Below are 125,115 nucleotides of genomic sequence, written 5' to 3'. Positions count from 1 at the left end.
CATGTCCAAGGGCGCGGCCGGCCCTCCGCCCCAGACGGCTGGCGCCCCGGCGGCTGTATTTTGGTGACCAAACCGTTTTAGCCTGTGGACCATGTCACTTCCAAGTGCTCGCTCCACACTGGCCTGGCTCACGTCCACCTTCTCCCGCTCCCGTCCCTGCCTGCGAGCTGTCGACCCCTGGAGACCGGACCTCTGTGGACCCCCCTGAGCCCGGTGCCAGGCCCAGCAGCAGTCCCATTCCCGTCGCCCTGGGAGGCCGGACTCACGGTGCCTAGAGGACGGCAAGGGGGCCGCACCCCGAGAGGTCCCACAGCCGGTGCAAAGACCAGGACCCCGCTCCAGCTCGGTAGCCCGGGGCACGGCGGGGACTGCGGTGCTCTCAAGACGGTGGGGCTGTCGCTTGTTAGACTGGGCCTGCTTGCCAGCCCCGAGTGGGACAGGGCCCCGGGGTGGCCAGATCCCACCCTTCCTCATCGCCGCTGCAGCTCAGCTCCAGGATGTCGGTCCGCTGTTGCGTCACTGTGTGGCTCGTGCCATGCGGCGGAGCCCCCCGCGCTGAGTTGCGGGCCTATTCCTGTCTCAACACCTGCCGGGGGCCAGGTGGAGTGGGCTCGGGGACAAGGCCCCAGCTATTCTTAGCACCTTCAGCTCCAAGGCTGCTGCACACACGCGTGCCAGCCTCGGCCCCAGAGCCCTCCCCTCCCTGCTGCGTCCGTCAGCGTCCGGCGGGGCCTGGAGGACAGGCTTCGGAGTCCCCTGCGGGCTCCGCTCCTCCTGTGGCAGAAACGGGCCCTGCCCTCCCGGCTCCCCGCGCCAGCTGGCGACCGGGCCCTGCCTCGGCCTGCGCCGGGCCACTCTGAGGGGCTGCCCTGGCGACAAGTCCTAACCCCGGAGTCAGCGCGATGAAAAGGGGGCCCTGCGCGCGAGCCACGTGTCCCACGCCACCACCATTGCCACCAGCAGCGCCCCACGTGGTGCCCAGCTGCAAGAGACACGAGGAGCCTGTGTGGGGACAACAGCTCGTGTCACCTGTTTTGCATTTGTTCCTTAACGCATTAGTGCCTGAGCATGTCACCATTTGTGGAGACAACCCAGCAGCATCTTGCAGGCGCGAATCCCAGGGGAGGGGAGCACCTGGGTGTGTGGCCGCCCGTCAGTGCCTGTCCCCAAAGCCTCAGGCGGTGCCTGCGAGGACAGGGTCCCCCCATCTCTGTGCTCAGTTTTCTGAATGTCCGGCCTGGCGGGAGCCGCCATCTCTGCGCTCCACTCACCTGCCTGCCCATGGATCTTCCTGGCTAACGGCTCTGTTTTCCCAGAGCAGGTGGGGCAGGGCCGTCCCCCTGTCCTTCATTCCACGACAGCCAGGCCCTGGCAGAACGTTCTGGGCTTTGCTTGAATTAGCCAGAAAACCGCAGGGAGCGAGGTTGGAGCTGTGTATTTGTGGCTGTGCAAGCCCAGGATCAACAAATAATAACCAGCAAATCAACAAAAATTACACCAACAACCCACAAGTAGTATCACACCGGGAATCCCGAGCAATAGGAGCACGATTCTGCATTTGGGCGCGTCTCAGCCCCTTCGTGTCCCGCCCCCCGAGTTTGCTGGGTGCCTCCCTGTGCAGGGCCTGGGGCCTGGCCCCTGGGGCCCAGCCCCGGCTCTGCGGGGTCAGTCCTCAAACCTCCTGAGGACACTGTGCGGTCTGTTTTTTATTCCACTTTCCAGATGAAGTTGGAGCTCAGGGAGGTCGCGGCCCCATCCAAGTGCCACGAAAGCAGAGGGTGAGAAAGAGGCTGGGTGTAGGCCCCGGCCGGTGTGGTTCAGTGGTTGGAGTGTCAGCCTGCCGACCAAAGGGTTGTGGGTTCAATTCCTGGGCCTGGTCGGGGCACTTGGAGGAGGCAACCGATGTGTCCCTGTCACATTGATGTTTTTCTCTCTCTCTCTCCCTCTTCCTCTCCCTGCTCTTTTCCACTCTCAAAAATTAATGGAAAAAATATCCCTGGGTGGGGATTAGCAAAAAAAAAAAAGCAGCAGCTGGTGGGGGCAGTTCACCTGGGAGAAGGACTGTTGCTGGCAGAGTGAGGGCTCCGGTCACCTCTGTGGGCACCGGGAGTACAGTCCTGGGTGGGGGGGCCTGGAAATCGTCCAGCCTGCACCTCAGGACAGCCGATCAGGCGGAGGGAGGCTGGGTGTTATCCACAGACTCAGCTCCAGCTGGCTGAGGGCTGCCTCCGAGGGTGACGACACCCCACTCTCCCTGCCGGGTGCAGGCCGGGGGCCTTTCTGCTTCAGAGGAACCCGTGACCCCTGGGGCTGGGACGACTCCTCGGCTGGGGTGTGCCTGACACAGGGCCTGGCCTTGTCCATGGCTGTGCAGAAATTGGGGTGCAGGACAGGGACACCCGGAGAGCAGTTCCGGCCACATGGCCGTGGGAAAGGCGATGATGGTGATGAGAAGGTTTGTCCCTACAAAATGCCCCCCAGACTTAAGGTCAACAAAACCCTTCATTTTCAGCCGCAGCAAATGTGCTGCAGGAGCCCAGACGGGCTGCAAGGGGCCACCCTGAGACCAAGTGTCCAACCGTGGGAACGAGGAAGGGTCACAGAGCCACGGGAAAGGGGCCCGACACCCCAGTGCACCTCTCGGGGGCCTGGATGGAGGGAGAGTTGAGGCCGTGGGATCAGGGCTTGGGTGGGACTCTGAGCAAGTTCCAGGGTCGTCAGAGCCACGCCTGCAGCCGGGTCCGTCCAAGCGTCGGCGTTTTCTCCGATCTTAAGTTGTGTGTGTCCCAGACCTGGCTCTGCCCCTTCCCCACAGCCCTCCCTCAGGACCTCCTGGCCCCTCCCGGAGCCCACCCTGCCTACCCCCCTGGAGGTTCTGGCCCCCACACTCTAGAAAAACGGTTTTTCAAGGGCTCTGGACCCCCCATTGGCAGGTCCCTTCGTGCATCCAGAAGAGTGGTGGTAACACACTCACTCGTGAGACCTGCCCTTTCCTGAGCGCAGGCCCGAGATGTCCGCGTGGAGACCGACGCCTTCCTCCATGTCTGCCTTGTGGGGAGCGCAGCGGTGCACCCCGGGCCGCCCTGCAGGGACACTGGCTCTCATCCCACCGTCTCAGAAGCCTCTGATGCAGCCGCTCTTCTAACAGTGCAGTTTGGGTCATGGCAGCACCCTGATGGGTCCCTCCGTCACCCTCAGAAGATCCTCCAGGTCCCCTCCGCAGCCTCGGGCCCTGCCTCCTCGGGCCTCCTCTGGGACTCCCCTCCTCACGGCTCACCTCGAAACGCCCCCCTGGGCTTTCCTGTCCCGTGTGTGTGTTTTAATCCTTACCTGAGGATATTTTTTTTCTATTTCTTTTTCAGACAGAGTGGAAGGGGGGGGAGAGGGAGAGAGAGAGAGAGAGAGACATCGATTCATTGCCTCCTGCATGCGCCCCAACCAGGGCCAGGGATCAAGCCTGCAATCTGCCCCTGGCCGGACTCGAACTGGGGACCCTTCAGTCCACGGGCAGACGCTCTAACCACTGAGCGACCGGCGGGGGCCCACGTGTGGTTTATATTTGCTCGTGAGACAGTGTAGTTAGGCCTCCTGCCTGCTGTGCTGCAGGGGCCCCATATGCGGATCGCTGGTCTGGTCCCACCTGCTCCGGGCCTGTCCCCTGGAGGCCCTGGGAGGAAAATGATTGAAAAGCTGCTCTCCTCCTGGAAACTCGATTCTCTGCTGTTTCCTGTCACCTGCTTGTGCCTGGCCCTTCTCCCACAGCCCTCAGCTTCTCCTTCTGGGTCCCCGTCTCAGTGGGTGGCACCACCACCCACCCGGCCACCCAAACCCCAACCCTGGGCATCACCGGTTCACCGTCCTCTCTTCTCAGCTCCCAGCCCCCCAGCCCAGTCTGTTCTGCTTCCATCGCCCACCTGTACCCACCACACCGAATGGATGTTGGCTGTGTCTCCGCTACAGTGAAGCCGCTTGACGGGAGGGGCCACGTCTTACTCCCCCCCACAGCCCTCTCTCCCCCCCACCCCCCGGTGGCTGGGGCAGCCCTGGCCCACAGCTGGCCCTCTGTTCATGGCTCAGCTCCACTCAGGCGTTTGGCCGGCTGTGGTTGCCCACGGGAGCCACTCTGTGTTCTGCAGCAGGGTGACACCAGTGCTGGTTTCTCAAGGGCTGAGTGTGGCTGTGGAGGTGCTGGGAGGTCAGGCCGGCAGCCCTTGATTTGCTAGAATGATTCCCGGCCCAGCACCATTGGGTCAGTGAGATTCGCAAAAAGTCCAACACTGGGCCCACCTGGTGTCCTGGCTGGCACCCAGTAGGACATCAATGCATGCAGCCGAGCAGCACCCGGGCTGAGCACCTCCCCGTGCAGAGTGCACGAGGCTCTTGTAAGGAAACGAGAGAGAGAGATGTGGATGTGAGAGACATGTCGATTCGTTGCCTCCTGCACACGCCCCGACCTGCATATGGTGGACCTGGACCTCGGGTGAATGGGAGGGATACACACCGGGCCCAGAACGTCAGTGGACGGACACTGAATTGGTCCAGCTTGCCCAGCTCACCCTCCCTCTGCTTCCTGCCATGGCAGCCTCACCCCACAGGACACCTTCACTTTTTTCTTTTACCCTCATTGGGGAGCGAGGATATTTTTTCCATTGATTTTGAGAGAAAGGAAGGGGGGGAGAAACACCGAGAAACATCGATGCGAGAGACATGTCGATTGGTCACCTCCCACACTCACCCCGACCGGGGGTGGGGATCAAACCTGCAACCCAGGTACGTGCCCCTGGCCAGGAATTGAACCAGCGCTCCTCTGGCATGCAGAGTGATGCTCTCACCACTGAGCCATGCCGGCCAGGGCAGGGCACCTCCACTCTTGTCACGAGAGAGCAACGGCCATGAAGGGACCCACTCAGAGGGCCCAGTGCCCAGAGAGGCCGGCAGGACGTCCCACAGACACAAGCTGGCCGAGCCCTGCTCCAAGTTCTGGCTTTTGGAGGTGATGAGCTCACCGTCGTCCGGCGCGGCTGAACTCCACGTCCTAAGTATAGATAAGATCGCGTTCTTGGAATACACATAAACCCTTATTTTGGGATTGGCCAATTGGTGTCAACATCTGATGCTGCATTTCTTTTTTTTCCTGTGTGTCTTCAGGACAGTGGTATATTGGGAAGGTCCGTAACCTGGCCAGTGTCACCGAACAGCAGTGGCCTGAGAGGAGAAAACGGACTTTGAAGGCTCAGCACTTGTAGGCCGATTCCTCTGGTGACAGCACAGAAAGGAGGAGGTGGCCCGGAGAAGTTGCTCGAGGACACACAGAGCCAAACGCGCCTTTCCGTTTATTTTGATAGGTGGAATTTCGTTTTAATTATTTAAGAGAAAACTTCATGAGATATTTTCAGAGAAATGAGAGCTTAATAAACCGAGCTCTCGCTCCAGCCCTCAGCTATTGAATCTTTATAAACCCCGCCAGAAGCTTGGCGAGGAGGCTGGGTTTGGAGGGTCACGGACTTTGGGGTTAGCGAGCAGAAGGTGGTGGCTTGACTGTGGTCGTGCCTCATTTTCCCATCTGGGGCCTCAAGGTCAAGGGCCAGGGCTGCTCCCTGGGTGAGGCTGTGGGAGGAGGCAATTCTGATCGTGACGACTGGTAACGGGGAGTCCGAGGCAGAGGTGGAACCAGCGGCCGGCATCAGTGAGGAGACCTGGAAACTGTCTTCCTCGAGCTCGCTGACCCTCGCCCTTGCTCAGGTTAACTCCGCTGGAAAACTGGGGAATTTCAGCCCCTCAGGGGAGAGGCTGAGTTTATTTTCATTACCCCAAAGTAAGCGATGCGTGTCCTGGCTGCACACGTCACCAGGGCCTTTTTTCCGCTCCCCTGATTCTCTCCTTCCTCCTCTGAGGTGCTCAGGCTCCTGGACATTGAGGGGAGCCCCGGGTCCGAGGACTCAGCAGGCCTCGGGCCGCGACGCTGCTTCGTGCTGGGAAGGAGCGCCCGGCGAGGGCCTTGTGGGTCCTTCTCTGCGGTTCCCTGTCCTCACCTCAGTGCCTCCCATCCCCGAGCTCCGCCGCCCCTGCACCCCCACATCGCTCTTGGGTCTCCCCAGGACGTTACAGGAGCCCCAAACTGCACAGGCCCAAGCGCATCGCGGTCTTTTCTCCCCAGGCCCACTCTCCTGGTGCCTCCCGCCCCGCCCGAGCCAGGGCCCTGGCAGCCCCAGCCTCCGCTCTGCCTTCTCCCTCCCGCATGCCCAGTTGGTCACGAAAGCCTGCGGGTGACAGAGCCCAAGCCCACCGCCCGTCAGTCCCAACCTCCCACCTGCAGCTCTGACCCCTGCTTGGACCCTCGGCACCTCTGTCCTGCGGTCGGTCGCAGCCGCTGCCCACTCTGCCCACGGCTGCCTCGGTCCTCACTCTGCCTGCGGTTCCCCCCTAAACAGGAGCCCAGCGTCCTGTCACCCCTCCCCGCCCCCAGCAGCCCACGCCTGGGGCCCACGGAGAGGATTCAGACCTGCTCCCGCCACAGCTAGGGGTGGCCGCTGAGGGTCCCTGTTGCCCTCCCGGGTCCTGAGTGCGGGACACCCTGGTGTCTCTTTGCTCCTGCCCGTCTCGGGTTCGCTGCCTAAAGACTGCTCTGGTCCCCCTGCCCAGTCGTCTCCAACAGCAGCTCGACCGCTGCCTCCTTTGTGGAGCTTTAGGGACTCAGTGAATGAATGATCCAGGAGAGGGAGAAGTGGCCCTGTGTTCCACCTGCCATCGCCCAGGAATCCTGGCACATCTGAGATAAGGGGGACGCGGGAATCCTGTGGACCTGTCCCCTGACAGTGGAAAAACTGAGGTACCGGGGGAACCAGCCCCCCACCTCCTGGCTTCCAGGCCAGGCCACAGTCTGCAAGACTGCAGGCCTTATCAGAGCCTTCACCGGCAGCTCCTCCCAGAGGGGCCGAGCTGAGGCCCTGGCTCCCACCTCTTGGGGGTACCTCTGAGCACGGCGTCGGCGGGTCCTGACCCCCTCTCCTGCTGGAGAAGGTTCCCCAAGGGCGCATTCGGGGGGGGGGGCAGGTCCCGCCCCAGCCGGGCGCCTTTCTTCTTGGGCAGGCCGCTCCCGGGGGAGAGGACACCGAGGGGCCGGGGGACAGGCGTGTTCCCCGGGGAGGGCCCGGGCCGCGCTAGCGACCTGCTTGGAGCCGCGCCCGCCGGAGCCCTCGCCCGCGGTCGCCGGACGCCCGCAGGCGCCAGTCGGGGCGCCCGAGCCACTGGCTCAAAGGGAAGAAAAGCAACGGCCTTCCCGAGACGGGCAGCGCCGGGCCGTCCCGTCGGCGAGTCCCGCACGGCTGCGGGGGGTGGACACGAGCTGGGGCGTCGCGGCCCCGCCGGCGCGGGAGACAGGAGGCCCGCTCTGCCTCTCTCCACGTGACCCTCTGAGAAGCCTTCCCAGCATGCCTAGCCAGCCTCTCACACGTCATTGGCCAGGCGTGGTCACATGCCCCGTGCTGAGCCAATCATGGGCTAGGAGAACCATTGGCTTAGCCAATCAGAGCCTCTCCATGAGGCTTATGGGGCGGGGCCTGGGTGAAGGCGCGAAGCTGGGTTCTCTCCGCGAGGGAGCTCGGGCGGCCGTGGGCCGCGGGACCCTCCGGCTGTCACCGGGCCCCCGGGCTGTCGCCAAGGCCGCTTCTAATTCGTGGCCAGACCCTCAGGGGTCGCCGTGTTCAGCCAGGGCCTGGGCCCGTCTGAGGTCCCTGTGAGAGGAGAAGGCTACTTTCTAGAACTTTCTAGGAACTGGGAGGCGGCGTCTCCGCCCTGGACGTCCACCGAGTGCTGCCCAGGGCCGCCCGTGTCCATGTCCGTGTCCGTGTCCGTGTCCGTGTCCGAGGTGCTGGTCCAGCGAGGGCGGAGCGCGAGCGAGCCGGCGGCCGCCCGTCACGCCTCCGAGGGGCCTGCATGGCGGGCGGGCGCCGCCTCCAGGAAGGCCTCGGGGCCTCGGCCCTCACGCGGGGACCGAGACGGCGCTCTCACCAGGGGCGGCCCCCCGAGGACCTCCTTTAGCCCTCGCACCTGCTCTGGAGTCGTGGCGGGTCCGGAGGCCGAGGTGAGTGAGCCCCACAGCCGGGAAGCGGGGGCCGGGGTTCCCACCAGAGCTGGGGCGCCGCCTGCACCGCCCAGCGACAGCCCCTTTGAAAACTGAGCGTAACCCGCGTGCGCCCAGCTCCGCGGTCCCGAAGGCTACCGACCACCCGGTGGTGGGTACACTCGCGAAGTTGCACAACCGCCACCACAGCCACTTTTAGAAGCAGCTCATTACCCCAGAGAGAAACCGCACGCCCTTCGTGGTCACCGATTTCCCGCCCTCCAGCCCCAGCGACCACGGACCCGCGGCCTGCCCCGGGCCGGCCTGTTCTCAGCATTTTTCATAGCGGGGCCCAGCAGCCTGGTCCCTCGGTGGGCCGCTCCCCGGGGGGCGCTCTTGGGGCTCCCCCGCGTCCTAGGGTCCGCCCTGGGCTCGCCTCCTGCCCAGGGGTGGTCGCTGCCCGGACGGACCTGGTCGTGTGTCTCCGTCCATCAGGGGGAAGGGGAGCTGGCTAGTTTCCACCCTGCGGCTGTTAGTGACCACGCGTGGCCGTGGTATGTGTCCGTGTGCTCAGGTGTTTTCCTTCCTCTGGGGTCGATTCCCAGGAGCAGAGTCTCCGGCCCAGGGTGCTCGTCACAAGGCGAAAACACACGCCTGTGTAAGGGGTCCGCGTGCGGGGCTCGTGTTCCCAGCCCCGGAGCAGGAGTGGGGAGGTTGTGGGCCCGGCGGTGCTGTGTGGTGACTGTAGGGCCCTGGCCACAGGTCTGGTGGCTGTAGGGCCCTGGCCGCAGGTCAGCTGCTGGCGCTGGCATTGGCGGGCAGCCCTGAGAGGCACCTGCATGCCCACTTGCTCCCTGGGGAAGGAGCCCATGGTTTCTCTGACATTGTGCTGGGGAGAGAGGACGGTGCCCACACGCAGAGGGCCTGGAAGGCTTTGCCCCGGCTTCGGCTCCCTGACCAGGTCCTTTGCTCCTCACAGGCGGGAGGACGCTGGCCGCCGGCGGTAGTCGCCAATTCTTCATTTGCAGACACCGCTTTACTCCATGGTATCCACTTAGACTGGAAAGTAGGCCTTAGCTAATTCTAATAAAATAGCCACGCAAAGCTCAGCCAGGAATTTAATTGTATTTACTAAATAGCTAATAAATATTTACGACGCGCCCAGTGCTCCATAAAATTGAAGACTTCACCTCTGCATGCTTTCTTGGCCGAGAGGCAGGGCTCGGGGAGGGAGGGACAGAGACAGGCTAGGAAGGAAAGGAGGACGGTCCCGCCTGTCTCCTCCTTGGAGCGTCACCGTCACCGTGGGCCTTCATCTGGGTTTCCTGTAATGAAATCCGATCCCTCACCAGTACCTTTGATCTGAGCTTGATCATTTTATTCAGAAAGCAGGCTCTTACAAGGGTTCGTTTTAATTGTAATTCCAAACCAGATCTCATTGATTATGCATGGGAAGCTTACAAAATTTTCCACTGAGATGATTTTTTAACCAGTTGAAAACTTAGCGGTTTTGTAATTTTTGAATTGTAGATTTTCACCTCGCTGTCTTGGTCTCAGAGGTCCATTGCTGGGCTGGGTCTTTTTAAATCTGAAACCTGCCATAGGCTGAGTCCTCGAACAAAGATACGTACCCTGACATTTTAAAAAAATTTAATGGAAAATCACTAAATCCCTTCAAATGCGACACTGAAATGTAGTTACAGCTCTTTCCTCATGCCCAGCGAGAGTTTACTCATAGCAAAGTCTTAACGTTTAATATTGAAATCTTTATCCAAGAGACCCCAAAAGCGCTGTGCAAGGGACAGCTTGGCATTTCCAAACCTGCCGACATAGCTCCTTGGCACTAATTTGAGGATGTGGCAACTGGAAAGATGACCCTGTGACCCTGACTTTTACCCCAGCCCAAAGTTGGGGGCCTTAGAGGTCAGAGCCCCAACGGCAAAAAGTATGAACTTAGGAGTGGAGCACTGCTCTGGGAATTCCTCAGGGCTGGTTCCCTTTTGCCTCCAGGATCCTCAGGAGCCCCAGAGCTTCTAATGGAGCCAAAGTTCTCATTTATGGGTTGGGGAACTCTGGCTGTTCAGGGAATAGTCTTGGTGGATGGCTCTGCAGGTCTGTGAGGAGCATGCCAGAGGGGCAGAGGGCCAAGGGCCAGACCCATGAAAAAGTCCCTCTTTTTCTCTATTGATACAATTATAGAGGGTTAGCAGGCCTTTAGGGCCACTAGATTTCCATAGTGGACACTGTTGGTGCCTGTATGAGTTAGCTTTGCTGTGTAACAAACAAACCAGAAACTTCGTGACTTAAAATAACCATCATTTATTGGCCTGTGGTTCTGTGAGTTGGCAGTTTGGGCTGGGCTCATTGGCTGGTTCTGCTGGTCTCATGGGGCTCACTCATGTGGCTCAGCGAGGGCTGGGTGAATTAGGACGGCCCAATACATGTTTCTGGCAGGTGAAGGCTCTTGGCTGAAATGCCTTGGCTCTCTTCCATGTGGCCCCTTTGGAGGGTAACTTGAGCTTGTTCCTGTGGTCTCAGGCACCAAGTACTGCAAGAGAGTGTCATCGCCAATGCAGGAGCCTCTGCAGCTTCCTGTTTGCCAATGTCCCATTGGCCAAAGCAAGTCACATGACCAAGTCCAGATTCAAGGAATAGGGAATAGACTCTTTTAAAAGAATTTTTATTAAAATGCAGTTGTCATATACTATTATATTGGTTTCAGGTGTACAACATAGTGATTAGACATAACTTATGAAGTGATCACCCCAATAAATCTAGTACCTCACTGACACTGTACCTAGTTATCACAATATTATTGACTGTATTCCCTATGATGTACTTTCCATTCCCATGACTGATTTTATAACTGACAATTTATACTTCTTAATCCCTTCACCTTGTACACACAGTCCCCCAACCCTCCCACCCCTCTGGCAACCATCAGTCTGTTCTCTGCATCTGTAAGTCTGTTTTGTTTGTTCATTTATTTTGTTTTTGAGATTCCACATGATCGAAATCGCCTAGACTGCCCTCAGTGTAGGACAAAGGGCATGGGTGCAGGGGTGGAGGACTTGTGGTCATTCTGCATCTACACCAGCCCCCGCCCAGGCCACCTCTACAGGGCTGGTAGACCCATTCCCCAGCCGCTGTGAGTGTTGGCTGTGAACAGCTCCCAGCTGCCTTCTCCGGAGATTGGTCTCCGCTGATGGGAGCCATGCACCCCAGCCTATGTTCTTCCTCTCTGCTGGTCGCAGGTCAGGTGGTGGGGGCTCGGAGCCAATGGCTGACTGATTTGAGGGTACAAAAGGCTGGCCCCTTTATGCAAGGTAAGGGCAACTCTGGTGTGATCTGTGCTCCGGAGCCCACTGGGCACCAGTCTGGGGCTAGACTTGACTTGAGCCCACACCCTTGCTCGGTTCTTTCCTCCCTCGGACTGCTTCCCTCCCACCCTCATAGGTTTTTATGGAAATTGTACCCTTAACAGACCACATGCCTCCAAGTCCCTCTCAGGCTCTGCTTCTGAGAAACTCAGCAGTGGAGATTGTATTTTCCCAGGGTGGCCCAATGACGCTTTCATGTGCCACATGCTTCTCTCCAGTGTGCCCTGGACACTCCTCCTATTGAGGGGTGGGGTCTGGGCCCCCTCCCCTTGAATCTGGGAAGGCTGGTGACTTAGTTGTAGAGAATGGCAAAAGTGACCCTCTGTGACATCCAGTGGAAGGCTACCAGAGGCAGTACAGCTCCTGCCGTGTTGATGGGACACCTGCTCTTGAAAGCCCCAGCCCGCCTGGGAGCCGAGGCTGCCATGCTGTGAGGAAGCCCAAACCTGCCATCTGGAGAGATGCCCGGCCAGCCCCATGCTGTTCCCATCTCACCATTGTCTGACTGCACCTGGGGGGGAGACCCTACCCAGCTAACCCTCTCCTGGATTCCCGATCCGCGGAAACCTTAAGCAATGAGAAGATGCTTGCTGCTGTCTAAGCCAGTCCCTCAGTTTGGTCTGATTTGTTGTGCAGTGATAGAGATTGTATACTGATTTTAGACAATGTCTGTCTCCCTGTTATCATGAGGAATACAGATGAGGAGGGGCTTCCTGAGTTCGTGGGACACTGTCCAAACTGCTGGTCCTCAGTTGTCACTGTGCACAGGTTAATTCTGTGCATGTGTGTGTGTGCGCGTGTGTGTGTGCATGTGTGTGTGTGCGTGTCTGCCCACCCTATTAGTCTCATTTCTCTTTCTGCCCCTGGAGCCTCTCAACGTGCCTGGCTCACAGCTGTGTCAATGAAAGTGAAAGTTCCTACACATCAGGAGCTCATGCCATCAGCCAGACAAATGATCCTGGTTGTCCAGCAAGTCCTTCTGCCCCTTAAACCCCCCTTCTAGTGGAGAATCCAGAAGAGAAACTTTCAGGACTGGGGTGCCTCTGTGGTTCCCCACTGGTGAGGACAGCTGGGTTGGTCACAGGTCTTTCTTCTCCGTTGGAAACTCTGAAAATATGCCCATTTCCAAAGGAACCAAAATTCGTGTGGGCTCCCTCTGAGACTACTGTCTGCTGGAGTAGGTCCCCCTTCCTGGGAGTGGGACTGTGCAAGAAGAGCCAGAGTCCTCAAGGACCAGGAGGGTGAGGAAGGGCCAGGAAGGAGCCAGTTCCTGGGTCAGAGCTCCGGGGTTAAGATGCAGCTCAGAGGTGCTGGCACCCATTCCCAGTCCACAGAGGCTGCCTACTCCTCAGCCGTGGCTGAACAGCTGGGCCTGGGGGACAAGCAGGAGTGAGAGAGTTACATACTTTGTCACCCAGGAGCTAAGGATGATGGTGGGGAGGAATGGTGGGGGGAGAATGGTTGTCAGAGGAAAGATGTGGGAGGAATGGTGAGTGGTAGAGAATGGCAGGCATGTGGGGAACCGGGGGATTGTTGGGAGAACGGGGTGGTGGGGGGTGGTGAGGGCATGACGGGGAGAGAATGGTTCCCAGGAAGGATGGGGGTTGCTGGGCAGCATGGTGAGGAGCAATGTGGGTGGTGATAAGGGCTGGAGGATAGTGGGTAGCAAGGAATGGCTTAGGGAAAATACCAGCATTTTTAAAGGATCTTGACTTTGATGCATGTAGCTAAATGATGCTCCTGGGTTTTGCCTAACTACAAAAGGTATTAGGAAGTGTGTGTATAGTCTGTCTTGTTTTTCTGGGCAAACGTCAGAGCTTCTATTGCATTATTAGGGTTTAAGGTCTTTTGATAACCCAGCGGCAGCTGGACCCTTGTCGGGGGGCAAAAGCCCCATAACACACAGTTCTGGAAATGACTTCAGTGAATGCGTGGCTGCCTGTCCTCACAGTCTGTCCAGGGAGTCACAAAGCTTAGGCAGAGCGCAGTTGAAGAGGAAGGAGTGGGGGAGTCACCTTCAAGGGCCCACAGGAGGGGCAGGGGCAACCCCTACCCCCAGGCCAGAGCAGCTTTTGGGATTTACAGGCAGAACAGGCTCAGAGTAGAGCTGACTCCTCAGCTGTGGAGTGGACATTGTGGGTATGTGAACAAATGGAGGAATGAACGAATGAATGAGTGACTTTTAAAGATCTATAAGTGGATGCTAATTTTGACTGATCCTGAGGCAAAATCAATCTTATTTATCCTTAAAAAATGGAGGGGAAAAATGGAATCAAGGCTCTAGATGAAATGGGGAACTTTTCCTTCATCCTTTCCTACATTTTGTTTTCTTTTGGGAAACGAGAGATGTCACATATACCTGAGTTGAAGCCGGAAGGAACATTGCAGTCCCATTCCCCAGTTCCCCAGGCAGCTTCAGACAGGCCCTGGCCTATTCAGACCGTTTCCCCAAAGGGCCCCCCCATGTCCTTTCTGAGGAGTGACCTGGAAGTGGCTGCTCAGAGGGGCCTTTGTTCTGCCTGGGGAGCAGTTTCTGCATTTGGAGTTACAGAATGAAGCACCCTGCCAGAAGAGCAAAATCCCCAAACCAAAGTTAGAGTGTCCGATTTTGGTTCCTTAACCATCTGTGGGGAAATTTTTTAATTTGCCTCACAGTCAAAAAGAAACAGCAAGAGAGGAAAGGCCATTTCCTGTGACAGAGCCATCGGGGGTGCCCCGTGCTTCAGGTGCCCAAGTGCCCGAGCGCCCACCCTGGCAAGGCCTTGCCTCCATGGGACCTCCCATGAGCCCTGCCCCACTGACTTAACCAGGCTCCTGCCTATTATTATTGCCCAGAATAGGGGAAGCTTGTCACCTCAGAGGTACAGTAACGTGCCCAAGACACGTGGGCCCTGGGCCACAGGATCAGCAGAGAGCCCAGGTGGATATCCACTTGGGTCCTCAGTCCCTTTAATCATGTCCTCAAGGCTCCTTCATCTCAGCTTTAGGAAGGAAGTACAATACAGCTGGTGTTTAGCAAATTTGTATTAGACCAACAGAGGGTTATTTAGGTACCCTGCTAATCATTTACCTAAGGAATCCCTAAGACTGTCATGTCAGGTATCAGCACATAGCATTGCTGGAGCCCCTGTGACATGAGCTCACTATTTGCATCCATGTTGAGGGAAGTTCAAACTTGGTTAGTTGTAGAAAATCACCTACACTGCAAATCGCTCAGAGAGATGACCTCTTAGAACAATGGATTAGTGGGGTGGGGGGTGGGGACGGTAAGGACAACCCAAATTGGTGAATCTGCTCATTTCTTATCCCAGCTACCTAGGCCAGAGAACGAAGGAGGTCTGGCAATTACAGGCCCAGTCAGACCCCTTTCGGCTTCCAGTTTGGGAACTCCCATCCCAACTGCTGTCCCTGGGGAACTGCTTCATAGACCCAGCTCCTCAACAGAGGGGCTGGACTGAGACCTTCACACAGCTCACCCAGCACCAGCCTCAGCTTTCTCTAAAGGCCTTAATATGCCTGAGTTTGACTTTTTTAGTCATAGTTCATTTCACAGGCTTCAAGTGGGACGCAAGTACAGTGGGCCACCCCAAACGCAACCTGGGCAGAGCAAACGAAGGCAGAGCGGTTATCACAGCCACTCCCTGGACGCAAAGTTTGGAATCCACTTGTCTGAACAGTTAGTGTAACTCTTTGGCCATGTGTCCAGGTCCCTCCCGATGCAATACTGAATATGTTTTAGTGGGATACGTTGCCAGTACCTTTCAGCCCAATTTAGACCTCTGGGGTGATGGTCTTTGTGTGAGGAGGTGACACTTGAGGGCCTGATCATCATACTCAGGGAGAGGCCTGATGAGGCCCCTTCCCCAGCCTGAAGCCCCCTAACACCAATGCTGCTGCTTTCTGAGCCGCTGCACTTACATGAGTACCTCAAATATCCATGTGCACTTCCCCAGAAATGCAGCAAACAGAACATGCCATGCTGCATAAGTTCCTGTGAGACATTTCTTTTCTTTGTCCAGAGATGGTGTCAGCCTGTTCCACGTTGCCATAGGGAACAGAGAGCTCTGCGTTTGAAATGCATCAAGGGGAGAGCTGCGATTGGTTCTCCTTGCTGCCCATCACTGCTGCTTCGCAGCCATAGCTGCAGAGGGCAGGATGCTGGCCCCCAAAGTGGTTGCCCTGTTAGGAGCAAACTTCTCTGGCTGCCAGCCTCCAACCCCCCATAGCAGGGGGTCCCTAACTGCTCACAGTTGGGGAAGAAAGGGGGAGGAGGAAGGTGAGTGAGGGGCAGGTCTCACCAGCAGAGGGCTTGACCATGGTTTGTATCCGAATCTATTCATTCTGAATGTTTCTTGATAATTGCTTTGGTAGAGAATAGAAGTCGCAGAAACCATCTGTCAGGGCTTTGAAATGTCTACCTAGATGCTTATTTTACAAGAACCAAAAATAATTCAGCCTAGGGAATTTTTGGCAAAGTCTGATTTTTGGCAAAGTCTTAAATAGATCCCTTGTGATATAGTGTGAGGCTGTAGGTAGGAGTGGGCACCTGGCAGACAGTGTCCCAGGCAAGGGGACCTGGGAGGAGGTGGGCAAACACACAGAGGCCTCGGAGTGTAAGGCCTGGGGTAAGGGATGTGGTCGGCCCAGAAACCTTTAAGGTCAGTGTCATACAATGTCTCGACAGGCAGGAAGGGACACCCAAGGCTCTAGAGGGGACCCCCACCCTGAGGGAAGGGGGAGCCAGTCTGGTGACTCAGGTTCAACTCAGAGCCCAAGGGCCTGTGTGCGAGGGCTGGCCTGTCACCCTGACAGGGCTGCTTTGTGAATGTCAGCCACCTCTGGTTCTCTGATTTGAATTCAAAGATCTGTGCCCTTTCAGTGGCCCAAGTGGGGGTGCCACTGGGGCCTGGCAGAGTCTGGGTAGAAGCCCCCACTACTGTGGCTGGAGGAGGAGCCCCTGTTGGGCTGAAGGAGCTCCATCAGCCTGCTCAGACTGTCCAGGATTCTGGAACATTGTGTGGGGAAGCTGCGGGAGGAGATGCGGGACTTCCTGCCTCTAGTCACATGACTCATTGGAGAAATCCAAGGAGGACTGGCTTATGCTGGTCACCCTCCAGGAACCTTTTCATTTCATTTTATTGAATTTATTGGGGTGATGTTGGTTAATAAAGTTATACAGGTTTCAGGTGCGCAATACTGTAACGCGTTATCAGTATGTTGTATTGTGTTTGGTCAAGGAATCTTTATAAAAAGTCTTGTTGAGAAAAGTGAAAAGCCTGTTCTGTCTCCTCGGTGTTGACTCGTGAACTCACTGGAGATGCCTCGCTCCCGGGTTGGCCTGTAGCCTCGGGAGACAGGCCCTCCAGGCTGGGTGTCCCAGAGGACGCTGAGGGACCACTGATGGCCGAGGCCTCTGGAGAAATAGGGGCCCAGGGGGCCTGGGGTCAAGTAGGAGGGGGCGGCCAGGCCAGCTGAGAACTTTGGGAGCTTATGACACACTGGCTGCCCTGCTCACACTTGACCAAGACCCAACTTCCTGGGTGCGGGAGGAGCCCAGGGGGAAGGAGAGGAAACTCCAGCAAGTGGGGCTCAGAGGACCCCCTCTGGCTAGAAACCAGCAGAGGCCTGATGGCTGGAGTCACCTCTGGCCCCACCCTCCTGCTCGTGTGCCCGGGCAGGTGTGTGTGTGCAGGAGTGTGCGCGTGCTGGCGAATGTGGGAACGTGTGTCTGAATGTGAGTGTGTGAGCGTGTCTAACCAAGGGTCAGATGGTGTGACTGAACACGTGTGTCTGAGTGTGTAAGAATGTTTGTTGGATACGGGTCTGTGAGCGTTTACGAGTGCGTGTGTGTGTGTGTGTGTGTGTGAGTGTGGCACTGAGAATGCACGTTGAACGCTCGTGTCTGCCTGTGGGTGCCCGAGTCTGTGTGAGGGAGGGTGGGTGGCTGCCCCGGGGAAGCGGGTGACGCCATCACTCCCCACCGCGAGGAGACCTGCACCTTTCGGGCCCCACGCGGCCTGCGTGGCTTTTTGACCCGGAAAGGGGGACGCCTGGCGCGCGGCGGGGGGCGGGGACGGCGAGGGGCGGGGCGCGGCGGGGGAGGGGCGCCGGGGGCGGCCTCCGCGGCGGCGCCGTTGCTAGGGCCGGGCGGCGGGCGCGGCGCGGGAGGGCCTTAGCAACCTGCCGCGGGGGCGCGCGGCGCGCGGGCGCGTGGGGCCGGCCGCGCCGACCGTGCTGCGGCTCCCACGCGCGCGGGCGCGGCGGGGGCGGGGCGGGCGCGCTCCGGGCGCGCGCCGGCCGGCGGGGATTTCCAGCGCGCGAGAGGAAGTGCCGGCGCGGGAGCGCGAGGGCGCGAGGGAGCGCGGGGCGGCGCGGCCGCCGCGTGCGCGAGCCGGGTTGCAGCCCAGCAGGGACTTTCCAGCCGGCGGCGGCGGCGGCCGCCGGCCCTTCCCCGCCCCCCGACATGGGGCTGCCCGGGGAGCAGGACGCTGCGGACCGCGGCGGAGGACGCGCCCGGCGCCCCTGAGCGGTGAGCGGCGGCGGACCGCGGGGTAAGGGGCGGCGGCGGGGGGCGGGCGGCGGCGGGCGGCCCGGCGGCTCCATCCCAGGGCTCCATCCCGCGCCCTCCGCGGCGGCGCGGGGCCGGAGCGGCGCAGGCCCGGCGCCCGGCGGCGAGTGCCCCGTGTGGCGCCGCCTCGCCGGGTCCCCGCCGGCCCGCTCGCCCCACGGACGCCTTAACTTCGGGAAACTTTGTGCCCGAGGCCGGGACCGGGGCCGCGAGGCCGTGGCGCCGCAGCTTTTCAGGAAACGGGGCGCCCGGGCCTCCCGCGAACGTGACCCCCCGCGGGCCGGCGAGGAACCAGCATCTGCCGCGCGGCGGGCGGAGGTGCCGGGCGCAGCCGGCGGAGCGGAGTCCACGGAGGCGGGCGTGCTTGCCGCGGGCCGGCTGCGTTTCTGTTTTTGAGCCATTATTTAAAAGTTTATACTGAGTCATTCCTCTGCAGAGCAGCCGCCGGCTGATTCACGGCCGGAGCCGCAGTGGCGGGCGGCGGGCGGCAGCGGCTCGGGCTCGGGGCAGAGCCGCGCACGTTGCGCCCCCGGTGCGGAAGGTCAGAGGGGCGCCCGGCCCGAGCCCCGGCCGGCGCTGCGTCCCCGCTGCGGGCGCCGGGCGCGGACGCGCTGCCACGTTTCCACTGTCACCCGAGTGGGGACCTCGTAATATCGAGACCTTTAGAGGGGTTCTTTGTGGAAAGCCCTGTACCTTTCATTGGAAAACAGCAGCAGCATGGAAATGAAACGTGTGGACGTGCCTTGAAATTTAAGAAGCCTTCAGATCGTGATGGTCCGTTGAAGGAGACAATTTTACTTCGCGTTTTTCGTCTGAACTGTGAATCAGTTTTCCCAGTGGCACAGGTGTGTGTGTGTGTGTGTGTGTGTGTGTGTGTGATTTATTTATTTTTGTGGAGTCATAAAGGCTGCGTTGAGTAGCGTCGTTGCCGCTTCTTAATTTACATTCACAGCATACAACTGAGGAGGAGCCATAATTTTTTTTCTCTAGCATTTGCTGTGAACACACACTGGTGAAGCTTTGGGAAATGTTGTTTTCTGCCCCTTCGTATGGCTGTAAAACCCTCCTCTAAAGGAACGACCTGGTGGGCCATCGGTGGGTGCCAAGGTCTCCCATCTTTCACGTCTTTGAAAATGGCCTGTGGGAAAAACACTGCATCCTGTGCAGGACAGTGGACAGCCAGCTGTTCGTTCTTCCAAGGAGAAGAAATATCTGCCTTCCCACCACCTTGTGACAAGGCGCACGTTAGGAATTAGTCGGAAGACGAAAAATTCTTTGGCCAAAACAAAATAAGCCTGACCAGTGTGAAAACCGGGCAGTATCACACAAAATTGGGAGCCCTCCTGTGGGTAGGTGCTGGTGACCGAGGCCCTGGCCTGGGGTCCAGTGTCACCGGCGCACATCAGACCTTGCACAGAGGAGGTTTAAGACGTGCAGTGTCTCACCCAGACGCCATCTGTTCCAGCTGTCACAATGCAGGAGCCGGGAAGCGGAGGGAGCTGGCAGGGAGAATTCCAGACTTTATTTTTCTTTTTTTAAGACATTCATGGGAATTTTTCTGTGGGGGAAAGGAGACCCATCGTTTTCCTTGGACGCTGCCCATTCATTTTGCAGTTAATAAGATGGCCTCACTTAGTGAGAAGGGTGTAAAGACAGGAGCCAGGCAATAGCAGGGGCCAGTGTTTCTGTTAAAAAATATTCCAACTCTTGCTCATGCCTTGAAGAAGGCCCTTCGTCTAACTGAAATGTCTCAGTTGCTTCTTGCCGTTTTCCCGTTTGGGATTTTGGTTCTGTAAACACCCCTGGCTCGAATCCCTTCAGTTTTTCACTGTGCGTACAGACAGGGACCTTTCTGGGGTGTTGTCAGGATAGATATGCTAATGAGCTGAAGAGTGAGGATGACTTACTCCCTTAAAGTCCGTTTTTAAATGATGTTAAAGCTGTACTTTGAGAAAGCTAAAACTGTCACTGCGGTGTTGCAAGCCGGGGCTGGCTCAAGCAAACAAAGGAAATTGCGTTAAATTTGCCCATCTCTGTGTTCCCATCTTATGGCGAGACTCTCCAAGCAGCCGGTGATCTAACCTATCAAGTATTACGCAATAGTTTCCTCGCAGTGGTCAGCTTAAGACCTACTAACTTAGCAGAGGAGACATCTTACAACCAAGGCCCTCAGCATCGATTCTGTGGAATCACGACTCCTTGGATGCTTCTTTACAAGTGTTCGTAGAGGAAGAAAGATTATTGGGGTGGGGGGGGTAGGAGAGACGTAATGTTGACTTAAGACAGAAACTGGGGAGAGAGCTACTGAGTGGGAAGGAAAGAGGGAGTGAGGCAGGTGGATTGGGAAGGCGACCAGAGAGAGGCAGCCGAGGCCTAAATGTGGAGATGTTGCTTAGATTTGTGCTGAGTGGGGAGGAATGAAGCCTGTGAGAGAGGTCCAGGAGCCTGCAGGCAGGAGGGCAGTAGAGAGGAGAAGGGATGGTGCAGCTTTCAGGTTAGCAAGATTTGGGCCCACGGGAGCTTATGGAAATAGAAGAAAGTGCAATTTTAAAACAGTTTAAGAAAACATGATGTGTGCTTGTGTGATATCTGTTATGTATAATTAACTAAAAAATGCAAAATGGCCTTTTTATTTTAGAGGTGGGGTTCTGCACAACCATTGTGGACATGGTGGATGGTGGGGAACTGACCAGCCACGGAAGGAGGGGGTGAGGTTTTCATCAGTCGGCAGTAGAACCTTTTTTGGACAAAATTTTGTCTCCCTGTGCAGATACCTTGGGGTAAGACTGGCAGGTAGTGAGAAGTTATAAGTGCAGGTGACTCCTGGTTTCTGTCGACTCCAGAAATGAGGTTGAAATCTTGTACTGAATTCCATATTCCTTGAGATAAGTGGGTCATTAGCTGGGACTAGGGAGTCTTTTTCCCATTTAATTTAATGTTCAATTAATGTGCCTCGAGTTCCCATAATGTTCTAGTTACAGTTCCAGGATGAGCGAGAGATGGCACCTGCCTTTAAAGGCACAGTCTGCAGAAGTCTGGGGCATCTGGGCTCCTGTGCTCGGTGAGGGGGAGGAGCCAGAAACCAGAGGGGGTTTGACTGAGATGCACCTGGACTGAAGCTGGTGGCAGGAAGGGTGAGGAAAAGTGAAAATTCACCACCCTGCCCTCAGGGAGTTGGCCGTTCAGCAAGAGCGTAGACCCCAGGAAGAAGGTAGAGGGCCCTAGGACGTGGGTTACAGTGAATTCGTGGATTCTGCAGATGACAGGAGGTCTGGAGGAAGTTCAGAAAAAGGAAAGCTCTTGCTGGCTGGGGCCGATGGGGAGGCTCCCGGGAAGTGAGCGGTGAGCCCCAGTGTCAGGGAGGCAGGCCCAGTGGGGCTTTGAGAATGACAGTCCTTACCAGGTCCCCATTGTGTTTTTGTAAGATGGGATCTGACCACTGGCTGTCCAGCTGCTACCTGCCAGTGGTTGCAATGCTGACGATGCCTCTGGTCAGTGGGCGTCCAGTTGTCACAGTCCCTGTGTGGTACTCTGGCTCTTACCCGGCCCTTTGTGGCCAGGAGCTCAAGTGAGTCAGGCAGTCTGCCCCTGTGATGGGCATAGTCTGGTTGGGGAACAGAGCAGCAGCCCCACCCTGGGTGGAGCACATTGCTGTCCCTACTGTTTCTCATTGTAGTGGTGAGGGAGGAGTGTAAATGTTAAGAAGGCCCTTCCCCAGGGACTCCCCCACACCTGCTGCTCTTTCATCTATGCTGAGATGACCCAAGTCTCTTTAGTTCTCAAGAAATAAAAAATTGGGGCCTATAATTGGGCCCTGAAAAAGTCAGGATTGACTTTTTTTAAGGGTTTGCTCCATGCTGATTTCGATGCCATATACTTTTTTTAAGTGGAGGTTATTCGGTAACTTCTCACAATGCCGTTCTACCGGGAAAATGCCACGTTTGCTGTTTTGATACCCTGATTTCGTTTCCAATTTAAACACTTGATTCCATGGCAGAACTCGGACGCATATGTATTGGAAACTTGGTTTCTGTAAGTGGAGAGAAAAGCAAAATTATTAACCAAGTGGCATAAAATCTCTAGGGCAATAGTAGCATCACAGTGGTAAATCTTAAGTGTCTCAGTGTCATGATGACTGATGACCGTGTGGAAGGTTTTCAGAGACTTTGTTCTCTGGAAGGTTAGGGCCCAATAGGAGGCCTGCTTACTCTGGCCTGAAGGACCTGTTAGGCTTTGCTCCTACCCCCAGGGCCAGGCACGGGGTAGACCCTCTAGTGTTTGTGTCTAGAATCTGCAGGTTTAGAGAGAGGAGGGATGGGACAGGTGCCACACCATAGTTTCATGTAGTTTGGCATATGCAGTTGGGTGAACCACGAGCCTTGTAGCTGCCCCCCTTGACTGAACGCCCACCAGCCGCCCCCTTCTGATAGTGGTCAGCTCCCTGGTTAGTTATGTTAGGGGCTTGTGTGATGGGAGACTTCATTTGGCATCATAACTTTCTTGGGTGCCTGTGTGTGTGAATCCTCCCCCGAGGGTATTTTTCCATTGGTTTTCAGAGAGAGTGGGAGGGAGGGAGGGAGAGAGAGAAACATCTGTGTGAGAGTCTCACATCATTTGGTTGCCTCTCACACACGGGCTCCAATCTGCAATCCAGGTGTGTGCCCTCAACCGGGAATTGAACCCGAGGCCCTTTGGTCCACGGGCCGACGCTCTAACCACTTAGCTACACCGGCCAGGGCTCTTGGGTGCTTTTAATGACTTCAAAAGGAAGAACAGGGAAACTAATTCTCTTCAGCCCTTCCTTGCCCAGCAATGCCCAGAAGTCACAGCTTTATTGTAGAATTAAATTCTGTCCTTTTTGGATTAATAACAGCCTGCTGTTTGAAACGTTATTATGGGGTAAATGAAGTGTTCTGGTTTCAGAGGGCTTCCTGTGTGAGAACGGGCTCGGCTGGATGTTCCCGCAGGATATCTCAGACCCTTTACATTTTAACATTTAATACAAATTCTATGTTGTACTCAGGAATATGTCTGATTTTCCTAACATAAACACACTTTGTCCCCCCAATTTTTGAGTATAGTGGATTCTCCATAAGATGCATTGTGTTCATCCTTGGCTGCTCTAGGATCCCCAAGGGGCCGGCCCTCTTGCATCCTGCTGTGCGTCCCTGGGCTGTCCACCCCCAGCTTGAGCAGTGGGCATGATGGGAGGCACCAGCCATGGCACCTGGACCGCAGTCCTGCCCTCTGTTCTCAGCAGCAGAAGCACTGGGGCCAGGGCTCTGGGCCTCTGAGTTGGCTTCCCCGCCTGTGAATGGGGCTGATAGCACCACGCACAGCACGCATGGCACACACAGCACACACGGCACACAGCACCTGCTTGTTACGAGTGAAATGGACAGTGGAGCACCGACTGACGTTCATTTCCATAGTCTGGAGGATTGAGGCGGTAGAGTCAGAATGTGGAGATCATGGAGTGTAAGCATAAGGTGTCAGATATTAGGGACCCTCGAGGATTTTTAGTTGAGTCCCCTCATTTTATATGGGAGGCAGCTGAGGCTCAGTGTTTGGGTATCTCTCCCAAGTCAGATAATGGCAGAACAGGGACTAGTCACCCAGAAGAGAGATTCCCCCCGTATTCTTCATTTTCCCAAGATCTGTCTCAGGGAAGCTGCTTGGCCTCTAATTCCAACTTGGGAGAGCTGAGAACTATTTAATCAACCCAGTTTTTGAGAACTTGCTCAGGAGGAGTGTGCTAGTTGCCGAAGCTAAAAAGTCGGGAAAGATGCTCTGTGACCTGTCTCTGAGGCGCTTCTGTACGAGGGTGTGCCAGAAGGGTCATGTGGTCATGGCACCAGTGGCAGGTGCCACGGCGGTGGAGCAGAGGTGCCGTGGGAGAGGCAGGTGCCCCGTAACCTGGACTGGAGCTTGAGAGGTGGTTTCTGGGAGGCGGAACATGAACAAGCTCGTGGTGGGGCTGGCGGGCTCACGGTGAGGCCCGGGGGTCTGCAGAGGTTCCCTGTGCTTGTCATTTGAAGAGAGGGAGCTGGCTGCTCTGGTGCCTCCTCTGTACAGTCTAACTTTGGAGGTAGGATGATCCCTTTTTATTTGTGACAAAAATGAAGAGCTGCAGGCCCGTGGGACACAGTTAACGCTCTCATCGCTGCTCAGTGGGCAGTGGAAGCTAAATCACAACCTCTTTTGGATTTTGTTCATCCTCTAGACCTTTAAGTGTTGCTTTCCGATTCTAGCCATTTTAGCTTCTCTGCTATAGGGTGCTCTTTAAAGAAATTGTGTATTTTTCCAGCATGTGTTTTTCGTGCAGGCTTTGCTTTCCTCTAGAATCTGTTTTGCCTGCGTTGGGTTATTTTTCCAGCTGGTACTCCATCCCTTCTCTCCGTTCTGAGTTATTTTCCTGTGGCAGCAGCATTTCACTCAGTATCTTTTAAAATTCAGTTCAAACGTTCTTCAGATGTTGCTTGCATCTTGGGGAGTCACAGTCCCAAACCTTATTTACTGATGTGCTTTTTCCCTTTCTCTCTTCCAATTTACATTTAAGCTGGTGGTATGGTAGTAATGATAGTATTTAGTCATTGTGTCTGTACAGGGTTTTATAAACATTAGCTTGGTGGTGAGCAAGTCCCTGAGGCCTCGCCACTCTGTACAGAGCATACTGGTTACAGCCCAGCTCAGTCAGATGTCCACCAATTCATCTCAAATTTAATTGTAACTACACATGGCTTATGGGGACATAAGTCAAAAGCAAAGAAGCTTTCTCTACATTTAGCAAGGACATGATGTTGGCTGTTTTGGGAGAGGACTTGGCTGTTTTGGGAGGGCTGAGAATGATGGGACACAGCTGACACTGAGGCTGCAGGGTCAGGTTCCTGGAGTGACAGGGTGCATTTTGTTGTTCTTATACAAGTTGGCCCTTGTGGGTGGAGGCAGTGACATGGGATAGCAGGGGCCTCCTCTGTCTGGAGCCTGCCTGCCCTCCCCAGCGTGAGGGATGTTCCAGGGCATCTCGGATGGTGTTAAGGTGACAAGTGTCTTAAGGACAGGGTCACTTCGTTGTATTTTCACAGTTTGGCCCAAGATGTGCTTCTTTCTGAACCTCAGTGTTCTCAGCTACTAAAAGGTAATTGTGGGGATTCAAAGTGAGGACGTGAAAACCTAACGTATCACACATGGTAATTCCTCTCCCTCTGTCCTTTCCTGAGTGATTTCCCAAAGGGAAGACAAGCAGGATGAATGGCAGGCACGCTTAGGGGTGTGGCCTGGCCTGGAAGACTGTCCCGTAGGCAGGAGTAGAAGAGGCACATTATTGGACTGTAAAGAAGTGATTTGTTACAAAGAATAAAATAGATCTAGACACTAACAGTCACTGGGTATTTGCACAAACAGGAATGTCTGTCCTTAGCCCCCATTTTTTTAGAAAAGCAGTTTTTGTATATGGTGGTTTGTGATAAATTTAGATTTATATTTTAGCACTTTACTTTCTTTCATTATTTAGCAGAACAGTATTCTTCGATTCATTCTGCTGCCTGTTCAGATGTCACTTCTTCTAGAAGGTCTTCCCTGAATACCCTCATTACAGTAGTCCCTGTTGTCTCCTACCTTGCTTTTTAAATTTGTAGCAGAAAATTTTTGTCCATCACCTTAACTCATGTACCAGGAGAGTGCCTGGCATATGGTAGGAACTTAAGAGTTTGTAGGAAGAAATCAATAAACTATAGTCTAACCACGTTTTCTTTTATTGAGGTACAATCCACATCACCTACCATTAACTGTTTTAAAGTGTACAGTTCAGTGGTATTTAGTGCGTTCACAATATTGTGCAAGCACCAGTTCTTTCTAGTTTCAAAACTTTTTCATCACCCCATAAAAACCCCCTGCACTCATTACGTAATCATTCCCTATTCTCTCTTCTCTAATCTGCTTTCTGTCTCTGTGGATTTGCCTATTCTGGACATCTCGTATAAAAGGAGTCACCTGACATGACTAGCTTTTTGCCTAGCTTCTTTCACTTAGCACAGTGTTGTTGAGGTGCATCCAAGCTGTAGCCTGTATCAGTATTTTGTTGTTTTTAAAAATATATATATTGATTTCAGAGAGGAAGGGAAAGAGAGAGAAATAGAAACATCAGCGATGAGAGAGTCATCATTGATCGGCTGCCTCCTGCACGCTCCCAACTGGGGATCGAGCCCGCAACCCCAGCATGTGCCCTGACCAGGAATCGAACCTCGATCTCCTGGATCCTAGGTCGATACTCAACCACTGAGCCATGCCCGGCTGGGCAGTATTTTGTTCTTTTTTATGGCTGAGTAAGTTTTGTTTATCCATTCCTCCACTAATGGACGTTTGGATTGTTTTCACCTTTTGTCTGTGATGAATGATGTGTACACGTTTCTGTGGAGACGTGTTTTCATTTCCCTTGGGAATTCCTGGGTCATATGGTAATTCTGCGTTTAACTTACTCCACCAGCACATCTTTGCCAACATTTATCTTTGTCTTTCTGATTAAACCTATCCTAGTGGATGTAAGGTGGTATCTCATTGTGGTTTTATATTTCCTTAATGACCAGTGATACTGAACATCTTTTATCTTTTCATTGTATACCTTTTGTGGAACAATGTCTGTTCAAGCAAGCCCTTTGCCCATGTTTTGATTGGCTTGTTTGTCATTTGGTTATTGAGTTGTAAGAATTCCTTGTATATTTTGGATATTAAACCCTTATTGGATATATGATTTACAACTGTTTTCTCCCATTCTCTAGGTTGTGTGTGTTTTTTTTTTACAATCCTAATAATGTCCTTTGATATTTAAAATTTTTTAATTTTGATGACGTCCAGTTTATTTTTTTTTCTTTTGTTGCTATTGCTTTTGGTATCAAATCTGAGAAACTATTGCCAAATCTGAGGTCATGAAGACTTACTCATGTGTTATAGTTTTAGCTCTTACATTTAGGCCTTTGACCCCTTGAGTGAGTTTTTGTGTGTGGAGTGAGAACCACTTGGTTCTGTTTCATGCGCTTACCCAGCTGTCCCAGCACCATGTGTTGAAGAGACCGCTCCTTCCCTATTGAACGGCCCTGGCACCCGTGCTGGACATCATTGGCCATAGATGTTTGAATTTATTTCTGGACTCTATTTCATCAGTCTATAGTCCTGTCTTTATGCCAGTAGCGCACTGTGTTTTGATTACTATAGCTTTGTAAAGAGTTTTGAAGGAAGTTTGAGAAGCGTGAGTCTTCTAGTTTTTCCCCCCAACATGCTTTGGTCATTTGGGACCCCTTGAGCTCCACAGTAATTTGAGATTCAGTTTCTCCCTTTCTGCAAAAACAATTGGAATTTTGATAGGAATTGCATTGACTCTGCTTTGGGGAGTTGCCTTCTTAGCGATACTCAGTTTTCCAGTCCTTAACCACGAAATGCCTTTCCATGTATTCACATCTTTTGTTTCTTTCAGCAAGACTTTGTTGTTTCAGTGAACAAATCTTACCTCCTAGGTTAAATTTATTACTAGATATTGATTCTTTAGATGCTATCGTAAATAAAATTATTTCCTTAATTTTTTTGCCCCAGATTGTTCATTGCTTGTGTATAAAACCAATACTGATTTTTGTGTGATGATCTCATACCCTGCAACTTTGCTGAATTTTCTTGTTACCTCTAGTAGTTTTTCATGGATTTTGTGGGATTTTCTGTATGTAGAATTGTGTCAAATGCAAATAGAGACAGTTTATCTCTTTCTCTCCTATTTGTATGCCCCGTGCTGCTTTTTCTTGCCGGATGGCTCTGGCTAGGACCTCTGCAGTACTGAATATCAGCAGTGAAAGCAGACAACCTTGACTCATTTCTAATCTTAGGGGAAAGCTTCCAGACTTTCACCACTGATTATGAAGTTAGGTGTAGGTTTTTAAGAATAAGTGCCCTTTATCATGTTAAGGAAGTTTCCTTCAATTACTACTTTGCTGAGTGTTTTATCATGAAAGGTGTTGAATTTTGTCATATGCTTTCAGTGTGTATGTCAGTATGATTGTGTTTATCCCCCCTTCTATTAATGTGATGTGTTACATTAATTGATTTTCAAATGTTGAACCACCCTTGCTTTCCTGGAGTAAATCTCACTTTGTTGTGGTATTTATTCCTTCTAAGGTGGTGTTGGATTTGGTTTGCTTTTATTTTGTTGAGAATTTTTACATCCATGTTCATAAGGGATATTGGTCCTTCGTTTTCTTGTGGTATCTTTGTCTGGCTTTGGTATTAGGGTACCAACCACGTTTTGACTGTACCTCATGTTTCTTTAGAATTTTGAATCCTGACCTCCCTTAACTCTGTGGTGTAGAGCAGATTCTAAGAGGATTTCAAAGTAGACAGAACTCCGGTGGTTGTCATACCGTTTACTCACTACCCCACTTCGCAACGTAAGGCTGCTTCTAAAGTGGGAAAGTCCTGGCTGACACTACCACCATAACTGTGTCCACCAGGGGAGAATGGAGGAGGGGATTCTGTTCTTGATGCCAGGACAGGAGAGAGAGGTGCTTCGGTCATTTCCTGAAAGAACCACAGATTGTTCCAGGTAATGAGAGTTGTGTAACAAACCACCCTGAGCATCAGTGACCTCAAACAGTAATCTATTACTTGATCTCGTGGTTCTGTGGGTTGACCAGGCAGGGCTCAGCTGGGTGATTCTTCTGCTCTATGTGGCATTAACTGAGGTCACTCACTGGTGTTTATCTGGCCTCTGGTGGTCTGGTCTGGAGGGTCCAGGAGAGCTGCACTCACGTGCCTGAATGGTTGGAAGGCCAGGCTTGGTGGTTCCTCCCTTTCTGTGTAGTGTCAGAGCCCCTGTAGATGACCTGTCTGCTGGGATGGTTGGACTTCTTATGTGGTAGCTCGGGACTGTTGGAGTGATTGTTACAGGAGGGGAAGTGGAAGCTGACAAATCTCTGTGTTGTTACTCTTGCTGTTGGACGAAGACCCCACAGAGTGCTCCCAGATTTAGGAGAGGAGTGTCGAGGAATGTACCTGGCTCTGGGCTGCTGCCTGTATGGTGGTTAGAGTCCATAGTGCTCTCAGGAGTATGTGCTGTATACACCTGTTAAGACAGGCTGCTGTGGGCTAAAATGGAAATCCCAACTGTGGTGTGCGATCCACTTTCCATGAGAAAATGCATTCCGTGCCTATACCAGGAATTTACGAATAAGCTTATGGAATACAACCGCTCATGAAACGATCATTGTCTGTACAAAAGCTATGTTTCATTCACCTATCAGCAGACATCCTCGGTCATCTGTTTGTCAGGAGTGTCTCAGGTATGACTTTGGGCCCACACGTTTTCTTTCCCTATTAGTTTATTTTAAATGTTATTTGAAATCTCCACTTTTATTTTGAAGCGTGTGATGGAGTTTAAGCTTATATTTCTTTCTGTTCTTCACTGAAGCTTCGTTGAGAAAATATTAGTAAGGCTATATATCCTAAATTTCCTTTCCTTCTCTGTATTCTCGTAAGTCCTTAGGGACTTATTAGAATAAAGTCGGGGCTGTTTTGTGTAGAAGTGTGGGATAACTTGGCAGCATGTGCAGCGTGGTGCATTAGCTCTACCGCAGAAGCCTCATTTCTGTAAACGCGCCTTTTGTGCCTCTCTCAGCTGGTTGCTGCAGCACTATTTGAGCCCAAGCAAATGTGATGAGGTCACAGGGAGTGGGGGAGTGGATTTAAAAGAGGAAACAAGAAATCTGCATCTTTAGCTTTAGGGGAGCCACAAGGTGTGGGGATTGGTGTGGGTGGAGAGGGGAGCTGTGGCTGTGTGGTAAATGCGTCCTCTGTTTGCACCTGCCCGTGAGCCCTGTACAGTGCAGTGCCCACCACAGCGCCAGCTGCCCCATACCCGGTGTCCCAAGCATACCCTGCCTTTGTTCCCAAATACCCACCACTCCTGGGCAGCTAACTTTCTGTCCAGAAAGAGTCGCCCCTTTAAGTGGTTGATGTGTCAGAGTAACACACAAATGATGTGACAAATGTGTGGAATTTCAGGGGGTCCTGGGAGCTCCTAAGCCCCCTCCCGTCATGCCTGAGGCCAGAAACCTCTGGCCAGATAGTCTGAGGTCTCTTACAGCTGTAAAGTTATATGTATATGTATATATATGTATATGTGTATATATAACACATATATTTGGTGTAGGGGAGGGGTGGCCGTGTCTCATTCTGTCTTTGTTAGGAATTCCAAGTTTGCTGGCCTTGGATATATCATCAGGGAGAAAGTAATCGCTTTCTGAAGGTCTCTGGGGGTGCTTCTTTTGATACTGCTCACCTTTCCCATCACTATTACCTTCAGGAGTCTCTATTCCAGAATGTGGTGACTGTGGCCTGGGGTGAGCGGCATTGAGGACGGGGCGAGGGCAGGAGGGCAACACGTTGCGCACAGTTGACGATGTTTGCCCATCTCCTCTTTGTGTTCTGGTTCATAGGAAAAGGGTATTTCCTTTTGTTAAGAAGAATTAAGATGGTTGCCCTTGCTTTTTAATTTTGTCTTGGGTTCTTGGGAACTGTATCAGATTTTACTTGCTTATGCTTACAGCGAAGTAAATAAGGTATAGTGTACCTGAAAGAAATTGTCTGCAAGCCGTCTTCACAGAGGCCCCAATTCTGCATACAACAGATAAGGGCTCTTCAAACTTTGACGTTCTCTTCCTCAAGTACAAGCCTACAAGGTAAAGTCTCTGAGTTACACTGAGCTGTGGAGAGCATGGAGAGTAATTGTTGGCAAGCGGGGCTGGAAAGGTGAGGGCTGGTGGCCTCGCGGTGGAAGGCCTGCAGTGGAGGGTGTGGGCCTGGAAAGGCCTTTCTCTCTTCATGTTTGATGAGGATAATACTATCACAGTTGTGAAAATAAAATAATGAGCTTTAAAATAATGAATTCATGAGAAAAATGAAAAATAGTATTTCAGGTTAAAGGAACTTGCATTTTTAGCCTAAAAGAAAGAAGATAAGGTATATCTGCTAAATATCTACCATTTCAGCATGTTTAAAAATATATATATTTTTATTGATGTTTAGAGAGAGGAAGGGAGAGGGGGAGAGAGAGAAACATCCATGTGAGAGTGAAACATCAATCAGCTGCCTCCTGCACGCCCCTCCTGGGGATCCAACCCACAACCTGGGCATGTTCCCTGACCAGAAATCAAACCAGCAACCTTTTGGTGCATGGGACGATGCCCAACCAACTGAGCCATGCAAGCCAGGGTCAGCAGGTATTGATCCGCTGTGTGCCTGGCTAAGTTTAGGTGCTCGCTCTTCTCTATGTGTGTTGTATATAAAGAAAAACAACATTTAAATGAACACCGACTACATTCAGTTTAGCCCAGCCAACTTTTACAGAGCACTGTCTGGATGCCGGACATGCTGTTCACTCATGTATGTTTATGTGTGAGTGTTTATGTCACTAAGGGAGACGCTCTGTTCTCACCAAGTTCAGATGCTCATTTCAGTCTGGATGTTACACTTTATGAAGGAGGCACGTGTCAGCCCACTCAGGCTGTCATAACAAAATATCACAGACTGCATGACTTAAACAACAGGTTTATTTCTCACAGTTCTGGCGGCGGAAAGCCTAAGATTAAGGTGCCAGCCAACTCAGTTTCCCAGGCAGGGTTCTCTTCCTGGCTTGAAGGTGGTCACCTTCCCACTGTGTCTTCACCTCGCAGGAAGAGAGACAGGAAGCTCTATGCTCTCTTCTTATTAGGGCCCCCTAATCACCTCCCAAAGGCCCACCTCTAAATACCATCACATTGGGAGTTAGAATTTTAATGTGAATTTTGAGGGGGCACAGTTCAGTTCATGACATTCTACCCTGGACCCCCAAAATTCATGCCCTTCTCATAGGCAGAATACATTAATTCCATCCAAACAGCCCCAGAGTCTTAAATCTAGCACCGCCTCTGAAGCCTAAAGTCCCAAGTCTCATCTAAATGTCATTTAAGTCAGACAAGACTCAAGGTATGATTCATCTTGACACAGAATTCCTCCCCAGCTGTGAACTGTGAAGCAAGTAAGTTATATGCTTCCTGAGTACACTGGTGGGGCAGGTACAGGGCTAACATTCCCGTCTAGAGAGAGGAAGGGGTGATGGGTCCCATTCATGTCCACAGCTCAGCAAGGTGGATCCTGGCAGATCTCAAGGCTGGAGAGGAATCTTCCTGCACCCATGGGCATGGAGGTTGTGCCCTGAGGCTCTGGGCAGCTGCCGCGTGGCCTGCTGAAACTTAGGTGATGGCCACCCTTCTTTGAAACCGGGGGTCAGCCCGGTGATCTCTGCATGGCCTGAGAAGAAATAAGACAAAAATAAAAGGAGGCAAATTACAGGACACTTAAATACGTGAGCTAACCAGTGCTCCATCAGAACAGGACTCGTCGGTTTCCACCGGGAATTTCACCAGATGAGCCTCTGCAGAGCTGACATCGTGGAGGTGACTGGGCTGGAACATACCTGTTGTGTCAGAAATGACCTGAGACTGGGTGTGGAAGACGATAGCTACTTTGGAATTTTGGAAGCAGGATTAGAGTTGAGGGGGCAGATTGGCGTGTGGAAGACCAGGCCTGCGCAGGGACCTTCTGGTGACGGGTATGTTCAGTGGACGCTGGCAGACTTCTCTTGGGGAGGGGAGAGCTTGCATGGTGCGGGAGCCGGCTGCGTGACCACTAACATCCCTTTCAGGCTTAGGATTCGTGAGTATAGTTTAAAGTTGCAATTTGAGTGCTGTGTGCAGCTTCCATCCAGTTCGTGGATTCACACCCATCGTGTCGCAACAGCCTGTGTATCAGGACCTCTTTCCCATGGTCACCCACTCGGTGTTTGTCCTGTCAGCGGGCAGCCGCAGTACTTGATTTCGTGTTTGTGGGCGGTTGTCCCATGGGACTTGGCCTTTTTTGTGGTATGTGTAGGATTTCATTGGTTTCGAGGGAGGGAAAAGACTTACGATCCACAGAGCCTGGAAGGCCGGAGCCACCAATCCCCAAGAGTTTCGTTGCGTTCCCTGGTCGTTGGAAGCCTCCCAGCATCCTGCATAGGATGTAGGGGCTCCACGTAGAGTCCTTACCGGCCTGCAGGCTGCCTTCTCAGTATTTTGCTTTATTGGTGATTTACTTCGTTTCGTTTCTTTTTGTTAATGCTCACCCGAGGATGTTTTTTCCATTGATTTTCAGGGCATAGAAGGGGGTGGGGGAGAAGCATCAGTGTGAGAGAGACGTCAATGGGTTGCCTCCTGCACTCGCCCCAGCCGGCGCCAGGGATTGAGCCTGCAGCCCAGGTATGTGCCCTTCACTGGGAATTGAATCTGAGACCCTTCAGTGTGCAGGCTCCGCCCTAACCACAGAGCAAACTGGCCAGGGCCTGTTTCTTTCAAGGGCTCCATGTCAGAGATTCTGAATCCTGGCTGCACATTAGGATTAGGCTGTTTCAGTCAGAAGCCCAGCACTCAGAGGTATTGAGTATCTGCAATAGAGTCCTCGAGGGGTGCTGCTGCCCAGCTGGGGTGGAGACCTGTAGTTTAGCAGAAGGAGCAACTTCTCTCTCCAGCCCCACCTTTCCAGGTGCCTTCGCAGGGCGGATCCAGGCCTCCCTCACACCTGCAGTTCCCAGGGCTCGTCTCAGCAGGGTTTTCAGGGGAGGAACGTGCTCAAGGGGAGGAGCCCCATGCCAGCCATGGGCCTCTCTTCCTTCTTGGCTTGCGTGAACTGACCTTGCTGGGCCTCCTCGGGCTCCTGCACAGAAAATGGGGCACCCAGGGCCTCAGTCACAGCTCTGAAGGCCCAGCACCTCTGGTTTTCTCATAGATTTGGTGCCAAGACCTGACCTGAACTGAGGTGGTGCTATTTATAATCCATTTCATTTAGTGTGAAATTCCTGTTTCACTGCTGACTGTTCATCAGTATGTTTCTTACAGGTGCTACCGGAGACTTCACTGGGCATGTTATGTAACGTGTAATATACACGATGTTTCCTTCCTAAAATCCAAAACATTCTGAGCTCTGGAAACACATCGGCTTTGGTTTGGGGTGAGGGGTTGTGGAGCTGTGGAGATTCAGCTCAGGTGGTTCTAGGGGTCGGTATGTCTGATACTCCTGGTGGCTCCCAGCACCCAGCCCGGCAGCTGGTGATGCCTCATGACTCCTCATTGTGTCACACTTTCCCCATGGGGTGTCTTTGTTATCCCAGCACCTTTGCATTTGGTGTGGCAGACTTTACACTTCAGACAATTCAGTGTGTTCTATAACTCAGAAGTCACTGCGTCTGTGACTGGGTATCCATCATCACTGCAGATATCTGGGCTGAATGTCACTGGGGAGGGACTGTGTGCACTGCCTCGTCCCTGACTGTGGAGAGCTTAGAAATCAGCCCTCGAAAGAGAAAATGTGGGAAGTTTGTTTTTGAAGAACCTATTTAGTAACATTTCGAGCCAAGAGGAGAAGGTGTGTTAGGAGGCAGCTCAAGCTGCTGGCCTGGCCTCCTGCAGGCTTCACGGAGGAGGCAGGATGCTTGTTGGGTGTGGAGGACCTGTGCGCTCTGGTGTGATGGCGTCGAGGAACCGCAGTGCTCAGCCTCCTGTTTCCTTCTCACCCGAGGGTGCAGGCCTGCAGAGGCCCCGGGCAGTGCCATGTGTGGGGTAGGGGTGAGCACCCTAAGGCCGGCTCTGGGCGATCTCCTGTCATTGCTAAGTGTCTGACAAGTCCTGTCTGTGCCCTAGAAATGTGCACACATACCATTCTTCCTTGGAGGAGGTGGCCTGTAAAGTTGGCTAAAAAAAATTGGCTAAAAATCCAGAGAAATAGCATGTTTACTTACAAGCAGCTCCCCTTCCCTGTTTTACTGATGTTTCTCTGTGAAGACTTTGAATCCTGTCTTCTCTGGAGTGTTCTTTAGGGTTCTTTCGATCCATGACTGTTGGCTGGGAAACTAATTGGGCTGTTTTTGGTATGTGGTAGTGGGTGAGGATTATCAGTGTGCCCCAGACTTTCCACTATGAGCCTCCCGCAGCAACAGAGGAGTGGATGAGGGACTGGGATGCTCTCAGAGGGCCAGGGGCAGCCTGCTCTTGACACGGGTTCTGTGGTCTGTTTTACCTGGAATTCACGACTTTTGCATTTTGCTATGTAATATGTGTTCTAATGCTACAAACTCTTAAGAAACTCCTTGTGGGTCAGAACTGACCCTCAGGACAGTGTGGGTTATTTCCTGGCTCCCTTACATCCCACTGCACTGTAAGAGGCGTGGGCGAGGTTTTGATTATCCTCAGGCAGAGCGGAATCTGTATTGAGGTGGACATGTATTTAAGCCCTTCATTACTGGTCCTCAGTTTTCTTTCCTTCTGGCCCTTAAGGGAGTGTTTGCTCTCCGTGTATATTTGATGCCCTTTGGTATTGATAATTTCGGGAGATGGTGACTAGTTTTGATCTGATCACCAGCATCACCCGCCAGTCCCATTGGGGCACATGGAGGGCTGAGTCGCACTGGACACTCACTCTGCATGTGACTGGGGACAGAGGGCTCAGACCTCAGAACTCTGGTAGACCGATGTGGGAATCTGATATGCAGACGTCTCAAGTGATTTAAAGCGTGAAGATTATTAACTTCACTTTAGAGAGCAATGCGCACAGAACCATCACAGGTAGGAGAGAATGCCCAAAGGAGACTGTCACTGCTCCTGGTGCATGGTCCCCGGGCCAGAAGCTCCCCGCTGGACCGCAGACAGCCCGCCTCCGGAGGCCGAGGGGCTGGTGGCTTCTCCTGGCTGCTGAGCAGGGAGGGCGAGGAGGAGGCAGGGCGCCACCTGCCCGCACGCAACCACCATCGTGACTCCTTCAGCCGCACACGTGCAAGAATGGCTCTACTGCCATGTTCCACGTGTGTCCTGAGGGTCTTGGTCAGCAGTGCCTCTTACTCTGGATCCTTCCTGTAGAAACGGAGAGGCCTGGGGACAAGTTCCCTCCCTGGGAGAAGCAGGCCTCCCAGAGTCTTGCGTTCAGACTCAGACCCTGTCCAGGGGAAGTGTCGGTGCCCTGCTGTCACGGCTCAGAGCCTTGCCAGGGTGGCATGTAGGTACCTGTGCTGCTTTCGGTTTCAGCGGGGGGTGTAATTTGGGCCAGTGGTTTTAAGTGAGCATTTCAAACTCAACAGTTTCACCCTAGTTTCCTTGGTTATAGTAACAATAAAAAAAGACCACTTGGTCTGGGATCATTGTCCTGGAGAGGGCGCAGTTTTGTCCCCCCAGGGGACATTTGGCAGTGTCTGGAAACTCCCTAGGGGTGGGGTGGGGTGGGGCATGCTGCTGGTGTCTAGTGGGTATAGGCCAAAGCTTTGTAAATACCCTGTGATGCCCAGGGCAGCCCCACAACAAAGAATTACCAGGCCCAGAATGTCAGCAGTGCCGAGGTTGGCAATCCTGGTGTCGGAGGTGTTCCGGGATGTTCTTTTCTTGATTTCCAGTTAATGTATGACTGTAAGGTTTAATATTTTTGTAAGGTGAGGTGCTTTCTACAAAATTCAGTCTTTAACTATTAAATGAGACCTTAAAGATCAAAAAATGTTTTCCAATATCATGAGGGTCTGCTACGTGTGTGTGTTAAGATGCACAGAGGGAGCCGAGAGATCAGGAGCCTGGGACAGAATCCCAGATGTCCATCAGGCTGGTTGGATAAATCCTTCCTAAGAAACCATAATCTAAATGAAACTTTGGTTGGCAGAATGGGAATTTTTGAGTAGATACCATCAGAAATAAAATAATTTTCCAGCTGTGGTTCCCAAGTTCCCCAGGTTTAGTAACCCATAACTCTCTGAGCTTTGGCATTAGCCCTGCGTGTTTATTTAACTGTTGATTGAATCCTTGGTGTGTGCTGAGAACCAGTCTGAGTGCCAGGGACACAGCAGGAAAATGCAGGCAGTTCCCAGTGTTGGGAAGCCTGATTTGTGGGGACAGGCAGTGGAGTCCCTGTGTGGACTGCAGAAGAGTGGGATTGGTGGGGCTGGGGCTGGGGGACTGCACGTAGCTGGCCCAGGGGGAGCTCATGGACCAGGACCTGCAGGAGAAAGAGGCGTGTTGTCCATGAGCCCTGAGGGAGTGACCAGACACACTGAGACTACCTGGGCTTCTGTCCCAGGCTCCTGATTTCACTTAGATGCCACCTAACCTGCCTCAGTGGAACCTTTGTTTCCTCCCTGCCCCCATCCAGGTGCTTAAGCCAGAACACTGAGGAGCACCCCATGATCCCTCTCCTGCCCTCCCTCTTGGTCTGTGGCTATCAGTTTTGCCTCCTGATCCAGGCTTACCCACCTCCCTGGTCTGCCACCTGATCCTGGTCTCTTGCCCACCAGTGGCTTCACCCTGGGTCAGGCCAGGCCCTTCCATTGCACTCAGGAGATACGGCCTCCTGTGGGCCTCCTCCCAAACCCACCTGCCCAGAGGTGTGTCCCCTCTCCCCAGAACCCCGCCTACCCTGCCTGTGTCTTTGTCCCTCTGCCCCTGTGGGTCCCATCTCCTGCCCCTCCACCCTCCTGTTGCCCTGCTTCCCACAGCGCCCTTGGTTCCCCCACAGTGCTGTGCCCCCACGTCATTGTCGTTAGATGAGAAGCCTCTCACCTGGCTGCAGTGCTTTGGGAGGAGCATGAATCACGGGCACGGCCTCCTCCCTGCGGGGCTGGGGTTTTTGCATAGGGGATTTTTCTGTCAGTTATTTTTTTCCTCACCTTTTGGAGCCGAGGCAGTGGTGTGTGGGGGGGGGGGGGCAGGGGACAGACAGTGGCTGTACCTCTGGGAGTCCTCTGATCCCTGCAGATGGCTCCCATTCCACCGTATCCACAGAGCTCGATGACAGCCACGTACTGACTGTCCTAGTGAGGTTTTGAGTGAAGCCGACAGTTAGCAGGCCTCTCTGATGACATAAAGGAAACAGGAGACGGTTACTCCAGTGTGTGGGTTGGGGCTGGAGGGGTCGGGGCATTGGGCTTGCCTGCTTTTCCTGGTCCTTCAGCTAGGTCGAGGTACGTGCTCGTGAGACACGAAAGAAGGCTCACTCCAGGTGTCCCTACCTGAGCTACCGGTAATGTACGTGTTTCATGGGCGAGCAGGGCATGGGAAGTGGGCATCGAGGGCCTGTGTTGCTTTGTCCCTTATTTGCCAGCTGCCGGTGGTGAATCTGAAGTTTCCAAATGGAAAATGAATGTAAAAGAAGGCTAGGTTGCCAGGTGGCCTCAGAGGAGGGAGTGTCTGAGGAGTTATTTAAGGTGACTTGTTGGCGACAGAGAAACTCCTGAATCTGTCCAGCAAGTGGATCCAGACGTTTTATGAGAAGTAACAAGCTGGAGACGTGGAAGGTCCATTTCCTAACGAGGGAAAACACACCCTTTAGCGGCCGATGGGTTTCTCAGAAAAACTGGAGTCCTGCTCTCAGGTTTGTTCTGAGCTTGTTGATGAGATTGAGTGTTTTACGCTTCCATGTCTCCTGGAAACGGAAGGTATACCATGTGAGGGTTGTTTTTAGGTTTTATAGTAAAACCTTTACAGCACAGAATTTTAAAGGCCTGTGTAGACGGGCGCAGGTCTTTGAAGGGAAACCTCAATTGCGCTTGGAAGTTCATCTAATGGAAATTAAACTGAGGGGTTCGCCCCATCCAACTCCAGACAGTCTTCGTGGTCTGAGAAGCTCATTAGAAATCTGCTTTACCCAAATCAAGTTCTTTAGCTGCTTGTGATGGCAGATGCTTCAATAGGCCATTTAAAATTCAGCGCAGTCTCCTCACAAGTGGCCAATCCAAAAGACTCATGGACAGAGCACTCGGTGTGTATAGTATTGTATAGTAGGTGGTGGGGGGATAGGAAAGGTCGTTCTTGCCTGTGAGGAACAGGCTGTGTGCGGAGGGCAGACATGCTGGTGTAAACTGTCCGACAAGCAGTAGGTGTGCAGAATCAGCGTGGTGGTCACAACGTAGTGCAGTAGATGCAGGAGTGGCGCAGGCCCATGCCCAGCCAGTGGTGTGAGCTCAGTTCTGGAGCGAGTCCTGACCATCAGAAGCCTTGATGTGTTTTGTTTTGGTTTTGGTTTTTCTTTTTATGGTGCAGCACATTCCTTTTTTCCCCTTGCATTTATTTTTTTATTAAAATTTTTTTTAGCCCAGCCAGCCATGGCTCAGCGGTTGAGCATTGACCTAGGATCCAGGAGGTTGGGGTTCGATTCCTGGTCAGGGCACATGCCCGGGTTGTGGGCTTGATCCCCAATGGGGGGCATGCAGGAGGCAGCTGATCAATGACTCTGTCATCATTGATGTTTCTCTCTCTTTCTCTCTTCCTCTCCCTTCCTTCTCTCTCTGAAGTCAATAAAGATATATTTAAAAAAATTTTTTTTTAATTAAATTTATTGGGATGACATTGGTTAATTGGATCATGTAGATTTCAGGTATACATTTCTATGATCCATGATCTGTATGTTGCATTGTGTGCCCACCAGAAGCTCTTGAGCAGGAGACTATCAGTGCTATAATAAGAGTTAATTGTGAGAAATTGAAATAAGTACTCATTTTTTCTGAGGCGTGCTCTTTGGGAGGGATTGTGTTCCTTCACGGGCCGCTGACTGGTGTCTGGTGAGCAGGTGGGTCCAGAATCCCTGGTGTGAGGCCGGAGCTTGGCTGGTATGCTTTTCATGCTTGTTTACATTTTCTGACCAGTGCAGATGCCTGTAAAGTCCCAGCGATCCCCACTTGTGAAGTCCTGGCCATCCCCACTTGTGAAGTCCCCGTGATGCTATACATTGAGGGATTTGAGAGAACCTCTAGAAAGGCAGAAAAATTCCTGCTGAAGTCAGTAATTGTATTTCAGCGGTTGAACGTCTGCGTGGAGGATTTCAGTCTGTGTGTGACGTCCACATCAGCTGCCCGGGTGTGGACGTATCTTTGAGAAAGGACATGGAGCAGGGGCCCCGGTGCTGGGAGACATTCCCAGTTCCCAGGGATGGGACAGCTCTGAGGGTGGAACCTCTAGTCTTTTCTCTCTAAAATGAGTAGAAAGCTGGGCAAAGGTGTCCTGGTTGTAAGTGTGTACACCCAGAAAATAACACAAATAGGACAGTAAAGAAAATACGTTTTCCCTTTATCCCCACTGTTCACAGTCAGGTGTGTCATCGTTGAGTCTGTTTTCAGTGTGGATGGACGTTTCTGAGGTTGGAGTCCTGCCCATGGAGCGGAGTGCAGCCCGGTAGTCAGGGCAGGCGGGACCACTGTTCCCAGGGTCCTCCCTGGGCCTCCTGCTGCTTGCTGTCTGTGTGGCTCCTCCTGAGGGTCACTCTCCCTGGTCCCAAAGCCTCGCCAGCAGGGGTGTGGACTGAAGTCAGAACCTTGGTCTCAGAGCACTAAGGCAATGAGGCCTTCATTCAGACCTCTTGATGTGAGTCTCTGCTGCATCCAGAATTGCTTGGATGGACTAATATGAGGAGGATGCTACTTCAGCCAAATAGAATGAAGCCCTTCAGAGAGGCCTTGTTTGCACAGGGTCATCCCTGAGGCATCTTCACCAGTCCTGGGAGGTCAGGGCCCTGTCCCCACCCCCCTGGACTTGTCCATCCAGAACCTCCCTCCCCACCTGGCCCAAGAGTTGCCTCAGTCTTGGGATGCAGCCACCACCCTCCATGTGGCTGTGTGACTCAGTCTCCCCTTCCCCAGGACACTGTGTCTGGGAGTTTGGTCCCTGGGTATTAGCAAGGAGCACATTGTCCTGTGGCCTTCACTCCAGGGTGTCGCTCACAGGATCGGCCTCTACGTACACTCACCCTCTCACTGTGTGCCCCAGGAGCCACGCTGCCTTCATACCAGAGTCTAGTGTTCCAGAAAGAGGCACGTGGGCGCCCGTGTGTGTGTGTGAATGTCTTGTTTGTTTAAAGAAAAAAGGTCACTGGGTTCATGGTAGAATATTTAGAAAATGCGAATATTTCCCATTGTGTCATCACTGTTAAAATGTTTTGGTATATGTCATTCATCTCTTTTGAGGGCATAATCTTATGCATTTTTATAAAATACAAGGATATCTAAATAATTTTTAGTTTTAAAATTATTTTAAAATGAAACCGTTTTAAAATGAAAACAAAACAACAAATTTTTTATTCAAAAAAGGAATTCCCTTCCGGGGAAATTGTTTTAATAGGCAAATCAAAAGATAAAAAATATAAATATAATCCTGCCCTCTCAGATCACTAATGAGCCATATTTAGAGCATACAGATACTTTTTTAAATAAAAATAGAATTCTATATAAAACCATTTTATAATTTGTTTTTCTATATAATAGCTTTATTGAGATGTATTTACATATACTGTTCACCATTTTAAAGTGTGCAATTCAGTCCTTTTTACCATGTTCAAGAATTTTACAGTGATTACCACTTCTCTTTTTCTTTTCAATATGTCTTTATTGATTTCAGAGAGAGGAAGGGAGAGGGAGAGAGAGACAGAAACATCAATGATGAGAGAGTCATTGATCAGCTGCCGCCTGCATGCCCCCTGCTGGGGATTGAGCCCGCAACCTGGGCATGTGCCCTGACCAGGAATCGATCCGTGATCTCCTGGATCCTAGGTCGATGCTCCACCACTGAGCCTCGCCGGCCGGGGCCCTCTGTAATTTTAGAACATTTTATCACCCCTAAAAGAGACCTGGTACCCGTTGGCTGTCACTTCCCACTCCCCTCCTTCCCAGCCCTTGGCAACCATGAACCTGTTTTCTGTCCCTGTTGATTTGCCATTTCATACAAATGAAATCATACAGTATGTGGCCTTTTGCCACTGATTTTGTCTCTGTAGCCTGATATTTTCAGGGTTCATCCATGTTGTAGCATGTCTCAGTAATTCCTTTTTATTAGTCCATTGTGTGGATATACCACCTTTTGTTTAACCGTTCATTAGTTGGTGGACATTGGGTTGTTTCCCTTTTTGGGTATTATAAATAATGCTGCTATGAACAGTCCTGTACAAGTTTCTGTGAAAACCTAAGTTTTTATATCTGTTTTATATATAGCTGGGTCATTGGCTACTCCGTTTAACACTTTGAGGGACTGCCAGGCTTTTTCAGAGCAGCTAGGACATTTTACATTCCCATCAACAATGCGCGCAATTTCCATTTCTGGTTTCTCCACATCTTCACCGTTATTTGTTACTGTTCGTCCACTTTCCTTGAGACATCCTAGTGGGAAAATGTCTACTCATATCCTTTGCCCATTTTAAAGTTGGGCAATTTTTCTTTTTGTTGCTGAGTTATAAGAGTGCTCTACATATTTTGGATATAATTTCTTTATCAGATACATAATTTATAAATCTTTTCTCCCATTCTGTGGGGTTCTTTTCACTTTCTTGGTGGTGTCCTCTGATGCACAAAAGTTTTTAACTTTGGTGAAATCAGTTTATCTATTTTTTCTTTGGTTGCTTTTGATATCGTATCTAAGAAACCGTCACCTAACCTGAGAGCGTGAAGATTTAAACCTGTTTTCTTCTAAAAATTATGTAGTTTTAGTTCTTACCTTTAGTCTGTGACCCATTTCGAGTTGAAATTTGTTTATGGTGTGAGATAGAGTCCAGTTTCAGTCTCAAGCCTGTGGATGTCCTGATGTCTCTTACTTTAGAAGACTACTCTTTTCCCCATTGAACTGTCTTGGTACCCTCGTCAAAAATTAATCGGCCACAAATGTAAGGGTTTATTTCTGAACTCTAAATTCTATTCAGTTCTATTATATGTCTATCCTCATGCCAGTACTCTCTTGATTACTTACTTGGCTTTGTAGTAAGTTTTGAAAACAGGACTTGTGAATCTTCCAAATTGGTTCTTTTTAAAGATTGTTTTATCTGTTCTGAGTCCCTTGAATTCTCGTGTGCGTTTTAGGGTCAGTTAGTCAATTTCTGCAAAATATAACTTTCTTTTTCAGTTACAGACTAAGAAAAAGGAAAATGTTGATGTATAATACCTTGCTGTCAGACACAGTAGCCATGTGGCTAGTGAGCAGGTGGAATGTGGCCAGTCCGCGCTGCAATGTGTGGTGTGAGTTTATGCCAGATTTCAAAGAGTTAGTGTGGAAAAAAAGAGCAGAAAATATCTCATATAATTGTTCGTATTGATTACACATTGAATGATACAATTACATATTGGGTTAAAAGATGCATATTACAGCCCGGCTGGGTGTGGCTCAGCGGTTGAGCATCCACCTAGGATCCAGGCGATCGGGGTTCGATTCCCTGGTCGGGGCACATGCCCAGGTTGTGGGCTTGATCCCCAGTCAGGGGCATGCAGGAGGCAACTGATCAATGACTCTCTCATCACTAATGTTTCTATTTCTCTCTCTCCCTCTCCTTTCCTCTCTCTGAAGTCAATAAAGATATATTTTTTTAAAGAAAATGCATATACATAAGTTTACCTATTTGTTTTTACCTTTTTATTGTGGTTACTAGAAGACTTAAAATTATTTATGTGATTTTCATATTTATGTTGGACAGTACTTTCAAAAATATATATATCTTTATTGATTTCAGAGAGAGGAAGGGAGGGGGGAGAGAGAGAGAAACATCAATGATGAGAGAGAGTCATTGATCGGCTGCCTCCTGCACACCTCCTGCTGGGGATCAAGCCCACAACCTGGACATGTGTCCTGACTGGGAATTGAACCTTGATCTCCAGGATCCTAGGTCGATGCTCAACAACCCTTGAGCTATGCTGGCCAGATGACAAGTATTTTTTAATAGTGTGGCATTCTGTTATTTGGTTGGTATGTGATGATTATATAATTGTGTCAAAGTTTCTTCTTATTTGCTGAGGTATAATTGACATACAGCATTATATTAGTTTCAGGTGTGCAGCATAGTGGTTAGATATGTGTATATATTGCAAAGTGATCACCAGAGTAAGTCTGGTTAACATCCATCGTCATGGTTACAGATTTTTTTCTTGCGATGAGAACTTTTAAGATCTACTCTCTTAGCAACTTTCAAATGCACAATACAGACTTACTAACTATAGTCAGCATGCTGTGCATTACACCCCCAGGACTGACAGACTTTATACCTGGAAGTTTGTTTTGACTCCCTTCATCTATCTGTCCACTCCCTACCCTCCGCCTCTGGCAACCACCAGTCTGTTCTCTATTCTCTGTATCTGTGAGCTTGTCTCTTTGTTTTTGTTTTTTAGATTCCACTTATGAGTGAGATCATATGGTACTTGTCTCTCTCTGTCTGACTTACGTCACTTTGTGTAATGCCCTCAAGGCCCATCCGTGTTGTTGCAAATGATAACATTTCATTCTTTTTCATGGCCAGGTCAGAGTTTCTGGATTCAGTTCTCTGCGTTGGACATTTAGGTTGTTTCCAGTTTTCTACACTTTACACAGTGTTGTGATGAGTGACCGTGCAGCCAGGTCCTCGGCACTGCTGTGGTCTGTCACTCCTGGGATGCTGCCAGGACACAGTTCACATGGAGGCCGTGGGAAACGTGCGTGCTGTACTTCTAGTTTGGGGCATGCAGACTCTGTGTTACAGTGTCGAGGATGTGAGTGAAGGTTTCACATTAATGCAAAATAATGTTTCTAAATAAGGCTGTAAAAAGAGTGAACAAATATTGACCAACCCCCTCCCCCATGAGTCAGGTTCTGTTCCAAGCATTAGCAACGCAGCGAATGATCCCAACCCCTAGCCCTCTCGAAGTTTACATTCTAAGGGGGAGGGGCTAGTCGAGAAACCAGTAACAGGATTGGTTAGTGCTAAAGAGCAGTGTTAGGAAGGATGGGGAAGCAGGTTTCTGGGCCAGTGGGATGGGAGTGCTCCCCAGCGGAGTGGTCCGGAAGGCCTTTTCAAGCAGTCGGCCTTTGAGTAGGGACTGAAAGCAAGGGAGGGAGCCGTGTGAAGATCTGGGGAGAAGGGTGTTTTTAGGAAGATGGGACAGGAAGCACAAAGACCTCAAAGTGGAAATATGCTTGCCGTGCTTTAGGAACTGCAGGGAGGCCAGCGTGGCTGGAGGTGGGTGAGAAGTGGATGGATTTGGGACACGTTTTGAAGATGGAGCAGACAGTCCTTGCTGATGGGTTGGGTGTGGGTGTGTGAGCAATGGGTGTGGTGCCATTTGCTGAGCCTGGGAACAAGAGGCCCGTCAGAGGGGCTGGGACACCCCGAGTTTTGTTGAGCTGGTAATTAGATGCCAGTCTGGAAATCACGGGGAGGTGGGGCTGGGTGCGTATTTGGAATTAGGAAAAGCCACATGGGCATCAGGCAAGTTGAGTGAGATGAGAATTGACCATTGGATTTGGGAACATGGAGGTCTTGGGGGGCTTGGGCAAGGGTGGTGGTGTAGGTGGTGGTGGGTGGTAGTAGAGTTTCCAGGAGAGAATGGGATGTGTGTATTGACAACTCCTTGAAAGTGTTTGCTCTCAAGTGGGCAGGATGATGGGGGTGGGAGAGCTGGGAACAGACTGCAGCTTCCCTGTACACTGGTGGGAGTGGGCTGGAGAGAGGCTGAGAGGGGAGCAGAGGATGGGCTGGCTCAGGGGGCCAGGGGAGAAGGCAGGGTAGGTGGGCAGGCCTTCCGTGAGAAAACTGTCTGGTCGCTTGTTTCCAGAAGCTAAGAGTGACTCGGAGGGAAGGGTGTTATAGGCTGTGTTATGGAGTTAAATGTACAATTTACATGAATTTTTAATAGGAAACACACGATTTTACATAAATTGAGTTACTTTGAAGTGCTTACCCTCGGGGTTCTCTCCTGTGCCTTTGGGGGTGTTTGGTGGGAAAGTTTGAGAACCACTTCATTATTGTATTCTGTGGGTATGTTGCTAAATCTCACCCAAGTGAGCGTTTAACCTTAAAGAGTCGGAGACTCACTCATCAGTTTGTTATCCTTAATAGAGCTTTTGCAGCTGCTCCAAATATCCCTCCATTTGTGCATCTTAATAGCCGCCTGGCGAGCCTTCGTTCTGCACTGAGGAGGCCGCATGAGCCATGAGGCGTAGGGGCCAGACGGACAGAGTGCCCTTGGCTCCCACCCCTTTCCACCCTTTCTGGGGTGAGAAGGTGGAGGAAGGCGGGGCCGAGGTGCAGCAGCCTCCAGGACATACTTCACAGATACACTGTGCATCTCTTAATTCTGGGAGGTGGTGTGGGGGAGCCGACCCTTTGCAGCACTTAACAATCAACGATGATCGGGCTAGGGGCTTCTTTCTGTTTATTGCATGGCCTGCTTTCTTTCTTTCTTTCTCACAGTTCTATTATGATTAAGCCCCCTCCTCTGATTAGGTTCTTCAGCCTCCCGGTAGGAAGTGCTATGAGCAGTTAGATTTGCTGCACAAAGTTACTACGGAACAGGAGTGTGTGAGGGATCAGGGCCCTGTCCCGCCTGTGCACAGGTGTGATGGCCGGAGCTACGGGAGCTGGATTTGTAACTGGCCGTTTAGTTGCATGACCAGGTCACAGGGCTTCCCAGTTCTCCACAGTCTCACGGACCAGCTTTATCGTGTGGGCCCTGCTCCTGCCTGCTGGGCCCCTGGCACTCCCCATTCCTGAGGGCTAGCTTCACTGACCCCCCACTGCACAGCGCCTCTCCAATTGTCTGCCTTCAACCCCGGGCACTGCCGTGTTTGCTCATTTATTGCCCCTTGGCCTTCTCCTCCTGCCAGAGGGTTCATGGAGGCAGGGACTGGAGTCTTGTTTCCAGCCTGGTATACCCAGCACCTGGTAAGGCTATGGCACACTTGTGCCCAGAAATTTTGTGGAACAAACAGCTGTGTAAATCTGGACTTTAACTCCAGATTGCTGTTGTCTCCCGGCCATTAAAGGGGCTCGTGGGTCACTCCTTCAGCCGGTGCCTGCCCTGGTGTCATTTGGCAACCTGCACAGCTCTTGGGGCCAGAGGTGTTTGGAGTTTCTGAGATTTTAGAGTGAAAGTACTGTAGTGTGCATACGGGCATTATGGAACGGGCTGGGCAGCACCTGGTGACCGGACACTAAGATGTTTGCAGCAGCCGGTGTGACTGTTGGCAACGGGTGGTGCAGCGACGGTGGATGGCCTCGCATGGGTCAGGGCCTGCCGCCCAGGGAGTTAGGGACGTGTGTTCAGAGCTTTGGGGATTTCAGAACTGCAGACACAGGGTCATGGACCTGTTTCTGTCCATGTCTACCTGTCGGTCATTACACCCCTGCTAGAAGGAAAAGGGTGTCGGCAGCGAGTGAGTGCTGGCAGGTGCTGTCACCCTCCTGAGCACACTTCTGACTGTCTCAGGTGTGCCACACAGGGCCTGGCGTGCGGCACTGTCCTCCTGCACAGGAAGTGGCCGCCCTGGACCGTCCTGCGCTTCCTGTGGGTCTGGCTCAGGTCTGGGGCAGAGAGCAGCATGCAGTCTGGCATACCTGATCCTCGGGCAGGACTCCCGTCCGCAGTCACGCTCTGCCTGGGGCTGGGCCAAGAGCTTCAACGTTAGATGAACTTCATGTACATTTCCTGACTTTTAAAATATGAGTATAGTTTTATTTTAATGTTTTTAAAGATTCATTTCTGATGTAGGTAAATATCTTTTTTAAAAGTTCCTTGCTTGCGTTATCTGGTTTGGCTCAGTGTTTAGAGTGTCAGCCTGTGGAGTGAAGGGTCCTGGGTTCGATTCCGGCCAAGGGTGTGTACCTCGGTTGCAGGCTCGATCCATGGCCCTGGTTGGGTGCAGAAGACAACTAGTCGATGTGTCTTTCACATCCATGTTTCTCTCTCCCTTCTACCCTCTCTGTAAAGCAACGGAAGAGATACCCTTGGGTGAGGTTAAAAAAATAAAAATCTGTGAGGATTGAGGAGAAAAAAAAGTTCCCTGCTTTCTGAAGTAGTGCTTGCAGTTCAAAAACATGTTTAATTGCCAGGCTGCAGGAAGGCCTGCCCGTTTTTATTAGAAAACAAAGAGCCAGGGCTGAAACATGCTTACATCTGCATATCTGAACCTTTGAGGAGGACGTGGGCACAGTAGTTTGTTCCTGCAGCTGATGTATTATTTCCAAAGTTCCTCTGTGGACCTTAATAAATTAGTAGAATGTATGAACTCACATCTGAACATGTATAGTAAAGATGGTTCTTTCCATTTAGAATTATTTCTGTCCAAGGTACTTGACCTAAGAATTAATGATGTGACCCTGAATCAGAGGCACACGTTCTGTGTTTCAGATTGTACAAGAGATGTTACAGTTTCAAAGGCTCACAGTGGCCATTTGTGATACATTTAAGATACTTAAGAGTTTCTGTTGTTAAAAACTTTCTTCGAGAGACACTCTGGTGAGCAGTGGTGGCAGGACAAGGGGGTCACCCAGAGTTTCGTGGTAGATATTTGCAAATAGTTTATTTAACAGGGTTTAAAGGAGACCCCTTGTATTTTATAATTACCCATTTTGGGGAACCAGCCTACAATGTAACAAATATCTGGTGTCATTATCTTTGCTTCACATGTATTATCTTTGTGGAATTGGAAATGTTTGATTCCTTAGAGTGCGTGTATAAACATGTCAGTTTCCAAGAGTGGCGTTTGCAGTGTTATAGTATATGATAGGAGGCTTTTCAAAAGGTCCAGAAACGTGTTATGTGTTTAGTTGCTTAAATATTTTCTTCTACTGGGATTTTTTGGTTTCTTAAAGAATGTTTTCTTTTTTTAATGTCTTTATTGATTTCAGAGAGAGGAAGGGAGAGGGAGAGAGAGATAAAAACATCAGTGAAGAGAGAGTCATTGATCGGCTGCCTCCTGCACGGCCCTGGACTGGGGATTGAGCCCGCAACCCGGCCATGTGTCCTGACCGGGAATCGAACCTTGATCGCCTAGATCCTAGGTCAATGCTCAACTGCTGAGCCACGCCCGGCCAGGCTGGGATTTTTTTTAAAAAACACTGGATATAACATGTAAAATGTTAAATGAATGCAACACTGTGAGGGTTTTTTTTTTTACCCTTTACCCAAGGGTATTTTTTCCATTGATTTTTAGAAAGGGTGAAAAGGAGGGAGGGGGGAGGGAGAGAAAGAGAAACATGGATGTGAGAAAGACACATCGATTGGTTGCCTCCTTCACGTGCCCCATCCGGGAATGGAACCTGCAACCCAGGTATGTACCTTGACTGGGAATCAAACCTGCCACCCTTTGGTGTGTGGGCCAAATGCTCTAACCACTGAGCACACTGGCCAGGGCTGACAGAGGTTTTTGATGCCCAGTGAGGCACAATAGGAAGGCTCCATTAACATCTCAGATGGTATCACAAGTTTGGAAAAACCATTTCACCCTAGGGGTGTTGACAAAAACTGAAGCCATCTCTGCCCGGGTTTGACGTTGTTTAGCTATCTAGGGAGCAAGCGGTGAGTGCCAAACCAGTTTAAAATCACCTGCCTTGCCAGTATGCAGATTTCCTTTACTCAGTATTTAAACTACACAGCTTACCAGCTTGAGTAATTCGAAATACAGTAGCATAAAAAGAATTAGACCTGCTGAACCGAAAACGCGTGCATATCTAAAGCAGTTTCTTTTCTTGATTTTGGTTAAGTTAACAGAAGTATCTTCACATCTGTAATTTCTGGTAACTTAATGAGAACACTCTGAACTTTTGGGTCACAATGAATTTCCCATTATGTAAAATATCTTACACGCTGGCTGACTCATTGTGAATGATGAGTAGACACGATTCTCTTCCTGCGGAAAATAGAAACACATTGTCGTAGTGACGACTCCAGCACTTAGCTGGCCGCACTGCCGCCCATGAGCTGGTGAAGACTCCGAGGTGGACACACGGCAGTGGGAGCCTGCTGGCCGCTGCTGCCTCAGGTGCAGAGAATGGAGCCTTTCCGTCGGCCGTGAGCTCGTGCTGGTGCAGAGGCTCACTTTTGTATTTGAGTTTTATGTTCAGCTAGTGAATGTGTTTTCTTTGACTTACTGATTTCAAGTCTTGTAGGTATTTCTGGGTCTTAAAAGCCCCAGTGCTTTTATTTCATAGTAGGAAGAACCAAGTAAATGAATGCTTTTTGGTGGTGATGGTGGGCTTGATGGTTTTCCTAGTGGTGTTCTTTCATGTTTAAAAGCGCTACATTTGTATACGTGTGTAATTGATATTTTACATTACAGTTACAATCAATGTTTTTCTTGAAAATTTGTTACACTCTGAGATTCGGGGGAGAAGAGGTTACCCAAAACAGTTATGGGTTGTTTTGAACAGTGAGAAGCTTATTTAAAATTATGTGGAAGGGGCACCCCCCAAATAATGCAGTTGGGGGGCATAATTTCCCCTTTTTGTTTGTTTCTTTGAGATAGTAAGCTGCACTCATTAAGTGATGTTAACTCAGATGTTTGGTTTTTGGCTGGATTGTGTCAGCTTTTGAAGAAATAACTATTGATCTAGTCACATACCATATAATTCATTGGTTTTATGTGCCCAGTTCAGTGGTTTTCATATATTCACAGGGTTGTGCCTACTTTGGGCACTTCGTGCAGATGGAATCACGTGCTCCGTGGTCTTTCATGTGTGGCGTCTTCACTCGGCGTCAGGTTGTCAAGGTTCCTTGGGGAGTAGCTGTGTCAGCTGCTGTTCCTCTTCATTCCCAGCCATACTCCATTGTGTGGATGTACCACATTCTGTGTATTTGTTGGTCCATTGATAGATATTTGGATTGTTTCTGCTTTTCGGCTGTTATGAATAGTGCTGCTAGGAACAGTCGTGTACAGGTTTTTGTGTGTACTTGTGTTTTCATTTCTTTTGGGTGTGTACCTAGGAGTTTGCATCTGCTTTTTTTTTTTTAAATTCTCACCCAAGGATATTTTTTTTATTGATTTTAAAGAGCGAGGAAGGAGGAGGGGGTGGGGGGAGAGAAAGAGAAAGACAGACAGACATTGATGTGAGAGAGAAACATCGATCGGTTGCCTCCCACACACACCCCGACTGGGGATCAGACTCATAACCTAGGTATGTGCCCTGATTGGGGATCGAACCCACAACCGTTTGGTGTAGTGACAATGCTCATCCACCTGAGCCACCCAGCTGGGGCTGCATCTGCTTTTGATGCTTCTTTGAGTTTGGTTTAGGTTGATTTAGTTTGTGAAGAGGCTCTGCTACTTGTAACTGGGCTTCTCTGACCTTCAGTGGTGACTTAGTGACTCTTGTTCATGCTTGAAGCCCCTGGATCCCCTGCCCCCCCCACCTGCAGAATTTAATCTTTCTTTCCTGAGACCAGACCACATCTGATGGTCATCACAGGGTCTTATCAAGCAAGTACCCTGTTAGTGTTGGCACATAATCGAGTCTGTTCTGTGTCTAAGCCAAGTACATCTTGTCTGCATCTTATGTTTCTATGTTCTCCCCTCTCCTTTTTGGTGACACCCATTGTTCTTTGGGCCCAGCACTGGGGGGCTGTGACTGAATGATTTTTCTTTTCCCTTCAGGCAGTACACCACTCACTCCTTTGGCTTTTTTTGTGGGAATTTTGGTAACTAGGTTGCCTATTTTTGAAGTAATAAACATCTTTACATAGTAGTGATACTCTTGAGCATTTTGTTAAGTGTCCAAATGGAACCTACAGGGATGTTTCCATAATTTGTATCAAATTCATGTAAATGTACATTAACACTATTAGCTAATTGCCTGAGTTAGGTTATGAATTTCATTACTGCTGTTCAGTTGAGGAGCAGATTCTGCCGTGGCCATTCCAGTTAATGGTGAGCACCTTGTAGGTCTCTCTCCATGTATTTAAACCGAGTGAAGCTTGGAAAAATTATTGAGTGCTTTGTGGGTCTGGCTATATTTTGTAACAGGTGTGCCTTACATTTTGAGAAGCGTATACTTTTGGGAACCTTCACACGCATCGCATCAGTTAAAAATCAAATGACCTCTGTAAGGTTATAGGATTGGTCTTACCTCTTCCCTGTAGACTGGAACCCCAGGTCAGAAAGGGCGAGCAGCCCTGCATCTCCCCTGCACGGGAGGTCACCAGTTCGATCCCCAGTCAGGACACATGCCCTGGTTTCAGGCTCGATCCCCAGTAGGGGACGTGTAGGAGGCAGCCGATCGATGATTCTCTCATCAATGCTTCTGTCTGTCTCTCCCTCTCCCTTCCCCTCTCTGACATCAATAAAACATACTTAAAAAGAAGAAAAGAAAACAAAGGGTGAGCAGCTGTTGGGAGACATCAGTGCCAGAGGGAGGCAGTGTGTGGAGGGCCCAGGGGAGCTGGCGGAGTCCTGAGCACCAGCCAGCCCACCAGCCAGCCGGCAGTGAGGCAGTGCTGGCCTGAGCCTCCTCCCCCCTCCCCTCCCTCTCCCCTCCCCTCCCCTCCCCCCCTCCTATCTCCTCCCCCTCCCCTCATCTCTAAACGTGGAGGTGATGGGAAGCCACTCCCCAGGCACTGAACCTGCTCACTGCCCTTGGTCTTCAGAGGCTGACCCGGCAGCGGTTTGAGTGGTCCTGGAGCGGGCTATTCTTGTTATCCCCTCCCTGACCTTCCACCACTGGCCCTAGAGTCCTCCACTCCCCGCTGGTTTCTCTCCACCAGTGTGTACTGCCTCCCACGTAGTTCTCATAGCTGGGGTGGGGGTCTCGGCCCCTGGCAGCTGTGGACTCCACCCCTCCAGCACTGCCTGTTCCAGGAGGCAGGAGAGTCTTGATGGAAGACCCCTGCTGGCTCCTCCAGACCCTCCTGGGAAAGCCCCCTCCACTGGAACCTAGGATCTGGCTCCCGGGCCTGAGGTCTCTGACCCATCAGTGGGAGGGTGTGTCACCAGGCTGGGCTGTCAGGCGAGACTGCCTCAGAGAACCGCCTTGATCCCTGACTTGAAAGGCAGAGCTGTGGGGAGTGCCCAGGCCTAACCGTGCCTGAGGTGTTACAACTCCCTCTGAGGCTGCCGAACACTGTACTGAGTCGACAGAGCACAGAGATGGCAGAGAAACTCCACTCGCCGCCACTCTGTCCTGCCTCTAGTCACCCACCTGGTGCTGAGACTGTCCAGTCAGTCGGCATTCACCCGAGGTCTGAATACTCATTTATTCATGTCTCGTCTTTCGGAGAAATCAGGGTCAGAAAGCTACAGTGTTTCCCCAGATCTGGTCTATCCAGAAGTCAGGCCCCAGGGAAGCACCATCCTGCCTGCTGGGGTTCATGAACTTTAGTTGGGTGCCTAGAAAAGCGTGTGGCCACTGGTTAGTGTGTGGCCCTTGGAGCCGGGGCCTGGGCTGAATCCTGCTCTCCCACCTGGGCCTCGGTCTCCTCAGCTGTCAGGTGAGAGGATGCTGGTAGCTACCTCACAGGGGGATGGGCAGGTGGAGTAGTGTTGGCTGACCCGTGGGGGACCAGCTCCTACTGTGATGCGCCATCACTGCAGATGCTAAAGTGCGTGCCCTGCAGGAGGGGCTGTGGGGCTGGACGCTGGACGGTCACTTCCCGGTGGTGTATAACTACTGGGGGTGACAGAGCCCAGAGGAAGGGCCTTTCAGCTGCAGTGGGCGAGATTCTTGACTCGCTGGAGAAGATATGGAGCCTGTGCTGGAGGGTTTGGTAGGGAGGGTTCATAGGGACAGCAGGATGTTCCCAGGGTACCTCCTGTCATCTCCTGGGACTAGCCTGCGGGGTGACCAGTGCACCTGCAGCTTGTTATTCACTCACTGTCCTTTACCCAGCATCTGCTCAGTGTCATGCTGAGCACCAAGCGTGGGGTCAGACACGCGGCTGAATGGAGGCTACTTGCTACTTAGCAACAGTCCCTACCAGGAGGTGGTCAGTGGAATCTCCGGAAGACAGCTGTCACCCACTGAGAGGTGTGTGGTAGTGCCTCCAGCCAGGTTCAGTCTGCCCCCTCTGTGCGGGCAATATGTGCCTGGGGCGAGCGTGCTTCTCAGCTACCAGGCCATCATGGTGGTAGTGGTGACTGCTCAGGCTTGGAGCAGAGCCCACACGGACCGGTGCCAAGGGACGTGGGCACTGTGTGGAGAGCATCCTTCCCCATCTCCCTTTTCCTGCTGAGTCTGTGCTCAGCCCGTTAGCTGTCCCATCCACACAGAGCCTTTTCTGGACCTCCCCGGGCTCCAGTTCTGCCCCCCGGGGTGCCGGCCCTCCTTACACTTGGAATGATTTGCCCCCATTCGTCTTCCCCTGGAGTGCTCCCCCATCAGCACGGTGAGGTCTGCCTGGTACAGCACATGGTCCATTCTCACCAGGTGTGTTGAATGAATAGATGAACATTAAGGGTCACTTAGCGAGCAGGCTGCTTATTTAAGTCCCTTTTCTGAATTTGGTTTGAGTCCCTCTTTCTGAATTGGTCAGTGGTTTAATAATTCTAGTGCTCCGACCACACAGTGGTTTTCACTGTGGCGTGAAGGTAGCTGAGTGTTCAGGTGATTGCTGCCTTCAGAGGAGCTGGGAGTGCTCCCCGATCTGCCGTGTCTGGAATGAAATTCACAGTCTCACAGTCTCTGTTCACTGGTCCTCGTAGGGACTTTGAATCTGGTGCTGAGCAGCAGGTGTGTAGATCCTCACAGGCAGCCCTTGAGCACTGAAGAAGACGTGTGTCCTCATGCACACTTCCTTGAGGTCAGTGCTTTTACCCAGGCCGCCCTCCAGTGAAACCACAAACCGGCAGGCCTCCCACAAACAGGCTGGAAATGTAGACACGCACACCCCTACCCCCACAGGTGTTTGCAGCATTTTTTAGAGGCTCATACAAATCTTTGTGCTTCAAAGGCAGCTTCCTGTGCCAAGGAGCCTCTCCTGCGCTCTTGCTTGCAAGGTTGGTGGCTTACAGAAAGACTGCAATGCAGCGGTTACTGAGTCTCTGTTAATATGGAAACAGCCAGAGGCGAGGTCTGCTGCGCCCCTCCCCAGTCGCTGACTGGGGCTGCGGGGTGAAGCAGGAGATAAGGAAGGCGATGCTCCCCTGGCCACAGCCTGCTGGCGGTGGGAAGGGACCGGTGTTGGCGGAGGCTGTGGCCAGCGCAGCGGGGCCTGCTGCAGCTGCCGCGAGTGGCCGGGCAGTGGCTTCCTGGGAGCAAGGAGCTGGAGATGCCTTTGCAGTCGGTGCAGGGAGAGCGTGTTCTCATCGCCGTGCACACGGTGGATAATGAGAAGGTAAGGGACCTTAAAATCATGCACGCTGTGTGCATAGTGTGTATTTTAAATGTTTATATTGAATATCCCTAGTAATTAAGAGCAAATAGATCTCTTCTGAACCTGAGAAATGAAACTTTGTTTCTCATGCAGGACAGTTTGAACCCTGGCACGGATATCTTATTTAGTGTCGGCAAATGCCCTCTAAATAAATGATCAAAGGTGCTCTGTAAAGAGACCTGCTTTTCCTTTGACTTGCTAAAAACATGGTCGCATTCCAGAGATGCAGATGTGTGGGTAATATGTTTGTTTCTCTACCTGAAGCAATATGACACTTCCATGAATCTGTTTCACAAAACCTCAGCCATATGGTGGTGGGCGATGAAGTCTGATTCCCTTGGTTCTTATTTGCCTTCAGACGAGCGTTTTTGGGGGTGTGGAGCTCAGTGCTCATCCTGGGTGAGTCCGATTCTACCTCCAGCTGCTCCTCTGTGTTTGCCTATGAGGGAGACTGAGAGTCAGGGCTCAGATTTGTTCTGCTATGAATTGGTGGCTCCAAACTGTATTAAATGCATTATGAGTGGTAATTTATATGTCCCAATGCCAAGTAATATAACGCCAGGGTTACCATGGCAACTGCATGCATCCTGGAAAGCTTATGAATGGGTTCTGAGCCTTCTGGTGTTTTAAGTGAGAGGGTCCAGCTGCGAGTCTGCAGTGCTGATGAGTGTAAATAAATTCAGCTGCCTGTGCCCAGCGTGTCCTTTCTCTGTTTACCAGTTGTCCATTCAACTCAGTTCTTTCTCTGGTGACATTTGCCATGGTCTCCTGGGTCCTGGCAGCAGACTGGTTGAGAGATGGTGTTCAGCGTCAGGTTAGGGGTCTAGCCTGTGTGTACCTCTGTCTGTGGGGTATGGAGTGGGCTGGCGGTCCTCGCTGTCCCCGGGTGTAGCTGTGGCGTGTGCTGTGTGGTCTTGCAGAGCTTCCAGTGCCTGTGGACAGCTTCTCTCCAGTGACACCCTGCAGCTCTAGGAGCCTGACGTGCCTGCTTCTCCCGGGTATCCTGATGGTGGTTTGGAGAGAGAGACCCAAGTCAGAAAGACCCCTGTCCAGCCCTAGCCAGTGTTGCTCAGTGGTTAGAGCGTCAGCCCTGGCACCGAAGGATTGTGGGTTCAGTTCCCAATCAAGGGCACGTACCTGGGTTGTAGGTTTGATCCATGGCCCTGGTCAGGAGTCAGCCAATCGATGTGTCTCTCTCATATCGATGTTTTTTTTCTCTCTCTCCCCCCTCCCTCCCTTCTCTCTCTAAAAAGCAATGAAAAAAGTATCCTTGGGTGCGGATTAACAATCAATCAATAAATAAGAAAGACCCCTGTCCAAATGCCAGCTTGTGAGAATAACAGAGGTTGACTTCTTCATTCCCAGGGGATTGTCTGCTGTTTGTTGGAAATATATGTGGCAGAGTTTCCTGTGTATTTAAACTAAATGGCTATCTTTTTAAAAAAATTTATCTTTATTGTTGGAAGTATTACAGATATCCCCCTTTTTCCCATTAATCCCCTCCCCCCCCACCTCCCCCGTCCACCAGACCTTGGGTTAAGCATATAAGTTCTTTGGTTAAAATCTCTCCCACCCCCTCCCCCACCCTGCCTTCCCTCTGAGATCCCTGAGTCTGTTCCATGCTTCTATGTCTCTGGATCCATTTTCTTCATCGGTTTATTTTGTTCATTAGTTTCCACATATGAGTGAGATCGTGTGATATTTGTCTTTCTCCTCCTGGCTTATTTCACTCAGCATAGTACTCTCCAGGTCCCTCCATGCTGTCTCAAAGGCTACAAGATCCTTCTTTACAGCTGCATAGTATTCCATGGTGTAAATGTCCCACAGCTTTTTACCCACTCATCTACTGATGGGAACTTGGGCTGTTTCTAGATCTTAGCCGTTGTAAACTGCGCTGTTATGAACATAGGGGTGCATAAGTTCTTTCTGATTGGTGTTTCAGGATTCTTAGGATATATTCCCAGAAGTGGGATCACTGGGTCAAATGGCAGTTCCATTTGTAATTTTTTGAGGAAACTACACATTGTTTTCCATAGCGGCGGCACCAGTCTGACTCCCACCAGCAGTGCTCCAGGAGTCCCTTTTCTCCACACCCTCGCCAGCACTTGTCGTTTGTTGATTTGTTGATGGAGCCATTCTGACAGGTGTGAGGTGATACCTCATTGTGGTTTTAATTTGCATCTCTGATTAGTGACTTCGGGCATTTTCTCATGTGTCTCTTGGCATCTGCATGTCCTCTTTGGAGAAGCGTCTATTTAGGTCCTTTGCCCCCAAATCACTATCTTGACTGTGAGGGACTGAAGCATGTTTGTCAGTATTTTGTAGAAGGCCTCTAGACAGCCCGGCTGCCTGTGCACCGAGACCTGAGGAGCCCAGGGGACGGTGGTGGCTACTGAGGCAGTAGCTCCCAAGAGAGGGATGGCCAGGTCTCGGGAGGACATGTCACACGTGCATAGAGCCCATTCTCTTCGTTAATAAACACCCATGATACAGTTTAAAGTTGAGACTCGAAAGGCGGATTGACTCTCAGGCTCACATCAGTGGGCACATCGCCATGACTCACCTACAGGCCTCAGTGAAGTGTCTTCATCTAATTCACTCCCTTGATCTTACATATGAGGAAACTGAGGCCCAAAGAAGTTATGCCACTGGGTTAAGTCCCAGAGCAGGTCAGAACCAGGTCTAGGCTCAGAACGGCTCCTGGCTCTGTTCTGAGGATCATGTTCCTGACGGAGAGGTTTGCTCCCAGCTGCTCGCTCCTGTTCCCTGTGGGCACAGGGGCCCTTTTGCATAACAGGAATAGAGCCCTCCTGTTGATAATTGTAAAATTCCCTCCATTTCTCCCTTCTCCCTTCTGTCATTTATTGAACCTCTGCTCGGTGTGCTGGAGACTCAAGCGAGTGGTGGCGAGAGCACCAGCCCGAGCGTCCTGGTAAATCCTGCCTGTCCACGATGTTTGCAGAGAAGCTGAGCACCCAGTGGTCACAGGTGGGCACGGCGATGTGTGTGCGGACCCATTAAATCAGGGTCATGATACTGTATTTCCTGAGACAGAACAACAAAGTACTATTAGGTGCAGCGTACAGGTCACAGCCTGTTGAAGTAATAAGAGATTCTGCATGCAGGGCTTGAAATACAAATTGGGTTTTAGCCAGATGCCAGTTACCCCCGAATTTTAACTTACCAGTCTTCAGGAAGGTTGAGGTTTTACCGTAGGACTGACTTAGAGTAACACTGTATTTTCCTAAATGGCATCTGTGCTGCCTCCCATCCTGCGTGTTCTCACAGCGGCACCCTGACCAGGAGGCAGGGTCCCAGGGAGCCTGGGTCAGGTGTGGGACCCGCCACACACGGGTGAGGCAGCAGTGACACTGTGTGACTTCCATGCGAAGTCTTCAAGAGGGTACAGCTTTGCCTGGTTTCTCTTTCTGGGAAACGTGCTCTGGGGACCCTCTGCTGTGCTGAGAAGAAGCCTCTGAGCTCCTGCAGGCCCTTAGCAGGGAGTGTGTGGCCACAGGGTGATTCTACTCCACTTTCTGCACCTTCTAGCTGAGGCCCCAGATTCTGGAGCAGAGATGGGCTGTCGGCACCATCCTGTGGGTCACAACCCCCACAGTACCTGCAGGCATGACAAATGGTGACTCTTACCACTCCACTTCGGGCAGTTTAGTATGGAGCTGGTTATGGGGATCCTTAGTGTTTCCATTCACTGATATTAGATAAGGCATTTTATTACATGCTAAAGATAAAAAGCATAAGAAATTAGGGGCTCTTTGGATAATTTGCCTCAGGTATTTTAATAACAGCTTTTTAAAGATAATTTGTATACCCTAACCTGCACCCCGCTATAGTATACAGTTCAGCAGTTCTTAGTGTATTCTCGGTGTGCATCCAGAATATTCCATCTCCCCAACATGATCACAGACCCTGACACTGACTGACTTCCCAACGAGTGGGCGTGGGAGATCGGGATTGCTGTGCATTGTGGGAAGCGTGGTGCCACGTTTCTGGGACCTGGGAGGCACCTGGGCCAGGCTCATGAGAGTGTGAGTTCACATCGAAGAGTGGAGGTGGTAGTGGGCAGGTGGGGCTGGGTGTGGCCGCAGTGCCCCTGAGGCATCTGTGTGTGCAAGGGGTTCCTGCTGAGTCTTTGATGAGCAGTGAGTTCTAACTGGGTTTTCATGGAGGGGCAACACACAGGGTTTCAGGGAAGGAGACTGTACTGCAAACAGGGAGGGCACCTTTGGGTGCTTGGTGAGCTGCGGGCACATTCAGGGCGTGGCGTGCTTGTGTATTCTCCCCTGCCGTACATACACATCTGCATGCTCCTGTCTGCCTTCCCTGGGGCATGCGCGGTTTCCTTTCCACACCCGCACATGGAGACGTTGACATCGTGTGCAGAAGCAAAAGGCACTGCCCAAAGAGGAAGGGGCTGCGAACAGCCCAGACCAGGGGCAGCACACTTTCTCTGTAAAGGGCCAGATAGTAAGTGTGTCAAGCTCTCCACTGTGGTAGCCAGTGTGTAAACCAGTGAGTGTGCCTGTGTCCCAGTAAAACTGGTTACAGAATGGCCGGCCTCCCTTGCCGGGCCCTGGCCTGGATGAGTCTGTGCCACCTGCGGTCTTTGGTCCTGCCTGTCTCCTGCCCAGGGTACGAGGCAGTGAGGGCATCCCCACAGTACTAGCCCGTGGCCACCGTCCTACCCCGAAGGCTACACGAGGGCAGGAGCACATTCCTCATTGTTGGATCTTGGCATAGTAGTAACAGGAGCCCAGTAAGTGGCCAAGTAACTTCGGAGTACTGGAAAAGTGATAGGGCCATTACAGTTGTGGGGGTCAGCAAAGGTGACAGAAGGAGTAAGGCCAGTGGGCAGGTCCAGGACCTTCTGGACCCCATTGCTCAGCAGGCAGGTGGTAAAACGGAACCCCGGACTGGCGAGGAAAGACAGGACTGCTGTCCTTAGACGCTCCCCTATGGCCCAGGACCTGTGTGCTGTTCCACTTAGGTGAGATAAATAAGTTAGCTTCCTCAGGAGAGGACTGCATCCAGAGAGGCTTGGAAGTAACCTTCCAGTTGGAGAAACATTTCTGCTTTCAAGTCTTGGGGACACTGGTTTTTCTGGATCTGAGGGATCAGGTGACCTAGAAGCCCTACCTGAGAGGCCTCTAAAGCAAGTGCCTCCGCACCTGGCCTTGCGTTCCCCGCCTGGGGAGTCCAGATGAGATAAACCCCAAGGAGAACCAACACATCCTTTGTGCACCATTCATGTCCAGGTGGTGGGGAACTCACCAGTTTATTACAACCTGCGATAAACTCAAACAAAATTCAACAGTATAGTCTCATTAAACTTCCTCTTTGGTTTAGATCAGCGATTCCCAATGGTACCCCCCAAGAATTGTTAAAACATGCAGCACCTGACTGTTTAGTCAGGGGCACTGGCCTCTCTTCCCTCAGATTGTCAAATACAGAATGACAGCAGCCAGAACAACAGCCGTCCAGTGTGGATGAGCCAAAATTAAACCTTTTTTTCTTTATCAGGTCGGCAGAAAATATATTTTTGGTGTGCTGCAGAATTTTAGTAATTAGTTTATGTGCCATAAATGAAAAAGGTTGAAAGTCGCTGGCTTAGAAGAGTAAAAATTACGTGAATGGAAGGGGAACAGTATCTCGAATTGTCAAAAAACGATGTTCAATTAAAAATGACAAGTTTTCACAGACGGGCTCTGCATCTGTTGTGGACTGTGTCCCATGGGCACACTCATTAAGTGCAAGCGCTATTTTGCAGGGTCCTCAGACCCAGATTGGAACACGCTCCCGTTTCTGTGCTTCCTCAGCACCTCGTGCTCAGCCGTTGGCATCTCTGTCACGAGGTGACTCCTGTTTCCTGAGGCACTGCACTGTGGCGTTGAAACCATGTGTCCCTGAGTCCAGCAGGTGGATTGAAATGTCTTGTGAGGAAAGGGTTCGGACGGGGCTTGTGTTTGCTGCACCTTGGGGAGGTGCTTCTGCAGTACCCTAGACTGTCAAAGACAGACTGTGAAATAGTAAAACCTCAAGAAACAGCCTTGCTCATTCCCCCCCCCCCCCATTTCACCGAGACCCAGCCCCCGAGGTGAGAGCCCAGGCCGCGGCTCTTGCCCTGCGTGTCCGAGTGAGGCCTGGCCTGTCTCTCTCGCTGGCTCGGGGCGGTGGGGCGCCTGCTGGCCTTCCTCGGGGTGATCCTCCTCTGACCCCCGCCATGGGGCTCATTGCCCAGGGTGTAAGAGTCTTTCTCAGCTTAGTGCCTTAACTCAGAACCCACAGTTTCTAGAGCATTGTTTCCCTCTTTATACTGTTGGGAGTTTGAAGATGGGTAATGGTGCTGGGCGGTTGATCATTCCTCCTGTGAGGGGTGTGAGCGGCATGGTTCATTACAACCTGCAACTGCAAATCTTGTAAAACAGACTCTTCCTGTGTTCAGATTTGCTCCTCTAAAAATTCTGATTATAGTATTAACTTAGAACAAGGCATCTATTATGAGTTGCTGAAATACAGCTCTTGTATCACCTTTAATACAGGTTTTTTTGAAGTATAATTTATGCCTGGAAGTGAATTGCTACAGAGGTTTAGTTGCTTGGAAAATAAGTATGAGAAGAAAAGTGCCTTTTTAAAATATGTTTTTATTGATTTTAGAGAGAGAGAGGGAGGTGGGGAGAGAGAGAGAAACATCAGTGTGAGAGAGAAACACTGACTCCCACAGACACCCAGACCCCGGGTCGGGCCTGCAGCCTGGGTGTGTGCCTGCCTGGGAATCGAACCAATGACCTTCCAGTGCAGGTGACGCTCAGCTAACCGAGCCAGCCCAGCCGGGGCTGTTGTGTGTCTTCTTGGGAGAAGTGTCTGCTCAGGTCCTCTGCCCATTTTTTAATTGGATTGTTTTTTTGTTGTTAAGTTGTACAAGTTCTTTATATATTTTGGATGTTAACTGCTTACTGGAGGTGTCATTTGCAAATGTCTTCTCCCATTCTGTTGTTGCCTTTGTTTTGTTGATGGTTTCTTTTGCTGTGCAGAAGCTTTTTAGTTTAATATAGTTCCATTCACTCATTTTTGCTTTTTCTTCCCTTGCCTTTGAGGTCAAGTTCATAAAACCTAAGACAAGGTCCACAAGTTTAGTACCTATGTTTTCTTCTATGTATTCTGTTGTTTCACATCTTACATATTTAGGCCATTGATCTATTTTGAGTTAGCTTTTGCGTATGGTGACAAGGAGCAGGCTGGTTTCATCCTCTTGCATAACACTTGGTGTTTCTTACTGCATTTGCCTATGTTTATAATTTTAAAATCTGAAGATTACAGAAATAGTTAATATCTACTGATTCTTCAGATTATGGCTTAGACATCCTCTCCTCAGGGTGGCCTTTGTAAATGGGTGTCCCTGGCAGGTTCTCCGTGTGCTGTCCTTCAGTAGTTTCCTGTCACATATGAGCACGCACTGCACACGCACACGCGTGCACGCACACACACACACAGTTACTGTGCTGTGGCCCCTTCCCCGTCCACAGCTGACGTCTAAGCCAGGACCCCTTCTTGCCCCTGTCTCCGTGCACCATGCCTGCCCAGCCTGGGCTCCCAATGACGCCGAACAAGTAAATGAGCCCAGAGCCCGGAGCCGCCTCAGAGGCGGCCACCGGCTTCCCTCACAGAACTGCCTTGGAAGTTTTCAGGTGCTTCCTGACGCAACCAAGACATCCCTTTCCCATTACTCACTTGCTCTTTTCTCAAATTATTGACTATGTCTACTTCCTCCCCCTGGGAGGAGCAGGACACACTGAGAAGAGGTGACTCTTACGTTGCATGGGTCCTCCCTTCTTTGCTCTTCCCTCAAGTTCATTTTCATGTAAGTGAACAAATGTATTGTGAGGGGTGACACATTTAAATGGATCCTTCTAGTCCGGCTGGCATGGTTCAGCGATTGAGCGTCGACCTAGAATCCAGGCGATCGGGGTTCGATTCCCGGTCAGGGCACATGCCTGGGTTGCGGGCTCGATCCCCAGTCGGGGGCGTGCAGGAGGCAGCTGATCAGTGACTCTCATCATTGATGTTTCTCTCTCTCTCTCTCCCTCTCCTTTCCTCTCCCTGAAATCAATAAAGACTTTTTTTTTAATGTTAAAAAAATCAATGGATCCTTCTGATTCTGGTGCAGAGATATTTGAGGAGAATGAGAGGCTTAGAGACACTGATAAAACCCACCTGTTACTTTTGATATTTTAATTTATAGAAAATTCTCCATTTTCCTCATGACTGGTATGAGGTTGGGAGAAGGCTGTGTCATTTGAGAGTATTTATTGGGCACCTGTGAGAGTGGACAGAGGTGGACCCTGAGTGGACAAGCCTAGCTTGGTCTCAGATGCCTGGACCACCTGGGACGAGCTAGGTGCTGGGTGCGTGCTGTGGTGCTGAGCACTGCAGGGACCATGCTGTGCCCTGCCCCCCGGGCTCTCCAGCCTCCCTCAGTCTGTCCTCGAGTCATTGGCAGTGCTGCTCTAATCTACAACTAAAGATTCATTTTCATACTTTTCCAGTGGAAAATGTTACTGGTGTCGCCATTTTATTTGTATAAGAAGCGTTGACAGTAGAATTTTATTTATTTTTTAAATCCTCACCTGAGGATATTTTTTCCATTGCTTTTCAGAGAAGAGTGGAAGGGAGAGAGCGAGAGAGAAACATCGATGTGAGAGACACATCGATTGGTTGCCTCCTGCAAGAGCCCTGACCTGGGCCGGGGATGGAGCCTGCAACCGAGGTATGTGCCCTTGACCGGAATTGAACCCGGGACCCTTCCGTCCTCAGGCCAACGCTCTAACCACTGAGCCATACCAGCTAGGGCGACAGTAGAATATTTTATGTTAAAAATATTGATTAACTCGGGAGAACCCTAAGAGATTTGATGCTGCATAACAAACCTCTACTTAAGCTCACCAAGTAAACTGCAGTGAGTTGTAACTGAATTAAGCAAAACCAGCGTTGCCGAGTAGAGTTTATTGAAGGGCCATCTAGGGGGACGTTACAGGGTGGCCTGGACAGGTCTCACGCCGTGTACACATCTAACTAGATTAACATGATCAGTAGGACACCATGTGGGACCCTGTACTGGTGGTGAGGCAGAATAGTAAGAAGCTAGGAAAAGGCAAACGGAATGGGGAAACCGAGACAGAGCTGAACAAGCTGGCTGAGCAATTTACAGCCAGGTACAGAAGGTCACCAGGGTGGAAAGCCCAGGTGCCTAGCATCCAGCAAAACTGGTGCCGGACCTCATCCCCAGGGTGGCCTTTCCTCCCCCAGCATATCACTAGTCATGGGGTTTTTGGACCCCCTGACCTTCCTCCCTGCAGATGACATCTAGGCCTCAGTTGTATTTCAGCTCCAGGCCCAGAAAAGCGGCAAAACCAGACAAATGACCCCACAACTGAACTCAGGACGAGCTACAATGACTAATGACCCCCTGCCCTGGTGCTGACCAATCAGTAGGGATCACGATGCTGGAAAAGCTGATGAATATTCTATTTAGATCCTTCCTTAAGCCCTTTACTAAACTCCCAGCCTTTAAAAACCCTCAGAACAAAGGACCCAGGGCTCTCCCTCCTGGGAGCATACCCCCGCCTTTCCCTCTCCCTTCTTCCCCCACAGGCAGGCATCTCCTAAACTCTAAGGGTCCCCACAAGACTTGCAACCGGGGGAGCAATGCACCGCGGCAGCTCATCCCAGGCTAACCTCCCGAACCTGTCTCCAAGGCCCCCTTTTCTCTGGCTCTCCAGGGACCTGACAGCACCCCGCCCCCCTGTTCACTTCTTTCCCATGACGTTTCTAGACCCAAAGCCGCCCCACCTGGGCTCTCCTGTTGCCTCTTCTGTCCCAAGCCCTTCCCTGTTTCCCTGTCCCCAGCTTTAATAAACGCACTCTCACAATCACCTGGACCTGTGTTGTGAAATCTTCCCTGCACAAAGTTAAGAACCCATACACTTCCGTCATCCCGAAGCTGACCTGCTCTGGACCAGGTCCCCTTCTTGGTGGCAGTGGGTCTAGCAGCTTTAAAAATGGGTCACATTTGACTAGGAAGTAGATTTATTCTGGAGGGTTCATGTAGCATGAAGAATATTAAGTTCAAAGAGATCCTAGAAATGTGCCCTAAATTTTCAACATGACTCTACCTAACTAGCAATATAGCTGACACTTTATAGTTTAGGACTGACAGATATGCCAAGGTAGTGGGTGTTTGGTCACAATTCAGGTGAATGAGACCCCAGAGAGACCTGTCCCAGTGCCAGAAACAAAACTAAACTCAGCATTGCGTTGTCGTCTAAAACACGGCTTCTTTCTCCCTCGAGTAGTTTTAACTGCCAGTAGCACGGGTGGTCATGGTACTCTTAGCCAGCTGCTCCCATTCAGGTCCATGTCGATGATGCTTTCCAAACACAAGCGAAGTAACTCCAGTCAATTTTCATATAAAGTAGCTAGAAACTAAGCAGTTCATTATTTAGATGCTGTGAGAAAATTCATTTCAACCTCACCAGCATCTCAGTGTCGCCTATGAGGTTAGAAGTGGTACTTGGTTCAGCTGAAGGTGCCCCCTCTGGGGCACCTGTGGTGAATGTCATGTTCATCCAAAGGGAGTAAACGGGGGCGTCGGTGATGAAACTGAAAACAGCGATAAAAGGTGCTTTGTTTTTAAAACGAATGCATCTGCTAGGCGTTGTTGTCATTTCGGGAATTGTGGGGTATGTGTTTGGCCTCTTGATAAAGAATCAGGTGACTGCCGGGGATTTGGGTGTACAGGTGTGAGAGCCACTGAGTGTCCTGTGGCAGGTCTCCACGGAAGGAGTGCCAGCCTGGAGTCCCGATTTCCGTCCTGCTGACTCGCTTCAGGCAGGTTGTGGAACGTCATTGTCTTGGTTCCTCACAGTCCCGGGAGAGATGTGGACCATGGGGAGTGCAGATGGCAAATCTGGTCGTACAGCGTAAATCTTTATTGGTTCTCCTGACCCGTAAGTCATGAGCGCGCCCTTGCTGACGTGGCCACTGCCTGGTGACAGACATAGTTGGTGAGAACTGCGGACTCGAGAGCGGACCACTCTGCTGCTTGCTCGCCTGTCGTGGTGAGAAGCTGCTGGATCTTTGTGTTCCCATCTCCTCATCGCTATCATGCAGCGGGAGGGAGAAAGGTGTGGTGTTTATAGGGTTGCGAGGAGCAAACCGCCACGGGAGTGTTATCACGACTACGGCTGGTATGTACCGAGTGCTTCCCGTGGTGTGGGCGCTTTCCACGTGCTGAGGATACAGCCTGAAGGAACACATTCCTGTCCTCAGAAGGCTCACAGCCATGTGGGACAGAGGAAGCAGCAAGGCCAGTCCAGGCTTGTTAAGTGTGACGATGGGTGACCCAGGAGTGTGGGGGCACTTTCACTGGGAAGGGAAGGTTTGTGGGAAGATGCTTAAAGGAGTTTAGCTCCCCAGAAAGCAAGTGCCTGTCAAGTGTGCTGGCACCTTGTTGGGTGCTGGGGGAGATAAACCTGGCATGATCCCGGCCCTGCGGTTAGTGAGAGACCAAGTTTGGTGTAAATAGTTGATGTGAGAAATGAAGTCTTGAGGCTGGAGTGTTTGATGAACAGTGGAGGGAGTGGAGAGAAGGAGCACAGGGGAGAGGGGGCGGGAGCAGAGTTTGCAGGCTCCCCTCCTCACGAGGGAGCAGGGTCTTGGCCTGCTGAGCCAAGGCTGAGCCAAGGCGTGGGGGCACTCAGGCCCAAGCCAGGTCAGAACAGACGGGGGAGGGGAAGGGGTGCTTCACGACTTCGAATGGTGTCTGATTGTTAAATTAATTTGAGTTTCATGAATTCTAGACTATTCATAAAAATTATAACTTAACTTCATAGTCTTTGTTTCTTCACTAAACTTAACACCGTAAAATTTTTAATTAAGAAAAAGCCTTTTTTTGGTCATTACTTTGGAAAGCATGTTCCTGCACCTGTGGCTTAGGAAATGAAATGACCCACATAGCAGACACGTAGACATCAGCTTCTGCGTATGAGTTTCTTTATTTCCTGTAGAGGAGATGGGCCTTTGCTTGCCGGGTGCTTTCCTACCGCATTTATCAGAGAGGAGTGGAGGCTGGGAAAACTCAGGAAATGCGCTGGCTGACTTCAGAAGGATGGGAATCCCACAAGATCAGGAAAGGAAACTTGTTGATTTCCTTTTCATTGAACCATTATGTCCAGAGACTGGGCATGTCCGCTCATCAGTCAGTGAGTGGCCTTGGTGGCAGGTGCTGCGTGTCTGTTTTGGCATAACCTCATGATGTGACTGCCACACCCCGTTCCCACCATTACTGCACAGTGTGGTCTTACACAGCATCTTCGAGGCGTGCACTTACTGATTATAAGAACAGTTTTGTTCTCATAGTACTTTTCTACCGACAGAATGGGTGTGTGGGAACAGGTGCACGTAGACCTGTTAGTTGCAGATAGAATTAGAGCATAATGTTTCACGTCAAGGCCTTTTCTGTTTCTAAGATGTCTCTGAGAAAGAAAACATTTAGTTTGCTAGTTCTGATAAAAGGTACTTACAGTGTATTAGTGTGACTCTGCCTACTAAGAAAGTTGTTCTGAAGTCTCCTGTCTCCCTGATGATGGAATCACAGGCACTGGATTCACTCTCCACCAAGACTAAGGGCAGGCGACTCAGGTGCAGGATTTAAGGGAGTCCCAGAAAGCTCAGTAATTAATAACATTCTAATGAACTACTTAAAAAAAAAAAAAATCAAATGTGATACCAAAAAAAAACATCCGTGATAAAAAAATCAGATTTTAAATACAGAATCAGTATTAATGATTTTTCCTTAGCTTCAATATAGCTCCACTCAGCACTGTTACTGATAACTGTATTTCAAATTTTAACCTTTTTTCATGGATTTTTTGCATTAATTTTGGTTTTATCTGTTACTGAGTTTTTTGGCACTCCTTTGAAATTTGTACCTGAGGTACCTCCCTCGTTCACCTCATTGTAGTTCCAAACCTGACTCCCACCTTAAACAACTTGAAAACCAGACGGAATATGTGAAACAATAGCTTTCAGACATTGGTCGTGGTTACCAGGCAGGTTAGGACTGTGTTGCCTAAAATACAGGAACAGATGAAATACACCCTATGATTTTATTCTGTTGAGCAGGGATCCACACACTTTCTCTCTCATGGGCCAGAGAGTGAATATCTCAGGCCTTGCAGACCATGTGGTCCCTGTGACACTCAACTCTGCCTTTGTCTGTGGCTGCTTTCCTGCTGATTGTGCAGATGAATGGGTGTAGGTGTGTGCCAGTAAAACTTTATTTATAAAAAAAGGCAGCAGGTTGGATTTGACCCTCAGGCCATAGTTTGCCAATCCCAGCCTAGAGAAAGTTTCCACATTACGGGGGCCAGGGGGTGGGGTCTGGGGGAGGAGGGGCACTAAACAGAAACCACAGGCCTTACTGACGTGACAAAACAGAGATCAGAGTTTGGGGAGGACAAGGCAGCTAGAGTTTGAGGGTCAAAGTATAGGAGAGGAGGGAGCTACTTAGAGAATTAGACTTTGGCTGAGTACTGATCGGCACATGCACAAGAGGAAATAGCTCAAAGCCAGGAAAGGAATATTCAGAAAGGAGTAAATTGAACATTTGTGCCTGTCACTCAGGATGGTGTCAGGTCCTTTCACGGCTTTTTACATTTTTGTTAAGGCTTAGAGCAGCTTTTTCACTTAGGGCATCCAGTAGATTCAGATAGTGGGATTGAATTACCCCTCAGATCAAAGGCCGCTGCAGACCTGCCCTAACTAATCCAAGTAACTTAATTGCAGTCCCAGAAAGAAAAGCTCCAAGTATATTTAAAAGGGTACAATAAATTCCAGCAATCAACAATGTAAAAAAATTTCAGTGTCTAGCATCTAATAAAAATTACCAGACATGCAAAGAAGCAAGAAAATATGATATAACCCAGGAGGAATGTCAGTCAGTAGAAACAGACATTAAAATAACTTATAAATAAGTTGCACATATTCAAGAATGTAGAAGAAAACAAGCATAGTGAGTGAAATGAAAGGCATAAAAAAGACTGAAATAGAACTGCTAGAGATAAAAAATGTAATATCTGAAATGAGCAATGCAGTAGAGAGATTAACAGCAAATTAGCACCACAGAAGAAAAGATCAGTGAACTTCAAGACAGCATAGCAATTGTCCGAATTACAGCACAAAGAATAAAGAAAAGTGAACAAGTGATAAAGCACTAGTGACTTTGAGTCAAAATGAACTGCTCTAAGATACGTGTAAGCCCCAGGAGAAGAAGAGGGCATGGAAACAGTATTTGAAGAAATAATGGCTAAAATGTCCAAATTTAATGAATACTATAAACCATGAAGCTCAAAAGCCTCAAATAATCAAAGAAAAACATACCAAGGTACCACTTAATGCAACTGCTAAAAAACCAGTGGTAACAAGAAAAAAAATCTTGATAAGCAGCGAGAAGTCACATTACAGAGGAAAAGAGATACAAATGACAACGACTTCTGGTCAGAAGGTGTGACAGCCAGAAGATTACAGCATGACATTGCAATAAAGTTTAGAATTCTGTACCCAGTGAAATATTTTTCACAAATGAAAGTGAAATTAAAATTTCTAGGTTGATAAAAGCTGACAGAATTTATTGCCAGCAGACCTGCACTACAGGAAATTTTAAAGGGACTTGATGCAGAAGGAAAATGGTACTAGAGGGGAATTTTTCTCAGTAATTGATAGAAAAAGCAGACGGAAAAAACACACACCTGTAAGCACAGATGTTTTAAACAGGATCAGTACTCTTGGTCTGATGTACATATAAATAACATTCCATTCAGAAACTGGTCTCAAGCACACATAAGACGTTTGTAAAACTTGACCAGTACTGGGCCATAGTGCAAATCTCGTACATTTCAAAGCATTGTGACAATAATACCAGTGAGAATCTCTGACCTAGATAGATTTGAGCTATAAATCAGAAACCAGCCCTGGCTGGTGTGGCTGTTGGTTGGGTGTTGTCCCGTGCACCAAATTGTCCCGTTCGATTCCCAGTCAGGGCACATGCCTGGGTTGTGGGCTTAATCCCAGGTCAGAGTCATGTTTCACCCTCACATCAGTGTTTCTCTCTCTCTCCAAAACTCAATAAAAGACCTTTAAAAAAACAAACACTGGTAACAGATAATTATAAAATCCCTAAGAGTTTTAAAAAAAATAGTTTTTAAATATCATGGGTCTAAGAAGGTGATATAATGGAAGTCATAAAATAGTTGTAACTGGATGATAATGAAAATACTAAGTATCAAAAGTTGTAGAATGCAGCCAAAGTTGTACTTGGATGGAGATTTATAGCCTTAGAAAAGTAGAAAAGCTGAAAATTAGTAGGGTAAGCATCATTCTAATTAGAAAAAGAAAGCAGAGGCAGGAGGAAGATGTTCCACAGCAGGCCCAGACCATGGAGTAGCTGCGCAGCGAGCAGCTCCTCAAGAAGGACTATGTAAAGTTTCTGCATGACCATGGTTCAGGTTCGTTTGTTGCAGAACATAAATTATTAGGAAACATTAAAAATGTGGCTAAGATAGTTAACAAGGACCATTTGGTTACAGCCTATAACCATCTTTTTAAAAGGAAGCGTTTCAAGGATCCTGCAAGTATAAGTGTCGGAGCAGGTGAAAAATGTGAAGCTTAATAAAGAGAAACCCAAAGAAACCAAATCTGAAGAGACTCTGAATGAGGGTCCACCAAAATATACAAAATCTGTTCTTAAAAAAGGGTATAAAACCAGCTTCCCCCAAAAGGGAGATGTGTGCTGCTGGTACACAGGGACACTACAGGTCGGAACTGTTGATACCAGTATTCAGACGAGTTCAAAGAGGGGAAGCACCAGGCCTTTGGGTTTCAAGGTCGGAAGAGGCAAAGCCGTCAGACGCCGGGAGGAAGCGCTCACCTGGGAGTACAGGGGAAGAGGTTGCTTGGAACCAGAATGGGCGTATGGAGAGAAAGGACGGCCTGATGCCAAAGTCCCACCAAATGCAAACTCACTTTGAAGTGGAATCAGTGGATATTGATTGAAATAGCAGTGCTTCCGATCTAAAGACATCAGCAATGGCCTTGAAGAAAGCTGCGTGACTAATTACAGCCGGTTACTGCTATAATGGAAGAGTCAGCTGGAAAACTGAAGGAACTGTGTTAGAACGCACTTACTCTCTCCCCACATTTTAAGGAGTGTGATGCGTTATAAACCCCTGAAGTTTAAAATGTTTTACTGTAGCTGTTAAAGTCCTGGTTAAGGAGAACTTTTTACCTCATGTTGTAAACTAAAAGGCTGGATAAAAATTTACCCAATGCCAAAAATAAATAAAAATAAAAATTAGAAAAATAATAGGGGGAAGTGCAAAAGAAGGAAATAATAAGAATAAGAGCAGAATTAATGAAATGGAAAATTTACAGTAGAAAAAATGAAAGCCAAAGATCGGTTTCTTAAGTGGTCTAGTAAAATGGACAGACCTCTGGTGAGACTGGTAACAGAAAAGAGCGTGCACGGTCGGTAGAGTGAAAGGGAGAAAGAGAAACCGCTGTGGATTTAGTGGGCTGTAAAAATACAAAACATTAAATAGAGCGTCATGCCAGTAAATTTGAAAAATTAGGTGAAACAAATTTCTTGAAAAATGTAGCTTATTAAAAGTAACTACAGAAGAAACAGAAAACCTTAACTAAGCCTATAACTATTTAAAAAATCGAAGCAGTAATTAAAAATTTTTGGACATAGATGGCTTCGTTGTTAAATCCCACCTATTTTACCCAGATACTTCCTCGGAATAAAACAGGGAACACGCCCTAATTCATTTCTGAGGCTATCACAACATTGTTACTAAAACCTGACAGGTAGTGTAATCAGAAGTGTTTCTCGCCCATGAGGACAAATAAGTTACAACCTTTGACTTGCTACTGTCAAGAACTGTAGTTCAAGCTTAGGTGATAAACTGTTGTTGTTTTAAAAATTTGTATTTATTGATTTGGGGGGTGGGGGGACACTGACTTGTTCCACCTGTCCACGCATTCATTGGTTGACCCTTGCATGTGCCCCGACTGGGGATCAAACCCTCAACCTTGGCATATTGGGAGGGTGCGCTAACCAACGGAGCTACCCAGCCAGGGCCGATTAACGGTTTTTTTACTTACGGAATTATTTGGAGTGACATTGGTTAGTAAACTTATGTTGGATTCAGGTGTACAGTCCTATATAACACGTCCCCTGTGCACTGTATTGTATGTTCGCCACCCAAAGTCAAGTCTCCTTCCATCACCACTTGTCTCCCCTTTACCCTATTCTACCCCCCACCCCCTTCTATGAGGTGGGTTTAACCTGGCATAATCCCTTCGACTTTTTCACCAAACCTCCAACCCCCCTCCTCTCTTAACAGCTGTCAGTCTGTTCTCTGTATCTATGAGTCTGTTTCTATTCTGTTTTAGTTTACTTTGTTCTTTAGATTCCACATGTAAGTGAAATCACGTGGTACTTGTCTTTCCCTGACTGCCCTATTTCAGTTGGCGTGATAAACTGTTTTGACTCACAAAATGTGAGTGAAGAATATTGAGTGTGTGTGTTATTGTGTATTAACTTAATTGACCTATACAGTTTCTTGAGTGGATTAAAATTCGTGTTTTTGAAGGTGTGATTGTATCAATGAGGGCTCTTTCTGATGTAACTGAACCTTCACTGTTACAAGTAAAAAGGGGATTTGTTGATTCCCTAATTGAAGAATCTAAGGTGGGTCTGGCCGCAGGAGGCCAGTTTCTTCCCCAGGAGCCTCCATGCTGCAATATTCTCACAGAGGCTCCTCAGTCCTGGTTGCTGGATCTACGTGCTCATGTTCAGGTTCTCTGGGAGAGGAGGAAGGAAAGACTTTACTAATTTTGAGTTGGGTGTGTGTTCATGGAGATGAGCTGCTAACTGTGGCCAGGGATCAGGATGCTCTTATTGGCCTGGGGGTTGGAGTCCGTGTCTGCAGCTGGTGAACTGAGAGTGGGCGTTACAGCTGGCGAGAAACCGGGCTGCAGTGACCACTGGGAAAGTGAAAGAAGGTTTGGTTGCAAAATTAGATCTCCGTTGTAGCAGTGGTCAGATGTAAAATTTCATGAATTCTTTATTCAAAATAATTGTAGAATTCTACATAAGAAAGAATCCTTAGCCCAGCTGGCGAGATTCAGTGGTTGAGCATCGACCCATGAACCAGGAGGTCACGGTTCAATTCCAGGTCAGGGCACTTAACGAGGTTTCCGGCTCAATCCCCAGTAGGGGGCGTGCAGGAGGCAGCCCATCAATGACTCTCTCATCATTGTTTTTATCTCTTCCTTCCTCTCTCTTAAATCAACAAAAACATATTTTTTTAAAAATTTGATCTTTAATGAAAGAAAGAATCCTTAGGCTACCACTACACAGTCATTCAGTTAGCAAGAATGAAAAAGCCTGACAAGCCTGTTGAAAAAGTAAAACACCAGAAACTCATCCCTTCTGCTGGGAGTGTGAATTGTTGCAGCTGCTTTGGGAAACAGTTTGGCTCTAAGCAGCAAAGCTGAGACTCACCCAGTAATCCAGCACTCAGGTGCAGCTGTGCACGCCAGAGAACTGCAGGCTTCAGACACTGCACCAGGAGGGTCTTACGGTGCTTGTATTTCTCCACGGCAGGGGGCAGGGGAGTGGACAAGGGAATTACGGTTTATTTACACAGTGGAATATTACACAGCAGTGAAAATAAACGATAGGCACAGCAACAAGAGTAGAAGGGGAAAGCAAGACAAAGAAATGCAGACAGTGCAGTTTGTTCATATGTAATTCAGAAGCTGGCAAAAATAAACTGTCAGTTAGGGCTGCACACCTGGGTGATGGATCTGAAGAAAGGCAAGGAAATGATATCCATCAAGGTCAGGGCAGTTGTTACTTACGGGAGGAGAGAGTTCAGGGTCAAAGAGAAGTGCCCGTCCTTTTGGGGTTTCAGCTGTGCTCCATTACTTGGCCTGGGTGGCAGATGGACTAGTGTGTGTGTGATAACTTTATGGAAATGTACATATTTCCTATGCTTTTCTATGTTTCTGTAATACTTCATTACAAACGTGATTTTAAAATAAAAATAATCTGAAGATAGTCAGACTTGGTTATTTGCGTCCAACTTAAAAAATGTGGAAAACCCAAAGCACATGTTTCTATAGAGTGGTTAACACATTTTCTTTTGTTTTTTAATTTATTGATTTTTAGAGAGAGAGGAAGGAGGGCGGGAAGAGAGAGAAACATCAATCTGTTGTTCCACTTATTTATGCATTTATTGGTTGAATCTTGTATGTGCCCTGACTGGGGATTGAGCCCACAACCTTGGTGTATCTAGATGACGCTCTAACCAACTGAGCTACCCAGCCAGGGCAAATTCAGCTTTTTTTTTTTTTTTTTTAAATCATATTTTTATTGATTTCAGAGAGGAAGGGAGAGGGAGAGAGAGATAGAAATATCAATGATAAGAATCATTGATTGGATACCTCCTGCATGGCCCCTACTAGAGTTCGAGCCCGAAACCTCGGCATGTGCCCTGACAGGCAATCGAACCATGATCTCCTGGTTCACAGGTCACCTCTCAGCCACTGAGGCACGCCGGCTGGGCTAAAAACGTTTTATCTTAAACTTCTCACTGGGTCATTCTTTAGCAGTTTTACATTTTTGAAATTCTGTTTTTTACAGCTTTTACATTTTCCGTCTATGAGCTGACTGTTCTTCTTGCTTCCTAGGTCGGGGACTCCACAGCGTTATTTGAAGAAGGGTAAGGGTGACACAGCTTCACTCCTTCCTTTACCGGAGCCTCTTCCTCCTTGACCAAATCTTCCTACAGCACAGGACATACAGGTATGTCACCAGGAAGTTTTAATTGAATCAAATAGATCTTTATTTTGCTGTTACTTGTTCACTTTGCATAAAAATAATTAAATTCAAAAGCACCAAGACCTTGCTCATTTTTGGCTCGAGCAGTTTCATCTGTAACAGATGTATCTAAGTATCTTCTCTGTGCGTGGCAGGGTATTTTGGCCTGTCTCTCACCTCATTTTTATTTTTTAAAACCAGCATTAAACTTTGGGGATAATAGACCTTACTATTCTGTGTAGTTGCCCAGTAATGATTGATGAGTTTGAAACCAAGGACAGGGGCAGGCACCTCTGCCTCATTAGGCCCACCCTTCCCTAGAAGGACGCCGGTTGCGGTAGGGTGCCTGCCAGTGGCTGGGGACAGAAACCCTCCTTCGCTGAGCACTGCGTCTTTTCATGGCGTAAACTGCGCGCCCCAACCCTCTTCCTCTAGGAGTTTGAAAAGAAACAAAGTACCCTGTGTTCTAATCTCTAATTTGTGATTGAGTGGCATTTTATATTTGAAATTAAGAACTCTTTAATATGTTAAAACATTAAAATGAATATAAAATGGGTTTGAAATGTTTGCATCCAAAGTGATATTTCACGCATAGCTATTTTTGATAAATTCATAAATACCCAGAGAACTGCTATTTAAAATTTTATTCGTAATCACAGTGCCATTCAATTTTCCCCAATAGTCTCAATTTTTTTTAGTTTGTTTGAAGCAGGGTCCAAACAATTTCAGTTAGCTGATAGGTCGCCATCTCAATCAGTTGATTGCTCCTCCCTGCACTATTTCTCCTTGCAGTTTCTTTGTTGGAAAATCCAGGCTGATCATTCTGTATGTAGTCAGAGGTTTCTCTGTTTTGACTTTTGCCATTTCCATAGAACACGTCCTTCTGTCCCCTGTGAAATGGCAGGTCGGTCTAGAGGCCCCGTCCCATTCCAGGCCAGGTGTTGCACAAGGGTGCCCCAGAGGTGGTGGTACAGGCTGGCTGCTACACACCTGCAGGCACATCTGCTTGTGGCAGCAGGGCCAGTTGGGGCCTGGACTCACAGTGATCAGGGCTGCAGCATGACATTATAAATGTAGACTCTGCCCTGATTAACTGAGATACTTCTGTAGAGAGAAATTCCCCTCATTAACTCCTTGGTTATCGTAAGGGACAGGCCCAATAGGGAAGGCATTCTTTCTCTTTATTGGCTCTCAGTGTAATGGGGTGGCTCCATAGCCATCGCACAAGTGGCCAGAGATTAGTTTATGCGTCTTTGTAAACATAAGACTGTAAACGTGTGATGTGTTCTAATTCATTGTGGTAATAATAATTTTTGTGCTTGCTAAAATGGTGCTGCTTCTGGCCAGCAGAGCCTCTCTGAGCTGACTCCTCCATCCTTGAAGGCGACCCCTAGTCTCCCTCCCCTGCTTTCTGGGAAGATGTTTCAGATTCATTTTGTACATTTTTGCCCCAGACCTGGAATTGGCTGTTTCTCTAAGCAGCTCAGGTTTCCTTTTGTAGAAAATGATATGTTGAGACCACAGTCTGGGTGCCACGGTGCTCGTTGGCCGGGTGCTGGTTATTGTTTCTATGCCTTCCTGTTGGACAGCCAGGAAATACATTTAAGTAAAAATACATTATGAGTTCATATTGTTTTTATTTCAAATTTAGGATCATATGGCTTTCACTTCTTTGATTTCGTATGGATATCTCTTTTCTCTTGTGCTGAAAATCTTGGTTCTTAACATTAGCATCATTACTTATTTGGTTTTGTTTGTTTGTTAATTCTCACCTGAGGATATTTTTTCCATTGCTTTTCGGGGGGGGGGGAGATCAATGTGAGAGAGACACATGGATTGGCTGCCTCCCGCATGCACATCAGCCCCGGCCAGGGGATCCAACCTGCAACCCAGGTAACCTGTGACCCTTTGGTGCGAGGGCAGATGCTCTGACTGTGGAGCCACACCCGCCTGAGCAAGGTACTCCATTTTTGCTTTCATGTAAAACAGATATCAGAACTTCCTCAAGAGAAGGAATTGACCGAGCTAATACATATAAAATGCCTAGCATAGTGCCTCGCACATAGTGAGTGCTAAGTAAACACTTTCTGCTATTCTTATTATTCATGTAACTTAAGCTGCCAAGTAGTGACCACTTCCACGCTCGCTGCGTGAACACAGGCACCTGTGCAGTATGACAGGCTGAGTGAGCATGTCTGAGCCCACAGGGCTGGAAGCCCACTGTGTGGATGAGGCCCGGGAAGGGGACGAGCTGGCCTTCGTGAGTGTGTGGAGGAGGGAGAGGCTCTGGAGCAGCACCTGAGCGGCTCCTGCCCTGAGACCACAGGTGGAAATTGGAGAGTCTGAAACAGATGGGTATATAGCCGTGTCCTTTTTAATCTCATGCTTTATCCCAAACATTGATTTAAATATTGTAATCCACTCCTTCATATGGCTGGCGTTTGTGCTTCTTGCTCATATTTTCCAGTAAACTTGATGCTCCAGGAGCAGGAACCTTATTACCTGCAGCTCTGGCCCCAGCACAGCCTCAGGGCAGCAGCCACCTGGACCACCTGCCTGCTCTGTGTTGTTGTCAATGGACTGAACCCTCTGAGCCCTTCCTGTCCAGATGGCTGGACTTTGGCCCTGGGCCAACACAGGCCCAGCATCTTTGCATATAGTCCCGGTTGAATGAATGCTTTTAAAAAGTCCTAAATCATATGAACCAAGGGATATTGGCCATGCTGGGCCTCAGATAGCTATTGTTTCCTAAAGGATTTCCGCCCAAGTTTTTACACTATGGTTTAATCAGTATACCACGGTTTTCCTAGCTGTGTGCCTGCATCAGTCTGTCTGCTCCTGTCTCTTTGTCTCTCCTGAGCAGGGCTTTTGACATGTGATTATGATCTGCCTGTTTGTCTGGATAAGAATCTGGTCTCCTCTTGTCTTATTGTCCCCATGGACAGTTAGCCATCTGCCCTCCCTGGGCAGAGCGTTTAGGTCGGGGTCAGGACGGGAGTCAGTGTGCCGGGATGCCTGCGTAAACACGGATGGCCGGAGACTCATCCCAGGCACACCTGTCTGCTGCCGGTGTCCTCCTTCTCCCTTTGGGGCATCACTGGATGAGCCTTTTTACTCCCCTGCGGGGCTGGATGCTTTCCACATCCGTGTGTGTTTAGTGCTTTCTTGCTGGCAGGAGCCATTTTCTTTGTTTATCTGACGCTTCCCTTTTTTGGTTTTCCCCGGGCTTTCCCATCTTGGAACACCCTTTGTCAGCACAAGTGCTTTTGTTTCCAGTTTCTAATCTCCAAGTAAAATGTGGCTTAAGTGAAACCACAGAATCTGGGAACATACAAGTCATTAGAGGAGAGCGGAGGCCCCCAGTCCAGCTCTGTGCTTGTCATGAGTGCAGCTCTGCCTCCGCTGTGGGAGAGGGGCCTCCTGAGCAGCTGGCTGGAAACCAACGTTTCATGGAGCCATTCCTCAAATAGGGTTCTTTTCCCATTTCAGTGAAAATACGGCCTCAAAATATAATAAATTCATGCCTACACGTGTAGCAAACAGTACATAATGTAACAACAGTAATAATTCTGCTCAAAGGAAACTGCAGAATCAGAGTTTCAAGCACTGAGAATGCCAGATGCAGGGCAGGCAGGCCTGGTCCTCGGGGCCCAGGACACCAACTTAAGGGCTGCTGCTGCTCTCTGGTGGCTCTGGTCCTGGCTGCTCTTCAGCCCCTGTGCCCTGACTCGGTTCCTGACTCAGTACCCTGACTTGGGTGCCCTGACTCGGATGCCTTGACTCAGTGCCCTGACTCGGTGCCCTAACTCAGGGTGCCCGGACTTGGATGCATTGACTCAGTGCCCGGACTCAGATGCATTGACTCAGTGCCCTGACTTGGGTGCCCTGACTCAGTGCCCTGACTTGGGTGCCTTGACTCAGGTGCCATTTTCAGTCATATGCTTCTCCTCCGTCGTTTCCTTGCACTCTTGTTGCTTAGTGTGTGTGCTGTTACTGCTCAGCAGGACCTTTTTCTTTGTGTGTGTGGGAGCAAACGCCCTCTTCCCAAGCCCGGTGCTAAGGTGAGAGTGAAAGGTGAGGCGTCACCGCAGCCCCGGTTCCACTGCTCACAGGGCCCACTGTCCTAACCAGAGGCACATGTGTCAGTCTCTGGGCCTCATAACCTCCAAGCTGCTTCCTTAGATCAGGCTGCTAAACACGAGCCTGTGAGTCCCTGAAAGTCGCTCCCCGCACTGCCTCTTTAGTGCATCTGACTGAGCTCGCGTAGTTTCTCTCCCAACACAGTCATTACAAATATTACAGAATTTCAGTAGCCTGCAGTTGTCACATCTAAACTTTAGGGGTAAGGTAAAATTTAACTATTTTTATGCCCATGTATAAGCAAGTGAAATAAGGTATTCATATTTAAATCAAGAAATCTAGTCCAAGGTTTCCACAGTCCTCCAATTTGGAAGGTTCCAGAGATGCAATTTCACTGATTTACTGCCACTGCCCCCACACGGGCCACACGTGGACTCCTGGCCCAGCTACCTACTGCTTGGCGTGAATGACCAGACTTAGCTGCAGATTAGAAGTTACCATCGCAGATATTTTAGAAAAACTTAGCATTTTAATTTATGTTTATTTTAGAGAATTATAATAAGAACCAAGGAACTTCCGTTTTAATAGTGGTTTTTAGTATGAGGTTATGACCCGGTACTAGCTTTTGTAAGTGTACTCACAGTAGGTGCCATTGTTCCAGCCCAGGATCAAGGTGGACTGCAGGGGCGTCCATTATCACCCACACAGGCACTCACTGTGGTCCACGTCTGGTGTCACTTCTCTTTATTTCTTTGCATTTAATTTAAAACATTATTTCCTCATTGCCTTCTGATATCTTTACTCCCCTCCAATTTTTCCATTAAAATACATACAATGATGAAATTCTTTGGCTCTAAATATGGACAGAACTGTATTTATTATATCAGGTTCCAATGTGTCAAATGTTTGGGTTTTTAAAAAAATATATGTCTTTATTGATTTCAGAGAGAGGACGGGAAAGGGAGAGAGAGACAGACACATCAATGATGAGAGTCATTGACTGGCTGCCTCCTTCACACCCCCTACTGGGGATCGAGCCTGGAACCCAGGCATGTGTCCTGACCAGGAATCGAACCTTAATCTCCTGGATCATAGGTCGATGCTCAACCGCTGAGCCACACCAGCCGGACCCAGGGTGCCAGATGTTTTAATGCTATTGTTACTGATATTACTTTCCTGCTAGGGTTGGTTGGGGAGGAGGGTTATCAGACTGTGTGATGGAGAGAGATTGGGGTGTCCAAGCTCCTTAGACTTTTTATTTTTTATTTAAAATGTTTTTTATATTTTTATTAAGAAAAAAATCATCATTTAAACCACTTAAACTGCACAATTCAGTGGTTTTTAGTATATTCACAACGTTACACAACCTTTCCAGAACGTTTTCATCATCCCCACCAAGAAGCCACACCCACCAAGAAGCTATGTGGTCATTCTCCCGTGGACCACCCGGCAACCAGTATGCACTTTCTGTTTCTGTGGATTTGCCTTTCTGGGCATTTTATATAAACAGAGTCATACAATAGGTGACCTTTTCTTTCTGACTTCTATCACGTGGCAATGTTCATTCATGATGTAGCATTAGTATTTCATTCCTTTTTATGGCTAAATAATAATACATTGTATGTATATACCACATTTTGTTATCCAGTCGTTTCTGGATGGACATTTGGGCCGTTGATACTTTTTATTTATTGACTATTGTTAATGAACATTTGTTAGTGAATATTGCTGCTATGAATGTTCATGTACAAGTCTTTGTATAAACATGTGTTTTCAGTTCTCTTGGGTATATATGTAGGAGTGGAATTGTGGTAAATCTGTGCTTAACTTTTTGAGGACCTGCCAAACTGTTTCCACAGTGGCTGAACCAATTTACGCTTCCCCCAGCAATGTTTTAGAGTAACTATTTCTTCACATCCTCACCAATGCTTGTTATTTTACCTTAAAAAAATTATAGCCATCCTGGTGGGTATGAAGTGGTAACTCACTGAAGTTTTGATTGGTATTTGCCTGGTGACTAATGATGTTGAACATCTTTTCATGCGCTTGTCAGCAATTTCTGTATCTTCTTTGGAGAAATGTATACTCAGATCTTTTGCCCGTTACTTAATTGTGTTATTTGTCTTTTTGTTGTTGAGTTGTAAGAGTTTTTTATGTATTCTGAATACTAGACCCTTATCAATAGGTGATTTGGAGATATTTTTTCCCATTTGGTTGTTGTCTTTTCACATTCTTGATAATGTCCTTTTATGTACAAAAGTTTTCAAATTTGGTGAAGTTCAATTTACCTATTTATTTTGTTGATTGTGCTTTTGATGTCATATCTAAGAATCCTTTGCCATATTCAAGATCATGAATATTTACCCCTATGTTTTTTTCTGTGAGTTTTATGGTATTAGCTCTTTATAGTTTAGTTGTGGATCCATTTTGAGTTAGTTTGTTCATATGGAGTAAGGTAGGGGTCCAAGTTCATTCTTCTGCCTGTGGTTACCCAGATTTCCCAGAGACTATTTTTCCCCCACTTAATGATCTTGGCATCATTGTCAAAAATCATTTGGCCATAGATGTATGGGCTTATATCTGGACACTCACTTCTATTCCATTGGTCTATATGTCTGTCCTTATTGTCAGTATTATACTGTTCTGATTATTGTAGTAAGTTTCTGATGAGATATCAATTGTTAATTTCATTGAGGAAATTTTTGTATGTGAGGAGTTGCTTTTCTCTTTTGTTGCCTTCAAAGTTCTCTTTCATCAGTTCGATTAGAATGTGTACTAGTGTGGATCTCTTGGAGTTTATCCTAACTGGAATTTGTTGAGCGTCCTGGATATGCAGATTAATATTTTTTATAAAATATGGAAAGTTTTTGTCCATTATTTTTTCAAATGCTCTTTTCACCCCTTTCTGTCCTTCCTCTGCTTCCTGGGACTCCCATAACATATATGTTGGTATGATTGATGGTGCCCCACAGGTTTTTGAGGCCCTATTCATTTTTCTTTTTTCTTTCATTACTTAAACTGGATAAACTCAATTGACTTATCTTTAAATCTCAATTGACTTGTCTTCAAGTTCTCTAATTCCTTCTTCTGCCTGCTCAGTTCTGCTGTTGATTCCCTGTAGTGAGTTTTTCATTTCAGTTATTGTGCTTTTTAACTCCAGAATATGTGTTTGATTCCTTTTAAAATGTTATCTTTATTGATACCCTCTATTTTGTAAGACATTGTTCTGGTGTTTTTTTCTGGTTCTTTGGACATGGTTTTCTTGATCTTTTTGGAAATATGCAAACTAGCTGATTTAAAATCTTCGTAAGTCAAATGTCTAGGTTTTCTTCTGGACATTTTCTATTACTTGCATTTTTTCCCTGTGTATGAGCTATACTTCCTTGTTTCTTTCCATGCCTTATAATTGTAAATTGGACATTTTTAATATTATAATGTGGCCCATCTGGAAATGAAACTCTCCCGTTACGGTGGTTGTCTATGTAATGGCTTTTTTGAGCTAATTTTGTAAAGTTTATATTCTTTATCATGTGTGGTCATTGAGGGCTCTGTTCCATTAGTGTAGCGGTCAGCTAGTGATTGTACAGAGATTTCCTTAAGTGCCTGGAACCAGAGCTATCTCCCAATCTTTTGGTTGACAACTCTGCCTAAGTATTCACTTCCTGCTTGTACAGAACCTGAAGGTCAGCCAGAGGTGAGAGCTTTGGGCTTTCTCAGGTCTTTCCTGAGCAAGCACACAGACTGGGGCATTTGCGTGGCTTTCCAGATTCCCAGGGATATGTTGGAGCTTTTCAAAGCCCTTATTTCCCAGCCTTTCCTCTCAGCCTATTTGTTAGTCATTGTTTGCCTCAGCTCTTACTGATTGCCCCAGGGAGCAGCAGCTGATGCTTTGGCCTGTACATGATTTCAGTACACCCTCCCCACCACCAGTGGCCATCTCAGCACTGGGAGAGTTCTAAGTGTGGTGAGGTAAACGCAAGTCCTTGAGCCAGTCTTCTAGGGAGCCACCAGCAAACCAGCAAGATTCTGTGCAAATGAGGTCTTTCCCGCTCTCCACATTCCCCCGCCAAGCACCTGTGCGGGACTGTGGGCCGTTTCCTTCCAGGCTACTACCTCTTGGGAGACTGGGCCAGGGTAAGGTCAGGTGCCACTGAGCCCACTGTTCTTACCAAGATTAGATCATTTCTCTTGATTAACTGTTCCTCTGACTCCTGCAAACTTTGGGTTAGTTTTCAGAGTTCCAAAGAAGTTTCTGACAGGTTTTGTCAGTTTTTTTCTTGCTTTTATTGAGGGGTGGACTTTGGGAGTTCCTGATGTCACTCACTAGTCTTTTCGTAACATTGGGACCAATTTCGAGTTTTCCTAATTTACACACCCCACCTGGTTTCAGAATAGTTCAAGATGGCTCACAAAGGTAAATAATACAAAAATGCAGTAAATTATCATTGTTAATATTCTTTGTACGCCTGCTGGTTGGAGCACTCTCTGGTAAGAACCTTGCCCTCCCTTGTTGCTGTTGGAAACTGGGTCTTACAAATAGAAACTTTGTTTCCTTTGGTGAACTTGAGGTTTTTAACCTCCCTGTTACGTAGGTGGGAGGGAACCTGGAGCAGATTCGCCTCAGTGGTTTCTCCATGTGGTCTTCATACCATGTTACTGTCCAGTTTAGGAGCTCGCTGTTGTTGACGCCTGAGATGATTGTGAGACATTCGCCTCCAGTGGTGATTTTCCTGACTCCAAAGCTCCCTGCCCTCAGCACACGATAGACTTACTTCCTATTGTCCCAATGGTTTTTGCAGGTGATTAGGCGATTCTTACACCTCAAATGGAACTGACTTCTCGGTTGACCGTTGGTGGCTGGGTAACCGTTGGTGGCTGGTGGATATTGGGATCGTCAGGAAACCCGAGAGCGTTCACCCGCCCACCAGTTCTGGCACTTGCTAAGGTGTCTCACTCCTGCTGTCCTTGGGACAACTGAGGTTACCCACACGGCCATCTCGCTGATACAGAAGGTCATGGGCCTGCCCACAGGACCAGCGCAGGGTTCATGTCATCTGTCTCTAGTAGGCTTTTGTTTAGGAAGAGAATTTCTCCTTGGCAGTTTGAGTCTATCAGACATAGCGGCTCCTTTGCTAGTTTTATTTGAGAAAAATATCCTCCTTTTGAAAATGATTCTGTGATAGAATTAGAATTGCTTTCTTTTTAAGCTGCATAAATTTATTAAAACTGAAGACATTTAACAATTCATTAGTGTCAGAAATACAGATTCTTAATATTAACTCTAGAGACCTGAGAAGTCCCAGGAATTCAGTTTCAAAGGCCTTAGAAATAATTCCTTGTAAAGGTGTTAGTGTAAATACGTTGTTAGACCAGTACTTGGAGCAGTTTTGATATCATGTCACCATTTCCCCTTGACCCATCGCCTTGGTAAATTAGTCAGGAATAGCACGAGAAATTGTGGGTAGAGGAGAGTCTCACATTTGTGTTTATCTAAATGTAGCAAGTAGCACCAGATTTCCCATGTAATGCAGTGCAGCTTCTTTTACAATCCTTGGAGCCATAGCCTTTAGATTCCTGTTTCCCAGTCTGAGAAGAGCCACTCGAGTGCCTATGTCCGGACACCTTTACGTGTTTGTCAGGAGTTCGAGCACTGGCCTATCATCAGGACTGCTTTTTGTCTGGTTCCATATGTGCCGGGCTGGCCCTTTCCCATCAACATCACCCATAGGCTAATCTGAATATTTTTTAAAAGGCCAAGATTCATGTAATTTTCCCCCCCATTGATTTCTAGAGAGAGTAGAAGAAAGGGAGGGTTAGAAAGAAAGAAACATTGATAAGAGAGACACATCAGTTGGTTGCCTCCTGAACGCTCCTTTGGGCCCAGGGATCGAACCTACAACCCGGGTACGTGCCCTTAACTGGGAATCAAACCCACGACCCTTCAGTGCACAGGCCGAAGCTCTAACCACGGAGCAACACCAGCAAGGGCTGAATTTGACTACATTAAAATTAGGAACCATTCATTAAAAGACATAAAGTCAGGGCATAAACTTTGGTGAAGACATATATATATAACTAATAAGGGATTAGTCAGAATATGTTAATAATCCCTACAATCAATATTGTAAAAGACAGTAACCCAATTAAAAGTGGCAGGAAGGTAGAGTCAGGCATTTCACAGAAGGAAAGACAAGTGGCCCATGAACATGTAAAAAGATGCTAAACCTATTTAATTATCAGAATAAGAAAAAAAGAGACTGTCCATCATACCTGTTGGTTGGTGAGGATGCTGCTTTGCTTTGGAGAGCAAGCAGTTTGGCCCTAGCTGGTTCATCAGCCATGCACATGCTCCCCGGCACTCCAATGTCGAGGCCAGGGCAGGGGTTGGCAGATACTTCCTGGGAAGGGCAAGATGGTCAATATTCTAGGCTCGCGGATCACATACAGCCTTGTCACGTAGTCGTTTCCTTTGTTTGTTAGTTATACCCCTTAAACATCTAAAAGGTAGTCTTAGCTCAAGGGCCTAACAGAAATAGGCTGATGGCTAGATGGGACCCACAGGCTGTTTGCTAGACCCTGCGCCCCTGATCTTGAGAATATATTGTAGAGAAAAACTGCATGAGGGCCCCAAAACAGACATGCCAGGCGTTCATAGCAGACTGTTCATAGTAGCAAACACTGGAAACTGTGATTAGAAAATGGGTAAGTACCTCATGGAGTATTACACGTCAGGGAAAATGAACAAGGTGTCTGCTGCACACAAGCAGCACAGACAGGTGGTTATTTATGATACTGATGGCAGAGGACTACATATGGTATATATCATTTTTATAAGTTAAAAATGGGCAAAAGTATATTGTTTAAGAAAAATGTGATAGCAAGAGAATTATAAATGCAGAGTTTAGGCTGACATGTCCTGGAAAGGGGCAGGAGGGTGGCTGAGGAAGGATCGTACAGGGAGATGGTGACTGTTACGTGGGGGTGTGCTCTGGGTTCATTTTCTTGATTGTGCTCTTACCTTGCATGTATATTGCACATAGTCTTGTATATGTCAGCTAATACATTTTTTTGAAAGGGAGGCCTTAGAACTCCCCTGTTCTCCCTGAAGCAGTGTTCCTGTACGAGAGCTGTGTCCCATTGATTACCTGGGAGGGAAGGAGGAGGTGTCTGAGCAGCTGCTGTGTGGTGACCCCCAGCCTCGCCCTCACAGCTGTGATGAGACGCCCAGGAGTGGAGCCTTTGTTCTGAGCGGCAGCGAGGTCACCAACACAGAGGGCACACTGCTCCTTTCACTGTGTGGCCGTGGCCCTCTTGTCAGGAACCACGTGAACCCAGGTGTCAGGGTTTATCTCTGGACTCTGAGTTCTGTTCCTTGGTCTGTGTGTCTGTCCTCACGCCAGCAGCACCCTGTCCTGATTGAGTTGTAGTAAGTTTTGAAGTCAGGAGGTGCAAGTCCTCCAACTTCATTCTTTTTCAGGGTTGTTTTGTCCATTCTGGGTCCCTCTCATTTTCCATGGGAATTTTAGGTTCAGCTTACCAGTTTCTGCAAAAAAAGGAAGTAGGCTTTTAATAGAGGTTGAGATGAATCTGTGGATGGTTTGCGTAGTGTCCATCCTGGCTGTGTTCCTGTCTCCCGGTCCACGTGCACTGTCTTTCAGCCGTGGTTGGTAACTTCCGGTACACACCTCTGTCAGGCCTCCCTGAGCTGCCCTGTGCAGAACCCCCTGCTAACCGTAGCGCTGGACTCTCACGAGCCACGTCCTCTGGCCACCGGGGCTGCTGCTCATCTCGCCGCTGAGAGCCTTTCTTCAGAATGCCCCTTCTCAGCAGCTGGGCAAGAAAAAGAAAGAAAAGGCACCCAGGTTGGAAAGGAAGAAGGAAAACAGTTCCAGTCTTCAGAGGACATTAAATAACATGGAGAAGAGTAAACTATCTAAGCTGTTATTGTAAGCAGACTGTTTTGTTAATTCCATTTCTGGACTGTTCATAGACTCTGTGTAGAAATACAGTTGATTTTTACATGTTGATCTCGTGTCCTGCACCTTTGCTGAGCAAGTCTGTCAGTTCAGCTAGCGATCGGCTCATTCCTTAGTATGCTCTACGCTGTGTCCTTGGAAATAGAAACCGTTTTCCTTCTTCCTTTCCAACCTGGGTGCCTTTTCTTTCTTTTTCTTGCCTAATTGCTGAGAAGGGGCATTCTGAAGAAAGGCTCTGAGCCGTGGAGATGAGGAAGCAGCCCGACCCCTGGTGGCCGGAGGACATGGCTCGTGTGAGTCCAGTGCCGCAGTTGGCAGGAGGTCTCTGCACAGGACGGCTCAGGGAGGCCTGGTGATGCTCTGGGGATTAGGGGCAGCGCCTGCTATTCACGTAGGAAGAAGATGCTGTGCCCGGGGCTCGGCCTCAGGGAAGGAGCTCAGATCCCCCTTTACCTCTCTCATCTTAGTGGTTTGTTGTCCTTTTGTCCCAGCGCAGGTACTGTGATGATATAAACGAACGTCTTATACCCCTCATGTGTCAGGCACATACAGGTTCAGTTTTAGAGTCTTCATTTTAAAGTATGTGATGCTCTTTATAAATATCACAAATTAACCAGTTTAAGGAGCACATTTCTGTGGTTTTTGGTAGATTTGCAGAGTTGTGCAACCATCCCACTGTCCAGTTGCAGAACACAGACACCCCAACAAGAAGCCCCGTGCCCATCAGCAGACACCCTCCACACACACACAGCCCCTGGCCACCAGGAACCTGCTTCCTGTCTCCACGGCCCCACCTGTCTGGGCATCTCACGTGTAGACAACTTTCTTGTGGCTCTTTTCCTCACTGTGAACTGTAGGTAGGGGAGGCTACTGTTTTCTTGTTGCTGCTGCCCAACCCCTTAGGGTATCCTCCCCTCCTTCCTTGCAGGCTTAGCTCATGAATAGACCGTGAAGGGGAGAGGGTGCGGGGTGCAGGAACACTGGGAAGGGCTGTGAGAGGCTCCTTGGCCCTGGGCAGAGATGCCTTGTAGGTGCCCCACACTGCCAGCGAGTCCTGACACACCCGGCTGCGGGCTGTCCTCCCCTCAGGACAGGGCAGCGGGAGGTCCCATCTGGATGCCCAGGCGCCTTCTGCATCTGCTCTCTTACCTTAAGGAGCTTGTAAAACAAAGGCTCCCAAGCTATGCTCTTTACTTACATACACAGAGCATGGCAGGTTGCAGGGAAATGGACACTTACTAGTCATTAGCTGGGTGAGTTAGTTGTCTTTCATACTTGAAACGAGAATTCACCCCTGAAGAAGCTAACATTGCTAATTAAGAACTTTCTACTGAACACACAGCCTGCTAAGCACCGTGGGACAAATACCACACTGAAGGGGTGAGTAGCTTCGATCTAAGGGAGGGTTTCAAGGCCTGAAGCTGTCAGATCAGATCAGATCCAAAAGCTGAAGTTTTCTTTTCCTGAAGAGTCAGGCATCACAGAGATGGAGTTTGGTAGAGTGGCTCAGGCCTCACTTTCTCTTAGTTGATGTGTATGGAGTACCTCCCACTCATCAGGCACTATCCTAGGGCCCTGGGGTTTGTCAGTCAACTAGACAGATCAAAACCTGTGTGGTCAGGGAGCTTATGTTCTACCAGAGAGAGACAGAGACAATGAATGCTAAGCCTGTGGTCCTAGACGGTGGGGAGCGCCACAGAAAAGCCCAGGCAGGGCAGAGTGGATCCGGGAAGGGGGGTTCGCCAGGCTGGGCTCCTTGGGAAGGCAGGGGGGCATCCCAGGAGGGGCAGCACCTGGAGCATCTGCTGAGCAGGTGCCCAGCATGGAGAGGGCGGAGGGCAGGTAGGCTCCTGGTCCCCCCTTTCCTCTGATAGGCAGATGAGCACTGGTATCTTCATCTTAGCATCTTAGGGAATGGGTTTGTGGTCAACGTCTTGCTGGCCTTTGAGGTCATTTTGAAAACTTTTTTTTTTTCTTTCGCAAATAGACTTGACAGGAGGCTCCACACTTTGCATGGTAGTGTTTTATTTTACTAAAATTAACCCAGGTGCGGCTGGAACACAGCCTGTTTACCTGTCAGATGTTGTGCAGCTGGCCGGCTCCAGTTCCTTTACATCCCACGGCGTGAAGCGTTCGTTCTGTCAGCCTCAGAGAGGCAGCGTGAGGACTGAGGCTGGGCGAGAGTGGGCTTTGCCTGGCCCAGCCTGAGCACCCTTGCTTGGTAGACCTCAGGTTCCAGCAGAGCCCAGGTACACCGCCACACCCAGCACTGGCTTCCAGTGAGGAAGGCGGGGATGGGGCGGACCCCCGGGACCTGTCGAACTGGAAGAATGTATAAGCAGCAGCCGTAGATGGATGGAACAAGAACATGGTGTAGTTTCGAGAGTCCCTGTGAGTTTGGAAGCAACTTCCTCTGAAGGCTCACCAGATGGGCACCAGGCATCTCAGCTGGTGGGCCGCTCAGGCTGGTACCTTGTGTTGTGTCTGGGAACGACTTACTTTGGCCCATGGTGGCAACTTGCAGGTGGGAACCAGCCCTCTGCACAGTTGTCACCAGCTGTAGTAGGAGAGCCTGTTGCATGGGCACAGGAGACCCATCCAGTCCTGTGTCCCCTCCGCCAGCTCTGTCCCAAATGCAGAAGTGCCTGTAAATCCATGATGGGCCCACCCAGTAGCTCTGTGGGCACAGTGCAGGGACTGTCATTGCAGGGTTGGTGAAGTGAGGGGGACCTGCAGGGGGGCCAGGCCTGTTGCGCCCAGGCTGGGGCACTGTGGGCAGGCGCACCCGCATGGGGTCGCACCGTGAACACAGTAGCAGCAGGAGTCTGTGGACGACAGCAGACAGTAAGTGCTATTGTCAGAATGAGAGACACCTGCTCCGACCACAGGCTTGACTGCAGTGCCATTCAGATGGCCTCGGGCAGCAAGGCTCACTAGGGAGTAAAACTGGTGGAGCATGGCTGCTGCTTCAGCTGAAACATCAATTGAGGCATAGAACTGGAAGCTACAGCCTGGCAAAGTGTTATTTGTAGTTTAAAGAACCTTAAAAATACAGTTGCCACCATCGGTGTTTGGAGTAGTGGCGTGAGCCATAGTGCTTGGGCAGAGCGGGAAGTAGGAGCACATGCTCCCTCCTGCTCCCACCGTGGGCCCAAAGCCTCGCTTACACTGAAGGGAGGCTTGTCAGGGCACTGGGCTGCTCCCGGGCCGCATTTGTCCCCTCTCGGGACATGGGAGAGCACTTCACTTATTTACTGTTGTTTTTCCAGCAGAATCTCTTTCTTACGATGGAGCCAAGTAAAAAGATGGACCCCTCCAGCTCGCTGCAGACCAACCCGCCACTCAAGCTGCACCCTGACCGCAGCACTGGGGCGCCGGTGCTCGTCCCGGAGCAAGGAGGGTACAAGGAGAGGTTCGTGAAGGCCGTGGAGGACAAGTACAAGTGCGAGAAGTGCCGCCTGGTGCTGTGCAACCCGAAGCAGACTGAATGTGGACACCGCTTCTGTGACAGCTGCATGGCTGCCGTGCTGAGGTGGGGCCCAGGCCTCACCGGGAGGGGGTGTCTCCTCTCAGTCCCCCGGGCCTCACCTCGAGGGGGCATCTCTGTCCCAGGGCCTCACCGTTAGGCAGCTCTCTCCCCTCGATGTTTCTCTCTCCCCCTTCCACTCTCTCTGAAATGCAGTGGGAAATATATCCTCAGGTGAGGATTGAAAGAAAAAAAAAAAAAGCTTAGGCTCCATGTTAATTTGGGTCATCTGAATGAATGAGCTTATATTTTACAACGCAGTCCTTTCCTCCCCCACAAGCCCTCGGCTCTCCTGCCCCCTCTGCCCTCAGGCCAGCACAGGGGCCCCTCTGCGCCACCACCTGAAGCCTCGCCTGCACTGGAAGCAGGGAACGCCCAGACTTAGTTTCCTTTTCACTCTCTGGGAGGTGGTTTCCAGGTGCGGTAAGCCCAGAAAAGGTAGCTTTGGCTCCTGTCCTGGGTTTAGGGCCAGGACACAGGAGCCCCGTTCCTTTAAGCTCCTGCCGTTGGGGTGTGTGCAGTAGCACTGCTGGCACTGCTCGGTGGGGACCAGCGCCTGGAGAAAACGCTGGCTGCTGGGACCCGGGACGCTTCCGCTGAGGAGCCCCCACACATGGCTGGTTTTGGTTTTGAAATAAAATTTCACTTTTCACTGCAAGGGGCTTTCCAGTGGGACTGACCTTAGCTGTTCTGCTCAACTTCCTTGTGAAAAATCACCATCCAGCACAGTTTGCCCTCTTTTCCTGTGGCTGCACATTTCAACCAGACTGGCCCGCATCCCAAAGCTCTGGTGGCCGCCAGCTCCCCACGGCCCTGGAGCATCGAGCCAGAGGGTCTCGCTGGGTCCAGACGGGACTCCACTCTAACGTGTCTGTGTTCCCCCTCAGCTCCCCAAGCCCAAAATGTACTGCGTGTCAAGAGAGCATCGTCAAAGATAAGGTATTGTTGGGGTTTTTAGTAAATCATTCTGTCACATGTTTGAAGCCGGGCGGTTTGCCTGCGGTGCAGCATGGCTGAGTCGGGACTGGTTGTGTAGGTGCCTGGACACGCCAGGCAGGTCTGCCCTCAGCGAGGCACTTCACGCTCTGAGCCTCTGCTCACCCGTCGCAGGAGTGGCGGCCTCCTAAGCCTGAGAGGAGCGTGGAGGCGGTGAGAATGAGGAGCACCGACTGCCATCACAAACATTGGCTCACCTGTCTCTCTGCCCCCCAGGTAGCATCCTGAAGTCACCACATGTGAGATTACAGCCCCTTCCCTCCCCACGTGGCTGTGTGTGCCAGGGAAAGCTCATGGGTGTCATGGGGCCACCCGTGTACTGTCAGCACAGTAGGTCGCCCACCAGCTTCCCTCCAGGAGCCCTGATCCCCTCTCACAGCATCTATGTGGCCATCCATGGGCTGCCAAACCTGCCAGGCACACTTGTAGTTATAAATGACTCATTGAAGTACTTAAAATATCAATAAAAATCTGTGGTTCCGGTGTTTTGATTAATGAACCTAACAGGTTTTTAAATGCAGGTCATTCAATTATACAGTGAAATTCTCGCTCTGGGGCTCTTCTGTCTGGAGCACTTAGGTTGAGTTTGCTGTCAGGGCCGCCCATGGGGTGCAGTGGTCTGCGGGTCACCAAGATAGGTACCCAGCTGCAGGACAGGGGTGGCTAGGAAAACCTGCTCGACACAGTTAAGAGATGGAATTGGCCAAATGTCCACCTACATTTTTTTTAAATTTGTTTTTATTGATTTTTGGCGGCGGGGGGGGGGGGGGGGATAGAAACATCAATGATGAGAGTCACTGATTGGCTGCCTCCTTTACGCCCCCTGCTGGGGATCGAGCCCAAAACTCAGGCATGTGCCGTGAGCTGGAATTGAACCATGACCTTCTGGTTCATAGGTCAACGCTCAACCACTGAGCCACTTTATGTGTAAAGTTAAACTCAAATGACTTAAGAAACTTTGACACAGAAAGGAAGCTTATTTCTTACCCATTAAAAATACCTGTTTTGTTAACTCTCGTATGTTAAATTATGACGTTTTAAAAAGTCATGTTTATAAAGGATTAGATTTGATTCCAAATTAATTTATTTTTAACTCTTAACAGCTGTCAGTTCTACTTCTCTGCCCATGGAGGTGAGAATAGCACCCTGTGTTGTCATTGTTGTCACCGCACCCCCCATTAGCTCATGGGAGTTTCTTAGAAATAAATGCCTGAGGGCTGAGTCGGGGAGATTGTATTGTTAGAAGGAGTGAGCTTACCTGTTTTCTAAAGGGGAAGTAAAATTAAACAAAGGAGGGCTTTCATTTGGAAGGGAAACATTTTCATTGGGTCAAACTCAGTCTTTGCAATTTACATTTAAAAGAGTTGGGTTTTTTTTCAATAGCAGGCTAGTCCCTCCTTTTTGCTGAAAAATGAGTTGTGAGTGACTTAATTTTTGGAGAAGGAACCAAAATAAATGTTTCACAAACCGTTTTTGAGATGTGGTTTCTTATAGTAGTTTCTCTAGCCAGTACTCTAGTAAGGCGAAGAGTTCTCAGAGGCCCTGCCCTGCCCCTTGACGGAGGTGTAGCCCGCGGCTACCTTCACGGTGCTGGCTCCTGCAGCATCCGCAGTCCAGACAAGCTGGTGCACCAGCCCTGAGGTTGTGTCAGAGTGAATCCAGAGTGTCGGGGCTCCATCACCACCTCTTCGTGTTCAGTGTGGCATGTTTCTTCAGCTTCCCTAGTAAACAACTGTAGTTGGAGCTGATTAAATTGTGGTACTTAAATGGTCTCTTACTAGGGGCAGACATTAGAAATTAAGACGGCCCTTCGTGCTTTCTGAGGCCCACTGAAGAGCCGCTTTCATGATTTTTTAAGAGTGGTTTTGCGTTGTTCAAAGTAGCAGCACGTGGAGATTAAGAAACACTAATCCTCTGAAATGACTGTCTCTCCGTCTCAGGTGTTTAAGGACAATTGCTGCAAGAGGGAGATCCTGGCTCTTCAGATCTACTGTAGGAACGAAAGTCGAGGGTGTGTGGAGCAGCTACCCCTGGGACAACTGCTGGTCAGTACCCAGGTGGCACGGTGGGTGTGCACATGGGACACGAGCGTCCCTGGTCAGTGGGATGTGTACCCGAGGGCCGTGTTCGCATTAAGCTCTCAAAACACAGCCAGACGGGAGAGCAGTCAAAGCCCTTGGGTATGAATGTTCTTTCTGTGACATCATTAGCAGAATTCTCAGCTGGGTTTAAAAACCCTCCATTCAGAATGGAAGGAAATCTGTACTGAATTTTAATTTTGGGAGGCCCATTAAAATCTCTTTTCTTATTACCATGAAATTCCACATAACTTCTTGTGTGTGTGTGTGTTTTATTAGTATCATTTTATCCTCAAAGGATATTTGAATTAGAATAAAACAAAGTCTTGAGCAGATAACCATTTACTTACCCAGGAAGAGGAGCTGACTTAATTCTTCAGAGCACTGTAGTTTGAGTAACTACTGAACAGTGTGGGATTCAGTGCCTATCACTCTTCTCTGTGAAAACTGGCCTGATGGCAGATGGAAACGTTTCTATAGGGTTTGATTGCACGGAGGCTGAACTCTCATGTTTCTGGTGGAGTTTTCTGCAGATTAAGAGCTTTGAATTGTCTGTCTCCAGGTGCACTTGAAGAATGACTGCCAGTTCGAAGAACTTCCGTGTGTCCGTGCTGACTGCAAAGAAAGGGTCTTGAGAAAAGACCTGCGCGACCATGTTGAAAAAGCCTGTAAATACCGCGAGGCCACGTGCAGCCACTGCAAAAGCCAAGTCCCGATGATCACGTTACAGGTGCAGTATTGCGGCGTTTCACCTACCGTCTGCTTGGTCCAGATGTGCTCTGTCCACAGAATAGTTTTCAGATGACTATTCTGCAGGAATAAAGAGAAACGTGGGAGTAAACAGCCGTTTTCATCTGACTTCATTTCAGAGTTAAGCTTCGTTTTACCCACTTTCATTTACGTAATTACCATTTTCATTGCCTTGGCTGTCATTTGGGGGCGCCAAAAAAATGAAGACTGATTATTTAGAAGAGGTAAAATTTTTCACTTGTCCCAGGAAATGGCCTCAGAATCTTGCTTGTACGGCTCTGTGATAACCATCACGTCAGCAGGGTAGTTTATCCTGCAGCCTTGAAGTGCAGCTGTCTGTCTTACAGAGAGGTGAGAAGTCAGCGCTTTTTGGTACCTTGGTTATCTTGGCACTGCTCAGCCTCATGCATGTTGGAATCAGCTCCCTTACCTGTGAATTAAACAGGTGTTGGGGGCAGACGACAAACTTTAAAAACAGCCAGTGGTGTGGCGACCCTCAGAGTGGGTCCATTTGTTGAACAAAGATTTATTAAGTCCTGACTGCGTGCCAGGCACTGTCCTAGGATCTGAGGGTTTCGTGGTGAAGCCCACCTATGGGAAGAGAGCAGTGCCAGGAGAACACACAGTGTGTGGTAGTGAGTGATGCTGTGGAGAGCAGTGAACTGCATCCGGGGAGCAGGGTGGACAGGGCTGGCCTCTGACACAGCAACACTGTGCAAAAGCCTCAGCAGAGGAAGCAGTGAGGGAGCCCCACTCCAAGCTGGAGCTAACTGGGCAGGTGGATTGTAGGAACCACAGGAGGCTGACCAGAGGGTAGCCGTGAACTGGGGGTGACATTTCCGAGTTCCCCATTTCCTGCACTGCTCTGGCAGGTGTGACAGGTGGACAGGGTGGGGGTGGGGAGGCACGGCATTGGCCTGGATAAGGAGAGCAGGGAGAGGGAGGGGTTCTGGGGTAGTTTCAAAGGTAGAGCCAATGGGATTAGCTGATGGCACAAATATTCCCGGGAAATGAGCTCAGAGTGATGCCCAGCGTTTGTCACTAGATCAACTGGATCAGCTGGCGCGTCCCACAGAGGCCAGGCTTGTGGAGGGTAACAGGCTTAGGGGGAAGAGAGGATTGGTCCGGGCTACAGAGAGGTATTAGCAGATGGTCCTTGTAGCTATGGGACGGAACGAGTGGAGAGCCAGGGTCAGGGCAGAAGCCTGGGGTACCGGGGTGCTTGCAGACTGCTGAGGGGAGGTGGAGGGGAGGGGCTGTTGTCAGGATCAGGAGAGTGTGTCTGGGCCTCGCCTCGTGAGTTGGGTGAGAAGCAGGTGGGCAGATGCTGCTGGGAGGCCAAGCAGGGTGGGGCTGGGAATTGACTTCTGGACTCAGCAGGGTGATGACTGATGGGGTCACGGATGGGAGGGCACACGGAAGTGCAGCCAGGGGGGCAAAGGCCACAGCCGAATTCCTGGTGGACGTTCTGAAGCACTGACTGACCAGAATTCAGGAAGTTTTTGTTTTTCAGTATAAAATTGGGTGTACTCTATATAATCTCCATGTTTGCCGTACTTTACCTGTTTTATGCCTGTGCCTTTCTCCCATTGTGAAATCTGTTTCCTGTGTGATTCTGTAGATGTTTCCAGTTATTAAGAATTTGTAGGAACTGTGTCTCGCCCTTTGGAGAATAGCAGTCATCTTTGTCATAGCTGAGTAATTCCTTTGGTAATTAAACTCAAATGAATGAGACCTGTACCTAATGAGCAACACTCCCGGCCTTACACACCTTGGTATGTTGCTGTCTGACTCCTACTTTGCTTCTTGAGAGAATCAATTACCTCTATTTGCAGAACAGAATCAGTAATTAATTTTCATTTGAGAAGGAATTGTGGAGTGTGTCAATTAAACACCATGTCAGGAACCGACTCTGAACTCCAGACGAGGCCGTGCAGAGGCCGGTTTTAGAATGACATAGCATACAGATTCACGAGACGTTCGAGTGCCTGATGGGCTCCAGATCCCAAGCTGGTTGCTCAGGACACACGGACTGCAGCCTGTCCCCCTCACGTCACTGTCACTGTGGCAAGAATCAGGCAGCAGGAGGAAGGTCTGGCTTGCTCAGCCTGATGGGGCCGCGAGGGCTTCAGTACCCAGGTAGCATTTGATTTGATCCAGATCTTAAATTTGTCGACTGCAAAAAGGTGAGAGTCACAACAGGTGTAGAAGCACAAAATGGTCATCAGCAAGTTTAGGGCCTGGGTTGTGCACGTAAAGGCTCCATGAAGTCTTATTGCACTCCTGTGACAGGCTGCCTTAGTGGTGCTGGCACTGGAGGGTGTGAATGCCTGTGCCGCGAGCTGTCGGGGCCTGTCATTGCATGAGGAACACCTGTGCTCGGTCCCCTTCAGGCCCGGGGAGCTTGAAACTAGCAGGCCAGTTGCAAGCTCACCTCTTCACACACCTGCCCACCATGGTCCGGTATGATTCCCAGTCTTGTTCTTTCCACCCTAATCACGCTGCTTCCTCTTCCTAGGCCTTCACTGTTTATACAGAGGGCAGGGTCTGACTTCTGCATACTCAAGCCCAGCTCTTCCAACCTTCCTGAGGTTCCCATGTCTGTGTTAGGTCTGCATGTCAGTGCCAGTAGTATAGGTGGTAAAGCCCAACACTGTGGACCATGCACCTTATTGGGAATTGCTCTTGTGTTTAGACTGGTGTTGACGCTGTGTGCGCTGATCTGCAGGTCAACATAATCTTACGTTTAGTTCAGAAACGATTGGACATCGGTCTCTATAAGCAGCTGTGTTCACTTGCAAGAAGTCAGAATAACGAAGATTTCATTGTACGTAGAATGTACATCGTAATGGGAGGTACAGGCACTTTGGAAAACGATTAGGCAGAACATTCCTGTGCTTGGTTAATTAGCATCTCCTCCGCTAGCTGGGCAGGAGACGCTGTCACTCACACACACACACAGCCAGAGCAGCAGGAGCCTGGGAACAGCCCAAGTGTCCGTTCTGTGGAAGTGGACACGTCAGTTGTGGGAGCCCCAGTGGACCATGTGACACAGTGGGGACACTTGTGTGACCGCATTGTTATGCACCTGTGAACGGTGAGGACCTGCAACCCTGTGCAGCACACGATTAGCCCGAGACACCTAACGCCAAGCAGGTCATAGATGACTCCCAGGGTAGAATTCTGTTTTCATAAAATCCAAAAGTGATCAGAACAAAAGAATATCTTGTCTGGCACAAACACATGTGTAATGAAACTGTTTTTAAGCAAAGGGACTAGAAACAGTTCAGGTCTGTGGTTTTGGTGGAGGGATGAGATGGGACAGGAGCACACGGGTCAGTGGAGGTCCTCGCCACGTGGTCCTGCTTACAGCTTACCATGCGTCACATCTGCTCTGTGCATATCAAGGATGCGTTTAATTTACAGACGGGCTGACCTCTATGTGCAGGGTTCTGGCACCTATAGGTGAGCAGCTCTTTAAGGGTGTGCCGCTGTTACAAGGGACCACGTAGTTGGCTTTTAAAGCAACAGGAGTTTATTCTCCAGCAGCTCTGGAGACTGGAAATCCAAAGCCAAGCTGTGGTCAGGCTGTGCTTTCTCTGAAGACTCCTGAGAAGAGCATTCCTCACCCCCAGCCTTGGGTGGGTGGGGTGCCCCTGAGTGCTCGCTGGCTGGCAGCCACATCGCAGGTCTGCCTCACATTCTCATGGTCGTCCTCCCACCACATCTTCTCCTCGTGTCAGGACCCTCCCTGATCCTGTGTGCCCTCATCTTAACCTTACATTTGCGTAGACCCTACTTCTAACTAAGGCCACGTCCAGAGGTTCTGGATGTACACAACTTGGGGGGAGGGGTCACTGTCCAACTCACTGAAATGGGCAAAAGCCAAGAAAAGGCAAGTCACAGGAAATATAAATGATTAATATCAAAAACATGCTTAACCACACACTGTGAAAGAATCTCAAATCACGTCGCTGCCAGTCTGGCTTGTCACTACCAGAGACTGGGCAGGCTGATGGAATTGACAGGGCAGGAGCTTGCCCTCTCGGTAATGAGCATGTGGGGGTCACAGGAGGGCAGTTGGCAGTATCTGTCAAAATCCCATTTAACGTACCTTTACCTTCGATATCCAGCAAAACCTACTTTAGAAATCTGTCATCAGGTACTTGTGCACAGGTCTGCAAAGATGCACAACAGAGATGTGATTGTTTGGCCCCTCTGGCCCCTGGCCTCCTCTCCCCCACCCCCTCTCCTGCCCTCCCCAGAACACTGCCCCCACCCCTCACTTCTTCCTCGGAGCTCTCCTCCTGTCCCCCCTCACTCTCCCCAGAGTGAGAAGGTGGGATCAGGGCAGGTTCAGGGAAGAGATGGAGCATTTGCCCTGTGAGCTCTGCAGGCCCAAGACTGGTTGATCCCTCACGGCTCCGGCCCACTCCTCCGTTTTACAGATAAGGCAGAGGTAGAGTCGTTGTTTCCAGGTTTCTCACTGAAAGACTGGTCCCTGGGCACTCAGGATCCTGAGCAGAGGGAGGCAGGATGGAAATCCAGAGCCAGTGCCTGCAGGAGGCCTGTGAGTCAGTCACCTTCCAGGGCCTCTGAGGACCTGGCCCATGAGCAGGGCAGCGTGTGCCATAGGCCACCTCCATGCTGCAGACCTGCAGTGCACCCATGGAGACAAGGGTCCCAAAACCATGCCAAAGAAAGCAGAGTGTGGGGCTTGGCTCCAGGCCTCCTCAGAGGAGAGGAGTGCCCTCGCTCACATGGGCCACCCTTGGCCTTGGCCTCCATACCTGCCCAGACTGAGGCGCTTGGCCAGACTCCCCGTAAGTCAGCATAACAGCAGCCTGATGGTGGAGGCCCAGAGAGACCCTGAGCCCTGATGAGGAGGATAGGAAGGCCCCGGAGCCTGTCCTCCCACTGGACACCCCGCCTGCATGCTTAGCCCTGTCGCCTGTCCACTGGGGCTCTTGCCCTCACTTCACTATGGAGCATGAGACAGGTGCCCGTGGCATTGAGTTGAACAGTCACCATCACTCTGGCCCCATCAATTGAGATCTGTGCCATCCAAGGAAGAGCAGGATTTATCCATATTTTCCACGCACCGAAGATAATCTCACTGAGATTTCAGGGCAGTAATTTAAACACCCAGGAGGTCTCACTGTTCCCGGTATTTGAGAAGCATCATTTCCAGACCCCACACTGAGAGGCCACACAAAACCGTCCTCTCTGACCAGCAGAGGCAGGGCGGGGCTGGTCTCAGTGCCCTCACTGCGTGTGGGCCCCGGGTGCCGCTGAGAAGACGCTGCTCCCACAACACTGTAACTCATCGGTGAGCTGGTCTTCTCTGATACCTCATTTTTCAGCACTCTTTCCGTGTAAGGGCTTATCCTGATGTCTTGTGCATGTCGAGACTCCAGAGCAGTGACCGTGAGCAGAGAGCTTCCTTCGGGGCCATGTCGGGATACTGCGGGATCTGAGCGTTTCAAAGTTGATGACACTTTCTTCTCCTCCTGCAGAAACACGAAGATACCGACTGCCCCTGTGTGGTGGTGTCCTGCCCCCACAAGTGCAGAGTCCAGACCCTTCTGCGGAGCGAGGTAAGAGTGTGGCCAGCCCAGCGCAGGGTTTGTGCCCACATCGGGGCTCACGAGCCATCGGCACACCTCTTCCCTTAACAGCTGGACCCTGAGGTTTTCGCAGATCACAGTGGTGGTGATGTGGATACTAGAAAACCCGGGGGAAACCTTGCTATTGTTGGGAGTCAGATTTTAGAAACAAGTAATTAAAAGCTACAGAGTAGCTTTTCAGAGCAGAATATTGTTAAGAATTAAGAAAATGGGATTATTTTACAATGCCAGCAAAGGAGACACTTTTAAAAAGAAGCTATTTTTAACTCTGTAAAACAGGAATTACTGTAAGATTATCCCAAGAAAATGAATTGATTCAGAGATGCTGCAGAGCCGTTTTGGGCGCACACACTATGTGGGCTGACGCTGGAAGCAAGCAGCTATGTTTCAGGGGCTGCTGGGGAGGCCCCTTCCCCAGGGCCCATGGCTCACGCCTCCCTCAGCCACACCTTCTGCAAGGCAGGTAGATTTTGCAGGAGCTTCACTTGATCAGTATATATCCAGATGGAAAAATTTCAAGAGTGCTTAATGTTTCTGCATCTAATCTTGACCTGGAGCCCTTTTGGTTGCCGTTTGGGGCGCCATCTAGGGCTCCATGGGTGTCTGTGTCCTCTCAGCCTTTGCAGCAGCTGGGATTTTACCACTGGATACGGGGTAGGGAGGGTCACTTCATGTCCCCACTGAGCGACAGATGCGGGTGCAGGGAGGACCCCGGGAGCCGCTCCCACCTGAGGTGCATCCTTGCAGAGGTCGACTGCTGGGGGCAGGCACGGTCTCACATGGCAACTCGCCCCTGGGCCCTCCGTGGCTCTAGGATAGCGGGAAGCTCTCGTTGATGGTTTCCACGACTAGAAAGCCCCTCCCTTAGAGTGAACATGCAAAGAGTCTGTGTTGTTAGAACAATTTCTAGGGTTTTATACAATTTGCTAAGTTTTTACTCCCCAGGGCTGTCTGAATTAGGGACAAAAGCTGCTCCATTTGGCCTCGAAGTTATTTTTATTTCAAAAAAATCTTTAAACCTGCGTTTATCTTGGGTTTCTGGTGAAAGGTGTTGTAGATTATTATTGCCTCTATTCCAGAGCGCCTGTAAATTCTATAAGGCTTTGAAAGTAATGATAATAAGGCCAATTTAGGGAAAAGCGTGACCCTGAATTCATAGTGGCCCCTGAAAATCACATGAAACTCGCTGTGTCCCTGATTTTAGCAGCCGTGCCGGCTGCTCGGGTCCCGGTGGTGGTGAGGGCAGCAGGAAAGCACGTTTCACAGGTTCAAACCGCTGTCACTCCGCACATCCCTCGTGGTGTCTGTGCGGCCACCTGTGATGGCTCTCTAGGCACTCTGCTCCAGGCGCAGGCCTGAGCCTCCAGGCCGGGTTCACAGGAATACCAGGTGCGCTAGGTGGTTACGCCGGCAACCACGGCTGCCCTGGCTCGGAGGCCTCCCACACAGGTGGCCTTGGCTGTGGTCAGGCAGGTCCCTCTGGCCACCCCCTTGGCACTGGCTCTCCTCCGTAGCAGTCGCAGCAGGGAGAGAGCCGTCCTGTGGTCCACTCTCCTCCCTGCCCTAAGTGCTGACCTAGGGGGAAAGCCTGTGTCCTGTAGACCAAGGAGAAGTTGAACCAGCTGCCCACCAGTGACCCGGAGTGACCTAGAGTGACACACCGTGGGCCCCTGGGGTGCAGGAGCCCTGGCCCACGGGAAGACACACCCCATGCCCCCTTGCCTAGTTTAGGGTCTGATTGTTCCTAGAATGGTCTGTCCCCAGAGTTTCCTCATGAGAATTTATTTCCTCGGTAAAAGGAGAGAAACTGTCCTTAAATTGCATCATGCCCAGCACTGTGTCCACAGCACAGGCATCTGGACCCCTATTCCCCTGAGGGGGCATCAGAAGTGCAAATGGATTGGATTCCATGAGTGTAAACTGCACAAATACACAAAAGTGGTTTCCTTGCAAGATGAGTCACCTCTCCCGGTCCTCGTAATTGTCTCCCACCAGTTAGAGGTGGCAGTTAGGATCCATGTGTTAGGATGACCTCAGGGTCTTTGGAGGTTATAGGAGCATACGGCTGCAGAGGGCAAGTCCTAGAAGAAGGAAACCTCTCCAGTCCCCTCGCGTGTTGAGCCCAGCCGCCGTCCTGTGAGCTTGCTGTGGAAGCATCTTTATTTTGTGTGCTGTATACGAGGTGTGTGGCCCAGTGCATCCCAAATGCTTCCTTTTTTGTGTTTCATGCAATTTTCGTTTGCAGTCTTTAAATGTGCATTTCAGTTCACGTTTTTTACTTTTTTAATTCTGGCACTGCGGACGGCATGTCACAATTGGAACAATCCTAAAGAAATGCAAGTTTAAGCAACGTTTCAGTGAGCGTATTTCTGTATATGTGTATACACGTGACAATACTGTGAATTTACTGCTGAGGAGTCGGGGGCCGATGGGGGCACACATCTGTGGCTGTGCACGCCGCTCATGACGGTGCAGCCCAGGTGCCTCCGTGCCTCTAACCTGTTTGAACATTTCCATGCGAACGTTCGTGCCACAACTCACGTCTCTTTCCTGTTGCAGTTGAGTGCGCACTTGTCCGAGTGTGTCAATGCCCCCAGCACCTGTAGTTTTAAGCGCTATGGCTGCATTTTTCAGGTCAGTATCCGACACCTGTCCTTCCAGTCGCTGAAATTCTGCCATGAGAGAAAGTTATTACATTCACATTTTAACCCAGTGCCAGCTCTGGACTCCGAGTCTGTGTCATGGAACTGAATCACCCCCTGCATGGGCGGAGGAGGTTCTCACTCCCCATGCCGGTGGTGGTTTGAGACATCAGGTACACAGACACCTGTGCTGTGAACAGCTGTGTCTGAAACCAGCTAGCGAGTGGGACGCACAGGCCTGACGGTGGGTGGGCTTTCTAGAGAGACTGTTGGAAAGGTCGGCTCTAACTGAATATGAGTAAGTACCCAGCCGGCGTGGTTTTAGCCGAATGCACATTAGTGCAGTCGTAAGGGTCACACACGTGTGTCCATACATGCATTTTGCACACAAGCCACACCTCCCCGGAGAATGACGTGCAGAGGACATCTCTGTTACTACCTCACCTGTACTGTGAGAAAACTGTTCTGGCTTTCTGTTTATTTTTTTAACACATCTGCCATTGCTAGTGAATTCAAACTGAGCTTTTATTTAAATGTGTATCTTAATCTTAAAACTGTGAAAAGACTATATCTATTACTATTAAAGTATATTTTCATTGTTGTTAATTCTCACCCGAGGATATTTTGTTCATTGATTTTTTTATTATTTTTTTTTTAGAGAGAGTGAGAGGGGATGGGGGAAGAGAGAGAAAAACAGTGATGTGAGAGAGACACATTGATGGGTTGCCTCCTGCAAACACCCCAGCCAGGCCCAGGGATCAAACCTGCCACCCTTTGGTCTGTGGGCCAACGCTGTAACCACTGAGTCACATTTGCCAGGGCTAAAGTATTTTATATTTAATTTTACGTATCAGCAATACATCGTTATGAGGTCAGTACAGAGGTATTGTCTTAGAGAGTAAAAGCCTGAGGATGAGAAGGACTTCAGCTTCCCTTTGCCTCAGTCTCTGAAGGAGACGGAGCCCCACCACTGTTATGTCGTATGTAGTACCATTCCTTCTGTGTCTGAATATGCATATGTTGACATATGGCAATACTTATATCAACATATACATATGAATATTCTCTGTACAGAGTATATGTTTTGGAGATCATTAAAATGCTTCCTCTGGCTTCTTAATTTTCCAGTATCAAAACAAATTATATTTTCATACAATTATTTCCCTAAATATGTAAAGAACTATTTCCTGCATCTGTTACTGAGATGGTCTACATCTCATGTACTCTGTAGATTGTGTATGTTTGTATGTAACTTTCTAAGTATATTTAGAGCAGTGAGGAGCGATACATTTCCTGATACAGTGTACTTCACTACTAAGTTAATATTTTGATGAATTCTTCAGAATCCTGGTCTGATGACATGTTCACTAGATTATTGCATCAGTATCTAGCTGTAACTGAAGCTGTCTAAGCAATTCCAAGATGCTATGTTTTTAATGAAAAAATGTATAAAGGAACGAAAATGATACATCTGAAATTTATTTTCTCGGTATTACAAGTACAAAACTTAGCCGAGAAGGCCCTTGATGAGTTTGAGGAGTGAAGCACATGAACTTGAGGCCTCTGTATAGCTGCAGAGCCCTTTCTCCGAGCCGCTGGCTGCCAGCCTCCTGCCCGCTCGCAGTGCAGTATGCCGCTGGGCACTGCCCATGAGGCTCGGGAGTCCCGGTCAGGTCCCCCAAACCAGGCTCTGCTCTCGTTCAGTGCTGCTTCAGGTCGTCTGCTAGGCTTTCTGCTCACTGGGGTGGCACTGGCTTAATGCTCTCACCTTTGTCCTGCAGGGGACAAACCAGCAGATCAAGGCCCACGAGGCCAGCTCCGCGGTGCAGCATGTCAACCTGCTGAAGGAGTGGAGCAACTCCCTAGAGAAAAAGGTATCATGCCGCATCCCACTCTGTTCGCTCTTCATAGCTGCCTCCGGCTGTTTAAAGAAGAAACACTTTTTTATAGTTATTAACGGTTTAGGGGTAAGAGAAACAGCATTGAGAGATGGTCGTAAAAGTAAATTCTCCTTGGCGTTCTCCACGCGTAAATGACGATGTTTGTGTTTGTTCTATTTTTCTTTCTTCTCTTTAATCCTCATGCAAGGATGTTTTTCCACCCAAGGTGCTTTTATAGAAGGAGGGAGGGAGGGGACACATCAACTGGTTGCTTCCACGGCCACCCTGACCCGGGCTGGAAACGAACCTGCAGCCCAGGTACGTGCCCTTGGCTGGGAATCGAACCCTTGACCCTCGGTGTGCGGGCCGACGCGCCAGCCACCGGGCCACACCAGCCAGGGCTGCTCCGTCTTTCAGTTGTAAGCAAGTATGTGTGCTTTTTAGAAATCACATGTGGTTATCTGAGCTTTGCTCTGGGATGGGGATGGTCGCACTGCAGACCTCCCCCTCCTGTAAGTGAAGCCGTACTGGACGCCAGGCCCATTCCTTTCTGCATTGGTCACAGCTGCAGCCAATTGGAGCAGTCAGGACAAAGGACCACACAGCCCAAATCCTTACCCTCTGGCCCTTCCAGAAAATGTGCCAGCCCCCAACCCAGGAGGGATTCTCCATGTCAACTCTGCTCCACTGACTTCTCAGCTGGCACGTGGGAGGTGGGCACTGAGCAGGTCCCCTCCCCAGGCACTCATTCACCCCGGCTGCCCTTCAGGGGCTAGTTGGGGGCTCAACTGTCAGCAGCCCTTTCTGGGGAGCTGGTTCGTGGGGTGCTGTTGGGCCAGGCCTTCTCTTCAGAGGGGAAGGTGAGAACCTCTGAGCGTTGATGGAGGAGTTGTCGTAGGATCTCTCCATACAGCTTATTTATAAAAGTAAAAACCAGACGCCGGGCTCACTCGCATTGAGAATGGCAGGGGGAGCCCTGCACGGGCAGAGCAGCTGGGCCGGCCTCGTTTCGAGTGCAGTTAAATCCAGGTGATTTAAAATATTCATGTTCTTGAAAGAGTCTGAGATTTTAAATCAGAATATTTTATTAAATCTTAAAGCAGTGTTTCAATATAAACACTTAAGGTGAAGATACATGAAGCAGAAGGAGGAGCCGTTTATCGTGTGGTAAACGCTGTCAGGAGTCACGTGTGATGTCCCGTCAGCTTCGGGGTTTGTGCTGTGTTCACAGCAGTTTCCTAGAAGTCTTTTCTTTGAAGACTGTTCTGTTTCTGCCTTTTCATAAATTATAGGCAGAGGCCTCAGGGCGTTAGTCGCTCATAGATGTTGCTTCTCATTCATTTAAAAGGTTCTTCCTTTCATGAAAATGAAATTGGTTTACTCCAGCTACACTGGCTACATCCGAGGTGGTGGCTGTCCAGCGCCACCATCACAGGAGGTGCAGTCCCCCAGGTGGCTCCGGGCCGAGACCTGCAGGGCGCCTAGAGGTCCCTCCCATCAGTGCCTTCTCCCTCACCTGGGCAGAGTCCCCTTACAGAGAAGAGTCTCATCACTGGGGACCCGGGACGTGCCAGAGTGGCCTGCACCCAGCCCACGGCAGCCTCACTGCAGATGCCTCACTTGTTGTCACTGGCCGGCCACGCCCAGTGTCTGCAGTGCAACGGGTGCCACTCGGGCACACTAGAGGCACCAGTCTCCTTGGGTGCTGCTCAGGGATCCATCCCCCAACTCGGTCCGTCTGAGTGGGCCCTTTCCAGCCCCCCATTCTCCCCCCTCCTCCCCACCCCAGCTGTCAGGCTCTGGCCGGCTGACCTCAGCCCCATGCAGTCTTGTCTGTGCTCTTTCTCTTCACTGGGCCCAAAGTAGAGGCTGGACCCAAATGGAGATGCTTGTAATTTCTTTTTTTTTTTAAATATATCTTTATTGATTTCCGAGAGAGGAAGGGAGAGGGTGAGAGAGAGACAGAAACATCAATGATGAGAGTCACTGATCAAGCCCACATCCGGGGCATGTGCCCTGACCGGGAATCGAACCCTGATTGCCTGGATCCCAGGGTCGACGCTCAACCGCTGAGCCACTCCCGGCTGGGCGATACTTGTAATTTCTTACAGAGGATTTTCTCCTCAGTGTAGATGATTCAGCAGGAATCTTTATCTCTAAGAACTGACCCAAATGTGAAGACCAGTCTTTCTGGTCTTCACATTTGTGGTCAAACTATAGAAAATGTTTTGTAAAATCTGAACTTGAAAGCACCATCCACATCTTCTGCTGCAGGAGGCTCAGGAACAGGGAAGTGTAGCTGCTTCCAGCACAGGCTGGGGTGGGGATGATCTCCAGGGGGGACAACCTCGAGAGGGAGGGGATGTGCTCGGAAGGATGAGGGCCTGTTCACCTGTTGTGTGGGTTATTACCTGTCAGGTCGACCTTGTGCGTGACGTCTACCTGATGGACGAGTGGAAGTGGGTCTGCAGGCACAAGGCTGGGTTCTTCTAATAAAATATGTAAATAAATAGCAATAGGTTTGAATCAGGGAAGCCCCTCAGTAAAGGAATCAGAGTTTGACTCACACAGGGCCATTCTCTGACGTGAGACTGAGCATCCCCAGGTAGCGATTTGCTGCAGAAAAAGTCGCCGCAATTCTTAGAGATACAAGATTTTTATGAGAAGGGTTGGTGTGTGCTCGGGATCTGTTTTGGTGAGAGAGTAAAGAGCGAGCCTGGGACTTGTTTCCACCTGTGCTAGCCGGAGAGGAGTGCCCTGTAACCTCAAGAAAGGACGTCTGTGTTGGTTATTTGTTAAGGGGACACTTTCGGGAATCAGTTCTCATCACCCGATTTTGCTCTGAGATGCTCTCGGGCCGTCACCCCTGTGACATCACCACGGTCCTCCGGCATGGGTAGCATTCCAGCCGTGGGAGTGCGCAGCGGCTTCCACCTGGCAGCCACGCCCGCTCCCGCGGAGACACCTGGGGGAAGGCGGCCTTTCGGGGCCAGCTGCCCCATACAGAAATCTCACGGCGAAGCCCTGAAGGAGTTGCCCTCTGATCCTCACCCCGGGTGCCTTAGGCCCATCTAAGTTGGCTCTTGGGAGCTAATTGTTTCTCAGAAAGAGATTTTGAAAAAGTCGAAGGTGGGCTTGGGCCTGCCTTGGACTGACAAGGCCTTGCAGGTGAGTGCGCCGAGCTCGTGGAGGCCGCGGCCCGTGTCTCTGTCTTTTTCTGTTCTCATCGGGCTTCCTCCTTGTGTTGGGAGAGTTTCAGAGTGTAGAGTATAGCCCAGTGGTAGATGTGAAATAGTTTAGTGGGCTGTAACTAGCATTTTTTTTTTAAGCAAAAACAGAATAAAATATAAAATATCAAGATGTGTTGTGAGTGATGAGCACAAGGGTGGTTTGTGACACCTGCTTTTTAGGTGCACTCACGCATGCACACACGTGACAGATGGGTGACATGTGAGAGTGTGTGTCCTGGTCAGAGTTTAAAAGCCTGTCTGGTAAAAGATTTATTCGTTTTCAGCAAAGCCTGGGAAACGCCCCGTTCACTGGAAGTTCAGCGGCTGCAGTTCGCCTCATCTCGTTTAATTACCCGGAGAGATGCCGAGAGGAGCAGTGTGTGGGGTTCCCTGTTTAGTTACCAGAGCTTCCGTTTCCTGTGTGAAGGGATTTTTTATTTCTGGGACTCCTTCCAGTGACCTAAGAAGCGGCCTATATTGTGGAAATTTAATTATCGTAACTGTTATTAATTAAATTAAAACCACATTTTGTTTGCTTAATTGAAGAATTTCTTTCCCAGGTGTCCTTGCTGCAGAATGAAAGTGTGGAAAAAAACAAGAGTATACAGAGTCTGCACAATCAGATATGCAGCTTTGAAATCGAAATTGAGAGACAAAAGGAGATGCTGCGAAATAACGAATCCAAAATACTTCATTTACAGGTAGGAGGCTTAGGACTGTGGCTGGATGAGAGGGTGGAGGAGCACGTCCCAGGACGGTGTGAGCAAGAGCCCCGACCCTTGTCAGAGGGAGGTGCTGGGTCTCCCTTGCTGCCTGGACCAGCGCGGGCCCAGCCAGGGCTCTTGCCCTCCTTTCCCCTCTCTCTGTGCCTTTGATCCGCTGTTGGTGCAACAAGCCTTAAAGCCCGTGATTTTAAAAATTAGCTGTTTTTATTATTATTTAAGGTTTCATATTGTTCATGAGTAGTTATGTATAAAGTTCCACTTCCTAAAGTGAAGTGAAGCCAGACTCTTGTCCCCAATTTTCCAGTGGCCCACATACTCCCTTGGATCCAGCCCTTTGCTGCTCTGGAGGCGGTCATGCGATGGGCCTGGGTACAGTGTTGCTCCTCGCCTGTTACAGACGCAGGTCTCCCCCGTCCTGTCAGCGTGTTGCCTTTGTGGCTGCTGTCTGCGCAGCCGTTTGCTCCCACTCTGGTTAGTCATAGTAACTCCAGGACACTGCCAAGTGGTTTTTAGTGCTTGTACGTAGGGTGTTTCCCTAAATTACCTGGAAAAGAGAATCTTCCTCATAGCTCAGTCACAGCACCTTTAGGAATGCCTTTCCCCCCATTTTAACATTGGAGACTAGTCATAGTGCCTCAGGGTTACACAGGGATTTATTACGTTAACTTCGTTTGTACTGAACTTTGAGAGATGAGGAAGAACACAGTGAAATATTAGGTTGTATTAGGGAAGATACAAGTCCTTAGTGTTGAATACGCCAGAAAGTACAGCGTCTCGTAAAACACCAACAAGCCTCTTGCAGAAAGTCCTGACGTTTTGCTGAGGCCCCGGAGACGGTGGTCAGGGCGTCCCCACGGGCCTGTCCCCACCAGCCCTCACCTACCTGGGGAGCAGGGGAGCCGTTTGCTGCAGATGGAGCTGCTGTGTTTGACCTGGGGCTCAGGGCTCATGGGAAGGCCGAGGAAATTACCACTTGTTAAAAATATCAACCGCTGAAGAAAGAACAGATGAGTAGTGGGATCGTGTATAACAAAAGCGTGGGAGCCTAATAACAAGGTCACAGATGCCCTCATCTGCAACCTCCAGACTCCCTCTGCACTCACTTCCTCTAATCCCACTGAGGAAAGTTGGGATTTTGTTACTTTTCTGTAGAGCTAATAGTTCTACTGTGTGTGGTTTATAGTTTAAAACTTTGTGATTGAATAGACCCATGAGATCTAAGAAGGGAGAAGCCAGGTTGCAGGGCTGCGAGGTGAGAGGGTTAGGGTTAGGGTTAGGGTGGGGCTAGGGTTAGGGTAGGGTTACGATTAGGGTTATAGTTAGGATTGCGGTTAGGGTTAGGGGTAGAGTTAGGGTTGGAGCTTGTTCGTGTCCTCCAGAGAGAGGACCATGGGGGAGACAGGCTGTATTTGCACAGGACTCCAACCCAACTGGAGGTTCAGCTCATGATCTCCTGGGCTTCAGGCCCTAAAACCTGCTGAGGCTGAGGCAGAACCCAGTCCCTGGAGGTTCAGGTAGAATCCAGCCGGGAGAGACAGTGGAACTCTGACCCCACCGGGAGGTGGCTGGTGGTTGGCCAGGAGGAGAGAGGCTCTGACTGTCCTTTCTTTAGAAACCCCCGAGGCCGCAGGCCTGCTGTCGAGCTCTGAGGGAGGCGCTTCCTCCCTGTCCCTGCAGGCCCCCCACCCGCAGCCCAGCCTGGCACAGACATGCACCTGTGTTATTTCCTTCCTCAGCGCAGAACCCTTCCAGCTGCCCAGAGAAGAGTTTGTCTTAAACGTTATACTGTGGCCAGAAACCCTTATAGAACTGGCCACTGTGTCACCTGACTCCTCAGCACAGAGGAATAGGTCTCCCCCACCTGCCGTTCCTGACTGGCTCCCCTCAGAGAGGGTGTCAGTGCCACCTTCTCCAGGGAGCCTTGCCCACCCCCACCCTTCTCGGTGCTCCCAGCCCTGTGCATCAGAACCCCCACCCCCCGGCGATGACAGGCATGTCACACTCTGTACGGTCTCCTTCCTGGTCTGATTCTCCCGTGGACCCTAAAATCTTGAAGGCACCAGCAGCGCATCTGAGCACAGGGCTCCCACTGGCCCTGGACACACGGATGGCGTGCAGTCAGACAGTCAAGACAAGTCAGGGAGTGGAAGTTGAGAGTGTCAGCTTTGTTGGCCCAGGAAGGGTAGTTCCTTAATATTTGACTTTTTAAACCTCTTTCCTGATTAGAAAGGCAGCCTGGGTGTGCACTTAGGGCCAACGTCCCGTTATCAGGAGGGCCTAGGGAGGACCCATGGCTCTGGTGGCCTCAGGTCTGCGGGAAGGACGTGGAGCATGCTCCAGGCCATGAGCACTACCTGCACTGTCTCGTGGATCCCCTGGGGCGAATGGTGCGGGGAGACAGATGAGGCAGGTGCATTAGCTCTAGAGTGTGCTGTGCCGGCCAGAAGCCGGTGCTCTGAGAGCAGGACCTGCCCTGGCTTATTACGTGGTGTGTGGTCTGCGCCGGTGTCTCAGCTCCTGAACTAGTTTCTCCTGATAAAGTCCCACACCTGCTTTTAAGGTTTATTCTTATGAGAACACTGCATGGCTGAGGGGAGACTGCTCCTCAGGATGACATCACCATTGCTGTGTCTGCAGAGAAAGCTTGGATTAGGCCTGCGCTCTGCTTCGAAACAGTGCCGCTACACAGATGAAAGGTCACTTAAAAATAGCAGTTCCCTCGCTGTGTGGAGCTCCTTATACCTGATTTGGTTGAGCCCCATCTGTGTGAGTATGTGTCTGAGTGGATGTGTGTGCCCGTGCACGTGTGTGCGTGTGTGTGCTGGTGTGTGTGTGCGTGTGTGTGCTGGTGTGCGTGTGTGTGTGCGTGTGTGCTGGTGTGCATGTGCGTGCGTGTGTGCTGGTGTGCATGTGTGTGTGCGTGCTGGTGTGCGTGTGTGTGCGTGTGTGCATGTGTGTGCTGGTGTGTGCGTGTGTGTGCTGGTGTGTGCGTGTGTGTGCTGGTGTGCATGTGTGTGCTGGTGTGCATGGGTGTGTGTGCTGGTGTGCATGGGTGTGTGCGTGTGTGCTGGTGTGCGTGTGTGTGCTGGTGTGCATGTGTGTGTGTGCGTGTGTGCTGGTGTGCATGTGTGTGTGCATGGCCGCCTGCCCCTGCGCCCACGTGCTGGCTCCGTGGTCCTGGGAGGGAGCCAGGGCCTTGTTGTCAGTACCTTAGCTCATTGTTCAGACTCCACTGTTCTGTCCCTGAGGTGACCACATGCCTGCAGGCCGCTGCCCCAGGCACCCGTCAGTCAGGGAGGGGGCAGCTCAGTGTCACCCTTTTTTCACCTGGGCTGGAGGGGGTGGGTGCAGGAGGCTCCAAGTGACTGGGGCTTGTCCTGGGCCTCGCGGCAGCTCCTGGCTCCCTCCGGGCCTCACTCAGGACTGTCACGGTTGCCACGGGTCTCGTTCACTCCCCTTTGTAACCCTCGTGTCCCTGTTGAGTCAGGTGCCGCTTCAGTAGGGAGAGCCCATGGGAACAGTTAGTTTACCAGGAGCACCTCTGGGTCTGATGCTCGTCTGTGGAGGGTGCTGGGCCCAGAAGGCAGACTTGGGGACTGGTGAGATGTGCCTCCAGCCGAGTGCATTTAGAAGTAAATCACAGGGCCCCCCTCAGCGCAGCTGCCCTCCAGCAGGGCCGCCTTCACTGCTTCAGTGTCAGCTGAGGCCAGGCCTTGGAAGAGAAGGAGGAGCACCGTGCTTCTACCCAGAACGTGATCCAGACCGGCCACACCTGCTCCTCACAGTGGGCGACAGCCCCCAAGGTTTAAAAATAGTCTCTCGAAAGGAGAAGTGAGCTTGGCCCCGCCCCACCCCCTAGTTTAACGGGGTGCACTGCCCAGCCTCCGCAGGCTTCGTTTCACAAATGCAAATTCTTTTCAGAGTGAAAATCTTTAGGTCCCAGCTTCGTCTCGTCTAGGCAGTGGGCAGGCTGGCCCTTCAGAACAGGCGGGCACCACAGTTGGACTGTTGTCTCCTCCCTCCAGTCCCTGTTAGAGATGTAAATGGTCTGTGTGTTTCTGGGAGAAAGATTTTCTGAATTATCTAAATTAAAATAGCACCAAGTCCACCTCGCTGTGGACAGCACGTGGGGACCAGCAGTTCCTGTGGCCTGACAGGCACGCGGCACTGAGCACAGAGCAGTGGCGGAAGCAACCCCTGCCCACCCACCTGCCTAGGCTTTGGCCCCCTGGCTTCACCCAGGGTCTAAGGAACCCACCCCAGGGCCCTTCCCTGCTGCTGGCCCTGTGCAGACGCTTGGGTCTCTGGAGCAGGTGGCACGGTGGTGGCGGTTCTCCCGGAGCCCAGGCAGGATTCTGGGTGCTCTCTGCAGCTATAGAGACAGGGCGGCTCCCAGCCCTGGGCCTGGCAGCCAGTTCAGAGGCCTACGTTGCTTGGCCCCTGCAGATGGCGTGAGCTTTTAGGGACACCGCCCCGATGGGTGTCCCTCCAGCATCCTGAACCTGAGACTCTAGGACAGAGTGATTTGGGGCTGCCTGCCCTGCCTCTTGTGCCTTGGGTTCCTCCTCTGGGAAGTAGGGATCCTCGTTACCTACGTGCCTGAGATACACGGGGTGTCAGATGAGATGCCTGTGTGGGCAGGTGTGGGGCTGTGGGCTGGCCCTGCTGCCTGCCCCGCCCTGACGCAGTTTCCGATGGCACTGGCCCAGCATTTCCAAGGTTCTCACTGTGTTTTGCTTTTTCGATGCCTTTGATTTGGAAGCGAGTGATTGACAGCCAAGCAGAGAAGCTGAAAGAGCTGGACAAAGAGATCCGCCCCTTCCGGCAGAGCTGGGAGGAAGCAGATAGCATGAAGAGCAGCGTGGAGTCTCTGCAGAACCGTGTGACTGAGCTGGAGAGTGTGGACAAAAGCTCAGGGCAGGCAGCCCGGAACACAGGTGCGGGTGGGTGGGTGGGTAGGGCTGGGGCCGGTCTGGGGGGACCTGGGACAGGTGACATGCCTCCTGGACGACTCCTGCGACCCCAGGTATGTGCTGTTGCTCGGACTCGTGGGGTAGGCAGCCCACTCAGCCCATGGTGCCCCAGAGCAGGACTTCCCAGATACAAGTGTGGCATGTGCCCAGGGGGCAGGCTTCAGGCTGAGGTGCCCTTGGCAGAAAGAAATGGGTCCCGAGGACTTGTTCCCTCCCTGCGAGGCCTGTGGGCTGGGTGCCAGGTGGAGGGCAGGGCCTGCTGGTTGGGTGCTCATGAAGGCCCAGGGAGCAAAGGGTGACAAGCAGGTGAGGTGAGACACCAACAGCTCAGCCCAGGTGTCTGATACCTGGCAGTGTTCTGGGCCTGACCGTGGGGGCTGAAGAAATACTCTGAATGTTTATGTGAAAGGATTCATGATGAGAGGAACATGGGGTTGGGTTAAGCAGCTGACACTCAGGGCACAGCCGACCCCGAGCCTCAGGCTGGAAGGCACGAGTGCTCCATCCAGCCCCCAGCAGGGCTCCCTGTCGTGGATGCCGCCGTGAGGTGCTCAGGACCCCACGCTGGTGGTCTCAGCAGCGGTCGCTGTGGGTGCCCAGGGGTCCAAGGCCCACATCGGGATGTCTGTGTAGTGGTTGTCCCTTGCCAGCCGGGAGCCCTGGTGATTTCTTGTGCTCAGTGCAGATGCTGGTGAGGGCCGGCTCCCCGCTTTCTGGTCCCCACTGACTCCGCCCCCTCTCCTCGCCCGCCAGGCCTGCTGGAGTCCCAGCTGAGCCGGCACGACCAGATGCTGAGTGTGCACGACATCCGCCTGGCAGACATGGACCTGCGCTTCCAGGTGCTGGAGACAGCCAGCTACAACGGGGTGCTCATCTGGAAGATCCGGGACTACAAGCGGCGGAAGCAGGAGGCCGTCATGGGGAAGACGCTGTCCTTGTACAGCCAGCCCTTCTACACGGGCTACTTTGGCTACAAGATGTGCGCCCGCGTCTACCTGAATGGGGACGGCATGGGGAAGGGGACGCACCTGTCGCTCTTCTTCGTGATCATGCGCGGAGAGTATGACGCTCTGCTTCCCTGGCCCTTCAAGCAGAAAGTGACGCTTATGCTCATGGACCAGGGCTCCTCTCGGCGGCACTTGGGCGACGCATTCAAGCCCGACCCCAACAGCAGCAGCTTCAAGAAGCCCACCGGGGAGATGAACATCGCCTCTGGCTGCCCGGTCTTCGTGGCCCAGACTGTGCTTGAAAACGGGACGTATATCAAAGATGACACCATTTTTATTAAAGTCATAGTGGATACGTCGGACCTGCCTGATCCCTGACGAGTCTCCGGGGAGATGGATTGAGCAGAAGGCAACTCCTCTGGGGGGCTTTGAACCGCTGTCTCCACCAAGGTCCTCGCTCAGAAAAGGACCTTGTGGGACGGAGGAAGTGGCAGGAGGCGGCCGCGGGCCGGCAGGAGGAGCCAGTGAGGGGACGTTTCCTAATAGACTAGCACATTTCACCGAAGAATTATTTATCCTTCGACGAGATAAATACTGCTTTCAGAGAAGGTCTTCATGTTCATTTTTAAAGATCTCATTAAGGAGGAAAACATATGCTAAAAACAGAACCGTGACTCTTCCTGAAACTTGAACACACAGAAAACACCCCCCCATGCACACCCCGGGGCTAGCTGGACACGTCAGCATGTTAAGTAAAAGAGGAGTTTATGAAATAATCATGCAGTTCTGATATATTCGTTCTAAAACCCAAGAGTGCAATCTTGTTTCAAATACAGCATATTGTCTATTTTGAAGGCCTCACCTGGTCTCTGTTTTAATAATTTGTTTGTCAGAAGACCCCGGATGCATCTCTGTCTTTTCTGGAAGTCGCTAAATTCAGAATCACTTTTTAATTTAAAGTTCTAAGATAATTGTTACTGCAGACATTTTATTTTAAAACAATAGACTTATATTTCTTGGAAGAAAATGTAAAATATCAAACACTGGTTATCACTTGTGATAGGAAAGCAAACCTTCAACCTGTCATTTCTCGTTAGAAATGTAAACCTTCGATTCCTGTTGTAGTGAGTGACACTACTTCAGATTATTACGAGAGGAACCGCTCATGGATGCTGTGCATCATCTCAGGTTTATACTTGTTTTCACCCTAAAATAGGGCATTCGTTGAACTTTGGAGTTCTGAACAAACCCTGCAGGTTTTTAAATTGTGTCCCACGAGTCCCAACAAGGTCTCGGCCACTGACGGCTCCGGCGCTCGGCGCCCGGTGTGCGGGTGGGGGGGACTGTGCCGAGGCGGCCACAGCAGGCGTCCCTTCATTCTGTCATTGCTGCATCTGTCACGACCTCCGAAAGCAACATCCTTGTGTAGAGATGGTGGCATCTGTACCTGTGCCTTAGCCGCGCACGCTGCTTCCCGACCCGGCCCGAGCCCTGTGTTCTCTGTGACTCTAGGCGGCGACCGTGTGACCAGGCTTCCTCACGACCACTCGCTCTGTCTCTCCCCGCCCCCGGGCAGCTCCGTCTTTGGCTTCTGGGGCCCCCCTGGTTAGTTACCACTAATTATCGCAGATCCCAAATCTCTCGGCCCCAAGGGTGAGCGGCCTGGCCCAGGCACAGGCGTGGCCCCCTCCAGCGGCACCCGCGAGCATTCCAGAGACCGCTGCCCTGGGGGCTGCGCAGGCTGACCCGCGGCCTCTGGTGCCACCCCCGCCCTCGGGAAGGGTGGCCTCAGGGCCCGTGGGCCCAGTCTGCTCCACCTCGCCGGCATTTTCTCAACTCACTGTTTACCTTCTCTCAATGGTCCAACTGTGATTAGAAGCCGGAGCCCTGCCTCCCGTGCCCCTCTGCTATGCACCATGCTTCATGGGTGCTCTAACCACCGACGGGTGCTACACGTGACGGGTGCTTTGTAGGCACGACCAGTGCGTGACCCACCGCATCCGTGCCCTCATCCAAAAGCCGCGCCCACCCCCGGCCAGCTGGGCCGCGCACTCAGACTGCCGCCTGCCCCTGGGCTCCACGGTTGCGCGGGGACAGCGGGGTGGGTGCCGGGGCCCCCCGTGTCTCTGGTGCTGCTGTCCGCCCTGGGCGTGCCTTCGCCCCAGTGCCTGCGGGAAGCGCCCTCTTTGCACACGGCCCCGGGCTTCCGTGGTGACCTCTGGGGTTACGATGCTCAGCTGTCTTCATCTTCTCTCCTGTCTCCACTCCCAGGACGGTTCTAAGGGCCAGTGTCACCCGTCGGGAGTTGGTGTCCCCACTCACAGAAGAGGGACCTCGAGCAGGTGCCGCTCCCTCAGAGGCGTCCCCGCCCCCAGGCCTCGCCTGGTCCTACCCTGCAGTCCCTACCTGGCCTCAGGCAGCTTCCCGAGGTCAGGGTTACCAACAGGGACATCCCTGCGACGTCCAGTTCTCTAACAGATTTAGAATAAGCAGCATCTTGGTCTGGCCAAAAAGAAAAACAAAAGCTAATCTTTTTCCCTCTCTCCCTGGGTTGAAGTGCTGTTGGGGGTGGGTCGGGGAAGCATCTGTCCTGGTGGGGGGCTTGCCCCTGGCGGGGAACAAAGGGCCGCCCCTCCTCCTCCCGTGGAGCCCATAGGACATGGCTTTGGTAGCTGGGAATTGGCTGTGATGTGGCTGTGATGTGTGGGAGCGTCATCCTGGTTGCAGTTGGTGGCACCGGGGGTTGTGGCCTCGTGCCCACTGTTGTGCGCACACCTGTTGGGTGCTTGGGCCGTCGGAAAGCCGCCCCCTGGCTCCCTGCTCCTCCTGGCCTCTGGTGCTGGCCCTGCGGCCGAGGCCTGACCACTGGTCCTGGAGCATCCCTTCCCCTCACGGTCCGGCAGCAAGTACAGGTGTCCGATGTGGTGTGATTGGGTGCACTTTCCCGTTTACTAAGAGTGACAAAGTTCCGCACAGGACAAAAGTTCTGATACTTTAGAGAAACCGACTCTCTCGACTTCCCCGTGGCCTCGTGCTGCAGTGAAGGTGCGTGGGTACAGGGGCTGGCAGTGGGGTCCACGTGCCCCTGAGGGCTGTGACCTGGCTGAGGCCCACTGCCCAGGCCTTTTTTACAAGCGGGTCTTACATTCCCTGGGCTTCACAGGTAATAGGGTAGCGTAGGAATGTGTGCGAGTCCTCAGACCTGCTGGAGGAGAGGGTGGCACTAACCCCTGGGCGAGGCTTTGCGCTCACTGCCGAGGACAGGAGGGGCATGGTGACAGCTGCTGTCAGGACCCCAGTTCCCAGCCACCTGGTGCCCCTGGCACCCCTGATGCAGCGGCTCCTTCCTGCCCTGTGACCCCAGAGGGCTGTGGCGGGAAAGCCTGCCCTCCCTGCTGGCCGCCTCCACCAGGCCTTCAGCTGCCAGCGGGTTCCAGTGGTCTCAGGCAGATCTGACGCCTCCAAGGCTTCTCCTGGACCACAGGGGACAGCCAGCCTGTCTCCTCCAGGGTCCTCAGCTGCCCGGGGTCGAGCCCCATGCCCCAGTTGACACCTATGGTCGTCACCAGCAGCACCCCTTCACTCTTGGTGGCGGTCCCCCGTGGCTGGCCCAGCACCCTGCAGCAGGGGGACAACATCGGCAGATGAAAGGGTGTCTGGATGGACCCTTAAACAGCCGGTCCTGAGGTGGGTCATCCCTCATCCGGCTAAGGGGAGCGGGGAGATAGGCAGGACCCCAACTCACACCCTGGGGCCCAGTGCCTGCAGCAGCCAGGCCCCCAGCCCCTGTCCCCCAGCACTGAGGGAGTGAGGCCTGTGCTGTCATCCTGGGCCTCACAGACGTGTCCAGCCCCAGCACCTCGCTGTCTTCCCGGGGCAGGGCCGAGGCTCAAAGCGTGTCCCCCTGCCCAGGGTGACTCGTGCTGGACAGGGCTGGGCAGGGCTGTGAGTCCTGGTTTTTACTTCTAGACCAGATCTTTATTGGGCTGCAGAGGTGAGCTGGGGGCTCCAGCGGCCCCTTTGCACTTGTGAGTGTTGGTGATGAGGGAGAGGTCCGCCACCCAGATTGACTTCCCAGCCGAGACCGTGGTTCTGTCTTCCGTTGGCCAGTCTCAGTAGTTGCGGTTTCTCCAAAGTGAACCATGTCCACCAGGCCCGGGTCAGGGGAGGCCAGCGTGAGGCTCCAGTTACGGCAGGTGACCCGGTCGTCACTCCTGCGTGTTGGGGCCGTGCTGGCTGTCACCGGGGAGCCAGGCTCAGTGGGGAAGGGGGCGAGGCCGAGGCCTCCTGGGGCATGCGCCCCTGCCCCGGGGGTGAGGGCTCCGTGCATTTCATCCTCTCGCTGCTCCCCCGTCCGCAGCCTGTGTTGTGAGCTTGCCGAGGCGGCGGACGCCCGGGACGGCTGCAGCTGCGGCTGCGGGGTTGGCTCCGTAACTCAGTCCCCTTAGACAAGGAAGGTGACCTTCAACAGCAAACCCAGTGACCTAATTGGCAACCACAAACTCGTCGTATTCCCAAGGGTTTCTACAAGAGTCCTCTGTAGGAACCCCTGTGACCAGGAAGTGTGTAAATCCAGGCACACGACTGCGAAACGTTTCAGAATCGCACTCTTTCCCGGCACACCTCTCCGTCCAGTTCTTACCCAAAACAAAGACCAAAGAAGGCCGATCTCTCATTTGACTCTATTTAATCTGCCTGTTTCACAAACCGCCGTCCGCGGTGACCGCTCGCTGTGAGGACCCATCTTGACGGTGCAAGTGAGTGTGACGACCAGTGATTCACGTCTGTTTTTCTGCTCTTCTAAGAAAACAACAACAACAACAAGACCGTGTGAGTTATTGCTCAGCAATAATCATGTTGTTCATCCGCGTTAATAACATGTCTGATTTTCTGATAGCATTATTATGTTTTATATTTTTGTTTACTGTACATTGTGTGTGGTTTTATTTGGTATTTATTTGTGTTTTGAGGTCTTGCAATGTGTTTGTGTTCCTGATGCTAATAACTAAAGTTTGTAAGAGTATAGAATGCAAAACTGAAATGCTGAACTGTCTTATTAGAGGAAAATAAACCTGACTAAGGACTCTCTGTTTCTTCACACTGTCTTGCAGGCGTGGGCAGCGGCCGCCTGGGCGTGGCCCTGGGCGTGGGCGTGGGCGTGGTCTCACTGCTGCGGGGTCTGGGCAGCAACCTCAGAAGGGCCCACACTGGGTTCAATGCTCTGTTTTCACCACCCTGAAATTAAGTTTTTAAAAAGGGGTCCTGCGTGCTCAGCTTGCCCCGCATCCTGCGGGCTGTGTAGCCAGTCCTGCCCCTGGCCACCTGGCTGGCCTTTCAAGTGATGGCTCTGACCTTGAGTCCTGGGGCCAGTGACCAGCAGCCACACTGTGGCCTGGTCCATAGCAAGCAAGGTGACCCTCACCCTCCCAGAGGCCAAGCAGGGCCTCAGATCTGGGATCCTGTCCCACTTCCCACTCTTGCTGTGGGACTTCGGGCTCTCCGAGCCTCAGTTTCCTCATATCAGGTGGAAGGACGGCACCAGCCCCCTTTCTGAAATGGGGTGGTTATTAAAAAGCCATCCGCTGCTGACATCAGGTGGTGTAGGGGCTGCTGGAGATGCCGGCCTCGCGTTTCTCTAGGTGATCCTGTGAGTCCTGCCCAGCAGGAGAAAGCTTGCATCTCCCTTGAGCTTCCCCGAAATTATTGGGGGTGGGGGCTGCTTTCCAGCCTAGTACAAAGACCCTGGGAGCTGCCCAGCCCCCCCACTGCCCCTGCTCCTCCAGGTGTCACCACCGCAGCCCCGCTCGGCACTGGAGTGCCATGTTCACCCCCCTTCTCCAAGTCACAGCATCGGCCTCCGCCCACAGTAGGAAGGGGCACCCAGGAATGAACCCCCAGAAGCCACTCCGGCCCGGAGTCCAGGGCCTGGCACGGACTTCTCAGGGCTCACCTCTGTCCAGCAGCCACACTGCTCCTGCCACCCCTATGCTCGCAGGCCCACTCGAGAGTCTTCCCCACCCCAGCCCTGCAGCCCTGCAGAGTATCCCACCACAGGGCCGGGGACCCCAGCCTCGCCTGACACAGGAGCTGCTCAGAGAAGGGGGCACAGCCCCATTGTTCCCTCTTTCTGGGGGTCCCAAGTCCACTCACCCCTCACACTCCACCTTCCTGGGCAGGCGTTCCGACCTCAGCCTTAACCACACCAGGGACGGACACGGAGTGGCACCCTTGGTGGCCCAGAGCCTGCCTGGTGCAGATGCCCAGTGTCCATGGGATTTCCAGCTCCACTGGTGGAAACTGGACCCTTTTCTTTTCAGAGTTGGTTTTTCTGAGTCCCACGGGAAAGAAAATCAGCCAATGGCCCAGGAAGCGGAGCACATGAGCAGAAGGCGCCCACAGGGACCGGCAGAAGGCTGCAGCCTGGCTCTGTCCAGCAGAGAGCGAGCGGCCATGGGAGCCGGGGGTGTCCAGCAGCTCCCCCCAGGCTCAGCATCCTGCCCTCGCCAAGGACAGGCCTCCAGGGGGCCGGGCACAGCAGCGCAGCTGACCAGCTCGTGCCTCGGCCTTGGCCAGTGAGTCGGCACAGGGACGGACGGCCACTCCCCAGGCAGGCCGTGGCCCAGGCCTGTGGAGGCCAGGTGGCCTGTGGTGACCCTCACTGCTCAGGGGCATGGATGTGCTGCTCTGTCAGGGACAGCAGTGGGAGAAGGAGCTGGGGAACTGACCTGGGGGCGGATCTGTCCCCACAGAGTTGAGAAGAACAAAGGGGAGGGGTAGGGAAGGGGATGATTCTCCTGGGCCCTGGGGGTCTGACGGGACCACAGCCAAGAGCAGGTCTGCCCACCCCCCACGCCCAGGGCTGCAGGGCTGTCACTCACGGTGCCCTTACAGCAGCTGTAACAGCCAGTCAGAGGGCAGCAACCCAGGACCATGTGACTGGTGCAGAGGTGACCCAAGCCCAGGCCTCACTGAGCCCCCCAACCAGGGCAGTGGGGTCCAGCTCTCCAGACCACCTTCCCCTCCCCTTGGAGAAGGCTGAGCACATAGAAACCAACGCAGCAACACAGCGAGGGCGGTCAAGCCCAGACAGAGCAAGACAGACGCAAAGAAAAGAAACAGACAGCCCAAGCCCCTGGATCCCACTGTGCCTGAAGCAGCTGCGTTGTGGGGTTTCCTGGTTAGGGGAAGACACTCTCTGGGATGCTGCATTCCTCCCACTCCCCTCTGAGGAAGCCTCTGCTCGTGTGGACCTGAGTGTCCAGGACACTAAGGGTGGCTGGTGTGGCGGCCTGGGCCAGGGCTGGTGCCTGCCTCCTGCCTGGCATGGGCTCCTCTCTGGGTCACCTTCTGATAACTGGACCTATCTCCAGCCTCCACTCGAGGTATGGAGATGGCTGCCAATACCCCACAGCCGCCAGCCCTGACGCCACCCTCATCCGACCCCCACACTGTGCCCACAGCTGTGATCTCAGCCCTCGTGTCACGGCTTTCATGCTGCCTCTTCCAGGAAGCCTTCCTTGACTTCTCTGGGAATGGCCTGCCCAGGTGGGGCAAGAGTGGTCAGCGTTTCAGTTTCCCAGGCCCCAACCGTCCCAGCCCCTGGGGCTCCCCTGGGGCCCTGCCCTCCACACAGTCCTCTTTCTGTCCCGAGAGGAAGGAGCCCCAGCCTCGAGCAGGCCTTTCAGGGTTGGGAACCCTGGGGGGTTCCCAAGGCAGTGCTCTGGCCCCAGGGTGAAGCTCGCTGAGCCTCCAAACTGCACTGAGCACTGGAAGTGGGGGCGGGGGAGGAAGTGGGGGGACAGCACTGGGAAGTTGCTCCTTCCCAGTGAGAAGCAAGAGAAGGGGTAACACAGATGTGACCCCAAACAGCCCCTTTGTTCCTAGTCGAGGCCACAGAGGATGGAGCTGCCTGTGAGCCAGCAGGTAGGCAGGGCCAGACTCCAGGACCGGCCCTCCCCGCCCTCTGGGCAGGGCTGGCACCTCTGAGCCACTGAGGGCAGGTGCCCTGTCCCAGCAGGACAAAGTGCAGGGGTGGGAGGGGGGCTGGTGTGCTCACTCCCTCCTTCCGGGGAGGCCACCCCCTCCCGGGCACAGAGGCGAGAGCCCCCCGCCGGGCTCCACCCTGTGTGCCAGGGAGGGCGCTGAGGCTGGGAGGCTGCAGGTGAGGGGTGTGGAGGCAGGAGAGGGCAGGTCACCTGGGGGTTCCCAAGGCTAGTAGCTCCCCCTTACCCACGGTCTCCCATCTCTACATCCACCCAGCCAGCCTTCCACTCCCCCTTCCATACACCCTTCGGTATCCTCTCAGCCTCGCCAGGGCACCCAGCACCCAGCGACCCATCCAGCCCCCCTTCCATCCACCATAAGCAGCAAGGCCTCCCCACCCATCTGATTCACAGCCCACCCCCTATAGTCCATTCGCCCACCACCCACAAACCCGCTGTCCGTCACCCAGTTTACTGTGTGAAATCTGTGCACCCCCCTCACCCTCCCGTCCCACCGCCCACAGGTCACCCTCCGGAGGCAGAGGTGGCCCAGCACGCAGAGCGCCCAGCATCCACCCAGAGCATCCCTCCGACGCCCGGTCAGCCGGTACCCGCGTGTCCACGCTCACGGCCAGCCCCCGCCACCGCCCACCCGTGTCCCGTCCTCACCTCTGCTCTCACCCACCATCTCTCGCTAGCCGTCCACTCACAGGCCATGGAAACCCCTCCGTCCATTCGCCCACCACTCAGTCCCATCCACCCTCCCAAACCCACAGCCGGTCCTCACCCCACCCATCTCAACAAGCCACCCGTCCCCGCGCCTGTCCACGCAGCCATCCCCGCGCCTGTCCACGCGCAGCCATCCCCGCGCCTGGCCACGCGCATCCACCCCCGCGCCTGGCCACGCGCATCCACCCCCGCGCCTGGCCACGCAGCCATCCCCGCACATCCCACATGTACTCTTGTCTTTCACTCGTCAACTGTCCGTCCATCCGATCACCCTTCTTCAGTCCGCCGTCCCCCTGGACACTCCTCCATCCCACCGTCCCCACAGGTCCACTCGCGGCCCGAGGGGGCCCCTGTTGAGTGGACACGTAGCCCCAGCAGGCGGGCAGGTCAGGCGCCGACGCAGCCGCACCCGGGGCAGAGAAGGGGCCCGAGGCGGCCGGTGGCCCCGCGCACCCGCGTCCTGGGCAGGTGCGTCCCGAGGAGCCGCGTCCTCAGGCCCTGGAGGGCGGGGTGTGCGCGGGACCGACGCCCAGCCGGCGCCCCGAGGAGCCTGAAGACCCGGCGGGCGGGTCCGGAGGTCAACGCGTAACCGTCCCGGGGGCCCCCACCTCCCGGTCACGCGGGCTCCGGGGGCAAAGTCCTGGGCGGCGGCCGCAGAGCCCGAGGCGATGGGCGCGCTGGGCCCCCTGCTGCTGTGGCTGCACCTGAGCGGTAGGCGGGTGGGGGCGCGGGGCGCGGGGCGCGGGGCGCGGGGCGCGCCCGAGCAGAGGACCCTCCGGACGCGGCGGGCCAAGGTCCCCGAGGGGCGGGCGGCCCGGGTCCCACCAGCGCAGCCCCGGCCGCGGCGCGGAGGGCGAGGTGCGGGCCAGACCCGCCCCGGCCGCGCTCCTGCCCCGGGGCGCCCCCTGGGGGCGGGAAGCTGCGGCTGCGCCCCGGAGTCTCCGCGGCCGGCCTCAGTTTCCCCGCCCCAGGGCGCCGCGGGCCCTCCCACATCGCACCGGGCGGCGCGTGTCTCCGGTACCCGCCCAGCGCCGGGAGCGTTAAAAACTGCAGCCCCGTCCCTGTCCCCTCCGAAGTCCCGGCTCCGGCTCAGAGCCCCCCCGGCCGCTGGCCGCTGGCCGGGCCCTGCCAGCCCCAGGCCTTCCTGTGCTCGGTTCTCCTCGGCCCTCGGTGGTCGCAGCGCAGAGCAAAACTGGGGGGCGGGGCTTCCTGGAGGAGGGCACGTTTGAGCGGGCTCTGCAGATCCAATAGGAGTTCGTCAGAGCGCGCCCGGGTCTGATCCGATGCGGGGAGGGGCGAGCGCCTGGTCAGGGAGGTCGCCCCCCCCCGGACGTCCAGGCAGGAACCCGGCTGCCAGCGGGCCGGCGAGCACTGTCCCCCCTCCCCAGTGCTGACCCAGGCCGCCTACAAAATCTGGGTCCCCAACACCGACTTCGATACGGCGGAGAACTGGAGCCAGAACCGGACCCCGTGCGCGGGCGCCGCCGTCGAGTTCCCCGCGGACAAGGTGCCCGGAGCCCCAACCGGGGCTGGGGGCGGGGCCTCGGACCTCGGGCCCGCGTGGTCCGGGGCTGGGGGCCGGTGGGGTCGGCCGCTGACGCCGCTTCTCCCGGCAGATGGCGTCCGTCCTGGTGCGAGGCGCTCACAGCGTCGCGAGCGTGGTGAGGGCAGCGGCGCCCCGCGCGGGGAGGGGGAGCGGGGAGGGGGAGCGGGGAGCGGGAGCGGGAGCGGGGAGGGGAGGGGGAGCGGGGAGCGGGAGCGGGGAGCGGGGAGCGGGAGCGGGGAGCGGGAGCGGGGAGCGGGGAGCGGGGAGCGGGAGCGGGGAGCGGGAGCGGGAGCGGGGAGCGGGAGCGG

General features: G+C 51.3%; 2 protein-coding genes and 1 pseudogene across 5 annotated transcripts in view; all 3 read left to right on the top strand.

The window, feature by feature from the left end:
- Nucleotides 1-17,878: 17,878 nt before the first annotated feature.
- TRAF3 (TNF receptor associated factor 3) lies at nucleotides 17,879-119,634 on the top strand. 4 transcript variants are annotated; one of them, XM_087818081.1, is made up of 12 exons: nucleotides 17,879-17,971; nucleotides 74,991-75,105; nucleotides 90,449-90,708; nucleotides 91,590-91,641; nucleotides 93,639-93,743; nucleotides 94,339-94,506; nucleotides 100,043-100,123; nucleotides 102,713-102,787; nucleotides 104,577-104,669; nucleotides 108,466-108,606; nucleotides 113,393-113,567; nucleotides 114,357-119,634. In XM_087818081.1, exons 3-12 carry the CDS (start codon nucleotides 90,464-90,466, stop codon nucleotides 114,926-114,928), a joined length of 1,707 nt encoding a protein of 568 aa, XP_087674207.1. In that variant the 5' UTR covers nucleotides 17,879-17,971; nucleotides 74,991-75,105; nucleotides 90,449-90,463; the 3' UTR covers nucleotides 114,929-119,634. The 4 variants fall into 4 exon arrangements, with proteins under 4 accessions (XP_087674207.1, XP_087674216.1, XP_087674222.1 ...); XM_087818090.1 differs by having other exon boundaries at nucleotides 90,446-90,708; XM_087818096.1 differs by having other exon boundaries at nucleotides 17,958-17,993.
- LOC107538584 (peptidyl-prolyl cis-trans isomerase FKBP3 pseudogene) lies at nucleotides 70,552-71,550 on the top strand (annotated as a pseudogene).
- A 4,295-nt stretch (nucleotides 119,635-123,929) lies between the features above and the next one.
- Nucleotides 123,930-125,115, top strand: part of AMN (amnion associated transmembrane protein) — an 8,041-nt gene continuing 6,855 nt past the window's right edge. Inside the window, 3 exon segments of the mRNA XM_087813738.1 lie at nucleotides 123,930-123,972; nucleotides 124,650-124,768; nucleotides 124,878-124,922. Coding sequence (XP_087669864.1) covers nucleotides 123,930-123,972; nucleotides 124,650-124,768; nucleotides 124,878-124,922 — 207 coding nt within the window.

This window comes from Miniopterus natalensis, chromosome 1 (genome assembly GCF_054644295.1).
Source record: "Miniopterus natalensis isolate mMinNat1 chromosome 1, mMinNat1.hap1, whole genome shotgun sequence".
In the NCBI taxonomy this organism is placed as follows: Eukaryota; Metazoa; Chordata; class Mammalia; order Chiroptera; family Miniopteridae; genus Miniopterus; species Miniopterus natalensis.
The sequence above is the reverse complement of the archived record's forward strand: the minus strand, read 5'-3'. Positions and strand labels throughout refer to the sequence as shown.

Excerpts from the sequence above, each read along its gene's own strand:
- TRAF3 (XM_087818081.1), top strand. The coding sequence starts at position 90,464 with ATGGAGCCAAGTAAAAAGATGGACCCCTCCAGCTCGCTGCAGACCAAC. Across the intron at positions 102,788-104,576 it reads GCTATGGCTGCATTTTTCAG|GGGACAAACCAGCAGATCAA; the intron begins GTCAGTATCCGA and ends TTTGTCCTGCAG. Across the intron at positions 113,568-114,356 it reads GCAGGCAGCCCGGAACACAG|GCCTGCTGGAGTCCCAGCTG; the intron begins GTGCGGGTGGGT and ends CTCGCCCGCCAG.